Source organism: Littorina saxatilis, linkage group LG16 (genome assembly GCF_037325665.1).
Source record: "Littorina saxatilis isolate snail1 linkage group LG16, US_GU_Lsax_2.0, whole genome shotgun sequence".
Taxonomy (NCBI): Eukaryota; Metazoa; Mollusca; class Gastropoda; order Littorinimorpha; family Littorinidae; genus Littorina; species Littorina saxatilis.
In genome coordinates, this window is record NC_090260.1 from 9,177,931 (window position 1) to 9,322,109 (window position 144,179).

The 144,179-nt window shown below is 43.8% G+C and overlaps 3 protein-coding genes and 1 long non-coding RNA gene across 4 annotated transcripts; 1 reads left to right on the forward strand and 3 right to left on the reverse strand.

Moving 5' to 3' along the window:
• Positions 1-2,898: 2,898 nt before the first annotated feature.
• On the reverse strand, positions 2,899-14,120 carry LOC138950347 (uncharacterized). The gene is made up of 2 exons (XR_011450616.1): positions 7,002-14,120; positions 2,899-6,848 (listed from the first exon to the last, which is right to left on the reverse strand). It is a non-coding gene; the product is annotated as an uncharacterized lncRNA (long non-coding RNA).
• Positions 14,121-14,158: 38 nt separating this feature from the next.
• LOC138950332 (zinc finger protein 665-like) lies at positions 14,159-39,177 on the reverse strand. The gene is made up of 3 exons (XM_070322081.1): positions 38,751-39,177; positions 34,354-34,535; positions 14,159-19,149 (listed from the first exon to the last, which is right to left on the reverse strand). Exons 1-3 carry the CDS (start codon positions 38,867-38,869, stop codon positions 16,970-16,972), a joined length of 2,481 nt encoding a protein of 826 aa, XP_070178182.1. The 5' UTR covers positions 38,870-39,177; the 3' UTR covers positions 14,159-16,969.
• A 15,601-nt stretch (positions 39,178-54,778) lies between these two features.
• Positions 54,779-89,402, forward strand: LOC138949842 (zinc finger protein 420-like). Its single transcript, XM_070321620.1, has 16 exons — positions 54,779-54,824; positions 56,387-56,487; positions 57,488-57,556; positions 61,199-61,282; positions 62,870-62,967; positions 66,050-66,265; positions 67,336-67,527; positions 71,281-71,523; positions 73,296-73,488; positions 75,539-75,804; positions 78,918-79,056; positions 80,541-80,749; positions 82,872-83,305; positions 84,006-84,312; positions 85,675-85,845; positions 87,860-89,402. The coding sequence occupies exons 1-16, from the start codon at positions 54,793-54,795 to the stop codon at positions 88,301-88,303; spliced, it is 3,198 nt and encodes a 1,065-aa protein (XP_070177721.1). The 5' UTR covers positions 54,779-54,792; the 3' UTR covers positions 88,304-89,402.
• Positions 89,403-91,483: 2,081 nt separating this feature from the next.
• LOC138950328 (zinc finger protein 585A-like) lies at positions 91,484-115,893 on the reverse strand. Its single transcript, XM_070322075.1, has 13 exons — positions 115,636-115,893; positions 113,770-113,903; positions 112,907-112,963; positions 112,132-112,238; positions 110,657-111,073; positions 105,281-105,538; positions 103,999-104,334; positions 103,081-103,307; positions 102,134-102,515; positions 101,644-101,952; positions 100,007-100,153; positions 98,380-99,102; positions 91,484-96,732 (listed from the first exon to the last, which is right to left on the reverse strand). The coding sequence occupies exons 1-13, from the start codon at positions 115,668-115,670 to the stop codon at positions 96,121-96,123; spliced, it is 3,744 nt and encodes a 1,247-aa protein (XP_070178176.1). The 5' UTR covers positions 115,671-115,893; the 3' UTR covers positions 91,484-96,120.
• Between the last annotated feature and the right edge of the window lie 28,286 nt (positions 115,894-144,179).

A 144,179-nucleotide genomic window follows, 5' to 3' on the forward strand; every position in this document is an offset into this window, starting at 1 on the left:
CATTTGTTTGAAACAATCCAGCATAACTCCCTGTATGGAATTTTTATCTTGGAAAGGGAGATGTAATATGATTGCCTACACTACGATCGAGTATACGAAACCATAACATAAGTAAACCTAAAAATGTCGCATAGCTCTGTATCGTATAATGCACGCGCATGCGCTATGCCTTCCTACGCTTGCGGCTTCCTGAATAAACCACTGAAAACATGAACAACATGTTTTGCCTTTGTGTCAACAAATAACATTATTATACGACACTTTGCAACCGGTTATCAGCTGCGATTTAATTTCAGACTCAATGTTTGCAAAGTTACAGAGAGAGGCATGTCGTTTCAGCTGTTGATAAAAAATGTCAACACTGTCAGATGTTTGCGTGAGCTGTCTGAAGGTAAATACCTGATACTCTCTGTTGATCTGTGGGTTACAATGTTCATTGATACGATCAACAAGTTTCTGGAAGTGAGTCTCACCATCCCGAGGGGTCAGATCAGCAGCTGGAAAAGAGTCCACAATGTCATTCAGATCGTTCCCAGCGTACGTAAGCAGCAACGCTTTCTTCCTCTTGTCGTTGGCAATGTTGAATGCAACGAACAGGTTCTCTAGTCTTACGATCCACTTGCTCCATCTGATAGACACGCCATCAGACGAACAGTCAAACGAAGGATAAGTAGGTAGTGCAGATAACTGTTCAGCCATGTTGGAAGTTGAGAAGCACGTGCCAAGTCAGAAAAGTGAAATTACAAAGTTCTTGCACAAGGTAGAGCCGATATATGTATGTAAAATAATTTACCTCGTCGCCAATATGATGTCTGTGATGAAGGTGGGTACACGTTCACCATGCATGTACACGATAAAGCCGACAAACGATGGTTTGAGGGGGCAAGCTGTGTTTATTGTCAGCCATGAAGATGATCAGTGTATGTAACAAGGGACCTAACTCTCGTTAGTTACTTAACACATCTATAGCAGTTGCTTCCCTTCGATGGTAACAGATTCTCAAACACTACAGCTCTCTCTCTCTCTCTCTCTCTCTCTCTCTCTCTCTCTCTCTCTCTCTCTCTCTCTCTCTCTCTCTCTCTCTCTCTCATAGACACGCGTACGCGCGCTCTTACACACGATTTGAAAGTGCAAAATTGGGTGTATATGGTTGTGTATGTGTGTGTTGGTGTATGTGTATGTGTGTGTGTTGGTGGATGTGGGTGTGTGTGTGTGTGTGTGTGTGTGTGTGCGTGTGTGTGTTTGTTTGTGTGTGTGTGTGTGTTGGTGTGTGTGTGTGTGTGTGTGTTTGTTTGTGTGTGTGTGTGTGTTGGTGTATGTGTGTGTTTATATGTGTGTGTTTGTGTATGTGGGTATGTGTGTGTGATTGTGTGTGTGTTTGTGTATGTGGGTGTGTGTGTGTTTGCGTGTGTGTGGGTGTGTGATTGTTTGTGTGTGTGTTTGTTTGTGTGTGTGTGTGTGTTGGTGTATGTGTGTGTTTGTGCGTGTGAGTTTGTGTGTGTGTTTGTGTATGTGGGTGTGTGTGTGTGTTTGCGTGTGTGTTGGTGGATGTGGGTGTGTGTGTGTTTGCGTGTGTGTGGGTGTGTGATTGTTTGTGTGTGTGTTTGTGTATGTGGGTGTGTGATTGTGTGTGTGTGTCAGTCGGTTTGACTGCTATGATCAGGGTATACCCGTGTGTGTGTGTGTGTGTGTGTGTGTGTGTGTGTGTGTGTTTGTTTGTGTGTGTGTGTGTGTTGGTGTATGTGTGTGTTTGTATGTGTGTGTTTGTGTGTGTGTTTGTGTATGTGGGTGTGTGTTTGTGTATGTGGGTGTGTGTGTGTTTGCGTGTGTGTGTGTGTATGTGGGTGTGTGTGTGTGTGTATGTGTGTTTGTTTGTGTGTGTGTGTGTGTTGGTGTATGTGTGTGTGTGTTTGTGTGTGCGTTTGTGTATGTGGGTGTGTGTGTGTGTTTGCGTGTGTGTTTGTGTATGTGGGTGTGTGTGTGTTTGCGTGTGTGTTGGTGTATGTGGGTGTGTGTGTGTGTTTGTGGGTGTGTGATTGTGTGTGTGTGTCAGTCGGTTTGACTGCTATGATCAGGGTATACCCGTGTGTGTGGGTGTGTGATTGTGTGTGTATGTGGGTGTGTGTGTGTTTGTGTATGTGTGTGTGTGTGTGTGTGTGTGTGTGTGTGAACACTTAAGATTAGTTGCTTTCGGCGGCACACCTTCTCTTCCTCCACACCGGCCTCATCATTTGAACTTGAAAAAACAAAAACACACAAAAACAAAAGCAACATGGTTGTGTCATTCGGTTTATCACCGTCAGCATTTTTGTTTTTGTCCTGTTTGAACAAAGTGCAATACTTTTACAACCAAAGAGTTAATGTTAAGATGTTTACATAATGTGTCAAGAGATGATGCATATGAAACTAATATTGTTAAATGTAAATTAACCTGTGACTAGTCAGCAAAGTGCAATATTCAAGCATGAACCCCGCACACACTTCCCAAACATCATGCTTTCCATTCAGACACCAAAACAAGTTCCAGGGGAAAACAATTATTGTAACGCCATAACATGGTGTGTTTTGTACAATAAGAATCAAGCCTAACACCAACATAACATAGTGTAAATAGGCATTTGAGCAAGCTGTAACACCAACATAACATGGGGTGCTGCCTATCGAGTCTAATACAGTACCGTACTCCTTGGGTGCTGCATAATTGTCAAAGGTGGCGAGATAGGATTAATGTTTTGATGTGGATGTAATATTTAGGAACAATGATATTTTCTCTAACACTTGACTTATTTAAACTAGACACGCATGCGCCCACTCAATTGGACATCTTTTAGCTTCTTCCGTACAACATAGAAATGTGCATACGCATTCTCATCAACATAAACACAATTTTAAACCATGTAAAGTTAATTCAATTCACAATTGACCAAATAATCTTGAACTATAAACAAAAACTAAAATTTTACAAACACTAAGGTTTCCCGGGAAAACAGAAATATAAAATATAATATTTCACCTTACCTGGCCAGGTTTTTAACTGCTGCACTGATTTCGCACAATCACACACACCCACACCAATGTCACAATATCTCTCTTCGAGTCTCAGATACGGAATGTTGGTGGTGGTCCTCTGCTTTCAGTGGATGTCAATATATATATATATATATATCTTGTGTGGTCGGTGCAATTTTGGGTTCACTGAATAGATATCATAGAGTTCTTGGTTACACACTTATTAGGGTTTCTGAGAAGACGACACGAACAGTTCAGTATGATCAGTTCAGTTCAGATCTTTCTTTCTTTATTTGGTGTTTAACGTCGTTTTCAACCGTTCAAGTTATATCGCAAAGGGGGGGGGGGGGGATGGGATAGAGCCACTTGTCAATTGTTTCTTGTTCACAAAAGCACTAATCAAAATAATTGCTCCGGGGGCTTGCAACGTTGTACAATATATGACCTTACTGGGAGAATGCAAATTTCCAGTACAAAGGACTTACCATTTCTTACATACTGCTTGACTAAAATCTTTACAAACATTGACTATAATCTATACAAGAAACACTTAACAAGGGTAAAAGGAGAAACAAAATCCGTTAGTCACCCCTTACATTGCTGGAGAGCATCGCGTAAATTCTTCCCCCTAACCCGCGGGGGGTTCCTTGTGAGATGAATACCACAGTTCTTCACTGACGTGTTCTCTTTCTCCAGTTCCAGTCTTGGCCGATTTAGTATCTTGCGTCTCTGGAACCCTGGCACCGACTCCGTTCTCTTTCCAATGTCCCCCTCTTTCATTTTTCAAAATAGTTCCCATGCTTTGTGGCTGCAGTATTCATACACTTGACTTTTAACTCACACAACTAAAACACTGCATTTCTTACATGTATAAGTGAACAGCTCAGATCATGGGTAATTTTAACACCTTCACATTTAAATGCTTATTTTATAGCCATCCATTGAATTGAGAAAAAAACAAAGCATACTAAACTGCTAAGCATGAATCAAACAATAAGAAAATAAAAAGAACCAACAGCATCGTTTTGTATGTGTGGGTAGTAAACACGTTTTATTTACAAAACACGGCGGAAAATGGCGACAAATTTGTTGCACAGCGACAGGTCACTTTCTTCAACCAAGGCCAGTACTTTCATACATGACAAAGGAAAGCAAATATGGCCTGAATAATAAAGTTATAGTGTTCCTTTGCGTGTCTGAGTGATAAACTGTTTTAACCAACTATCTTCTGAAACGTAATTGCACTCAGCAGATTTGTCTTCCGCTCATAACTTTCGTGTCACACGGTCTTTGCGACAAACAGATAGATCGCATTCTCGCAGAAAATCATTGACAACACAGACCAGTCATTTTTAGCATTGCATTTGGGAAGGGCTACTATTATAGTGTGTTTTAAGAAAGAAAAACATTACAGTATCGGCAGAACACGACCAAATGAGTTTTCGTGTCACAGCGTTATGGGCGTGAGATTGTGTTCTCACACTGTAGCAAAATCATTGACAACTCAGACAAGTCAGTTTTAGCATAGACATTGGGAAAGGCTACTATTATAGTGTGTTTTAGGAAAGAAAAACATTATAGTATCAGCAGAACACGACCAAATCATGACAAATGAGTTTGCGTTTTGGGCGTTATGGGCGTTTTTTCACACTGCAGATCATATCTCAAAAACTACGGAGTGGATCTTTATGAAATTTGATATGGATATTTTTGACTGGATTTTCTCATAGAAGGTTTTTCCGTTTATTGATAGGACAGTTTGATGACGTCATATTTTACCGTTTGCCAAAAGGTCTAGGCAGCACTTTCACAGTTACAGTTTTTCATCAATTTGATCGAATTTCTTATCACACAATCTCAGATCTAGGCCGGATTATGGGATTGCATTTCAGTTTGGTCACTTAAAGTTTTGTTATTGAAATGTTTGTTCGAAATATGTCATTTTTTCAAATTTTTAAAAACTAATATTTGAAACAAAAAATTTATATTGGTGTATTCCCTATTGCGTCCTGTATCTAAAACTATATAGTTTTGTTGTTTTGTATTGATAATTATGCTTAAAAATGAAGAAAACCGATAAATAACCACTATCTTTATTTATGAAAAAAGACACTTAAAAACAACTTCTATCTATTCCTTACCATTTTCTGATTCCAAATATATATAGTTTCATGGTGTTTGACGTTGAAAATAGGCTAAAACTTAACAAACTCGGATCGTTGAATGGAAATTATACTTCCAAGCTCCGTGCAGCTGACAACGTGATAAAAACACGTCATTTCAAGTGTGGAACACGCTCATGACGTCATACTGAAAGGTGATGAATTATGGCTTCACCTTGCGATGTTTCATTTCAAACATGGTAACATTTTTAAAGGGGTTTCTTTCTCAGATTTCTGTTTGCCCTCTGTCTGTCTCTCTATGTCTCCGTCTGTCTGACTGATTCAATTAAATGTGTAATTACTTAGTTTTGCAAAAGTCAAACTAAGTAGGATATACCTAATTGATTCAGGTCTCTAAATTCTTATTGTAAAATTGTGAGTTTTATTCAAAACAAATTTAATTGGTGTTTTAAACTCAATAATGGGGCATGCTGTGATGAGTAGAAGAATATGTGCTTACAAGCAGAAAAACCCCATCAAAGTCAAGAATCGTGTTTTTCTTTTTCTATTTTCACCTTGTAGCTTCATACAGACACTAAGCAACAGTGTAGTTCCACTTTCAGTGCAATATCTTGTACTTTAGTTTTGACCATCTGTGTAACACTTTATTGACCCATGATCTGAGCTGTTCACATAACAAGAAGGGCAAAGCCCATACGACTCACATGCTTGACCTTGACATGACCTTGACCTTCAGGGTCAAGGTCAAATAACTAAACCTAGCAATGACATCATACACTAAGAACTGCTTTACACATTTTTCCTACCAAAATACATGTGACCTTGACCCAAGGTCAAGGTCATCCAAGGTCATGCAACAAAAAGCTGTTAATTCAAGACATAGGAAGTACAATGGTGCTTATTGGCTCTTTCTACCATGATATGGTCACTTTTAGTGGTTCACTACCTTATTTTGGTCACATTTCATAAGGGTCAAAGTGACCTTGACCTTGATCATATGTGACCAAATGTGTCTCATGATGAAAGCATAACATGTGCCCCACATAATTTTTAAGTTTGAAACAGTTATCTTCCATAGTTCAGGGTCAAGGTCACTTGAAAATATGTATACAATCCAACTTTGAAGAGCTCCTGTGACCTTGACCTTGAAGCAAGGTAAACCAAACTGGTATCAAAAGATGGGGCTTACTTTGCCCTATATATCATATATAGGTGAGGTATTCAATCTCAAAAACTTCAGAGAAAATGGGAAAAATAGCTGTTTTTTAGACAACATTCATGGCCACTGCGACCTTGACCTTGAAGCAAGGTCAAGATGCTATGTATGTTTTTTGGGGCCTTGTCATCATACACCATCTTGCCAAATTTGGTACTGATAGACTGAATAGTGTCCAAGAAATATCAAACGTTGGACGGACGGACGGACGACTCGGGCGAGTACATAGACTCACTTTTGCTTCGCATGTGAGTCAATAATACAACACATGCTTAATTACATAGTCAAACCATACAACAAAAACCACATCAAACCCTGTGCTTTTATTAATATTCATCAATTAATTCATTAGGAACTATTTTCTAAACCTTAAAACGCACTGAAACCTAAAGCCTCTTATGACCCTCTGCCAGAGACTAACGTACGTGCTCCCACCCCTGTTTCCTCTGTGTGCTATCATCAACCCTGACACCACCAAGGATGGCGAACATCAAACAGACCTAGCTATCATCAACCCTGACACCACCAAGGATGGCGAACATCAAACAGACCTAGCTATCATCAACCCTGACACCACCAAGGATGGCGAACATCAAACAGACCTAGCTATCATCAACCCTGACACCACCAAGGATGGCGAACATAAAACAGACCTAGCGGTACCAACGCGATCTCGACTTTGCGATATAAATCACCTGCCAGCGTCACCCCGCTAATTACTTTGCTACCTCCACTTTCTCTTCTAGTGTCTTTGGTTTATTCTTTGACAATATTAAACCAGCATTATTCCCCCCCCCCCCCCCCCCCCCCTGCTAAGTTCTTTCTCTCTGCCGTAAACGTGTTTTTTGTTTGTTTAACGCCCGGCCGACCACGAAGGGCCATATCAGGGTGGTGCTGCTTTGACATTTAACGTGCGCCACACACAAAACAGAAGTCGCAGCACAGGCTTCATGTCTCACCCAGTCACATTATTCTGACACCGGACCAACCAGTCCTAGCACTAACCCCATAATGCCAGACGCCAGGCGGAGCAGCCACTAGATTGCCAATTTTAAAATCTTAGGTATGACCCGGCCGGGGTTCGAACCCACGACCTCCCGATCACGGGGCGGACGCCTCACCACTAGGCCAACCGTGCCGGTCTGTAAACGTGTAGGGCTAGTTATTTTTCGGTAACTTACCCAACAACCAAAATCACTTACCCAACAACGGGCCTGAATCCTTGATAGCTCACAGGTTGATGAGCTAGACTTTGAGGGAACTACTTTAGCGAAGTTCCGAACGCTCAAATGTACGAAATATCCATCTCTAGACCAAACAATTAATACATTCTTTATTTGGTGTTTAACGTCGTTTTCAACCACGAAGGTTATATCGCGACGGAACAATTAATACAAACATAAACTGCATTTAAACTGGCAACTACAGGCTTGAACACATTAATCTCCATATAAAATCCATAAGTTTGGTTGTTTTCTAAATCCAAATCTAACGATCAGTGCAGAGAAACTCGCTTTAGATCTCTTATGAGTGCAAGCAAACTTCCAAGGCAAGTAACTCTCGTACTCTGTCTAGCGATAAGAGTAGTTGCATGGACAAAAGACTGCAATCCGACGGTTAGTTTTCGACAATATTTCATTTTATAAACAGATCACACGCAACCAAGTGCACGCATCTCATCAATTTAAAGAACAGATAGCGGTTTCATACCTTATTTTGCCCCAGAAACCTGAACTTCATACAGTTTTTAACGTTGGAACACAGGTGCAAAAGTTCGTCTGCTAGTCCCTTTCGAAGAAAGAACATTTCCTAAGTGATACCAAAACATGAACAGAACACACACTATCTGCCTTTACCGCCACAGCAGAATAATAACACAACTGTGTACTTGATTTTAGTCCAAAACAGTGAAACTGACAAGAAGAATCCAAGCTGCGTGCCACTGAAAATCGGAGAGTCGATGTAATGTAATAAACCCATTGAAACTTGAATTTGTGTTGGTATTTTGAGTAGTTTTGTAAATTGCAACGCCCCTTATTTTCGCCCAGTGACAAATACCGGCAAAATCACACACAAAGTGACAAAAACACACACAGATCGACACACCTATATTGGTTACAAAAGGTCGAGGTTTACAATGTCGAGGCACAACAGATCGAGGACATTTGGTCAAGAATCAAAAGGTCGAGGGCGACAAAAGGTCGAAGGTGACAAAAGGTCAACAGCAAATCGTCTAAGGGACAACAGGTCGAGGATTGACTTGAAAAGGTCAAACATTAAACAAGTCGCGTAAGGCGAAAATACAATATTTAGTCAAGTAGCTGCCATTTTTCAGCAAGACCGTATGCTCGTAGCATCGTCAGTCCACCGCTCATGGCAAAGGCAGTGAAATTGACAAGAAGAGCGGGGTAGTAGTTGCGCTAAGAAGGATAGCACGCTTTTCTGTACCTCTCTTTGTTTTAACTTTCTGAGCGTGTTTTTAATCCAAACATATCATATCTATATGTTTTTGGAATCAGGAACCGACAAGGAATAAGATGAAAGTGTTTTTAAATTGATTTGGACAATTTAATTTTGATAATAATTTTTATATATTTAATTTTCAGAGCTTGGTTTTAATCCGAATATAACATATTTATATGTTTTTGGAATCAGCAAATGATGGAGAATAAGATAAACGTAAATTTGGATCGTTTTATAAATTTTTAATTTTTTTTACAATTTTCCGATTTTTAATGACCAAAGTCATTAATTAATTTTTAAGCCACCAAGCTGAAATGCAATACCGAACTCCGGGCTTCGTCGAAGATTACTTGACCAAAATTTCAACCAATTTGGTTGAAAAATGAGGGCGTGACAGTGCCGCCTCAACTTTCACGAAAAGCCGGATATGACGTCATCAAAGACATTTATCAAAAAAATGAAAAAAACGTATGGGGATTTCATACCCAGGAACTCTCATGTCAAATTTCATAAAGATCGGTCCAGTAGTTTAGTCTGAATCGCTCTACACACACACACCAGGCATGGGAATTGAAAATTGTAAAAAAGGCGGAAAATTTATAACTGAAGACGCGAAGCGTCAAGTCGACGGCGCGAAGCGCCTAGCCTTACTAGGGGGGTCCGGGGGCATGCCCCCCCCCGGAAATTTTTTTTCTCCAAAGAACCCAGATGGTGCAATCTGGTGTCATCTGAGCTCCAAGTTTGCCATTAAATTCTGTTTTTAGAATCAGAGTTTTTAGTACAAAAATGTACCAAATTTTGCTTACATGTATTATATATGGTTTAAATTTGTAAAAAAATGTATCTGTTGAGACAAACAGGAAAATGTAACTTGTAACACAATCTGTGCAATCTGGTTTACTTTCAAACATAATAGTTCAATAACTGAGGCGGGCGGTAGCAGTGCGTGAACAAAGTACGGAAAGTTTTCGCGGGCTTTTGCGCAAAGGCCAAAGTAACCGGTGCTTTTTTTGTGTGCCTCGCCCCTTTATTTTTTCGGCGGACACTTTTGCATTTTCGGCGGAACAAAAAAAAAATTCGGCGGAAATCCGCCATTCGGCGGACAATTCCCATGCCTGACACACACACACGCACACACGCACACACACACACACGCACATACACCACGACCCTCGTTTCGATTCCCCCTCGATGTTAAAATATTTAGTCAAAACTTGACTAAATATAAAACAAGAGGCGAAGCCTTCAAGGCTCACGTAAGAAATCGACAAACAGTAACACAAACTCAATCACTCCGTCACACATACACACACACACACACACAGTAAGCATAGGTGAAACTGTGCAAGAAAGCGAGACCCTGGATCTGCCAACTAGTCTCGGCCCGCCCACAATAACAATGACCGAGACTGTCAGTAATTCCTTTGCGTGACGTCTAACCCTCTTACGTCATAATGTGACGTCTTCAAATAGTTTCTATCACACACGTCAAACACTTTTGACCGAGACGTAATCTTCTTATGCGAGCTTTATCCATAGACTCGGAAATGTTAAAGTTTCTATCACACACACACACACACACGCACGCACGCACGCACGCACGCACGCACGCACGCACAGACAGACAAAGTTTATCATCGCATAGGCTACACTTACGTGAGCCAAAAAGGTCGAGGATTAAAAAACTGTCGAAGTTTGAAAATGTCGATATAATTTTCTGCGTGTTAAATTCAATTGTTTGACTACTTGAAGAAAACTTTCTTTCTTTATTTGGTGTTTAACGTCGTTTTCAACCACGAAGGTTATATCGCGAAGGAGGGAGGGGGGAGATGGGATAGAGCCACTTGTCAATTGTTTCTTGTTCACAAAAGCACTAATCAAAAATTTGCTCCAGGGGCTTGCAACGTAGTACTTAATATATTACCTTACTGGGAGAATGCAAGTTTCCAGTACAATTAAAGGACTTAACATTTCTTACATACTGCTTGACTAAAAATCTTCACAAAAATGGACTATATTCTATTCAAGAAACACTTAACAAGGGTAAAAGGAGAAACAGAATCCGTTAGTCGCCTCTTACGACATTGCATGCTAGGGAGCATCAGGTAAATTCTTTTTCATCCCAATATGGGACACCCCCTAACCCGCGGGGGGATTGAAGAAAGCGCTGCTTTGTGTGCCTATTGTGCATTTTATAAATTGTGTGTTCTTTTTACCTTTAGTCAAGTTTTGACTCAATGTTTTAACGTAGAGGGGGGAATCGAGACCAGGGTCGTGGTGGTGTGTGTGTGTGTGTGTGTGTGTGTGTGTGTGTGTGTGTGTGTGTGTGTGTGGAGCGATTCAGAGTAAACTACTGGACCAATCTTTATGAAATTTTAGAGAGTTCCTGGGTATGATATCCCCAGACGTTTTTTTCATTTTTTTGATAAATGTCTTTGATGACGTCATATCCGGCTTTTCGTGAAAGTTGAGGCGGCACTGTCACGCTCTCATTTTTCAACCAAATTGGTTGAAATTTGGATCAAGTAATCTTCGACGAAGCCCGGACTTTGGTATTGCATTTCAGCTTGGAGGCTTAAAATTTAATTAATGAGTTTGCTAATTAAAGTTGTCATTAAAATTGATTTTTTGCAAACAGATTTAAAATTGATTGCATCGTATTCTTCATCACATTCTGAATCTAAAAATATATACATATGTCATGTTTACTCTTAAAATGTGATCACAATTAACGAAATTAGAATAAACTAGTGGTACCCGTGCTACGCACTTTGTGTGCTGCGCATGCGATGTCATTTTGTTGGTTATGTGCTTGTGAAAATGTTGTTTGCACCCCTCCCCCCCCCCCCCCGCACATTATCCCGCATATAATGAATTATATTCTCTTGGTGAAAAATAAAATGTTAACCCTTACACCGGTGCAATTCTGTAACACATGTTACATAGCCACTGGTGAATTAACAGAGAGAAAAATAACAAAAAACAGTCATATAGGTTTTCGCATCAATGGGAGGTAATCGGAACTGACCAAAAAGACTGCGCGACCGCACGCGACTATACAAACAAACAAAATAAAATACAGCAGGTATGGCGTTTGCATGAATCCATGATTACGTCTACATGAACAACAGTGATAAAAGTGCGCATCTCTTCCCAGCCGTGCAGCGCTTTGAAAGTTGGAAGCATTAAAATTTAAACGGGTAAAAAGCCATCGTGAAGATACGAAAAAAAGTATGACGTGTAAAATACTTAATGATTCAAACGCATAGTATAACATATGTAACTGACAACAGAAAATATATACATGGTTCACACACACAATCGAGTGCACACATCCATGCTTATTTAAAGTCATGTACACACACACACACATACATACATGGCATCAAGCAACACACAATTAAATGACACATATGGAATATGGAAAACGTATAATGGACATGAACATGGCAAGTAATTTACACCGTTACCTACTATAAAATTGATGATATATATATACCACTCACTTGCTATTCGCCTAAAAGCTTGCAGTGTGCTGTGACACATATAAGAAACCAGAAGAAAAAAGGACTTTACTTTGGCGAAAAGAGCATATGCTGCTTATTTTTGTACATAACTGCTATAACTGTATTTTTTCCGAACACTTACATGTAAAAAACATAGAGATATATCTTACCATTTCACTAAGACAGCCAAAATAACGGTCAAATTAAGGGGAGATCATGATGACGTACATGTCTATGGTTGCACCGGGGGAAAATATTTAGTCGCTGGAACCTATAAGGTTATACGGCGACTTATCAGGTGATAATGTTTCGAACTTATCTTTTAAAAATTAAGTAAACAAATCTATGGAATATTTTGGAGTTCCATTAACAGATAAACAGATCTATCTATCTTCTTATATAGGTTTTCGCATCAATGGGAGGTAATCGGAACTGACCAAAAAGACTGCGCGACCGCACGCGACTATACAAACAAACAAAATAAAATACAGCAGGTATGACGTTTGCATGAATCCATGATTACGTCTACATGAACAACAGTGATAAAAGTGCGCATCTCTTCCCAGCCGTGCAGCGCTTTGAAAGTTGGAAGCATTAAAATTTAAACGGGTAAAAAGCCATCGTGAAGATACGAAAAAAAGTATGACGTCTAAAATACTTAATGATTCAAACGCATAGTATAACATATCTAATTGACAACATTGACAACAGAAAATATATACATGGTTCACACACACAATCGAGTGCACACATCCATCCATGCTTATTTAAAGTCATGTACACACACACACACATACATACATACATGGCATCAAGCAACACACAATTAAATGACACATATGGAATATGGAAAACGTATAATGGACATGAACATGGCAAGTAATTTACACCGTTACCTACTATAAAATTGATGATATATATATACCACTCACTTGCTATTCGCCTAAAAGCTTGCGGTGTGCTGTGACACATATAAGAAACCAGAAGAAAAAAGGACTTTACTTTGGCGAAAAGAGCATATGCTGCTTATTTTTGTACATAACTGCTATAACTGTATTTTTTCCGAACACTTACATGTAAAAAACATAGAGATATATCTTACCATTTCACTAAGACAGCCAAAATAACGGTCAAATTAAGGGGAGATCATGATGACGTACATGTCTATGGTTGCACCGGGGAAAAATATTTAGTCGCTGGAACCTATAAGGTATAACACATGTTACATAGCCACTGGTGAATTAACAGAGAGAAAAATAACAAAAAACAGTCATATAGGTTTTCGCATCAATGGGAGGTAATCGGAACTGACCAAAAAGACTGCGCGACCGCACGCGACTATACAAACAAACAAAATAAAATACAGCAGGTATGACGTTTGCATGAATCCATGATTACGTCTACATGAACAACAGTGATAAAAGTGCGCATCTCTTCCCAGCCGTGCAGCGCTTTGAAAGTTGGAAGCATTAAAATTTAAACGGGTAAAAAGCCATCGTGAAGATACGAAAAAAAGTATGACGTCTAAAATACTTAATGATTCAAACGCATAGTATAACATATCTAATTGACAACATTGACAACAGAAAATATATACATGGTTCACACACACAATCGAGTGCACACATCCATCCATGCTTATTTAAAGTCATGTACACACACACACACACACACATACACATACATACATGGCATCAAGCAACACACAATTAAATGACACATATGGAATATTGAAAACGTATAACGGACATGAACATGGTAAGTATTTTACACCGTTATCTACTATAAAATTGATGATATATATATACCACTCACTTGCTATTCGCCTAAAAGCTTGCGGTGTGCTGTGACACATATAAGAAACCAGAAGAAAAAAGGACTTTACTTTGGCGAAAAGAGCATATGCTGCTTATTTTTGTACATAGCTGCTATAACTGTATTTTTTCCGAACACTTACATGTAAAAAACATAGAGATATATCTTACCATTTCACTAAGACAGCCAAAATAACGGTCAAATTAAGGGGAGATCATGATGACGTACATGTCTATGGTTGAACCGGGGGAAAATATTTAGTCGCTGGAACCTATAAGGTTATACGGCGACTTATCAGGTGATAATGTTTCGAACTGTTTAGTAAACAAATCTATGGAATATTTTGGAGTTCCATTAACAGATAAACAGATCTATCTATCTTCTTATTATTTTAGGTTCGTCTGGGGTAGAGAAATAAAACACACAGCTAGGTTCGTCTGAGGTGCGGTCGCGTGTTTAGTCGAACCGAAAGTTGAAGAAGAACCAATCACAGATCTCTTTCGCCGCGATGTCAAAGTTCAGGTCAAAGTTCACTGTGTCTGCTCAAATTTGCGAGACAAACCTCTTCAAACTTTGTTCGTGGACAAAATTGGAAGTCGGGACCTAGCGGAATCGATTTCCTGGGTCACGTTGGCATAGCAACCGAAGGAGAAGGCACAAATCCGCGCGGTTTGGTGACAGGAATCGAAAAACCACCGAAAATCCTACCAGTATTATATAGTAGATAGTCTTACGATTAAAATGTAAGAAATCGATCCAAAAATGATGTCATCTTATTCTTTGTTTATTTTTGTTTATTTGGTGTTTAACGTCGTTTTCAACCACGAAGGTTATATCACGACGGGGAAAGGGGGGGGGGGAGATGGGATAGAGCCACTTGTTAATTGTTTCTTGTTCACAAAAGCACAAATCAAAAAATTGCTCCAGGGGCTTGCAACGTAGTACAATATATTACCTTACTGGGAGAATGCAAGTTTCCAGTACAAAGGACTTAACATTTCTTACATACTGCTTGACTAAAATCTTTACAAACATTGACTATATTCTATACAAGAAACACTTAACAAGGGTAACAGGAGAAACAGAATCCGTTAGTCGCCTCTTACGATATGCTGGGGAGCATCGGGTAAATTCTTCCCCCTAACCCGCGGGGGGAGTCATCTTATTCATGATCATTTCCTGATTCCAAAAACATATAGATATGATAGGTTGTATTCAAAACAAGCTCAGAAAGTTAACAAGAATACAGAAAAGCGCGCTTTCCTGCTTAGCACAATACGCTACCGCACTAATCTGGCGTGTCAATATCACTACGTTTTGGACGTGGAAGGTGAGTGATTTCCTTCACGCGGGGATTGACGAAGCTGTACTGTCTTAGTGAATAAATACAGTGCGTTCAGTTTCATCACGTCAGTTCGACAGCTTGACTAAATGTAGTAATTTTGCCTTACGCGACTTGTTATTAGTTATTCAGAACAGTGTTCGTACTAACAGTGCATTGAGTGACGTTTGTTTGTTTGTGTTCACGGACCAACGGCTTTGTTGGTAAATGAAGCGTAGTGTGGTCAACGGTGAACACAGCTCGATACTCAGATTGTTTGGTGAAACATGTCACTGATACGCTATAAAGCTCGACTTGTTTTCTCTTCTTTTTCTTCCATATTCCATCTTTAAAAGCATTTCCAAGCGGAGAGAAAGTGACATTCGGACAGGGACACAGACACAGAATGGAGCTCTGCAAATCATAGAAAATAAAATCGAATAGGCACTCGAAGCAGAATTTTCTTCACGAATGGACACTGACAATAAAATCAAATGTTAATCCTCGACCTTTTTTCAATCCTCCACCTTTTGTCCTTTAGACGTTTCGCCGTTGACCTTTTGTCACCCTCGACCTTTTGACTCTTGACCAAATGTCCTCGACCTTTTGGTTCTCATCCCAATTCTCTTCAGAAACTTTCCCAAATGCAAATTGGTATAAAATTTGACAAAAATCTGATATTAAAGAACGCCAACTGAGCTTGACCCCGCTCAGAAAACGGCAACAACATCGATGCTTCTCTAAAACCTGGCATTACACTCCGTACCGAAATGCTTTTTCTCTCCTGTATGTGTTAACATATGTCGCTTCAAATTACCAGATCGTAAAAACATGGCACCACACTCATTGCATGCAGGGATGTCGTTAGGTGTCGGACATCGGACATTTATTGATGAAAATCCCCAAATGTCCGATTCACATTGCCGCATGTCGGTCAGATGTCCTATCGTTTTAGCCTGAGCGTGGTCATTGTCCGATATGTACTCCATTCCTTCGGACAGCGCGATATTCGTTAATATTCATTTCAAGATACAAATCTTCTAAAAGACCGAACGCTCTCGTGTTCAGCTGACACTGAAGTTGCCAGTGCCGCGTGCGGATCTTTTCTTTTGTCGGGAATTCCCGAACCGTTTGCGGTATGCGCCGTTTGGGTATTTATAACCGTCTCGGTGCAGCGCACTGATCTAAAAATAGTGGATTATTTTTAGAATAGATCAGTGCATGCTACAGGAGTACGGGAGACAACTCCAGCGGCTCTGAAGTTGTTCATGTTGGTTTCTTTTTTGTGGTTTCTTTGAAACAAAACAAATACATTATACGCACACTGTGTTGATGTATTTACTATATTATGTGTGTGTTCTACAGCGCGCGCGCATGGGTGTGTGTGTGTGCGTGTGTGTGTGGGCGCATGACTTTGGAACAATTCCATGGAATGTTATAAGCTGTTTGGCGCAAATTCATAATGTCCTATGAAACTTTCTGAAAGCGGTCAAATGTCCTATTGATGCTGAAGAACTCAGGACATTTGTCCTATAGGTATGAATATGTAGCAACATCCCTGATTGCATGCATGGTTTTTCTCTCCTGTATGTGTTAACATGTGTTTCTTCAAATAAACAGACCGTAAAAATCTGGCACCACACTCATTGCATGCATGCTTTTTCTCCCCTGTATGTGTTGACATGTGTTGCTTCAAAGAACCAGATTGTGAAAACATGGCACCACACTCATTGCATGCATGGTTTTTCTCTCCTGTATGTGTTAACATGTGTTGCTTCAACTGACCAGGCCGTAAAAACCTGGCACCACACTCATTGCATGCATGCTTTTTCTCCCCTGTATGTGATAACATGTGTCGCTTCAAATAAGAAGACAGTTTGAAACTAGCATCACACTCAGTACACTCATACTTTTTCTCCCCTGTATGTGTTAACATGTGTTGCTTCAAAGAACCAGATCGTAAAAACATGGCACTACACTCATTGCATGCATGCTTTTTCTCCCTTGTATGTGTTAACATGTGTTGCTTCAAATCACCAGGCCGTACAAACATGACACCACACTCATTGCATGCATGGTTTTTCTCTCCTGTATGTGTTAACATGTGTTTCTTCAAATCACCAGACCGTAAAAACATGGCACTACACTCATTGCATGCATGCTTTTTCTCCCCTGTATGTTTTAACATGTGTTGCTTCAAAGAACCAGATTGTGAAAACATGGCACCACACTCATTGCATGCATGGTTTTTCTCTCCTGTATGTGTTAACATGTGTTGCTTCACCTGACCAGACCGTAAAAACCTGGCACCACACTCATTGCATGCATGGTTTTTCTCTCCTGTATGTGTTAACATGTGTTGCTTCAAATGACCAGATCGTAAAAACCTGGCACCACACTCATTGCATGCATGCTTTTTCTCCCCTGTATGTGTTAACATGTGTTTCTTCAAATCACCAGACCGTAAAAACATGGCACTACACTCATTGCATGCATGCTTTTTCTCCCCTGTATGTTTTAACATGTGTTGCTTCACCTGACCAGACCGTAAAAACCTGGCACCACACTCATTGCATGCATGGTTTTTCTCTCCTATATGTGTTAACATGTGTTGCTTCAAATCACCAGACCGTAAAAACCAGGCACCACACTCATTGCATGCATGCTTTTTCTCCCCTGTATGTGTTAACATGTGTCGCTTCAAATAAGAAGACAGTTTGAAACTAGCATCACACTCAGTACACTCATACTTTTTCTCCCCTGTATGTGTTAACATGTGTTGCTTCAAATGACCAGACCGTAAAAACCTGGCACCACACTCATTGCATGCATGCTTTTTCTCCCCTGTATGTGTTAACATGTGTCGCTTCAAATAAGAAGACAGTTTGAAACTAGCATCACACTCAGTACACTCATACTTTTTCTCCCCTGTATGTGTTAACATGTGTTGCTTCAACTGACCAGACCGTAAAAACATGGCACCACACTCATTGCATGCATGCCTTTTCTGCCCTGTATGTGTTGTAATCACAACCTGCTGATTCTTGTGACCTGAACACCGGAATGTGGTGTCATACATTGGAACTGGATCTGGCTCACGTCTCTCATTTAGTTCTAATCTACCCATGCTTTGAGTTTCTGTTATCCATCTCTCTTGTTTCAGCCAGATATCGCTATGAGTGTCGACTGCAGTCCGTGTTTCTGGTGTCTGTATCTCTTGTTTCAGCCAGGTATCACTGTGAGTGTTGACTGCAGTCTGTGTTTCTAGTGTTTGTATCTCTTGTTTCAGCCAAGTATGACTGCAATTGTCGACTGCAGTCTGTATTTCTGGTGTCTGAATCTCTGGTTTGAGCCAGGCATCGCTGTGCCCATTAACTGCAGCTTTTCCGTCCAATGACTGCACTGTAGGCATGGTAGCTGTGTTGACTGCAGCTTTTCCGTCCAATGACTGCACTGTAGGCATGGTAGCTGTGTTGACTGCAGCTTTTCCGTCCAATGACTGCACTGTAGGCATGGTAGCTGTGTTGACTGCAGCTTTTTCGTCCAATGACTGCACTGTAGGTATGGTAGATGTGTTGACTGCAGCTGTTCTGCCCAATGACTGCACTGTAGGCATGGTAGCTGTGTTGACTGCAGCTTTTCCGCCCAATGACTGCACTGCAGTAATGGTAGCTGTTTTGACCTCCCTGTTCGGCACTGAAAGGAATGCAAGTGATATAGGTGATGCAAATTAGTATCTACAAAGACTGTAGAGTACACAGAGACGCTTCATACGGCGCTGAAAATTGAAACAGGAAGCCCTGTGGCGCCACCACGCGGACACATGTAAAAAGCTACTTTCTCTTTCCACAGCAGTAGCGATATCGTGCAGCACAACCATGGCCGCACCATAAAGAAAACACAACGGGGCATGGTCTCTGTGTGTGTGTGTGTGTGTGTGTGTGTGTGTGTGTGTGTGTGTGTGTGTGTGTGTGTGTGTGTGTGTGTGTGTGTGTGTGTGTGTGTGTGTGTGTGTGTGTGTGTAACTGACTTAAAGAGAGAGAGAGAGAGAGAGAGAGAAAGAGAGAGAGAGAGAAAGAGAGAGAGAAAGAGAGAGAGAGAGAAAGAGAGAGAGAAAGAGAGAGAGAAAGAGAGAGAGAGAAAGAGAGAGAGAAAGAGAAAGAGAGAGAGAGCTTTCTGAACAAGAAATAAGAAATAAGACAATCATTGATCAATCAAGATTCTTTAATTAAAGTCAGCTTGGTCAGAAGAATGTTGTTTAAGTTGCTGTAGTGTCTTCTTCTGCGTTCGTGGGCTGAAACTCCCATGTAAACTACGTGCTTTTTTGCACGAGTGGAATTTTACGTGTATGACCGTTTTTACCCCGCCATTTAGGCAGCCATACGCCGCTTTCGGGGAAAGCATGCTGGGTATTTTCGTGTTTCTATAACCCACCGAACTCTGACATGGATTACAGGATCTTTTTCGTGCGCACTTGGTCTTGTGTTTGCGTGTACACACGGGGGTGTTCGGACACCGATGAGAGTCTGCACACAAAGTTGACTCTGAGAAATAAATCTCTCGCCGAATGTGGGGATGAACTCACGCTGACAGCGGCCAACTGGATACAAATCCAGCGCGCTACCGACTGAGCTATATCCCCGCCGTTTAAGTTGCTGTAGTGTACAGTTTTCCTTACATGATAATTTCTTAGCTCCGTGCAATCGACTACCCATATCAGTTTGAGGTGCTGGGACGACGCAAAGTTGACTAAATGCCTTAAGTTACCGATTTAACCGGGAAATATTTTGTTAACGATTTAATCCTGACAATTTTTTCTCAGGCTTAACTGACCATGTATACAGTATGTATTTTTATCCCATGGCCTGTCTCTTTGTCTCTGTTAGCTGAGGAGGTGATTATTCTGAATTATCCATCGTAACCATATGAATTACCCATCACAACCGAGTTTCGATCTCAACTGTCATTGTCTTTGATTTCAGAGTACAATTGAATAATTTATAGAGGTCATCTGCATATTCAGAGTTTACAGATGGACTACTTTTTTCAACATACGACTGAAATACTTTATGGTGTCAAAGTCAAAATTAAAAATTTTAAGAGTAAATTTTCATTTAATTAATATACTTACCCAACTCACAAATAGCAATTAACTCTAGTTCAGTGCTGGTAACGCTGTACGCGTCCCCTTGGTAACCAAGGGAGACCACTCTAAAAAAGAAAGTGATCCATCCCATAATGCCCGACTATCAACAGTCCGACATCCGTATGCGCGCGCATACGCCGCCATCTTATCATTCCAAAACGAAGCCCAACTCACTCTTTTTTAGACCCCAGTACCAACCACAGCGGGGAGGTGGGAGGGAATAAACGTTGTGAGTTGGGTAAGTATATTAATTAAATGAAAATTTACTCTTAAAATTTTTAATTAAATTACATATCCATACCCAACTCACAAATAGCAGATTGCTACTATAGGTGGCGGGTACTCACCAAACATCAACGTAGAAGAGCTTGTCCTGCTGCCACCATAGAAGGTAGTGCAAAACTGCCATCTTGACGCAGGGAGGAGATGTCTCTCAGATAAAAATTCATGAAGACATCCTCCGATTTCCAGTAGGCCACCTCCAAAACATCAGCCAGACGGCCTGAACGAAGCACAGCCACAGAGGAGGCCCATGCTCTCGCCTCATGCGTTCTTGCCGAGGTCAGGGGAAGTACTGCCCTAACCTCTCCAGCCTGAGTATGCCACCAGGCGTAAGCTCGCCTGATTAACGTGGAAACCCACTTAGCCAAAGTCACCTTAGCGATATCTTTGCCCCTTGCTGTATTGGGAGAGATAAAAAGCAACTTTTGATTTTCTGAACGAATGGAGCTAGTTCGAGACAGGTAAACACTGAGCGTTCTGACCGGACAGTTAACTATGTCAAGATCTCCAGGAGCAAGGATGTTGCTCAAGGCAGGAATGTTAACGACAGGAGAAATATGACCTGGTCTTTGATTTTTAGCCAGGAATTCAGGCCTGAATTTCAGAGATATGGAACCATCCTTTTCAGTTGCAATATCCTTAGCTAACCCAGATAAAGCATGAACCTCGCTTCCTCTACGCGACGTCGCGAGCAAAGTTAGAAAAACCGCCTTGTGCGTCAAGTTAGCCAAACTAGATGACTGTAGTGGTTCAAACTCGTTAGAAGCCAAAAATCTCAACACGAGCATCAAATCCCAAGCAGGGAGCGGAGACTTCACGCGCGCAGCTTTAAGGGCCGCACCCTTAATAACGCTAGCGACGACCCCATCAAGAGTAATCTTATGGCCCAGCTGCCTAAGTGTTGACGAAATCGCGGACCTTCTAACACGAAGGGAAGACGCTGACCCCCCCTGTCCAGCTAGCCAGGCTAAATGATTTGCCACCTGCATGGACCTCGGTGCCAAAGGTTTAACCCCGTTAAGACCACACCATTTCACCCAGGAGTCCCAGTGAGACGAGTATACCGAACTGGTTGACTTCCTATGAGCATGCTTCACAAAATCTACAGTGGCAGAAGAGGCGCCTGCCTTAAGCATAGCGCTTCTGACAGAATCCACCCTTGAAGGTTGAGAGCCTGAGGATCCTCGTGAGGGATTCCCGACCTGGGTTGAAGAAGTTCTCCCCTTCTTACTGCGATGGGGATAGGCGGTCGAACCGCCAGTCGCAGCAAGTCGGGGAACCAGTGCTGGCTTGGCCAAAGAGGGGCAACCAGAACTAGCACTGGCTTTTCCAGGTCGACCTTTCTGAGGACTTTGCCCAACAAGCAAAAAGGCGGGAAGGCGTAGGCTGTCAGCCCTGTCCAATCCAGTTCTAGCGCATTCACGCCCCACGCCAGAGGATCCGGGAAGAGGGACACAAACAGAGGCAGCCTCGCTGAATACCGAGTTGCGAACAAATCGATCTGCGGCTTCTCTATCTGCTCCCAAAGACGGTGTAGGGATTGGTGCGACAGAGTCCACTCCGAATGGACCACCTTGTCCCCCCTGCTCAGCGCATCTGCGAGGACGTTCAAGCTGCCCTTCAGAAAGATGGCTGACAGCAGAATATGATGCGAAGCGCACCACTTCAGAATGAGACACGCACTGTCTGATAGGCTGAGGGATCTCGTTCCGCCCTGCCTGTTCACATAAGCCGCGACCGTCCTGTTGTCGGTATGCAACCTGACATGGCTGTTCCGAACGAACGGCAGAAACGCTTGGAGGGCCAAGGAAACAGCCTCCAACTCCAGAGCATTGATATGGCGCGTGGGCAGAGACCGGTTCCACTCCCCCGACGCCACATGCTCCCCCAGGTGCGCTCCCCACCCCGTCAGTGACGCATCGGTAAACAGCTCGTTCTCTGGCGCCAGGCGCACTATCGGGACTCCCTGTGAGACCCAGGGAAGAAGCCAGACCTGCGTGGTCTCGAAAAACCAGTCTCCCAGAGAAATCTGGGTGTCCCACCCCTGGGTTGACTGATCCCACCGGGCCTGAAGAGCTGCCTGAAACGGCCTCTTGTGTACCCTGCCCAGTGGGATGAGGGTAGCCATAGACTCCATCTGGCCAAGTACTGATGTCAGAACCCGTACACTGGCCAGATTCTCTCCGTGAAGCGCACGGAGCGAGTCTTGAAGTTTGGCCACCCTCTTCTGAGAAGGGCGGACCGACCAACTGAGCGTATCGAACTCCATCCCCAAGTAAGTGATCGTCTGGGATGGAACCAGTTCTGATTTGCCCGGGTTCACAGAGAACCCGAGCTGGGCAGCCTGACTGAGCACCATGCGAGTATGGACGTGGCACAACTCTCTGTCCTGATGTAGGATCAGCCAATCGTCCAGATAAGCTCGCAGACGCACGCCCTCCTTGCGCACAAGAGCGCAAAGCTGACGCACCACGATGGTAAATATCCAAGGCGCGAGAGATAGGCCGAACGGCAGTGCCCTGAACTGGTAGGCCTTGGCTCCCCAGCGGAAGCGCAACCACTTCCTGTCCGACACGTGCATCAAGACGTGGAAGTATGCGTCCGTAAGGTCCACTGAGGTAGCCCAATCGCCCGGACGAAGCGCCTCTCGCACAGAGGCCGGCGTCTCCATAGTGAACTTCACCGACCGGAGATACAAGTTCAGAGTTGACAGGTCGAGAACTGGTCTCCAAGCCCCCGAGGCTTTCGGTACAACGAACAGTCTGCCGTAAAACCCCGGGGACCGTAAGTCCAAGACCTCTTCTATCGCCCCTTTCGAGAGAAGGGCTGACACCTCCCCTTGCACCGCGGCTCTTGCCTCCGGATCCCTGGGCGGTTTGCAAAGCGGAATTATCCTGGTCAGAGGTGCTTTTTCCCCTGACCAGAGAAGCCTGAACCCCGAACGAACAATCCCGGTAACCCACTTGCTGTCCACTAGCTGCAGCCAGGAAGAGAGGGCCCTGGACGGGCCGCCCGCCACAACTAGTGCGGGAGCTACCGGGAAGGCCTGTTCGGGGGAGTTTCATTGGGGGTGGGGCTTGCGCCCCGACCCCCTAGAACCACCAAAGGACTGACCCCTCTTGGGATAGGGCGCACCGCGACCTCTACCCCCTGAAGAGAACGACTGTTTCTGTGCCTTGCCGCCACCACCGGACGAGGATGTCTGAGGTTTGGCCGTAGACTGCGTCTGAGTCCGTGACTGAGACTGAAACTGAGGTTTGCCCTGGGCCTTAGGCAAACCCTGAAAGGCAATGCGGGCTATAGCGAGGTCCCTCGCGTCCGCTGTCTCCTTCTGGAGAGCATCCAAAGAGGCCTGACCCAACAGCGATCCCTCTAAGAACGGGGACACTTTCAAGGCCTCGATCGTGGACTTATCACAAATCCTCGATCCCGCTAAAAACGCCGACCTTCGTGTGTGCACTGCATGTGCATAAAGGTTGGCTGAAAACGTCATCTGTTCCCTTGTCACCTTGGCCAAAGTGGCCAGAAGGGTAGACACATCAAGCGCCGAAGCGTCGAACCTGAATTCAAAGGGGTCCAGAGAGGTCGCAATCGACCTCGAAAGAGACCGTTGCAGAGACTCTGACACTGACGTCAGCTCAAGCAACGACCTCGCTGAATCTTCAAGAGCCGTCATCGAAGACTCGGTACACGGAATCACAGTGCTAGAACCATAACCGACTTCACGCAGCGAAGCAAGCTCAGGCGTCACCGGCAACACAGCCGTAGGCAACGCGAAATGCTCAACCAGCCTAACAGACCGGGGAACGAGCCTCCACTTCTGAATACCAGAAACAGCCCGATCCCCCGCCTTGGCCAACCACGGGAGAACGTCCTCAGGTGCATCACCACGTTGCGACAACAACGGCACCTCCGGTCCGTTCTTTCCCTTGAAAACCTTTGCCATAACATAGGCAACTGAGGAAGACTCTTTAAACCGGAACTGACCAGACTCGTTCTTGGCAGACCGGAAATCGTCAAAAGCCGACCTGGGTGGCGGAAGTCTATCCTTGCTTCTCACCACCCCTTCCGGAAAGTATTTGGAAGCCGTCTCCGCTGCCTGAGCCACCGCGCTCGACAGCTTCAACGGCAGGTTGAGAGGGGTGCCATCCCCAGCCGTGGCATCGCCCTCCTCCAACCCTCCTTCCTGGTCGCTATCACAGCCAGGCGGGCCAACGCCAGAGAGACTTGCAAAGTCCTCGGAGTCACGCCCACCATCCGTCCCCCCGGACGGAAATAGAACCGGCATACCCGACACTGAATCAGAGGTATATGCAGCGTTCTTACGATTCACAGGGCTCCCTGCAACTGCTGGATCGGCGCGAAGCCATTGGCCAGAAATTGCAGAAGAACTTTCACCAACCATGTGGCTTACTCGCTCCTGTGATCGCAAACCCTCGTCACCAGAGAACCTGGCAACTTGAGGGCTAGACATACCTTTAGAGCGCACCGGCCCGTGCAGAAGGGACACCATCCGTCCATCAGCATGCTGAGACGCATGTACTTCCGCCCGAACTACGATAGGAGCAGCCACAGCGGAAGTCGCAGCAGGAGCTGAAGCAAAACCGGAAGTGGAAGGAGCCGGTGAAGACCTGACTCTACCCAAAGAAGATACATCAAAGACGCCGGCCGGAAGTGCGCGAATCTCTGCTTTCGTGGACGACAAATCAGCCGCCAAAGTAGAAACCTGTGTACTTAAAGTCAAAAGCAATGACGCAATATCGGCGGGAGACACACCTGAATCGCCAGGGGCCCCCGACGAAACAACCGGTTTAACCACATCCTTATCCTTATCACTACGTGTGACCTTGTCTTTCTTAGCAGACAAAATGGCGGACGAAGGCTTGTCAACAACAACATCAACATCACATCCTACATTTCCCGGTTCTATCTGAGAAGTGGCGGAAATTCCATCACTCTTTCTTCTAGACGAAGAACTTCTCTTAGAGGAAGAAGAACTAGCAGCCGGAGAAGCTGAAGCAGCAGCCTGTCTCGAGCTAGTCCTGTTTTTGGCGCACTCCGCCATGTCAAAGCGAACTCACAAAAAAATTTCGGACTGAAAAATTTTACAAGTTCACAACGTGCGACAGAAACGTCGCCAAAGTTACATAAAAACAAGAAATCTCTCACCCAAAAACAGCCAGGGTATAGACAAAGCTCGGCGGCAGACCAAGGGGCGAAGTCAAAGTCAGGAACAAAGACCAAGGCTGAACACAGCCGGAGCGTACAACAAAACGCGACCAGACACGTCGCTCGCTGAGAGTGGAATGATAAGATGGCGGCGTATGCGCGCGCATACGGATGTCGGACTGTTGATAGTCGGGCATTATGGGATGGATCACTTTCTTTTTTTAGAGTGGTCTCCCTTGGTTACCAAGGGGACGCGTACAGCGTTACCAGCACTGAACTAGAGTTAATTGCTATTTGTGAGTTGGGTATGGATATGTAATTTAATCACGTATAGGTACAGGCCTACATGTGTCAATATTGAGAAAATAAAGAATACTTCATACGATACGCACATTCTGCATGGATTTAAAGAGCGGAGTCGAGATATTTCGCTGGCTGAAGCGACTGCATGGTCAAAGGCATGTTCAACGAGTATCGCGAATTAGTTAGTTAGCTGTTGCTTTTCGGGTCCAGCGGACCATAATAGGCCAAATCAGGACCCCAGTATCGCGAGTGGGATCAAGGGACGATACTCCCTAATTTTTACACAGACAGCTATCTACACAGAACCGAGAGAGAGAGAGAGAGAGAGAGAGAGAGAGAGAGAGAGAGAGAGAGAGAGAGAGAGAGAGAGAGAGAGAGAGAGAGAGAGAGAGAGAGAGAGAGAGAGAGAGAGAGAGAGAGAGAGAGCAATCAAAACACCCCAGTCACCTGGTAGTTCGAAAACTCAATCTGAAACTGACATTGATTGTCGAAGGCATGCCTGCGGTGCATAACTCTGGAAAAGTTGTCGTAGCTGGGAACCCGTTCAGATCCATTCCAACGCCAAAAACATTATCAGAAGAGTCACCATGAAGTCAAATCAAACGTTAGGTTTTCTCATTTGGTTATTTGCTTTGCCTTTAAGTGTATTGCTTCGATTGATAGCTGAATCTGCTTGCAACCGTGCTGTTCAAGACTGTTCAAACTGTCGTCTGCTAGACGGGCTTGTGTGAATCCGAGTCGAGTAAACTGCAGGGTTCAGCGACAAATGAGGGAGCGGCATCAAAATGAAAAGAAGAAGACAAAAAGAAGTTGGAGATACAGTTAAGATATATGGGGAAGAGAAGAGGATGTGAGGTGTTAGATGTTGCCAACCTTAGGTGTTCAAACTCAAGACCGGGACAAAGTAGAAAGCGAGTGTACCGCGACCGACTCTCAGTGCCGACACACAACTTCCAAGCTTTATTGCTTAACGTCTACAACAAGCGAAGTATTGAAGCTTTAGCTCACCTAAACCCGGCGACTGAAGTTTAAGTGATCCACGTGTGAAAACCGAAACAGAACAGCGCGATGACAGCCAACATTTCTATCCCCGACTGACCAACAGTAACACTGCATGCGAACTGACTTGGGTCAACGATCAAACCAGCACGGCCCGAACTGAATTTGTTGCGCTGCCATTATCGTGCGCAATTCTGGTAAAAAATATAAACCCGGTATGCCGAATTGAGTATAACGAAAACCGATGTCAAATATTCACAGGGATATTTTAAAATGACTTTCAAAATGTAAAAGCAGATAGCAGACCTTTTTATAAGCAATATGAATGACTGAATGTCCACATACAAGTCGAATGACGCCGTCCATTATGCTGACAAATGGGAACTAGCTTTGCGCATGAATTCATTGACATGAATTTCGACTGCGGAGGCTTTTGGCAAGCTGAAAACAGGCACGGGCAGGTTTTAGTGGAAAAAGTAAGTGTTTTCAATGAAAACGTCGGAGTAATGGGATACATAGCTTACACACCTCGTCCTGAATATCTTGCACATTTTCCCTCTGGTCGATTTTCAGGTATTACCTCGTCAAAGGCTCGGTAATACCTGAAAATCGACCCTCGGGAAAATATGCAAGATAATCAGAACTCGGAGTGTGTAACGTATATGTATTCGACTAGAACACACAAAAATAACAACGGTTAGTTCACGAAAAGACACTGATCAGGGGTCGACACTAACTTATTTGGCCTGGGGCCAGTGTGGGGCCACACTGGCCCCAGAGATGGAAATTGCTGGGGCGGAAAACAAAAATCTGGGGCCCACTGTTATTCATGCTAAGTATATATATACCTTCAGAATCACCACTTTTTCCAAGTGGTTCTCCGCTATAAGATCTGCACGGGCGGCAATGCATTGTCTGTTTTTCTTCATCGTACTGAAGCCAGGGAAATTCTTTCAACCACTTGACATTGAAATTACGACAGCGCTTCGCGCTTTTGGCTGCATCGGTTTCCTTTTTTCATTTCTCTCCACGCTGTTCTTCATCTTCATTTCCATGTCTTTTTACATCAGGGATGTGTCGCCACATTTTGCGTTTGGCATTTGAAGGCGATACTTATCTCTCACGCTAAAGAGCGCAATCTGGGAGTTATTTCCCTTGCGGCATTGTCCTTCGACGATTTCAATGTTGTTTTTCTTGACTGCGGCATTGATCGTTACGCAAATTTCAGTGACGACTTTGACTGGCGATTTTTAGTGATTGGCTCTGGCATTAGAATTTTCGGTTTGTCATTGTTGGAATTTATCCTGGGGCGGAGTGGGCCCCAAGCTTCGGCAATGTCTGGGGCGGAACACAAAACTCTGGGGCGTTCCGCCCCCCCCCCCCCCCCCCCCCGCCCCCGCTAGTGTCGAACCCTGCTGATTTAAATCATGTTTGCATAACTACAGCGATGCAGCGGGTATTGCCTAAGTAAATTTGATTTAATTTCAATCTACACCATTTTCTGCGGTGTTTATATGGTCATTTAAAAAGGATGTTCACAAACCAAACATATTTTTTCATTCAGTTACTTTTTGCAGCACTGTCAACCGGACAGAACAGATAGATCAATACAAACGTGATATATAAACACAGCCGACAGCAGCCGCTATACGCGAACTTCCTTGTGCGGCAGGAAGTTGCTCTTTTCCCGCGCGCTGGCGGCCGGTCTCACTTGCGCACCACAGTGCAAAGAAGGATGAAGCGTCTCTATGTCCTCTGTAGTCTCTTCTATCTATTACAGTAATAAATGCATCTCCTTTGTGACTGTTTTGTACTTCTGTGTGTGTGTTCGGAGGGGGGGGGGGAGACTTAGCTTTGCATCTACCGGTATTTGAGAGTAACTTCTTCTTCTTCTTCATTCGTGGGCTGAAACTCCCATGTCCACTCGTGTTTTTGCACGAGTGGAATTTTACGTGTATGGCCGTTTTTACCCCGCCATTTAGGCAGCCATACGCCGCTTTCAGAGGAAGCATGCTGGGTATTTTTGTGTTTCTATAACCCACCAAACTCTGACATGGATTACAGGATCTTTTCCGTGCGCACTTGGTCTTTGGCTTGCGTGTACACACGAAGGGGGATAAGCCACTAGCAGGTCTGCACATAAGTTGACCTGGGAGATCGAAAATATCTCCAGCCACCTGGCGGCCGCGGCCAGAATTTGAACCCTCGACCTTCCGATTATGAGGCTGATGTCTTACCACCCGGCCACAGCGCGTTGAAAGTAACAATTAGGCATCAATGTTGAGTCTTTATGAAAGCAGTGCCTTCTTACAAAATTAATAACAGGTATTACAGTTGAACCCCCCTTTTAAGACTGACCCTCCCTTTTAAGACCCTGTTTTGTCAGACTTATTGCTCATAACCTCTGTAATTTTACCCCCATTTCAGGAATCCCTCCTTTTTACATTTAGTCAAGTTTTGACTAAATGTTTTAACAAAGAGGGGGAATCGAGACGAGGGTCGTGGTGTATGTGTGTGTATGTGTGTGTATGTGTGTGTATGTGTGTGTGTGTGTGTGTGTGTGTGTGTAGAGCGATTCAGAGTAAACTACTGGACCGATCTTTATGAAATTTTACATGAGAGTTCCTGGGTATATCCCCGGACTTTTTTTTATTTCTTCATTTTTGTTGATAAATGCCTTTGATGATGTCATATCCAGCTTTTTGTAAAAGTTGAGGCGGCACTGTCACACCCTCATTGTTCAATCAAATTGATTGAAATTTTGGAAAAGCAATCTTCGACGAAGGCCGGACTTTGGTATTGCATTTGCTTGGAGGCTTAAAAATTAATTAATGAGTTGGCTCATTAAAGTTGTCATTAAAATCGATATTTCGCAAACAGATTTAAAATTGAGTGCATCATATTTTTCATCAAATTTTGAATCTAAAAATATGTACACATGTCATGTTTACTCTTAAAATGTGATCACAATTAACAAAAATAGGTTAATTAGTACTTTGATAATTATTCAAGAAATTGATCCAAAAATTCCTAATCATTTCCTGATTCCAAAAACATATAAATATAACATTTTGTATTCGAAACAAGCTGACAGTTAAAAAGAATACAGAAAAGCGCGCTTCCCTGCTTACCGCAGTTCGCTATTTTGCTATTCTTGCATGTCTGTTTCCTTCGTGCTGCACGCAAAAATTGAGCGACTTCCTTGCCGCGTGGTTTGACGAAGCTGTCTTGTCCTGGTGAAAACACTGCAGTGCGTGCAGTTTTATTCTGTGGGTTCGACAGATTGACTAAATGTTGTAATTTTGCCAGGGCGGGGATGTAGCTCAGTCACTTGCGTGCTGGATTTGTATCCAGTTGGCCGCTGTCAGCGTGAGTTCGTCCCCACATTCGGCGAGAGATTTATTTCTGAGTCAACTTTGTGTGCAGATCGCCTCTCCTCGGTGTCCGAACACCCCCGTGTGTACACGCAAGCACAAGACCAAGTGCGCACGAAAAAGATCCTGTAATCCATGTCAGAGTTCGGTGGGTTAGGCCAAAAAAAAAAGGTCTGTTTACGGTAACATAGGCCCAAAAAATAGGGTCGGTAGGTCGGGATATTTTTTTTTTTTTTTTTTTTCCAAAAAACCATATTTTTACGTTATTTTGCCAAAAAAACAAGATTTTTTTTTTTTTTTCTTTCCCCAAATGCCAAAAAAAAGTCTAGGGTCGCGCGAAAAAACTAGGGTCGGTCGGGTTACCGTAAACAGACCTATTTTTTGGGGGGGCCTTATAGAAACACGAAAATACCCAGCATACTTCCTTCGAAAACGGCGTATGGCTGCCTAAATGGCGGGGTAAAAAATGGTCATACACGTAAAATTCCACTCGTGCAAAAAACACGAGTGTACGTGGGAGTTTCAGCCCACAAACACAGGAGAAGAAGAAGAAGAAGTAATTTCGCCTTACGCGACTTGTTAAGACCTGATTTTCCAGATTCTTGAAGGTCTTAAAAGTGGGTTTCACTGTAGCAGAAAGAAGCAGCAAATACTGAACAAGTTTTATATGTCTTCTTCTTCTTCTTCGTTAATGGGCTGAAACTCCCATGTTCACTCATGTTTTTGCATGAGTGGGTTTTTACGTGTATGACCATTTTTACCCCGCCATTCAGGCAGCATACGCCGATTTCGGGGGAAGCTTGTTGGGTATTTTTGTGTTTCTATAACCCACCGAACTCTGACATGGATTACAGGATCTTTTCCGTGCGCACTTGGTCTTGTGGTTGCGTGTACACACGAAGGGGGATAAGGCACTAGCAGGTCTGCACATAAGTTGACCTGGGAGATCAAAAAAATCTCCACCCTTAACCCACCAGGCGGACGCGGCCGGGATTCGAACTCACGATCTTTCGATTAACAGACTGACGTCTTACCACCCCGCCTCTGCGCCCGTCGTTTTATATGTCAAGAAAACAATCAATCAATTTTCTTCCAAAACAGTCAGTTTTCTCTGCCTGTCTTGTTTAAAGCCCCACTCCGCCTAACAGGTTTACAGAATGAGTAAATTTAGCTTTTCACAAAAAAAATTAGAAATCCGAAGAAACAAAGCTTTTCACAAAAAAAAGTCATAGAAACCGACTCTGGGTGGCCGAGTGGTAAACGCACTTGCCTCGGAAGCGAGAGGTTGCGAGTTCGACCCTGGGTTAGGGTGTTAGCAATTTTCTTCCCCCTTTCCTAACCTAGGTGTTGGGTTCAAGTGCTAGTCTTTCGGATGAGACGAAAAACCGAGGTCCCTTCGTGTACACTACATTTTTCGAAGCCAAAGGTAATATTTGACTAGAGCTGACTTGACGTCACTGATTGCAGTTGCACACAATACGCTAACGACTGCGGTAGCCTAAAATAAACTATTGAAGCGCCTGTATGGTTTACATATGTGCGTTAAAGATCCCACGATTGACAAAAGGGTCTTTCCTGGCAAAATTGTATAGGCATAGATAACAAATACAATGTCCACCAAATACCCGTGTGACTTGGAATAAAGGCCGTGAAAGGTGAATGCTCGCCCTAATAGGCTTGAGGTTTGCTGGCCGATGTGAATGCGTGATATATTGTGTAAAACATTCCATCTCACACGGCAGAAATTAATATGTAAAGCGCTTAGAGATCGTCAAGCGCTATATAAATCTCCCCATACAATACAATCTTTCTTTCTTTATTTGGTGTTTAACGTCGTTTTCAACCACGAAGGTTATATATCGCGATGGGGGAAGGGGAGAGATGGGATAGAGCCACTTGTCAATTGTTTTTTGTTCACAAAAGCACTAATCAAAAATTTGCTCCAGGGGCTTGCAACGTAGTACAATATACATGTATTACCTTACTGGGAGAATGCAAGTTTCCAGTAAAAAGGACTTAACATTTCTTACATACTGCTTGACTAAAAATCTTTACAAACATGATTGACTATATTCTATACAAGAAACACTTAACAAGGGTAAAAGGAGAAACAGAATCCGTTAGTCGCCTCTTACGACATGCTGAGGAGCATCGGGTAAATTCTTTCTCATCCCAACCAATATGGGACTCCCCTTACTAACCCGCGGGGGGGTATACAATACAATACAAAAACCTGACAAAACACATTTTGTAAGGCCTTCAACACCATTTTATGATGCATACAGGTCTCTTGCGTGGCTAATTAGCACATATGTAAACCATACAGGCGCTTCAATAGTTTATTCTAGGCTACCGCAGTCGTTAGGCCAAAAAAAAATTGTCTGTTTCTGGTAACATGGCTAAAAAAAATAGGGTCGGTAGGTCGGGATGTTTTTTTTTATTTTTATTTTTTTTATTTTTTTTACCCCAAATGTAGACCAATGAAACTAACTTTAAAAATCGCGCAAAGAGACTGGATTCACTATACATAGAGACAAGACACTCAACACATTTACAAATCGTCAGCGGACTTTCGTTTTCACACGTTTTTGTTGTTCATTTTCTCACCCTGTCCTTTACCACAACAAACAAAAAAAAAAATTTGAGTTTGGGAAAAAAAAAGTTTAGGGTCGGCGCCGAAATTTAGGGTCGGTCGGGTGACCAGAAACAGACAATTTTTTTTGTGTGGCCTTAGCGTATTGTGTGCAACTGCAATCAGTGACGTCAAGTCAGCTCTAGTCAAATATTACCTTTGGTTTCGAAAAAACGGCAGCAATTTTCTAAATCTCAGTACAGCAGAAGGAATCTGGCATTATTGTAGGAGTTCGGCATGTGAGGCATAGTCTCCCTCACGTATGTAGGATAAAATCTGTTCTACTGTATATCCAAACAAAATGATCAAATGTGATTTTCGCAGAGACCGTTTGGCGTATCTGGCCCAAATTACAGCAGTCATTAGAACTACTCTCCTCCAATATCGATGCAGAGTCACAAGTGTCTAAGCCAATCAGAAGAGGATTTAAGGTGGCCTTATTTGGGGTTGCTTTTCAGCTCTGATTTGACGGCTTTTTTGTAGGTCCTGGGTGCAGTGAAACTTGTTGGCAAAACGTCTGATGTTCAAAGAGGCTATGTTCAGCAATCTCAAGGGGTGTACTCAGGTCTGAAGACAGTGTGAGGCAAAAATAAGATCATTTGGTCTTTTAGGAATGGAGTTACGGCCCTTCTTTCGTGGAGACTGACATTTTCATGAAGAAGACTTAGGGCAGTCTGGGTTTCGCAGTTTGGTCGCTGACTGCCAAACTTGTGAATAAGTTTGGGTAAAGTGGTTTCTGCATAGTATGTGACAATGACTGTGCTGTTAGTAGCAATAAAAAAAATCCACAGCAACGGGACCTTCGTGGTAAAAAAATACAGCGAATAGCCCTGTTTCTGCTTTAAAAACGTTGCTTACAAATTTGATGCATCTCGTCGTTTTGGTCTAGACACGCTTTGTTTCTGTGTTTTCTGGCACTAAAGTAGAAGGAAACCAAAGTCTCATAGTCATTGATTACAGTGTTAGTGTTAGAGAGGTTTGGTTTATAACCTTACCGTATGGCTCTGCTTCCGTCATGTGCCAGTAGTGCGGTGTCTCTTCTGCGACATCAATCTCTATCTTGATGTCAGACAGAATTGGTGTGTCTCCTTCCTCCATGCTGCAGTGAGAAGCTTCTGCATGTACCTGTCTGGTCACTAGTGAAGGCCTTGATGGTTCCCCACTGTTCACGGCGTTACTGTAGAAAAAGAACAAAAAATGTGGTACATGTATTTGAAGAAAACGAGGGTGAAATTGTGCAATGGTTATTCTGCTTGCACTTGCAGTAAAAAAAAAACCTTCCATTGTAGCTGGTCGTTATGGTAATGCTTCCCACACGACATCACAACCACCAAAATAGCACAGCCGCCACAGGAACATCTGAACAGCCATTTTCAACTTTTCAAGGTAAAAAAAAGTCTGGTCTTGTCTTTCAAAAGTGTTTTGTTTTCACAAATTACAAACCTGGCACGCGCCCCTCTTTCTTTACTTTCTTTATTTGGTGTTTAACGTCGTTTTCAACCACGAAGGTTATATCGCGACGGGGAAAGGGGGGGAGATGGGATAGAACCACTTGTTAATTGTTTCTTGTTCACAAAAGCACTAATCAAAAAATTGCCCCAGGGGCTTGCAACGTAGTACAACATATTACCTTACTGGGAGAATGCAAGTTTCCAGTACAAAGGACTTAACATTTCTTACATACTGCTTGACTAAAATCTTTACAAACATTGACTATATTCTATACAAGAAACACTTAACAAGGGTACAAGGAGAAACAGAATCCGTTAGTCGCCTCTTACGACATGCTGGGGAGCATCGGGTAAATTCTTCCCCCTAACCCGCGGGGGGTACTTTATTAGCTGCTTCATAATATGCCTCTATTGTACAAACACTGATAAAAAAATTTTACTTCTACTGCTCATAATAGTAGAAATATATAATGTCTTAATGATAATGAAAATAATAATAATAATAACAATAATTGTCAGTAAGTACTGGTGTCACATGACTGATGTGAACCAGTTGATTGGCTAATGGCGATGCGCTTAAATCTGTTAGCCCACTCTTGGAGTGCGCTAACTTTTCCACAGAGCGTATTCTTACGCCCTTTGCCAAAGCGAGACTGTACTCTCATCCTCAGAATTAATTAATGACATGCAGCTTATATTCTCCACTTTACCAAAAAATAACCATAAATTTCCTGCGGCTCAAAGCAGAAGTGGTTTATTTTCCTGACAGATTGCAGGCGCCTGTGGCACAGTGATTCCCACTGATCTAAAAATAGAAGAGGCTGTGTCTCTTCCACAATGGTCTCTTCTCGTTTTGACTTGCAAAGATTCTTCTCATATGCCGTGTTAGTGGCATGTAGCTTATTAACCACATTACCAAATGATGAGTTAGTATAAAATTCCCAGCGGCAAACACAAAACACAAGTGTTATTCCAATAACCTACCAGCTAAACCTTGGAAGTAGACTCTGTTATAGTAGACTACACTAAAATACGACTGCATCAGTTCAGTTTGTTTGTTTGCTTAACGCCCAGTCGACCACGAAGGGCCATATCAGGGCGGTGCTGCTATGACATTATAACGTGCGCCACACACAAGACAGAAGTCGCAGCACAGGCTTCATGTCTCACCCAGTCACTTTATTCTGACCAGGCATGGGAATTGAAAATTGTAAAAAAGGCGGAAAATTTATAACTGAAGACGCAAAGCGTCAAGTCGACGGCGCGAAGCGCCTAGCCTTACTAGGGGGGTCCGGGGGCATGCCCCCCCGGAAATTTTTTTTCTCCAAAGAACCCAGATGGTGCAATCTGGTGTCATCTGAGCTCCAAGTTTGCCATTAAATTCTGTTTTTAGAATCAGAGTTTTTAGTACAAAAATGTACCAAATTTTGCTTACATGTATTATATATGGTTTAAATTTGAAAAAAATGTTATCTGTTGAGGAAAATGTAACTTGTAACACAATCTGTGCAATCTGGTTTACTTTCAAACATAATAGTTCAATAACTGAGGCGGGCGGTAGCAGTGCGTAAACAAAGTACAGAAAGTTTTCACGGGCTTTTGCGCAAAGGCCAAAGTAACCGGTCCTTTTTTTGTGTGCCTCCCCCCTTTATTTTTTCGGCGGACACTTTTGCATTTTCGGCGGAACAAAAAAAAAATTCGGCGGAAATCCGCCATTCGGCGGACAATTCCCATGCCTGTCTGACACCGGACCAACCAGTCCTAGCACTAACCCCATAATGCCAGACGCCAGGCGGAGCAGCCACTAGATTGCCAATTTTAAAGTCTTAGGTATGACCCGGCCGGGGTTCGAACCCACGACCTCCCGATCACGGGGCGGACGCCTTACCACTAGGCCAACCGTGCCGGTCATCAGTTCAGTACATTAATGGTTTCTGAATTATTATTTCAAGGCAACAACAATCGGAATCGAAAACGTGTAGGGTTAAGAACGTTCTTACCATGTATAAAACTTATTACCAGCCTGCCTCATGCGCGCAGACGAGCAATTTTTGTTTTTGAAATGAGACTGCAGTTCAGTGGTTCGATTGCCCTAGCCGCCTAGCAGACGACATAAACCCCGCAGCAAATTAACATGTTGGGCAAATGTAAACAAACAAACGATGGGGATATAATAAGTGTAGAGTTCAGAGCATTCTTACCGTTTATATATATATAGTACCAGACTCCCCGATGAGTGAAGATACAACACGAGAAACATACCACATTTAGTTTGAAAATGTGCTAACTGTGGCCTTAGAGTCAATATTCAAGGGGCAACACTCTGCACAGTCAATCTGTCGAAGCTCGATGAAGGTTTCGAATCGCAAATAACTAAGAGCACAGTCCTTTCTCCGAGTTTAAATGAGGTCCATATGAAAGATCAACACTTTTTAGCTTAACGCTACTCTGGAATTTACCAACAGAAATTAAAACAAAAGTTTGCGTGTGACGAAAGCACGACACACTTGAGACAGCCCACACAAAAGTAGATCTGACACAAACCTGACCACACAGTTACGCCTATCCAAATGCGCGTAGAAAAATGTGCGTTTTGAATCTTCTTTTTTCTCTGGCGGTACTGACAATATCGTTATTGAAACAATCCCAGTGCACTAAGGGATTTATAGAGCAAATCTCGAAAATAATTATTGAACTCAGCACTATGCGCTTCGTTCAATAATGAATTTTCTCGATTTGCTCTATAAGTCCCTTAGTGCACTGGGATGTCTCAATAACTTAAATAATAATAATAGAACATTAGTATACGGGGTTTCTCTGCAACTAAAAGCACTTAAATACAATAGCTTGGGAAAGCAATAATATAAATGCATACCCGAGGCTGAAATGTTTCCTGGTCAACATATTAAATTGTACTGTACACTTATTAGAGGGAGAAAAGCATGTCAGTTTCTCGCAAATGAAGGACATTGGTGGTAAAATGTCAAAGACTTCACCCCAAACGATGATTCCTTTGTGAGTGCACCGAGTGTTTACGTCCTTGAATGAGAAGGGAAGGATTTAGCATTTAATGCAGCAATTTTAAATACCATTACTGTTTTTGAACAAACTTGACCCCACGAATGCCAAGTCAATGTTCAGATCTTAGGAAGGGAGGGGGGATATTCAGTGTGCAGTTTACATGAGATCAACTAGGCCGAATGCAAAAGCTGGTCTTAGACGAAAACTGAGCTCGTTACTTCACTGTATCATACAGTGTATGTATCTGAAGTTTTTCCTGGACCAGCTTTCTCATTCGGTCACATCATATGTGAACAACTTTCCATTGACTCAAATGACTGTTTAAGATGCCTCCATAACCTTCATCTCACTTTATTCCCTGACAGTGACACACAAAAATACAAGATAATTTGCTTTTCCTGTTCTCTTTTAATCAAACATGTATGACTAAACGGAGTGCAACTTTTATCGACTGTAAGGTGTAATGTAGCAGGACGGCAGTCCTCGCCCACAGATGCAGGCACTTGGTTACCCCCACCTGCCCCTCGTTACCCCCACCCACTTACCTGCTGCCTGCCAGCCAGCAGCACTCACTCACGACACGACACTGAGCGTAGATTTTGGAAGACTTGTATAAAAGAGGCCAGCTCAGCATGTCCCGCTAGCACTAGCACTACAGACTACAGTACTGAAATATATGTGCTCCCTCACTTTCTTCTCTTTATCTTTCACTCATTCATGCCGAAATTAGTGTGTACTCGCTACCACTACATCAGTGTACTTAAGGCTGGCTCTGTAACTATACTATTACTACTTCATTACTATAGGTCGTTCTTACAATTGAAGTAATTTAACTGTTGGGAACAGAAGAAATAGAGTTCACACTTTGTGCAGCTTGTTGTCGCTGAATGCATGTTAAAAAAAACCTGTCAAATGCTTACTTGTTTCTAAGCAAGATTGCAGAAAGTGTCGGGAAGAACTGTGAGAGGTGTCCGGGATGAACCTGACCCCCTGTCTGGTCGTGTGGCTGGTCGATTGATCGTGTGCCTTCTCCGCTCATCGTTCACACCTTTTTTGGCTACTTGAAGAAAGACAGGCCACGATTAATTGTTTGTTTAGCTGGACAATTCGCCAACGTACAATGTGAACCGTTAGTGGTTGACTGTTTTAACACAAAATCGTATCGGAATTTCCGCCATCGGGAGTTCGGCAGACGCCATGTTTTCTCCGAGCGGATGTACGTAACTTGAATGAAGTCGGAATGACTTCCCTTGCATTGTCTTACAACACAAAGCTACTGAAAGAGCAATGCGGACCGAGAGAGAGAAACATGACTTTACCGATTCTAGTAACCTGTGTGTGTGTGACTGTGTGTGTGTGCGCGTGACCTAATGTGTACGTCTCTGAAAAATTAAGAAATAAAGAGAGAGAGGGGAAAGTGAGAGAGCGTGTGTGTTGTTTATGCAACCGAGTGAATAAATATACGCATACAATTTTTTTACCAGCAAAAAAGATGGTTTCAGCAGCAAATAGGAAGGAGTGAGCAGCGAATGTGAAGCAGAATAGATTAATTGAACAGCCAAGCAGATTTCTTTAACAGTAAAAAAGATGCCCCACAGTAGTTCAGATGTAGTCACAAGAAGTTATCTAGAAGATGAAAATACTGCCGAAAGCGACAACTTGTTTTGAAGCAAGCGCCGTTACCGACTGAGCTCTCTCCGTGCTCCAATGTTATGCAATATCTGCCCGATTTGATGCCTTTTTTCAGTGTTGAAGGTATGCTCAACGTAGATCTCTACATGTAGGCCTACTCGCTGTCGCCATGCTTGCTTTCTTCCTTTATCCACTGACCACTGACTACAAGCCAGAAAGCATTCAAGCCGTGACACGACATGACAGTCCAAAGTCTTTATTCAACACCAAACACCACACTACAGAACAGGAAGCATTCAAGTGAAACAACATGACAGTCCAAAGTCTTTATTCAACACCAAACACCACACTATAGAACAGGAAGCATTCAAGTGAAACGACATGACAGTCCAAAGTCTTTATTCGACACCAAACACCACACTATAGAACAGGAAGCATTCAAGTGAAACGACATGACAGTCCAAAGTCTTTATTCAACACCAAACACCACACTACACAACAGGAAGCATTCAAGTGAAACAACATGACAGTCCAAAGTCTTTATTCAACACCAAACACCACACTACACAACAGGAAGCATTCAAGTGAAACAACATGACAGTCCAAAGTCTTTATTCAACACGAAACACCACACTACACAACAGGAAGCATTCAAGTGAAACAACATGACAGTCCAAAGTCTTTATTCAACACGAAACACCACACTACACAACAGGAAGCATTCAAGTGAAACAACATGACAGTCCAAAGTCTTTATTCAACACGAAACACCACACTACACAACAGGAAGCATTCAAGTGAAACAACATGACAGTCCAAAGTCTTTATTCAACACGAAACCGACCACACTACACAACAGGAAGCATTCAAGTGAAACAACATGACAGTCCAAAGTCTTTATTCAACACCAAACACCACACTACACAACAGGAAGCATTCAAGTGAAACAACATGACAGTCCAAAGTCTTTATTCAACACCAAAAACCACACTACACAACAGGAAGCATTCAAGTGAAACAACATGACAGTCCAAAGTCTTTATTCAACACCAAACACCACACTACACAACAGGAAGCATTCAAGTGAAACAACATGACAGTCCAAAGTCTTTATTCAACACCAAACACCACACTACACAACAGGAAGCATTCAAGTGAAACAACATGACAGTCCAAAGTCCTTATTCAACACCAAACACCACACTACACAACAGGAAGCATTCAAGTGAAACGACATGACAGTCCAAAGTCTTTATTCAACACCAAACACCACACTACACAACAGGAAGCATTCAAGTGAAACAACATGACAGTCCAAAGTCTTTATTCAACACCAAACACCACACTACACAACAGGAAGCATTCAAGTGAAACAACATGACAGTCCAAAGTCTTTATTCAACACCAAACACCACACTACACAACAGGAAGCATTCAAGCCGTGAAACGACATGACAGTCCAAAGTCTTTATTCAACACCAAACACCACACTACACAACAGGAAGCATTCAAGTGAAACAACATGACAGTCCAAAGTCTTTATTCAACACCAAACACCACACTACACAACAGGAAGCATTCAAGTGAAACAACATGACAGTCCAAAGTCTTTATTCAACACCAAACACCACACTACACAACAGGAAGCATTCAAGTGAAACAACATGACAGTCCAAAGTCTTTATTCAACACGAAACACCACACTACACAACAGGAAGCATTCAAGTGAAACAACATGACAGTCCAAAGTCTTTATTCAACACGAAACACCACACTACACAACAGGAAGCATTCAAGTGAAACAACATGACAGTCCAAAGTCTTTATTCAACACGAAACCGACCACACTACACAACAGGAAGCATTCAAGTGAAACAACATGACAGTCCAAAGTCTTTATTCAACACCAAACACCACACTACACAACAGGAAGCATTCAAGTGAAACAACATGACAGTCCAAAGTCTTTATTCAACACCAAAAACCACACTACACAACAGGAAGCATTCAAGTGAAACAACATGACAGTCCAAAGTCTTTATTCAACACCAAACACCACACTACACAACAGGAAGCATTCAAGTGAAACAACATGACAGTCCAAAGTCTTTATTCAACACCAAACACCACACTACACAACAGGAATCATTCAAGTGAAACAACATGACAGTCCAAAGTCTTTATTCAACACGAAACACCACACTACACAACAGGAAGCATTCAAGTGAAACGACATGACAGTCCAAAGTCCTTATTCAACACCAAACACCACACTACACAACAGGAAGCATTCAAGTGAAACGACATGACAGTCCAAAGTCCTTATTCAACACCAAACACCACACTACACAACAGGAAGCATTCAAGTGAAACAACATGACAGTCCAAAGTCTTTATTCAACACGAAACACCACACTATAGAACAGGAAGCATTCAAGTGAAACAACACGACAGTCCAAAGTCTTTATTCAACACCAAACACCACACTACACAACAGGAAGCATTCAAGCCGTGAAACGACATGACAGTCCAAAGTCTTTATTCAACACCAAACACCACACTACACAACAGGAAGCATTCAAGTGAAACAACATGACAGTCCAAAGTCTTTATTCAACACCAAACACCACACTACACAACAGGAAGCATTCAAGTGAAACAACATGACAGTCCAAAGTCTTTATTCAACACCAAACACCACACTACACAACAGGAAGCATTCAAGTGAAACAACATGACAGTCCAAAGTCTTTATTCAACACCAAACACCACATTACACAACAGGAAGCATTCAAGTGAAACAACATGACAGTCCAAAGTCTTTATTCAACACCAAACACCACATCACACAACAGGAAGCATTCAAGTGAAACAGAAAGACAAAGAGACAGACAGAGACAGAGAGAGACAGAGACAGAGAGAGAGACAGAGAGAGAGACAGAGACAGAGAGAGAGAGACAGAGAGAGACAGAGCCACAGAAAGAGAGAGACAGAGACAGAGAGAGAGACAGAGACAGAGAGAGAGACAGAGAGAGAGACAGAGACAGAGACAGAGACAGAGAGGGGGAGGAGAGAAAGAGAGAGAGAGACAGAGACAGAGAGAGATAGACAGAGAGAGAGACAGAAAGAGAGAGAGAGAGAGATTGAGAGAGAATGACAATTCTTTTTTTTCGAGGGTAACTAAAGAGGGACTAAGATACAATTATATGTACAACTTCTACTTAAAACATGAATGCGTAAGAAATAAAAGAAGAAAGGTGTGTGTACAATCAGCGCATTATATGGAAACATTGTAGTTCCTAGTGAAGTGTTTAAGACTGGATGCAAAGTTAAAAATTAGCAAACCTAATCAATAGATAGCTAAGGTCAGCAGTCAATGTCGGCAATCACTGAAACCTCCCAACAACTGAGGGTCGATAAATTCAGGGGACAGAATTTTCCAACCAGGTGCTAAAGGACGACTACTCTAGCTCCCACGTCACGCAACACAGAACACACCTTGTGACGCGCTACACGCAACACAGAACACACCTTGTGACGCGCAACACAAAACACATCTTGTGACGCGCAACACGCAACACAGAACACACCTTGTGACGCGCTACCCGCAACACAGAACACACCTTGTGACGCGCTACCCGCAACACAGAACACACCTTGTGACGCGCTACACGCAACATAGAACACACCTTGTGACGCGCTACCCGCAACACAGAACACACCTTGTGACGCGCAACACAGAACACATCTTGTGACGCGCTACACGCAACACAGTAGTACACACCTTGCGACGCACTACACGCAACACAGAACACACCTTGTGACGCGCTACACGCAACACAGAACACACCTTGTGACGCGCTACACGCAACAGATGGTTTACGGGAGGATGACTGTGCCTTTAACCACCAAATGTATTTGTTGTGCTTTGACATCATATTTTGGATATAAATGAACAAATGCAGAAGGTTATCAGCAGTATGTGAACTAACGAGATTGTCTTTGATTGACATGAAATGAGTTGAACGCGTGTTTGTAAACTTACGACATTAACTTTGAAAAGCAGAGTACATTTATCGTTTCAATGATATTTCGTCACTTTTGTTTAAAAAACAAGAAAGGTATCTCTAATCAATACAATACTAGAAAGGCGACGAATTGCGTTTGCAGCTAAAGTCGTATTATTTTTGCAAAAGGCGGAAACAGGACTGGGTAAAGATGAAATACACTCAGTAACCAGAACTACAGAGACAAAAACAACAGGTCATGAGATCATTCCAGTTTCTACACCATAGCATCGACTATCATACGCTCAAATGACGTCAAAGACTGGATCAAATCTACACCATAGCATCGACTATCACACGCTCAGATGACGTCAAAGACTGGATCAAATCTACACCATAGCATCGACTATCATACGCTCAGATGACGTCAAAGACTGGATCAAATCTACACCATAGCATCGACTATCACACGCTCAGATGACGTCAAAGACTGGATCAAATCTACACCATAGCATCGACTATCACACGCTCAGATGACGTCAAAGACTGGATCAAATCTACACCATAGCATCGACTATCACACGCTCAGATGACGTCAAAGACTGGATCAAATCTACACCATAGCATCGACTATCACACGCTCAGATGACGTCAAAGACTGGATCAAATCTACACCATAGCCTCGACTATCACACGCTCAGATGACGTCAAAGACTGGATCAAATCTACACCATAGCATCGACTATCACACGCTCAGATGACGTCAAAGACTGGATCAAATCTACACCATAGCATCGACTATCACACGCTCAGATGACGTCAAAGACTGGATCAAATCTACACCATAGCATCGACTATCACACGCTCAGATGACGTCAAAGACTGGATCAAATCTACACCATAGCATCGACTATCACACGCTCAGATGACGTCAAAGACTGGATCAAATCTACACCATAGCATCGACTATCATACGCTCAGATCACGTCAAAGACTGGATCAAGTCTACACCATAGCATCGACTATCACACGCTCAGATGACGTCAAAGACTGGATCAAATCTACACAATAGCATCGACTATCATACGCTCAGATGACGTCAAAGACTGGATCAAATCTACACCATAGCATCGACTATCATACGCTCAGATGACGTCAAAGACTGGATCAAATCTACACCATAGCATCGACTATCACACGCTCAGATGACGTCAAAGACTGGATCAAATCTACACCATAGCATCGACTATCACACGCTCAGATGACGTCAAAGACTGGATCAAATCTACACCATAGCATCGACTATCACACGCTCAGATGACGTCAAAGACTGGATCAAGTCTACACCATAGCATCGACTATCACACGCTCAGATGACGTCAAAGACTGGATCAAATCTACACAATAGCATCGACTATCATACGCTCAGATGACGTCAAAGACTGGATCAAATCTACACCATAGCATCGACTATCATACGCTCAGATGACGTCAAAGACTGGATCAAGTCTACACCATAGCATCGACTATCATACGCTCAGATGACGTCAAAGACTGGATCAAATCTACACCATAGCATCGACTATCATACGCTCAGATGACGTCAAAGACTGGATCAAATCTACACCATAGCATCGACTATCATACGCTCAGATGACGTCAAAGACTGGATCAAATCTACAACATAGCATCGACTATCACACGCTCAAATGACGTCAAAGACTGAATCAAATCTACACCATAGCATCGACTATCACACGCTCAGATGACGTCAAAGACTGGATCAAATCTACAACATACAATAATAAAGCCAGCGGAAACAACATCTACTGACAGTTCCATCTCTCCTCCGAGCAAGGAAGAAACAGAAAAACGCGTCTCATAGTGAAGTTATGCGACGTCAGCACAGGAACAGAGTCACCCAATCGGGAGGTCGTGAGTTCGAATCCCGGTCGCTGCCGTCTGGTGGGTTAAGGGTGGAGATTTGTCCGATCTCCCAGGTCAACGTATGTGCAGACCTGCTGGTGACTTAACCCCCTTCGTGTGTACACGCAAGCACAAGACCAAGTACGCACGGAAAAGATCCTGTAATCCATGTCAGAGTTCGGTGGGTTATAGAAACACGAAAATACCCAGCATGCTTCCCCCGAAATCGGCGTATGCTGCCTCAATGGCGGGATAAAATCGGTCATACACGTAAAAATCCACTCGTGCTAAAACCATGAGTGAACGTGGGAGTCTAAGCCCATGAACGAAGAAGAAGACATAAACACTAGCGAGTCAAGGGAGATAAGTTGGTGCAGGGGATGACAGAGAAGAACGAGACAACAGCCGTGAAATCTCCACATGGCTACACTGCAAAGCACAAAGTTATCTGTGATCCGCAAGCATGTCGATGTTTTCTGAGTAGGCCTAATTCTTTGTAATGAAAGCATACCGTGTGTTAGATGAATGTAACAGCTCCAGAACAAGACCTCACTAATGAGAAGTGGTGCACGTGGTTAAACTGTTCGGGATGACGTCATTGCCGGACTGTACCAGTTCTGGTCCAGCTCCATTATGATTCACCGGACTGTGGCGGCCTCCTGATGATCTCTTCAGCAAGGACTGAACAAGGCGATCCAGCTCTTCCAGCTTGTCGTCAGGCCACGTGACCAGCTCCGCGCGCTGCCTGACAATCATTCTGGCCATTCTCTTCTCCTCCCTCTGCTTCCTGCCCCTCTCTCGCAACGTGTTGAGCGTGTAGAGAAAGGGGTTGAGCGCCGAGTTAAGCGGCAGCACGAAGACCGCGGTCCACACGTTGAGCTCGCCAGGGATAGGGACGCCTCGCCCCGCCAGCAGACCCATGACGCCCACAGGCAGCCAGCAGCACAGGTCGGTGAGGACGATGAGGAAGAGACGGCGCGCGATGGCCATGTCCTGCTGACGTCGCCCTGTCCGGCCCGCGGCTGGTGTGCTGTGGACGGCCAGGAAGATGGACAGCTGGCCCACCCCAATCAGCAGGAAGAGGACAAAGTTGAGGCCGATGAAGACAGCGAAGGAGTAAGCCTGGCCCGGGAACTGGCGCCGCGTGATGGGCAGGGGCAGACAGATGCCGGTCTGACCGTAGAACTGCCAGTGCTGTGTGAAGGGCAGCAGGGGGACAGTCGCCAGCACCACCCCCACCCCCCACACCGCTCCACAGGCCACCATGGCGGATCGTGACGTCAGATGCAGGCCGCGCTTAAAGGGGAAGCGCAGCACGAGGAACCTGTCCAGCGTGATGAGACAGATGATGAAGGCCGACACCTCGCTGGACAAGAGGGCCAGGAAGCCCGCCGCTCTGCACTGGTCACTCTCCGTCCAGTCGTCTCGCGCCCACAGGTACTGACCACTGTAGCGAGCGTCCGCCAGCCCGATGATGACCATGTAGACGCCCATCAGGAAGTCCGCCACACACAGGTGGGTCACCAGCACGCAGAAGGCTGATGACGTCAGCTGGGACTCCCTGAAGACCCTGAAGACGAAGACCCCGACGTTTCCCGTGACGGCCATGGCGGCCTGCAGCCACAGCGTGACGCGCAGGTAGAAGGACCGAAGCAGGTCGCTGCAGGAGGACATTTCGTCCACCGAGGCTTCGCACGTGAGGTCCGTGTCGGGGTACAGCACGGCGTGAGCACAGCACAGCCTCTGGTCGTCAGCACGCAGCGTCTGGAGCTTCCCCAAGCCTAGCATCGACTCCATACCAAACCTCACAGGACCGTTACCGCTCACGTCCAGAAACGTCAAGCCTGTCAAGTTGTGGAGAGCTGCGTCACTGATGTGCCGTAGCCCTGATTGAGCCAGCGATAAGGACCGCAAGTTACGCAGGCCTTTCCAAGGAAACATCACATCCATGTAGTGTGACGTGAGCTGATGAACGAGAGGGTTGCCCGTTAAGTTCAGGTGTGTCAGCTCAATTATATCGAAGCGGGCAGAGGTCAGGAGGTTAAAACTCAGGTCTAGCACTCTGACCAGAGTCCAGTCGAGAAAGGTGAATTCTTTCAGTTGACAGCAGGACAGGTTCAAAAAGCGGAGAAAGTGAAAGTTGCCTAGACTGTCAACCTCCGGTCTCAGCGAGTGGCTAAGGTCCAGGTAACGGACCAACGGATGGCGCTCGGGGTCAACAATATGGGTACACGTGAACTCAAAGCCTTTGCAAACGCAAACATCCGGGCAGGCGTGATCGCAGTACCTTTCATCGTCCTTGTAGGGGCAGTGGTACACCCCGTCACACACGTGGTCGGGGTGCACGCAGATGTCAGAGATGTCACGTCTGCAGCGGTAGTGACCTGGACAGAGAATATCATTGAACTCTCCTTTTTCGTCCACATCAAAAGGAAACGGGCAGTCTAACTCACCATTGTTGAGCAGGAAGGTCGGGATACAAAGACCAAGGGGACACAGGTAATGAGTCTCAGGACAGTCGCCATCTTGGCTGTAGTTCAGCGAGGCAGTCCCGTAACCGTCCATGGTCAGCACTCTCATCTCTGACGTTCTGTTATGAAAAGTCAATGTCAGTTCCGCCGGGATCCTCCTCACAGAGTCATGTTCTTTAAGCTTAAAGTTTGGTGATGACAGCGACATGAAGTTATGCAGACCACGAAGGGCATAGAGCTCCGGCAAACATCCCAGCTCTGTGAAATACACCGTGCCTTCACTGCACGACGTCAGGCAGAGATCCTCGTCACTCGCATCCCAGCAGTCCTGTTTGCCGTCACAGCGCTGTCCAGCTGGCAGCACTTCGTGTGACTCTTTGCACATAAAGAAGACATCTTTTGGGAACCTGCGGCGACCGATGTCGCAATCCCGCTCGTCGCTGTCATCGATACAGTCCCTGTGACCGTCACAGGTATAGCTGTACTTGATGCGGTCGTTGTTGTCACACTGGAAGTCACGAGTCACGATCTCTGTTCGTTCTACTGTCGCCTGATCCACGTCCTGGGCACGGAACCCGTTCGAACACCCCTGGAACGAGTGCACGAAAGAACCGTCTGAACACGTCTTGACAGGCAGGTGGGCCAGGTGTCTGGTGACTGTTGGATAGACGGGGGCCTGGTGATGCCGCGGCCATATTACCTCCCCCTGCCTACGCTTGATGCAGGCAAAGCCCGCGCGAAGCTCTTTGGAACAATGCACGGGTTGAAAGTGCACGACCGGCTTCGTTCTCAAGGTCACGCAGTTCAAGGACAGCCCTTGCAGGCTGAGGTCAGGTCCTTCAGGTTCCAGGGTATTCATGACTGTCCAGCTCCACAGGAATCGGTACAAGTGACCCAGCTTTTTGCCAAAACGATCTTTCTTTTTCAGACCCACGATGAGGTCGTCCAACCCAGACAGGGAGGTCACAATGGCCGCCAGTCGTTTGCCTTCCGGGTCATGCAGCTGAGCTAGCGGGTGCCATTCGCCAGAAGCTTCGCCAGAAGCTTCGCAGCGAGACTCTGCAGACCGCGGGGAGATTGCGGTGCTGGGAAAGACAAATTGAAGACACGGGTTCCCGTATGGCAGCCAGTCTCCACACTCAGCGCTGTGATACGAGCAGTTAAAGTTCCTCTCGTCCTCCCCACCCAGGCACTGCTCGGCCATGTCGCAGCGTAAGGCCTCAGGCACGACGTAGGGCGGCGAGCAGTTGTACTGACCGCTGGGCAGCTGAGGGGGCAGCGAGACTGCTGGGTAGGCCTTGTAGCGTAGAGTGAACCGTGAGACATCGGATGCAGCACTTACCCGTGTTGTCTCTGTGCCAGTTTTGTTCTGTCGAGAATTGGTGACAGTGACAGTGACAGTGGCGTTGGGAGAATGAACCAGCACGGGCGATACGGGGAGACAGCCTGTCACGTTTCGCAGCACCTCTCCTGTCGTTGCCGTCACCATCACAGAATCATCGTCGTCTGCTGTCGTTCCTCGCTGCAGGCACACGTCATCAAACTGCAGCACAAGACCCACGGGCTGTGACGTCTTTATGTTAATGAACCACGTGCAATGCGTGCTGTTTGTCTCGCGCCAGCCGATCACGCTCTCGGGGTCACTAAGGGTCACAGTGACATGGTCCTTACACTGGTTCCCCGTGCCTGAACTTGCACTGGACAAGTCCCCGGCTTGGCGTTCTTCTGCTGGATGAAACACGCTTTTACTTGTGTCTGTCGTGTTTCTTGGGTCCTCAACGTAATCCGTATGGACAGTGTTAAAGTCAGTCTCACTCCTTTCTCTGTTTGTACGACTCACGGTGTCGGGAGTGTTAAAGTCAGTCTCACTTCTTTCTCTGTTTGTACGACTCACGGTGTCGGGAGTGTTAAAGTCAGTCTCACTTCTTTCTCTGTTTGTACGACTCACGGTGTCGGGATTGTTAAAGTCAGTCTCACTTCTTTCTCTGTTTGTACGACTCACGGTGTCGGCAGTGTTTACTATCTCTTCATGGTCATCCCGACGTGTTGAAACGGCCTCGACATTGTCAGTAATGGTCTCCCTCTGTGTGAGGGGTGAGGCTGCGGTGTTGTTGCTGACCTTGTTGACCTCGCTGACCCCGCGTTCTGTGCACGTGACGAGGTCAGCAAACAATAACAGCAAGGCGAAGGTTGCAGTCTGCATTGTGTGTGTGTGCCAAACCTTGCCCTTTTCACTGCTTGTCAATCACTTCTTCTGGTCCTGCTGAATCAGAATATTGTCCACGTGAGACTGATTACTGTTCAAAATGCCTGTCTGTTGTCGTCCAGCGCTCAGTGGCTGCCTCGCTGTCAAGACAGACTAACCAACCCAGAAACACTGGGAGCGCCCCAAAAAGGAACAATCAGAAGTCGAGATCGATGGGCTATTTGTGAATTTCCCAGTAAAAAAAAACACAGGACGGTATTTGTGTGTAACCGTGACGCGTTATACGTTCATAAGCTTCTCACAAACAAAGTTCTGTCATCGTCTGCACCTAAAGTTGTGTTTCCGATTCCGTTTGAACAATGGCTGATGCCCGAACTTGTGCCTCTTGTTCTGGCTCCCTCAACTGTCATCTCATTTGTCATTTTTAAAGGGCAGGACACGGATTGTTGGTGCTAGCTAATTATGTATGCATTGACCTTTCCGGAAGCGGTGGTTAGTGAGGCAGAGGCACTGCACGTGACGTGCTTCTGGTCAATTTCACAGACAGTGTTTTCAAATAACTCTATCAGTCAACAGTCCGCCACTGAGTTATGTCCCTTGTATGCTAATGAAGTTTACGGAACGAATCGGATTTCCAAGTAAAGATTGTCGTCTTTCCCCACGGGATCAGCTCGTTACTCCCCCAGCTCGGTACTCCCCCGGCTCGTTACTCCCCCTTAGGGTTAGGGTTAGTAACAAGCCGGGGGAGTAACGAACCGGGGGAGTAACGATACGGGGAGTAACGAGATGCTCCCTTTCCCCACAATCCCGCCGCAGTTTCAACCCACTAACACGGCTCTTTGTGTCCATGTAGTTTGTTAATGTGTGTGTGTTCGTGCGTTCGTGCGCGCGCGTGTGTGTGTGTGTGTGTGTGTGTGTGTGTGTGTGTGTTTGTGAGTTTTGCTGTTTATAGTTTGATCTCCATTCATAAAACCTCAGACACTCCCTTGACTTGTCCCTCTAATTCAAAATGAACGCTCATGAAACAAAATCAGTGATAAGCCTGCGGCCAAATACAGGACATTTACACTTCAATTCGCGCGCCTGTGGCATAGGGGTCTGTGGCCTAATAAGCGCCTCCTACTCATCAGGCGATTGAAACGATCGATAGGTCACTGTATACCACGCTATATCACGCTATATATCACTATATCACTCTATATCACCCTATATATCACCCTATATCATGCTATATAGCCTATCGCTCTATATCACTATATCACTCTATATTACCTTATATCAGTCGGTCTTCGCTGTTGGCGACGACGGTGGGTGGCTCTCTTTCCAATAAATAGTTAATGAGATCGGACACCAATTGAAAAAAAAGAAAGCAATAGATTTCGCTGATATTTTGCCTGTAATAATTTCAGAGTATTTTGAAACACTTGTGAACAAAAGGAGGACAATCAATGGGAGAGACTTTATGATACAGAATTTAGAATATTATGACATACCAAAAAGAGTTGGGTAGGCTAATTCAATCTGTCCAATCAATAACAAGCACATGACCTATTTTGGAATGTTTGTTGTGATAATGTGTTACTGAAATGTTATCAGTGGCTGCTCCACAGTGAATATCTTAATTGGAGAAATGGTATTTGTATATTGGGTATTGGCATTGATCTTGTAGGGTGTATTTTGGTTTGCCATGATAGTTTTTCATCCAAGTACAAGCGAGGATGAACAATGTCTCATTTTATTTGTCCATCTCAAAACCAACGTGGAAACTTCCAATGAAATGTTGCCATATGTATAGGTCATTCAGGCTTTCACGGTTCTTGCGTTCATACTGAATATTTTTGTGCAAGTGTTATTTTATACATTTTCTTTACTTTGTGTGTGTGTGTGTTTGTATGATAAAAAAAATCATTCCCCTGGGAATGAATTGTTAACGGTAAACTGTTCCCAGCCATGCTTAATCATTGTCATTTGATGTCAGCCATAGAGAAGTAACCCTTGGTGACGCTTCTGAAGGTCCAGTCCATGGTCAGTGTGACGTCACCCCGCGAGACAATGACGGCAGTGCGGGAGCTTATTGCACTGACGCAGGCAGAGTGAGAGGGGTGGTACCAGAGTAAGAGGGATGGTGCCAGAGTAAGAGGGGTGGTGTCAGAGTAAAAAGGGTGGTGCCAGAGTTGCAGGGGTGGTGCCAGAGTGAGAGGGGTGGTGCCAGAGTAAGAGGGGTGGTACCAGAGTAAGAGGGATGGTGCCAGAGTAAGAGGGGTGGTGCCAGAGTAAAAAGGGTGGTGCCAGAGTGAGACGGGTGGTGCCCGAGGGAGAGGGGTGGTGCCAGAGTAAGAGGGGTGGTTCCAGAGTAAGAGGGGTGGTTCCAGAGTGAGAGGGGTGGTTCCAGAGTAAGAGGGGTGGTGCCAGAGTGAGGGGGTGGTGCCAGAGTAGGTGGGGTGGTGCCAGAGTGAGAGGGGTGGTGCCAGAATAAGAGGGGTGGTGCCAGAGTAAGAGGAGTGGTGCCAGAGTGAGCGGGTGGTGCCAGAGTGAGAGGGGTGGTGCCAGAGTAAGAGGGGTGGTGCCAGAGTGAGAGGGGTGGTGCCAGAGTGAGAGGGGTGGTGCCAGAGTGAGAGGGGTGGTGCCAGAGTAAGTGTGGTGGTGCCAGAGTGAGACGGGTGGTGCCATAGTAAGAGGGGTGGTGCCAGAGTAAGAGGGGTGATGCCAGAGTGAGAGGGGTGGTGCCAGAGTAAGAGGGGTGGTGTCAGAGTGAGAGGGGTTGTGCCAGAGTGAGAGAGGTTGTGCCAGAGTGAGAGGGGTGGTGCCAGAGTGAGAGGGGTGGTGCCAGAGTGAGAGGGGTGGTGCCAGAATGAGAGGGGTGGTGCCAGAGTCAGAGGGGTGGTGCCAGAGGGAGACGGGTGGTGCCAGAGTGAGAGGGTGGTGCCAGAGTGAGACGGGTGGTGCCCGAGTAAGAGGGGTTGTGCCAGAGTGAGAGAGGTTGTGCCAGAGTGAGAGAGGTTGTGCCATAGTAAAAGGGGTGGTGCCCGGCAGAGTGAGAGGGTGGTGCCAGAGTGAGAGGGGTGGTGCCAGAGTGAGAGGGGTGGTGTCAGGGTAAGTGGGGTGGTGCCCGGCAGAGTGAGAGGGTGGTGCCAGAGTGAGAGGGTGGTGCCAGAGTGAGAGGGTGGTGCCAGAGTAGGAGAGAGAGAGAGAGAGAGAGAGAGAGAGAGAGAGAGAGAGAGAGAGAGAGAGAGAGAGAGAGAGAGAGAGAGAGAGAGATTTGTTTTGATATTGTCGTCCTAATCTTGACTTTTATGAGTGGACTATTTGCTCCTCGATATATTATTTATGTTCTTACGTTCCACGTTGTATATTGTAATGCTGTACTGATATACCACACCTGAGTTTCCCCTCGTTGAGATAATAAAGTGTTCTATGCCTATGGTCTACCCCCCCCCCCCCCCCTCCCTTCCCTCTCGGCCCCCAACTCCCGCCCCTCTTCCCCGCCCCCCCCCCCCCCCAATAGTTTCCAGTTAGCCAATGCATGATATTCCTGATTCAGATTGGGTAAAACTAGTGTAGGTACAGTAAGAGGCAAAAGAAACGCACAACGGTCGCGCGGCCACGGCTGTCGTAACTTTGTTGTCTGTAAAAGATGAACCAGTTAAGGTACGTAAAAAAAAATATTAAAAAAAAAAAAATTAAAAAAACCCAGCCATTTTAGCATTTAATTAAATGTCCTCCACGAATCTATTGTTTTGAAGTACCTCATCTGGTTAATATTTTCCAGCAATTTCCAAACGCTGGAAAAGTCACACATGACAAGCATGAACTATATATGAAGCAAAGCTACATTGTGCGAATTATGTAGTAATTAAAGCTTCATTGTGTGTATACGAGTCGTTGCAATGCTTCTGTGTCATTGTGTTCAAGTCATTGCGCTCGTCATGGTCACGTTTCGCATTTTATTCTCTATTTAACTAACCGCTGTCTTACACCCACTGTGATTTTAACACTACCCAATGAATTAAACTTCTCCTGTCGCGTCTTCTATAACACAACCAGGCATGAAAACTGAAAAAAAAAAAATACTGAAAACAAAATTCGAAGGCGCGTAGCGCCAAGTTTCGCAGGTGCGTAGCGCCAAGTTTCGCAGGCGCGAAGCGCCAAGACTTCAAGGGTGCAATTTGGTGCAATCTGGGGCTATCTGAGCTTTAAAATTGGATTCAAACATGGCCCCAAAACTATTTTACTATAACTATGACTGGGAAAAAAAAAAAAAAGGAAAAATACGGAAAATAAAAAAAAATACGGTTTATTTTTTTCAAAAATACGGAAAATACGGAAAATACGGAGAATTTTCATGCCTGACAACTATATTGATGCATAATACGTTCTTACTCTCACTGATTCTGTTAGAAGACACGCGGAACGAGAAGAAGAGAAGACGGCCATGCTGATTCTGTAAAATTTAATGCGGCATGAGTCTGGGTTTGTATCAGTCATAGTTGCGGTTTAGCCATACTGAGTAAATACGTCCCTCTTCAAGTTAGGGCGAGTGCCATGTGTAAAATAACAACAAGAAATTTGAAAAAAAGAAAAAGAAAAAGAATATAAATATCTGTTTGGTACTCCTCCACACTGCCGGAAAAACGACTCCATATATATTGTTGTTTCGATACATTCCTGTTCCAATGCGTCCCAAATCGGTATGGGGTCAGAAACGCCATTGAGCAACAAGATGTCGAGCGAAGCATACACCTCAGCGCCAGTGTAAGTTTGACGCCATCTCATTTATTGCTGCTAACAGTTGCAGAGAGCATTTTTAGTTTTGATCTTTTGATAAAATGTTGGTTTGACTGCATGACGTGACTCAATCACTGTGGGTTTTGGTGGATGTGTTGGTGGCGGGGAACGTAATGTGGCCCAGTGGAACAAACAATGGCGACCGACTCGATCGTAATGTTTATTTGTGCAGCCTCTTGAGTGTGAAGAGGTTTGTTGTGTTCGATCGGGCGTCCTGTTAATGTTTTTGAAATTTCCAATTTGATTACAGGGGCAGGTGATTTTGTTCAATCGACTTCACGTCACTTTTGTGCAAAGTGTAAAACCACTGATCCACTGAATGTCAGTTTCCTCGTCTATGTGTCTTTTGAACAAAATATACCCTAACAGTTATCTGATACCTAACCAACATATGTATTGATCTTTTCGCATTAAAGGCTAAAGGAATGCGAGAAATATCTGTAAAATACGAGGATTGCATATGTGTTTTTTTGGTATCTGTGTTTTTTGGTTTGTTTGTTTGTTTGTTTTTTACTGAGGGAAGTTACAGAACACTTTGTACTTGTACTTGTACAATTAGGCCTGTTCATCCTTCTGTGGTCGTTTTCGTAGTAACTTTAGCAACTTTGGCATGCATGGTGGGATCAGCCTAGTTACTAGTAGCACTCAGGATCAAACACAGAGGGGAGATCTTTCCAGTGGGCGTCCAACCTGGCCAGGCGTTCACAGATGGTGCAGTCACGACCTGGTCTGGCAGGCTATTCCACGTGTTCACAACTCTCTCGCTGAAGAAGTTGCCTCGGACATTGAGTCTGTAGCGGGGCTTGCTTAGCTTCAGGGTACTGCCTCGGGTGTCTCTTCCAGCGAAGAAAGAGAACTGTGGCCGCTCTGTCTTGTAGAAACCATGAAGGTACTTGTAGACTTCAATCATGTCCCCCCTCTTGCGACGATGCTCTAGACAAGGTAGCTTCAAAGTGGCCAGCCGTTCACTGTAGGGTTTGTCTTTCAGCGAGCTTATAAGCTTTATTACTAGCAGTAGCACCAGTATTAGCAAGGCAGAACGTTTTTTACTGAGGGAAGTTACAGAACACTTTATTACTAGCAGTAGCACCAGTATTAGCAAGGCAGAACGTTTTGTACTGAGGGAAGTTACAGAACACTTTATAACTAGCAGTAGCACCAGTATTACTATTAGCAAGGCAGAACGATTTGTTTGAACACTGTGATCCACAGTGTTCTGATTGTAAGTATAAAGTTCAGATCATTTGTGGCACTATAAGGCACAACAAAAAAAGTCTCTTTACGGTAACATAGGCACAAAAAAAAAATAAAAAAAAAAATAGGATCGGTAGGTCGAGATTTTTGTTTTTAATTTTTTTTCCTTCAAAAAAACCATATTTTGCCCCAAAACAAAGATTTTTTTTCTTTTTTTCCCCAAATGCCAAAAAACCCTCTAGGGTCGCGCAAAAAAATAGGGTCGGTCGGGATACCGTAAACAGACTATTTTTTTGTTTGGCCTAAGAACTTTAATGTTATGATTTTGTTGACAGGTTGGCCTATTCAGAGAATCTGATGCCGATTGATATCACAGTGGATGGAGAAAGAGTGACGGTACCTCTCAATCAGCCCGACTTGGAAAGAGCCTGCAGAGGTAATATAATATTATATAATATTATATGTAGTTCATAAAAAAATGGGTACAGTAATTAACAAACTGTAACTAACTAAGCAGAAAGATAATTATGTTTGTTTCTTTTGTAAAGGGCACCAGATTTGTTTAATGAAGTGTCCCATAAGTTCTCACTTTTTCTCCTCAAGGTCTCTGTTCTCATTAACTCTTTTCCAAAGGCAACATTTTCCAGATTTAAAGTTTAAAGGCAAGTGAGACAATGACAAAAGGTGACGTTTTCATGTCAGTATGTCCCAAATGACATCACCAGTACATTTTTCATTCTATCTAATCTGTTTTCGTTCTATTTTTTCTAATAACATGCGTTAACAATTGATTGCCAACTGGAATGGAAGAGCACAAAAATTGTAACTTGATATGTAGTTTCTCTAGAGGGAAAACATCTTCCACTTTCATGTCAGTGTGTCCCATGCAACATACATTTGCCAAACAGCTATGCGTAAGTAGATTATTTGTTAGTGGTATAGAACATACTGATCAACAATCAAAGTCAGTTTTCACATTCATGTTCTACCTATTTCTTATTTGTTTATTCTTTTGGCAATGGTGAAATGTCAGCAATCGTGTGTCATTCGGGACAGTAGACATGACACCTGACCTTTTGTCACTGTCTCACGTACGTTTTCTCACCTTGAACAGAAAACAAAACGTCGACTGTGAGTAACGAAGTACTAGCAAGCTCATGACAAATTAAAAAGTGTTGTGATTTGTTGTTTAATGTTTTTGACTCCTATCATTTTATTTTTGTTGTTGCTGCAAAAAAACACCCACCAGAACTTTGATCAATGCAATTTGCATAAGAAAATGTCAGAATTAAAGTTAGTCTTTGGGCAGGAAACTTCTATTGAATAAAACTTGAATAAATGTGAACCATTTTAATTTAGTTTCAGTATTCTAGTTGGGGTTTCCTTGAAACACTGAATTAATACATAATCCAATCCCTGATGTGTGTGTGTTCCAGATGAGCGCTTTGCTCTCCACCTGTTCCAGACGTACCGGGGGGCCCAGGCCGTTCACACGGTTGACACAGGTCTGTGCCTTCAACACGTACTGCTACATTTTTATTCACAAATTATTGTCTTGGGTTCGAATCCGGGCCAGGGCGGACACGGGTCAACTTTATGTGCAGACCCAGAGACGGCATCCATGTCCAACCCCCGTGTCACCACAGGGGCACGTAAAAGACCTTGGTCATTCTGCCATGTGTGCAAATTGCTGATACTGTGATAGTGATACACCTAAACACGCCTGTGATAGTGATACACCTAAACACGCATACACTTGTGTATCTCATCTAAAGTCGGGGTAAAACCAGGCCACATGCCAGGATAATGGCGTTGCCGTGAAGGCGTAAAACTTGAATTTCTCAAACTATTATCTGTAATACAATACACAGTACATCACATGCCGTCATCCTGAAGAAGTCAGCGACTGTGAGTGGGACAAAAATTTCGATGACGAATTAACCAAAACTGGTTGCTGTTGTGGGTTTTTTTTTTGCTTAGAAATTATTGACTTCAGTTTTTATGATAAATTTTATATCTGAAACTTAAGACGAGTGTATCCAGAGCGAGAAAGATAGGGACTGGTGTATCGGTGAACGGCTAGTGTGCAACGGTAGTTGGCGCATGTATTTGTCTTCATATTTCTGTTGCCAAGTGATGTGTTTTTTCCCTGAATAAGTTCATATTCCTTAGGTAAGTAGCTATTACCTTCATGTTAATTTTTGATCAAATACATATATTAATGTGTCATTGGCTAAAAAACTGATGCCTGTTTGTGTTTTGATTCTATAATGTTGACAGTGACAGTGGCTGTGTTTTGATTCTATAATGTTCAGGCATGGGAATTGTCCGCCGAATGGCGGATTTCCGCCGAATTTTTTTTTTGTTCCGCCGAAAATGCAAAAGTGTCCGCCGAAAAAATAAAGGGGGGAGGCACACAAAAAAAGCACCGGTTACTTTGGCCTTTGCGCAAAAGTCCGCGAAAACTTTCCGTACTTTGTTCACGCACTGCTACCGCCCGCCTCAGTTATTGAACTTTTATGTTTGAAAGTAAACCAGATTGCACAGATTGTGTTACAAGTTACATTTTCCTGTTTGTCTCAACAGATAAATTTTTTTACAAATTTAAACCATATAATAATACATGTTTTTTTGTTTTGTTTTTCAAAAAAGCAAAAATTGGTACATTTTTTTACTAAAAACTCTGATTCTAAAAACAGAATTTAATGGCAAACTTGGAGCTCAGATGACACCAGATTGCACCATCTGGGTTCTTTGGATAAAAAAAATTTCCGGGGGGGCATGCCCCCGGACCCCCCTAGTAAGGCTAGGCGCTTCGCGCCGTCGACTTGACGCTTCGCGTCTTCAGTTATAAATTTTCCGCCTTTTTTACAATTTTTAATTCCCAGGCCTGAATGTTGACAGTGACAGTGGCTGTGTTTTGATTCTATAATGTTGACAGTGACAGTAGCTGTGTTTTGATTCTATAATGTTGACAGTGACAGTGGCTGTGTTTTGATTCTATAATGTTGACACTGACAGTGTTTTGATTCTATAATGTTGACAGTGACAGTGGCTGTGTTTTGATTCTATAATGTTGACAGTGACAGTGGCTGTGTTTTGATTCTATAATGTTGACACTGACAGTGTTTTGATTCTATAATGTTGACAGTGACAGTGGCTGTGTTTTGATTCTATAAGGTTGACAATGACAGTGGCTGTGTTTTGATTCTATAATGTTGACACTGACAGTGGCTGTGTTTTGATTCTATAATGTTGACAGTGACAGTGGCTGTGTTTTTATTCTATAATGTTGACACTGACAGTGGCTGTGTTTTGATTCTATAATGTTGACAGTGACAGTGGCTGTGTTTTGATTCTATAATGTTGACTCTGACAGTAGCTGTGTTTTGATTCTATAATGTTGACATTAGCTGTGTTTTGATTCTATAATGTTGACAGTGACAGTGGTTGTGTTTTGATTCTATAATGTTGACAGTAGCTGTGTTTTGATTCTATAATGTTGACACTGACAGTGGCTGTGTTTTGATTCTATAATGTTGACAGTGACAGTGGCTGTGTTTTGATTCTATAATGTTGACAGTGACAGTGTTTTGATTCTATAATGTTGACAGTGACAGTGGCTGTGTTTTGATTCTATAATGTTGACAGTGACAGTGGCTGTGTTTTGATTCTATAATGTTGACAGTGACAGTGTTTTGATTCTATAATGTTGACAGTGACAGTGGCTGTGTTTTGATTCTATAAGGTTGACAGTGACAGTGGCTGTGTTTTGATTCTATAATGTTGACAGTGACAGTGGCTGTGTTTTGATTCTATAATGTTGACAGTAGCTGTGTTTTGATTCTATAATGTTGACACTGACAGTGGTTGTGTTTTGATTCTATAATGTTGACAGTGACAGTGGCTGTGTTTTGATTCTATAAGGTTGACAATGACAGTGGCTGTGTTTTGATTCTATAATGTTGACACTGACAGTGGCTGTGTTTTGCAGGCATGGGAATTGTCCGCCGAACGGCGGATTTCCGCCGATTTTTTTTTTTGTTCCGCCGAAAATGCAAAAGTGTCCGCCGAAAAAATAAAGGGGTGAGGCACACACAAAAACACCGGTTAATTTGGCCTTTGCGCAAAAGCCCGCGAAAACTTTCCGTACTTTGTTCACGCATTGCTACCGCCCGCCTCAGTTATTGAACTTTTATGTTTGAAAGTAAACCAGATTGCACAGATTGTGTTACAAGTTACATTGTCCTGTTTTTCTCAACAGATCAATTTTTTTTTAAATTTAAACCATATTAAACCAGTTCTTGTACATCATTGTAAAGAGTGTGAATGACGTTTTAGTTTAGATGTCAAGCGCTTAGAGCAAGCCTTTTTAACGAAAGTTTTTGATTTAGCGCTATATAAATGTTCTTATTATTATTATTATTATTATATAATACATGTATATATTTTTTTTCTTCAAAAAAGCAAAAATTGGTACATTTTTGTACTAAAAACTCTGATTCTAAAAACAGAATTTAATGGCAAACTTGGAGCTCAGATGACACCAGATTGCACCATCTGGGTTCTTTGGAGAAAAAATTTTCCGGGGGGGCATGCCCCCGGACCCCCCTAGTAAGGCTAGGAGCTTTGCGCCGTCGACTTGACGCTTTGCGTCTTCAGTTATACATTTTCAGCCTTTTTTACAATGTTCAATTCCCATGCCTGGTTTTGATTCTATAATGTTGACAGTGACAGTGGCTGTGTTTTGATTCTATAATGTTGACAGTGACAGTGGTTGTGTTTTGATTCTATAATGTTGACAGTGACAGTGGTTGTGTTTTGATTCTATAATGTTGACAGTGGCTGTGTTTTGATTCTATAATGTTGACAGTGACAGTGGCTGTGTTTTGATTCTATAATGTTGACAGTGACAGTGGCTGTGTTTTGATTCTATAATGTTGACACTGACAGTGGCTGTGTTTTGATTCTATAATGTTGACACTGACAGTGGCTGTGTTTTTATTCTATAATGGTGACAGTGGCTGTGTTTTGATTCTATAATGTTGACACTGACAGTGGCTGTGTTTTGATTCTATAATGTTGACAGTGACAGTGGCTGTGTTTTTATTCTATAATGTTGACACTGACAGTGGCTGTGTTTTCAGGTGTGACTACCCCTGTACAGATACTTCAGAACACCATGCCGCCGACCAACTTCATGCAAGCGCAACCATCACAACACTTGACAGGTGGGTAACCAGTGATGGTGATTGGCAGTTTCCCGACCGGATGCAGTGGCCTAGTGGTAAGACACCGGCCTCCTAATCGGGAGGTCATGGGTTCAAATCCCGGCCGCTGCTGCCTGGTGGGTTAAGAGTGGAGATTTTACCGATCTCCCAGGTCAATTTATGTTCCGACCTGCCAGTGCCTTATCCCCCTTCGTGTGTACACGCAAGCATAAGACCAAGTGCGCACGGAAAAGATCCTGTAATCCATGTCAGAGTTCTGTGGGTTATAGAAACACGAACATACCCAGCATGCTTCCTCCGAAAGCAGCATATGGCTGCCTAAATGGCGGGGTAAAAACGGTCATACACGTACAAATCCTCTCGTGCAAAAAAATGAGTGAACATGGGAGTTTCAGCCCATGAACGCAGAAGAAGAAGTTTCCCAACCGCTATTTGAGTTTAATAAGCCCCTCCCCCCCCCCCCCCCCCCCAAAAAAAAATGTTTCCGATGACAAGCTCCATCACATTAAAGTCAGAAGGTCGGTTCCTTTTTTTTCTGTTGATTGAAGTTTGATTTTGATTTTAAACAGGCATATGTGGCTTTTTGTTGGCCAAAATCTGCGCGTACTGTGTCCCCTGGATGGCGCGTACTGTGTCCCCTGGATGGCGCGTACTGTGTCCCCTGGATGGTGCGTACTGTGACCCCTGGATGGCGCGTACTGTGTCCCCTGGATGGTGCGTACTGTGTCCCCTGGATGGTGCGTACTGTGTCCCCTGGATGGCGCGTACTGTGTCCCCTGGATGGTGCGTACTGTGTCCCCTGGATGGTGCGTACTGTGTCCCCTGGATGGTGCGTACTGTGTCCCCTGGATGGTGCGTACTGTGTCCCCTGGATGGTGCGTACTGTGTCCCCTGGATGGCGCGTACTGTGTCCCCTGGATGGTGCGTACTGTGTCCCCTGGATGGTGCGTACTGTGTCCCCTGGATGGTGCGTACTGTGTCCCCTGGATGGTGCGTACTGTGTCCCCTGGATGGCGCGTACTGTGTCCCCTGGATGGCGCGTACTGTGTCCCCTGGATGGCGGAGAAGAGTAACTTTCCTTGCAAGTTTTCAATATTGAATTTTGTCCTTTTATCAATTAAAAAGTATGTTGAAGGGTCAAAAACGAAAAGTTATAGGGTCAGGAGGAAATGATCCGGTCAGTTGGGGAATCGAAAACAAGGAACTTGTTCTCTTTTTTTGTGTTTTTATTTTGGCTGGCACAGAAGTGGGTCGTTTTGTCACGACAACCAGTGAAATAAAGTGTGGTACTGAGCGCTCGCATAATGTTAGCAAGGTAACAATCTGTCAGGCAAAATGTCACTGTCAGTCAGTATGTTAAACCGCTTCCTGATTCCATATCTAGTAGTAGTATTGTCTGAATTTTACAAGTAAAATGCTGAACAAAAAAATACTGTTTAATACCCTACTAGTATCTGCGGCTTGAAAATTAAACTCTTCGTTTGCTCTACTCTCCTCTTCCCCTCCTTCATTCCCCGTCCATTCACCATCTCCATCCAACCTCCTTAATTTTCTTCCTCGTTTGAATTCATCCATTTTTCATTTCAGGTCCTACCCCTACCATGGTTGTACCAGTATCGGAACGCCAAGGTGAAATCATTCACCTGAACCAGTATCAGTATGTGCAGCCTGCAGGTTCCACACTGGTGAGTGTGCTACAGTGTTGCTGGGAGGGAAATTGCGCAAACCTGATGAAAAGATAAGGCAAAAAAAAAAAATTGTCTGTTTCTGGTCACCCGACCGACCCTAAATTTCGGCGCCGACCCTAAACTTTTTTTTTCCAAACTCAAATTTTTTTATTGTTTTTTGTGGTGGTAAAGGACAGGGTGAGAAAATGAACAACAAAAACGTGTGAAAACGAAAGTCCGCTGACGATTTGTAAATGTGTTGAGTGTCTTGTCTCTATGTATAGTGAATCCAGTCTCTTTGCGCGATTTTTAAAGTTAGTTTTATTGGTCTACATTTGGGGTAAAAAAAAATTTTTTTTAAAAAATCCCTACCTACCGACCCTATTTTTTTTAGCCATGTTACCAGAAACAGACAATTTTTGTTGTTGGCCTAACAATGGGGCATCCGCTGTTCGTTTTCTTCTCCATTCTTCTAAATATCATTCCTACAAGTCCAAATTCTTGGTGTCAAGTTATTTCTTGTGAGTGTTAAGTGAAATTTAGGCTGAAGACTTGAAAACAAGGTTTATTTCATTACTGATTTGACCTATCTGCATTTCTGTTATCTGTGATGGCCTATAGTGTCGATGTATTATGCAGGGTTACATTTACTAGTGCGCCCTGTGCCATTGGCGCATTAAATCTGAAAATGTCACATCACAATTCCCTTCAGTGCGTCAAAGGGCACATTGAGATTACGTACCACTACGCCACAAAATGTACACTTTACATCGGATTACACACACACAAACACACACACACACACACATACATGTATGGATAATACGATATAGGGGCTTATTTGGCACAATATATATTGCACCATTTTGCATCATTGGAGAAAAACGCGTACAGGCCTCTTTGGCGTTTCTTGCCTTCGACTATGTCCCATTGGAATTTGGTTGAGGGGGACAAATGTCCCATCGCCTTTTTCTCCCAGGTTAAACCCTGATTATGTTATGGCAGGACATTTATAAATGGTTTTTTGTGCTGCATGGTATATCACGTGTAAATCATAAGGGTTGACATGCATGGTACCGTACTTTCCGGGTCATAAGGCGCGACTTTTTTCCTCGAGTTCGACCCCTGCGTCTTGTATAACGAAGCGCCTAATCGGTGTATGAAATACGAAAAAAAATCAAAGAGACCGCTTGAGTACCAGTCAAACCACTTGTGATAATGCATGTTTCAGCTACTAGGTACTGCCCTGCCTTTGATCTGGCCGCACACACAAATTTCCACTCTGTTAAACTCGGTCACTGACCCCGGTGCAGGAAGTGTTTCCTCTCTCAGATATGACAGGGGAACCACCTCTCATGGCAAAAACTGGGTCATTGACCCCTGGGAAGAAGGTCGTGTCTATAAACAAGGCCACCCAGCTATCACAATGCCTTTGATCTGGCCGCACACACAGAGCACACATATTTTCACTCAGTTAAAGTCGGTCACTGACCCCGGTGCAGGAAGTGTTTCCTCTCTCAGATATGACAGGGGAACCAACTCTCATGGCAAAAACTGGGTCATTTTGGTGCGCCCTATCGGCCCCCTGCGTCCAATGGGTGACTGGATTACAATTTTTTTTTAAAAGAAGGGGGTGCGTCTTGTATAACGAAGCGCCTTGTCACCCGGAAAGTACGGTATATCATACATGTCAACCCTTACAATTTGCACGTAAGTCTTACGTTTTTTCCATGTTTTTTCAGTTGTACGTCGTAAGACCACAATCTTACGTTTTTTCTCAAAATCGCCAAAATCTTACGTTTTTTCCCCTCAAAATGGCATTATTTAATACATGTCAACCTCTATCACACACTTACCATAGTAAAAGCCTCTTCACACCATAAGACAGGACCAAACACCACCAACATCGCGTTAAAATTACGTTTCTGCGAGTCTGTTTGCTTTTGTTATCGGATCTGCGTTCCGCATGATTCTCAAATGGATCACTTCTAGTTTCAACTGTCTAATATAACAAGGGAGATAACTGAAATGCTTACAAGTAACAGGCGCTCAAAAATGGCATCTACAGCAAGTTGAGGTCAGCCAAAGAAGAAACCCAAGGTATACCATGGGAGATATTCAGTGGAGTGGGAGGGGGAGACAATTCAAAGGATTCATCAAGGCTTCACCAGAAGGGCACGGGTATGCCTATTGTATTTCGTGCGTGAATTCTATGAAAGTTACTGCGTCCAGAAAATTCGATTTGGAGCGCCATTTCCAATGGTTTTTGGTCCTGTCTTTTGGTGTGATGAGGCTTTTACTAAAGTAAGTGTCATATAGGTTGAAATGTATGGTATATAAATTTCTTGTTCACGACATCCCATGTGACAATAATGCGCAGATACATGTATAACACTCCAGCAACACTGTCAGTAGATTTCTGTCAAGCTTTATCCTCCCTTTTCTCCATCCTATTCTGGGCGGCCCATGTTTGTTTGTTTGTTTGCTTAACGCCCAGCCGACCACGAAGGGCCATATCAGGGCGGTGCTGCTTTGACATATAACGTGCGCCCCACACAAGACAGAAGTCGCAGCACAGGCTTCATGTCTCACCCAGTCACATTATTCACAGTCACACACAACAAAAAAAAGTTAAAAATCCCTGCGCTTAGAACTGTACCCACGGAATACGCACGATATAAGCCTCATATTGATTGATTGATTCTGACACCGGACCAACCAGTCCTAGCACTAACCCCATGATGCCAGACGCCAGGCGGAGCAGCCACTAGATTGCCAATTTTTAAAGTCTTAGGTAGGCGGCCCATGTAAAAATAGTGCGCTGATATCATGTGTAAAAGCAACACTGTCAGTTTATTTATTTCAGCTTCAAGTATTATGCTCCTTTTTCTTGACCTTGTTCTGTACATCCCATGTGTGATGTAAGTTGTAGCGATAGTGTGCAGATATCTGTTTAAGATATAGCCTTGAATGGTTGAAAACGACGTTAAACACCAAATAAAGAAAGAAATCTGTTTAAGAGCAACACTATCAGTTGATTTCTGTCAAGCTTTAATATCCTCCCTTTCTCTCCCCCCCCCCCCCCCCCCCCCCCTCACAGCTGGCTCAGGATCCTCACTCCGCCTCCACCACCCCCACCATGCACATCCTGTCCCAGGATCAGCCACAGCAACTACAACATCACCAGCAACAGCAAGCAGCGCCACAGTCAGAGCACTCCACCATGGCGGGCGCCATCTTGCTGGAGGGCCTGGAAACCATGATGATGGAGGAGGAGGAGGACGTCAAGCACGTCACACGCAAGACGCCCCGCAAGGTAAGGATAAGATTCATATATCAGACGGGCGCAGTGGCGTGGTGGTAAGACATCGGCCTCCTAATCGGGAGGTCGGGAGTTCGAATCCCGGCCGCGGCCGCCTGGTGGGTTAAGAGTGGAGATTTTTCCGATCTCCCAGGTCAACTAATGTGCAGACCTGCTAGTGCCTTATCCCCCTTCGTGTGTACACGCAAACACAAGACCAAGTGCGCACGGAAAAGATCCTGTAATCCATGTCAGAGTTCGGTGGGTTATAGAAACACGAAAATACCCAGCATGCCTCCCCTGAAATAGGTGTATGCTGCCTGAATGGCGGGGTAAACAAGCAACTGCAAGTGAGAAGAACTAGAACAAATACAAAATTAAAATGTACTCACCAGATACATCGACATCTAAACATCAACACCAACATGGACCGGTTTCGATCCAAGTATCGAAACTTGTTCGTGTTCATGTTGAAATGTCCAAGTTTCTGGCGAGTAAATTGTATTGTTGTTTTAAGACATATGATTTTACTACAACCACATGCAGGACACAGCAATATTTTCATTTTCATTTAATTTTTTTTCATTACTTTATTGTCCCATCGCTGGGAAATTCGGGTCGCTTCCTCCCAGTGGAAAGCTAGCAGCAACGGAGTCGCGCTACCCAGGTGTCTGCGTGTTTAGGTGTATTCAGCCACCTGCACTTATGGCAGAATGACCAAGGTCTTTTACGTGCCATTGTGATGACACGGGGGTGGGACATGGCTTCTGTCTCTGGGTCTGCACATAAAGTTGACCCGTGTCCGTCCCGGCCCGAATTCGAACCTGCGACCTTCCGATCACAAGTCCAGTGCTCTACCAACTGAGCTACCGGGAATATTGCTTGTCTTGAGTGAAATATTGCTTGTCTTGAGTGAAATATTGCTTGTCTTGAGTACATTCAATACATAATATATTGCAACACAAAAACAAAACAGAGATATCTCCGAACTGCGTACACACACTCACTCACACCCACACACATGTTGTAGTAGCTAAAGAGAAGGAAAAATGTAATCACAACAAATGTGATCTGATCTTGCTCAGGAGCGGCCGCCCAGAGAGAAGAAAGAGAAGCAGGAACACAAGTGCACGGAATGCAGCGCCACCTTTCTGCGCGCCAACAACCTCAAACTCCACCTGCAACGCCACAGTGGAGAAAAGCCACATGTCTGCAAACAGTGTGGCGCCGCCTTCGTGGAGGCCAGGAACTTGAAACGCCACCAGGTTACACACAAGGTAGTGTATTATTATACACATTTGTGACCCACTCTCACAAAAGGATAACAAAGTGTCATTTTTGACATTTGGACTTGTTGGTACCCATTGAAAGAGAAGATAACCAGCTTTCAGATGGTCTTTACTACAAGGGTCTATTGTTTAGCACTGATGAGATATAGCGATTTTAAGTTTGCTCAAACCCAAGCGGCCATTTTGAGAAAAGCAGGTGTGAAGGTACCAGGAGTAAATTTGCAAAAACTTCCTAGAAACAGGGTTCTTAGTTTAACTTCTAAATCTGAAAGTGGTTGATAATGAATAGATGTAAATTTGTTTTCAATCTGCATCACAACAAATGAAAATGAAATTTGTTTTAAGTACAAAAAGCGAAGAAAGAAACAATAATTTGGGGGGGTAAAAGGGTGCTTATTTCGCGTCTGCAATGCAATAAAACCTCATTTTTATTATATTTGCAAAGCGAATCTGAAATTGATATTCACAGAATAGATATAACACATTTGGTAGAGTGCAGAAATGCAAACATCTCAATTTCCAAAATTTTGGCCATGGCTCAGGTTTTTTGCTGTTACAGCAGTCCCTGCAATGTACGGCCCCCGGCGTGAGCGACCTCCTGACATGTACGGACACATTTGCTCAGCACGGAGTGTTTTCCTTCTATATTTGCCCCCCCCTTAAACGGACACCTGCAAAACGTGGACACGGACACTCATTTTCGGTCCCAACAGCAGGTCATACCTCCAATGTACGGACAGACCATCGTCAAATTTTCACCACAACAAAATCAATAACAGAGCAGTCCGGCTCTTGGTGCAAAGGTCACAGCTGCAAAGGGTGATGACAGTCTCTGTTAACTTGGGTGCATGTGTACCCATCAGGAGTGGGGTAGTTTTGGTCATGAGTGGAGTACACGCACTTTCTTGCTTTCAAATGCGAAGATGCCAACATGAAACTGCACTAAGCTTATGCTCTTTATTCTTGTCTGTTGGACGTAAACAACAGAAGCCACAGTCGATAAAGGCCCTCCGAGAAAGAGAGTGAAAAATTGGCCACAGTTCTCAGCATCGCGTGTCTGTGTGTAACCTCTTTAATTGACACGATACTCTTGTTTCCCCTCAGCCTTGACCAGTGAGTCTGTTACCTAATCTGTGAACCCTTCAGTTGTCTTGCTTTGCCAAAAGTTAGACACAGTCAACTGGTTTTGCTCTGAGTGAACAGTGCAGTTGCCATCAATTAGCTGACACCTCTCTAGCCACAGCACCAAACAGTACATGGCTGGGGGGAGGAAGAGAGAAAGAGGGGGGGGGGGGGAGGGGTAGCTGGCTAAACTCGGTGGGGTGTCTGGTGTCACCGATATGTCAGCAGGAAGAGCAATGGAGAGAAATAGAGAGGTGTACACTTCCACACAATTTCCAAGCATCAGTTGTCATGCAGGGCATAGGGTAGGCAGTGAGGGAGAGTGAGAGCGGTGTTGTGTACAGTGTATTTCCGACTGAAGAGTGAAAAGTCACTGCCGCAAGATCGGCATGCAGTCAATAAAGCCAGACAAGAAGAATGATTATGACATGCGGCCCTATCTGCTGGTTTTTATTCAAACTGGTTTTCAACGCTTATTCTCACAAAGCATCTGCACACGTGCCTCTGTGCTGTGTTTGTGTGGCTGCTTTCCGGTATGTCAGTGCATGGTGAGTGCGTTCACTGCCTTGAAGATTTATTTTATCTCTTCTTTTCAACACCATTCATACAAATCATTTTTTACAAAACATTAAACAAAATATTAGGAGTTGGATGTTATCGTTTAGTAGCCACAAGAAGTGGTTAGCATAGACTCAATCATGTTGTTTGTGTGTCTCTGTGTGAGTGTATGGGGGAGGGGGTGGTGTGGTCACCCCTCCCGTGACTGGCCACCTGCAATGTAGGGACAGGTTTGTGATGACCCAAGGTTGTTCGTTCATGAGATGGAATGCTGTATCTCTTTTCGGCCTCAGCGACTTTGTTTTCCTTTCGTTGGAGCGGGTCACATTTTATATCCTACATACATGAGAGAATGCGATTACAAAAGTTTTATTGGTTCAGGCCGTCAGAATAGAGAATATCACGTGCGACAAAAGTATGGTGAAAAAAAACAACACCCCGCAATTGTTTTCGAAAATGTTTTGTTCGAGACCAATCACGCAATGTCAAGGTGATTGATTGTACTGCCGGATAATGACGCTGCTTTTAAGTCCACACAAAATCAGAGACATCTGCCGTCGTTCTTTAGTCTTGAGGAATGTTCATATAATGCGCACAGTCATGTAAGTCTGTGTTTAGTTGCTCAATTTCTTCTTTGAAGCGGACCATGTTCACTTGTTGCCCTCTCCGAAGGGAGAGCATGTTTCGTCGCATGTCCTCTGTGGCTGTAAATAAGTCGTAAAGAACATACGTCGGAGAAATCATCCATGTGATAAGTAAACCATGTCTTCGCACGTGTGTATGATTATCATGTAAATGAGGTGCTCTCAAAGCACAGTCTGGCAGGGACCTGATTGTTTCACTGCTCATGATGACAAACATACTGAGACAAACTTCATTCTCGTAACACTTTCGCATTTGCTGTTTGATTTGGAAGAATGTTGATAACTTATATGTCTTCTTCTTCTGATTTCGTGGGCTGAAACTCCCACGTACACTCGTGTTTTAGCACGAGTGGAATTTTACGTGTATGACCGTTTTTACCCCGCCATTTAGGCAACCATACGCCGCTTTCGGAGGAAGCATGCTGGGTATGTTCGTGCTTCTATAACCCACCTAACTCTGACATGGATTACAGGATCTTTTCCGTGCGCACTTGGTCTTGTGCTTGCGTGTACACACGAAGGGGGATAAGCCACTAGCAGGTCTGCACATAAGTTGACCTGGGAGATCGGAAAAATCTCCACACTTAACCCACCAGGCGGACGCGGCCGGGATTTGAACCCTCGACCTTCTGATTAAGAGGCCGACGTCTTACCACCCCGCCACAGCGCCTGTCCATAATTTATATGTGACGCTATAGTATTCTCTAATTCAACAAGCGCAGTCATTAAAGAATGTTATCCAAACATCTTAAAGTGCATTGTTAAGTTTATGTCCTTACCCCCCCCACCCCACCCTATTATAGAATACTTCATAGATGGTACTTGGTGTTGATGACTCGTTTACTATGTTATAGAAAAAAAATCCTGATTTTAGAAAATGCATTTTGAACATTTCAAAATGTCAATGCCCTTTGCTGGTTTGTACCTGTACAACTCATGGATAGCGCTTAGTGTTCATGCCTTATTCTACAACTTTACCCCCACAGACCGACCGACCATTCACGTGTGCGAAATGCAACCAGCTCTAAAATCTCAATCCTGTTTGACTGACTTTACTTGGGGCACTTGGTCACATCATCCTCCAACTTTTCCTCCACAGACTGACAATGGTATTCATGGCTTATTGACTGACTTTTCCCCCAAACAAATCTGGCTTTACTTGGGGCAATGAGTCACATCATCCTCTATCTTTTTTCCCTCACAGACTGACCGGCCGTTCACGTGTGCGGAGTGCAACGAGTAGTTAGCTGTAAAATCTCAATCATGTTATAACTTTCACTTGCTTTAAAAAAATTTTTTTTTAAAAATCGCAATCCTGTTTCACTTGCTTTGGACAAAAAAAGATTCAAACCTGTTTCACTTGCTTTGCCTCCAAAGGTGATAGTTGTCACATCCTCCTCTTTCTTTTCCCCCCCAGACGGACAGACCGTTCACATGTGCGGAGTGCAACCAGTCGTTCGTTGAGGCGTGCAACCTGAAGCGCCACATGCGGTCGCACCAGGGCCACAAGGCCTTCGTGTGTGAGGAGTGTGGCGCCGCCTTCACCAAGTCGCACCACCTGCGCGACCACGTCGCCTCGCACAAGGGGGGCGGTGTTCACACCTGTGACCAGTGCGACGCCGTCTTCAACAACGCTAACCAGCTGCGTCTGCACATAAAGGTACCTTCACCTATACCCATAGAGCCCAAAAACCTGCATGTAAAGGTGAGATTCCCCCCGCGGGTTAGGGGGAGTCCCATATTGGTTGGGACGAGAAAGAATTTACCCGATGCTCCCCAGCATGTCGTAAGAGGCGACTAACGGATTCTGTTTCTCCTTTTACCTTTGTTAAGTGTTTCTTGTATAGATTATAGTCAATGTTTGTAAAGATTTTAGTCAAGCAGTATGTAAGAAATGACTTGCATTCTCCCAGTAAGGTCATATATTGTACTACGTTGCAAGCCCCTGGAGCAATTTTTTGATTAGTGCTTTTGTGAACAAGAAACAATTAACAAGTGGCTCTATCCCATCTCCCCCCTTTCCCCGTCACGATATAACCTTGAATGGTTGAAAACGACGTTAAACACCAAATAAAGAAAGAAAGGTGCGTTCTGCTTATTGTGTTTCTATGGAGGTCTAGTAGCTCAAGTTTCTGTGTGAAAGATGTTCTGTAAGCCTGATATTAATTCGGGGAAGTCGACTTCCTGAAGTCTTCTCTGTGCAGCTCACTGCACGAAGCTTTGGCACTGTATGTTAGTAATAACAAAAATGCTTCGTAAAGTCTTCGCAAAATCAACATGGGGGTCAGTTAGGTAGAGCCGTAGAACTGCTTTTTCAGAGTTAGGTAGTAAAATGCTATCTCTCATGATTGGTGTTTTATGTCAATAAATCCAAAACACGTAGAGTATTTACAGTCCTGTTGTCCAAAATGTTGTTAATGTATCAAAATGCTATCCATTTTTTTGGCCACTAAATTAGAAATAAAAATGATCATCATATTGTGCAGGGTCACACCGGTGGCAGACCGTACCGGTGCCCTGACTGTGAGGCGGTGTTTGGCTGGTACATTAAAATGTTCATCATATTGTGCAGGGTCACACCGGTGGCAGACCGTACCGGTGCCCTGACTGTGAGGCGGTGTTTGGCTGGTACATTAAAATGTTCATCATATTGTGCAGGGTCACACCGGTGGCAGACCGTACCGGTGCCCTGACTGTGAGGCGGTGTTTGGCTGGTACATTAAAATGTTCATCATATTGTGCAGGGTCACACCGGTGGCAGACCGTACCGGTGCCCTGACTGTGAGGCGGTGTTTGGCTGGTACATTAAAATGTTCATCATATTGTGCAGGGTCACACCGGTGGCAGGCCGTACCGGTGCCCTGACTGTGCGGCGGTGTTTGGCTGGTACATTAAAATGTTCATCATATTGTGCAGGGTCACACCGGTGGCAGACCGTACCGGTGCCCTGACTGTGAGGCGGTGTTTGGCTGGTACATTAAAATGTTCATCATATTGTGCAGGGTCACACCGGTGGTAGGCCGTACCGGTGCCCTGACTATGAGGCGGTGTTTGGCTGGTACATTAAAATGTTCATCATATTGTGCAGGGTCACACCGGTGGCAGGCCGTACCGGTGCCCTGACTGTGAGGTGGTGTTTGGCTGGTACATTAAAATGTTCATCATATTGTGCAGGGTCACACCGGTGGCAGGCCGTACCGGTGCCCTGACTGTGCGGCGGTGTTTGGCTGGTACATTAAAATGTTCATCACATTGTGCAGGGTCACACCGGTGGCAGACCGTACCGGTGCCCTGACTGTGAGGCGGTGTTTGGCTGGTACATTAAAATGTTCATCACATTGTGCAGGGTCACACCGGTGGCAGGCCGTACCGGTGCCCTGACTGTGAGGCGGTGTTTGGCTGGTACATTAAAATGTTCATCACATTGTGCAGGGTCACACGGGTGGCAGGCCGTACCGGTGCCCTGACTGTGAGGCGGTGTTTGGCTGGTACAGCGCGTTCAAACGACACAGACTGGTGCACACGGAGGGGGGAGCAGAGGCGATGGTGCGTAACAAGTGCACAGAGTGTGGCGCGTCCTTCAACCGTCCCAGTCACCTCAAACGCCACATGCAGACACACACAGGTAATTCTGAACTCCTTAGTGACTGCTCTAGCTGTACTGGATTTCCGATCTCCCAGGTCAAGTTATGTGCAGACCTGCTAGTGGCTTAACCCCCTTCGTGTGTACACGCAAGCCCAAGACCAAGTGCGTACGGAAAAGATCCTGTAATCCATGTCAGAGTTCGGTGGGTTATAGAAACACGAAAATACCCAGCATGCCTACTCAACAAAAGCGGAGTGAAGCTGACTATGCTCTCAGAGTATAGTGTGGGGAACCCAAATGGGCAAACGAGCTCACTTGTAACCAGACAATTCTGGAACGCTGAAGAAGAAGGTACCAGGAGAGGCTGTTCTTTGCCGCTGCTGTCGTGGACTCTGGCCTTTCACTCTGGCCTTTCACTCTGGCCTTTCACTCTGGCCTTTCACTCTGGCCTTTCACTCTGGCCTTTCACTCTGGCCTTTCACTCTGGCCTTTCACTCTGGCCTTTCACTCTGGCCTTTCACTCTGGCCTTTCACTCTGGCCTTTCACTCTGGCCTTTCACTCTGGCCTTTCACTCTGGCCTTTCACTCTGGCCTTTCACTCTGGCCTTTCACTCTGGCCTTTCACTCTGGCCTTTCACTCTGGCCTTTCACTCTGGCCTTTCAGGTTTTTTACTTTTTGTTTGGTGTTAGCCCTGTATTTTACACATTCAAAAGAAATGAGAAACTTTGACAATAACAGTGCACAGGAGGCAATAAACGTCAAACAAACGGCAAAAGACTGACCGTGCTAACTGTCATGTTGTTGACCAGGGACAGATTTTCACCTGGACTTTTTTCAGGTAGCTAGGGTGTTTAGAGTTACATGTTTCTGAAACCTTTTGTTGCCCAGTGTAACAACAAGGGTGGGGCAAAAAACAAGAATGGTAAGGTATTGGAACTTTAACATTACAATCACAGGTGTGTTGTTGACCCAATGGTCTTTAACATTACAATCACAGGTGTGTTGTTGACCCAATGGCCTTTAACATTACAATCACAGGTGTGTTGTTGACCCAATGATCTTTAACATTACAATCACAGGTGTGTTGTTGACCCAATGGTCTTTAACATTACAATCACAGGTGTGTTGTTGACCCAATGGTCTTTAACATTACAATCACAGGTGTGTTGTTGACCCAATGATCTTTAACATTACAATCACAGGTGTGTTGTTGATCCAATGGTCTTTAACATTACAATCACAGGTGTGTTGTTGACCCAATGGTCTTTAACATTACAATCACAGGTGTGTTGTTGACCCAATGGTCTTTAACATTACAATCACAGGTGTGTTGTTGACCCAATGGTCTTTAACATTACAATCACAGGTGTGTTGTTGACCCAATGGTCTTTAACATTACAATCACAGGTGTGTTGTTGACCCAATGGTCTTTAACATTACAATCACAGGTGTGTTGTTGACCCAATGATCTTTAACATTACAATCACAGGTGTGTTGTTGATCCAATGGTCTTTAACATTACAATCACAGGTGTGTTGTTGATCCAATGGTCTTTAACATTACAATCACAGGTGTGTTGTTGATCCAATGGTCTTTAACATTACAATCACAGGTGTGTTGTTGACCTAATGGTCTTTAACATTACAATCACAGGTGTGTTGTTGATCCAATGGTCTTTAACATTACAATCACAGGTGTGTTGTTGACCTAATGGTCTTTAAAGTCGTCAGACAAACTCTTATGTTACAAATAATGAACTTAGCTCAGAAAGCGTTGATGTTCTCAGTCTTAAAACAAAGCAACCATGAAAGTTTAAAACAAAAATGGTGTACAGCCTTTGGCTAGTGACTCTGCACATTTACTAGCCAGAGAGCAAACTTTACAGCCGTACCAACAATTTGTTTCAGCAACTTTACTTGCACTTGGCGAGTAGATGAACATTTTTACTCACCAGTTCCACTTTTCTACTCTCTATGGCAAGTAAAATACTCGCCACTTTCAGGACTGTTAGCTTGGAAAGCGTTGATATTCTCAGTGTAAAAACACCTGTGAGTCGTTTGAGCATGTTCAACTGTTCTGCTTGTGCAGGAGAGAAGCCACATGAGTGCAACCTGTGCGGCGCCACCTTCAACCAGCTGAGTCACCTCAAACGCCACATGCAGAGTCACGCCGGAGACCGACCCAACAAGTGCGGTGAATGCGGTGCAGCCTTCATCGAGCTGGACAAGCTCAAACGCCACATGCGTGTACACACCAACCAACAGGCCGACGACAGCGCCTACGTGTGTGAGGAGTGCGGTGCCAAGTTTACCATGTCGCGTCACCTGAAGAACCACATGAGGGTGCATAGACAGGTGAGATATGCAGTGTGTGTGTGTGTGTGTGTGTGTGTGTGTGTGTGTGTGTGTGTGTTCACCATGTCGCGTCACCTGAAGAACCACATGAGGGTGCATAGACAGGTGAGATATGCAGTGTGTGTGTGTGTGTGTGTGTGAGTTCGTCTGTTTCTGTGTCTGTGTGTGAACGAGAGTACAAAAAAAACAAAGCATGTTCAAAGCGTTCAATCATTAGAAAACAAAAGGAGTTCTAACTAAAAATACTAAAAATAGATCGATACATAATATATGTTATTTAAATTTTTTTTACCAAAATATGACATTTGACACAGATCTCGACAGTCCTTGTTCACCTCGGGGGAACACAGACTGTCTTGATCTGTGAAAAGTGTCATGTTTTGGTCAATGATACACATAATATTATGTTTCAAAACTTTCACCGATGTATGTTGTGCTTTTCGGTGTCACGAACTGAAAACTCTGCCTGAACAATCCTTCTCATTGCGGTCAATGCGCATGCGCTAACATGGGGAGATTAATCAGGTCGTGAACAACCTTACCCTTACCCTAATCCTAACCCTAACCCTAACCCTAACCCTAACCCATGGTTTGTACGGTCAAAGGGTCGCGTTTTTTAAGTCCAAGATTGGCGCATGCGCATTGACCGCAATAAGAAGGATTGTTCAGCAGAGGTTTCAGTTCGTGACACGGGCTCCTCAGATTTTCATTGTCATTTTGGACACGACGTAACCCTAGCACCCTGTACATAGGCTGAGTGTGGCCTTCACCTTGTGCTGTCCTCAGGGCCGGCAGTGCACAGTGTAACACCTTTTTCAGACCTCCACAAATCTGAGAAAATCGGGTCTTAAATAGGGGTACATTTGACACAGGTTACGAACAGAAAGTCTGAAAAAACAAGGTTTTCAAAATGAGAGAGTCTTGAATTTGGGGAGTCTTAAAAGGGGGGTACAGACCTGGGAACCCATACGATTTCGCCGTATTTTGTACGCATGATTGTCGAGAATACGCTCAGTACGGTCAGTGGGAAAAAAATACGACGAGAAAAATTCCTAGACTACTTTTCTTTACAAGCCCATCCTGAAGCCGATCCAGTATTTTGGCACATGATTACGTCACTATATTAGCCGCCGTTGAAAAAAATATAATCGGTTCGTGTCAATCAATCAAAACAACCAGGCAAACGAAAGTACGGTATTTGGCGAAATCGGCTCCGAGAATAAACAAGTGAAACAAAGAAGAAAAGTGAAAAAGTTTGAAGAAAAATATCACACACACACAATTTGTAACCAACACACACATGTAGTCCCGCCCGGAATAAGCTTTTTTGGGATGATTTACAACTTTTGCGCACATTTCGAGCAGACGAAAACACATGGCGGCTCTCGCTCCTCCAACTATCGCGAGACACAAAAAAACGAAATCTCGCGCGCGCGAGTTCCTGATACATCCGGTGTTTCTCTGCACGCTTGTGACGACGACTTGTTGACAAACGAAGATTCGCGAAAGAAAGAGAAAAGCGCTGAGTCTTGAGTAGAGAGCTAATAAAGTACCGGTAATCGCTAATCGAGCGAAATGAAAATCCGCGGCGACTTCCATTAGGTGAATGCTATTCAAGTTTAGGTAACGTTTTAGCCGCATCTTTTTATAAGCCGCAATGAGATTTTTTTTTAAAAAGTCGCTGCTTGTAGTCCGTCAAATACGGTACAGTTTGTGTCAGTAACAATTGAAAAAAGCATTTGTTTTAAATGTATAGGTAAACTTAATTAACGGTGTGACGGACGCGCATGAGGCATGAGTTTTAATCATGGATGTGCAAACGCTGTGTGGAGTACGCTCATTTTTTTGAAAATACACCAAGTTTGTTTGAGAATACTCAAAGTGCTAAACAGGGGTTCCCAGGTCTGGGGGTGCATTTGACACAGGTTACGAACAGAAAGTCTGAAAAAACAAAGTCTTCAAAATGAGGGAGTCTTGAATTTGGGGGGTCTTAACACTTTCGCGACGGGACACTGATAAATCAGTACCAGCGCTGACACGCCCATGGACGGGACGCGCATTTTTCAGTACCAGCCATAGAGGGTACACGACTCGTGATTGCTTCCCGGTTTTTGAAGCTTGCAAATAAATTGAGTTGTTTCCCTTGATACACTTGGCGTCCCCTTCTGCCATTTGCAAATCCGCCTGATTTGTGTGCGTTTTTGAGGAAAAAAAATGAATCAAAGGCGAGCCTTGTCTCGGGAGGAGATTCTCCGGATGTTGGACCTAGAGGATCCCGTAGAGCATGATTCGGACGTATCGTTTTCGCCTAACGAAAGCGATACAAGCAGTGAAAGTAAGGAAGAAACAGTCCCGTTGTTGCTAGTACGAGTCGGCAAACTACACGTGGTTGGCGGTGATACTGCTAGACGAACATGTATCTCGGAATCGTGCAGGAGCTATGGGGGCGTGGCAGCACTGATAACAATGGATGGCTGGAGCCTTCAAATCCTTTTGGAATTGTTCATAGGTGTACAGTTGGTACTTTGTTGTGAAAATGTGACTTATATTCAATATGGATTACCTAGACATCATTTGGTGAGTGTTAGATCTACAGTTTTGTTTCATTTGAGTCAGGATGCTGTGAGTGAATGCGTGATTTGCTTGTTTTTTTCTTTGTACTGTCTCCTTATTTCTGTGTACAATGTTAACAATATTTCAGCTAATTCATAGGTTTTACACCTTGTTTGGTTATAACATTATTTATGATACTTTCTGTTAAAAAATAACTTTTAAAAAAAGCAGTAGAAAATAAAACACACACAAAAAAAGTTAAAAAACACAAATTATCCCCCTTTCATCCCCCTTTCACCCCCCTTTGCTAAAACAAATCGCGTGACAAACTTATAAATAGCACAACTGAACTGGGCATCCATTTTGGAATTAGTACACAAAATTTGGTGGTGATTGGACTTAATTCAAGCTTGCTAGACAGATTTCTTTACAGTTACTGATTTTTGGGAAGTTTCTTGGTGGCAAGCTTGGGCAGGCAGGACGTAAACGCCGTGGCAGTGCTAGTCACAATAGTGTTAACATGGGGGTTCCACTGTATTAACGCTTTGCGATGTTTTCAGACCAAGGTCAAGGTCGAGGCAGACGATGAATGCAAGGAGGAGAAAGAGGACGATGACGATGATGTAAAACCTGAGAAAGTCGATGTGTCGTCATCTGATGAAACTATCATCAACGAAGACACTGCCCCCCATTCTCCAGGTGAGTTGGATGATGATGATGATGATGATGATGATGATGATGATGGTGTAGGAGGTGGTGGTGGTGTGGGAGGGTCATGAAAACACTGACACCGTTCAAAGCACTGCGTCCAAGGCACAGTATGTTTCAAATTGAAAGTAAAATGTGTCTCCCCTGAAAGTAAAATGTGTCTCACCTAAAAGTAAAATGTGTCTCCCCTGAAAGTGAAATGTCTCCCCTGAAAGTGAAATGTGTCCCCTGAAAGTGAAATGTGTCCCCTGAAAGTGAAATGTCTCCCCTGAAATGTGTCTCCCCTGAAAGTGAAATGTCTCCCCTGAAAGTGAAATGTGTCTCCCCTGAAAGTGAAATGTGTCTCCCCTGAAAGTGAAATGTGTCTCCCCTGAAAGTGAAATGTGTCTCCCCTGAAAGTGAAATGTGTCTCCCCTGAAAGTGAAATGTCTCCCCTGAAAGTGAAATGTGTCTCCCCTGAAAGTGAAATGTGTCTCCCCTGAAAGTGAAATGTGTTCCCTGAAAGTGAAATGTGTCCCCTGAAAGTGAAATGTGTCTCCCCTGAAAGTGAAATGTGTCTCCCCTGAAAGTGAAATGTGTCCCCTGAAAGTGAAATGTGTCTTCCCTGAAAGTGAAATGTCTCCCCTGAAAGTGAAATGTGTCCCCTGAAAGTGAAATGTGTCTCCCCTGAAAGTGAAGTGTCTCCCCTGAAAGTGAAATGTCTCCCCTGAAAGTGAAATGTGTCTCCCCTGAAAGTGAAATGTGTCTCCCCTGAAAGTGAAATGTGTCTCCCCTGAAAGTGAAATGTGTCTCCCCTGAAAGTGAAATGTGTCTCCCCTGAAAGTGAAATGTGTCTCCCCTGAAAGTGAAATGTCTCCCCTGAAAGTGAAATGTGTCTCCCCTGAAAGTGAAATGTGTCCCCTGAAAGTGAAATGTGTCCCCTGAGAAAGTGAAATGTGTCTTCCCTGAAAGTGAAATGTGTCTCCCCTGAAAGTGAAATGTGTCTCCCCTGAAAGTGAAATGTGTCCCCTGAAAGGGAAATGTGTCTCCCCTGAAAGTGAAATGTGTCCCCTGAAAGTGAAATGTGTCTCCCCTGAAAGGGAAATGTGTCTCCCCTGAAAGGGAAATGTGTCTCCCCTGAAAGTGAAATGTGTCCCCTGAAAGTGAAATGTGTCTCCCCTGAAAGTGAAATGTGTCTCCCCTGAAAGTGAAATGTGTCTCCCCTGAAAGGGAAATGTGTCTCCCCTCCCTCCCCCTCCTCATGTTAGACCTCCAAATATGTTGGACAAGGCTGGTCATAAAATAAAGTTAAATTACAGATGATACAGAAAAAGCAGGTTCTTCAGAGGGGGAAAGTAACTTGAGGTGCGGTTCCCCTGTACCAAACGTTTCAAGCATTGAATGCCTGCTATGCAAACGCCTATGGCTAGCTCTTTTGCATCCCTGACATTTTTGCTGGGACAGACTGGTTGAACTGCATTTCACCTTCTTCACAGGTGCGGCATCTTCCGTGGGCGACAATGACGACATCGCCGACACCTCCGCTGTGAAGGCTGACACGTCAGAAGACAGAGCAGAGGAATCGGCAGCACAGGAAACAACGCCGGAAGAGAATGTTGCTCAGAATCCGAGTCCCGCCCCTGAACTGGATTTATGTATCTCCAGCCTGCCTGTGAAATTTGAACCGGCTGCTATACCTAACAACGTGAGTCTCTTTCTTGTCTTCTCTGTCCTTGGCTTTGGACACGCATACAGTGCTCTCAGTGGATGGACATGTTAATGGAAGGTAATTAGAGACAAGCTTCGACACTGATGGACATGTTAATGGAAGGTAATTAGAGACAAGCTTCGACACTGATGGACATGTTAATGGAAGGTAATTAGAGACAAGCTTCGACACTGATGGACATGTTAATGGAAGGTAATTACAGACAAGCTTCGACACTGATGGACATGTTAATGGAAGGTAATTAGAGACAAGCTTCGACACTGATGGACATGTTAATGGAAGGTAATTACAGACAAGCTTCGACACTGATGGACATGTTAATGGAAGGTAATTAGAGACAAGCCTCGACACTGATGGACATGTTAATGGAAGGTAATTAGAGACAAGCTTCGACACTGATGGACATGTTAATGGAAGGTAATTACAGACAAGCTTCGACACCGATGGACATGTTAATGGAAGGTAATTGGAGACAAGCTTCGACACTGATGGACATGTTAATGGAAGGTAATTAGAGACAAGCCTCGACACTGATGGACATGTTAATGGAAGGTAATTAGAGACAAGCTTCGACACTGATGGACATGTTAATGGAAGGTAATTAGAGACAAGCTTCGACACTGATGGACATGTTAATGGAAGGTAATTAGAGACAAGCTTCGACACTGATGGACATGTTAATGGAAGGTAATTACAGACAAGCTTCGACACTGATGGACATGTTAATGGAAGGTAATTAGAGACAAGCTTCGACACTGATGGACATGTTAATGGAAGGTAATTAGAGACAAGCTTTGACACTGATGGACATGTTAATGGAAGGTAATTAGAGACAAGCTTCGACACTGATGGACATGTTAATGGAAGGTAATTACAGACAAGCTTCGACACTGATGGACATGTTAATGGAAGGTAATTAGAGACAAGCCTCGACACTGATGGACATGTTAATGGAAGGTAATTAGAGACAAGCTTCGACACTGATGCAAAGCAGTGTGTGTATATGTGTTTGTGTTTGTTAATGCATCGCACTGTGTGGTGTGTTTTAATTCACCTTTTCTCCAAGGATCATTTTCATTTTGTTTTGTTTGTAAGAGGTGGTTGCTTGTTGGAGACAATGAAGGACTTAGGAATTGGATGCATGAAAAAAGGAAAAGTTGAACACAGAAATTGGGTGGGGTGGGGGGTTGGGGGGGAGCAAGTGGAAAGATCTGAGGCAGAGAGAACGAGGGTGGGAAGCTAGAGACAAAAGGTTGGTTTAAACACAATTTTATTCAAAATACATGACATGATTGATGAAACAATTGACACAAAATACATGACATGATTGATGAAACAATTGACACAAAATACATGACATGATTGATGAAACAATTGACACAAAATACATGACATGATTGATGAAACAATTGACACAAAATACATGACATGATTGATGAAACAATTGACACAAAATACATGACATGATGGATGAAACAATTGACACAAAATACATGACATGATTGATGAAACAATTGACAAAAATGCAGCTAGGACACGAACTCAAGCAGATGCTTATTTGACGTGACCATAACAATGCTAAGTTACACAAGTTTTCATGATGGTGGACAACACAATTATTAACCAGAAGAACAAAATGTAGGAGGGGGGTATGGGGGACTTAATCAAAACAGGAGGATTTACAGAGAAAAAATAAAAAAATAAAAATAAAAAAATAAAATAAAAAAAGACAAAAGGTTATGGGGGAGGGAGAAGGACAGACGGTAGAACGGTGAAAGGCAGAAGAAACATGATAAGTATTTATAATTTGATTTTGGACCGTGCGGTACAGTGAAACATGCGGTACAGTGAAGCCCCCTCTACATTTACCCCATTGTAAGACTCCCTCCTTTTTAAGACCTGATTTGTTCAGATCTTTGGAGGTCTTAAAAAGGGGTTCCACTGTTTCATCATTGTGTCATTTACTGCTCTTTAGCAAGCATGTTTACTGATCTTCACCGTTTTCTGGTTTACTTGTCTTCTGCAAGGTGTGATTTAAATTAATGATCTTTTCTGCAGCGTTGTTCACTCATGCTTTCGTTTCCTCTCCTGCCTTCAGATGGTGTACCTCAGTCCCTTCCCCACCCCCTCCACCTCCACCCCCATCATCATCGACGAGCGGCCTCTCTCCGCGTCCAACAGCCATTACGACGGCTCTCAGAACATGGGCACGTGCGGCATGCTCTTCAAGTGCAAGCTGTGCGACGCCGTCTTCAACTCTCACTTCTGCCTCAAGATTCACCGCAAGACGCACACGGACGGAAATGTCTGTTTAAAGTGCGGCGGAACTTACCCCACGCCGGAAAACTTGCGAGACCATGTGACAGTCTGCCAGGGGGGTGTGCCGGTGGGGGAGGGTGGGGGTGGTGGTGATGCAGGGGAGGGTGGGGGTGGTGTTGGTGGAGGGGAGGAGGGGGGTGAGGAGGCGAGGAAGAAGGCGAAGGAGAAGTCCAACGTGTGTCCGCAGTGCGGTGCCGCCTTCAGACAGTTCAGGTGTGTGTACCTGTGGTCTTCTTTTGTGTGTCTGCATATCTCTCTTGTTTGTCTGTCTCTCTCTCTGTCTCTCTCTTTCTCTCTCTCTCTCTGTCTCTCGTTCTGTGTTATGAAATGAATGAAAATGACTTTTTTGTCAGCACACTCATCTTCAGCGTTCTAATGGTGTGTTTGAATCTGTATTTTATCCTAAACTAAGAACTTTTTATTTTACCTTTAAAAAAAAGAGACAATTTTGCAGACTTTGCTAAGACAGCTACTCTTTTCCAATGTCCAGGGGGCGCAACTTGCGCAAGTTCCACCCAATGAAAACTGACATGGCTACCCAAAAATTCCCACAACTGTCATCCTCCCATGGAAAAAAATATTTAGCTGACCTACCCATAGACATTTGTTGGCCTTGTCACCGAAAGCAAACATTTTATGGCTTGGAGATGAAGTAAAAAGCTCAATATCCCGTCTGGCAGCCATTTGAACCTAAAAGCCTGCCTTCTTCTGCCTTCCCTTGTTTGAAACTTACACCTGAATGTTGTAACACAGCATGCACAAATGTGTACATCAACGTTAACACACTCCCCTCTGTCTCTCACAGCAAACTGAAGCTTCGGCCAAGAAAACCATTAAATGTTTTTAATTTCCAGACCGACCCTAACACTTTTTTTTATTTCAAGGTTGAAACACTTCTCTCTGTCTCTCGCAGCAAACTGAAGCTTCACCAGCTGATGCACGCGGGCAATCGACCCCACGAATGTCCCGACTGCGGCGCTCGCTTCAAAAAGGCGCGCGACCTCAAAGAACACCAGCGGGCCCACAACGGGGACCGGCCGTTCGTCTGCAACACCTGTGGCGCCTCCTACACCCAGCACAGCACGCTGCTGATCCACATGCGGACCCACAGCGGCTACAAGCCCCACGTGTGTAAGGACTGCGGCGCGGCTTTCTCCCGGGCCAACAGACTCAAGATTCATATGAGGACTCACACAGGGGAGAAAGCATACATCTGCAAGGTGGGTGTTAACACATATTTGTTTTATTCCTTTTGGACATGGTAAGGTGGAGGTATCCGGAATCTCAGTTTGCAGAGTATTGGACATGGTAACGTGGAGGTATCCGGAATCTCAGTTTGCAGAGTATTGGACATGGTAACGTGGAGGTATCCGGAATCTCAGTTTGCAGAGTATTGGACATGGTAAGGTGGAGGTATCCGGAATCTCAGTTTGCAGAGTATTGGACATGGTAACGTGGATGTATCCGGAATCTCAGTATGCAGAGTATTGGACATGGTAAGGTGGAGGTATCCGGAATCTCAGTTTGCAGAGTATTGGACTTGTGATCATCAGGTTTGAATCCAGGCTAGGAAATCACAACTTTCTGTGTGGACTTAGAGACGAAATACTGTCATAATACATGTCTTGGCACAGTCCCCATGGCATGTAGAAGACCTCCGTCATTGTGCAACAAGTGCAGATTGCTGATTACACCTAGCTAGGTATGCACACACCTGGGTAGCAGTCACTCTGTTGCTGCTAGCTTTCCATTGGGAGAAAGCGAAATAACAACGGGATAACGTTAACAAAGTATGAAATGAAATGAAAATAATAAATCAACAAGTCTTTTGAAGCCATCCCAAATCGTGTGGTAGCTCTGTTAGCATGACAGAAGATTGACACTGAAAACGCTTGATCAACCTGAACCAAGACTAGTAAGGCTTGACTAGCGGAAACCTGGAGAACGAGATGAGTCATGCTAGTCTTCGCCAAGCACGCAAACTTTGGACTGATTTTGTTTGAAATGTCAGCACATTTTCAGAGTGAACATGACGTATCTATTATCTAATATCTGTCTTGAGAATGCAGAAGTAGTTTTGTGAGTGCAGAAATAGTTTTGTGAGTATAGACAGTGTGTGTGTGTGTGTGTGTGTGTGTGTGTGTGTGTGTGTGTGTGTGTGTGTGTGTGTGTGTGTTACCATTGAAAGACCATCCTGTGTGTGTATCTGTCTGTCTGTGGTTTTCATGCCTCAGAGATGGCAATTATAGGCAAGAACAAGTTACTGTGCGTGCACTCTGCCTAGGAGCCACAGGTGTTCACTTAGGTTTTAGTTTCTCAATTCAATGTTACTTTCTCAGATAATGAACCTGGGAGCCAAGGGAAGTAACGCTTTGGGGTGAGGTCATCAAAAGTGTTGGACTTTTGCACACATTTTCATCTATTTTTATCCTTATTGGAATAAGATTTTAGAAGTTTCCGAGAGAGTGGAGATGGGAAACACCCAGGTGAAGCCGGGTCCTCACTGCTAGTATCTAAATAGTTTTGGATTCAGGAAATAGTCAAGAATATTTTGCAAACAATGTGTGGTGTTGTATGTTCAGGAGTGCGGTACAGGGTTCAAGTGGCAGACAACTCTCAAGTCTCACATGCAGACGCACCAGGAAGACTTCACGCCCCTGCAGTGCCCTGAGTGTGACGTCTCCTTCACCAAGGCTGCCGACCTTGAGAAACATCGCCAGTTCCACTCCGGGGAGAGGCGCTTCGTCTGCAAGGTAGATTACCTTTATGTTTGATACAGTGGAACCTCCCCTGTAAGACCTCCACAAATCTGAGAAAATAGTCTTAAAGAGGAGGGAGTCTTCAATTTTGGCTAAATTTACAGAGGAACCAGAACAGAAAATCTTTAATCTTGGACTGGGTGGCCGAGTGGTAACACACTTGCGCTCGGAAGCGAGAGGTTGCGAGTTCGACCCTGGGTCAGGGCGTTAGCAATTTTCTCTACCCTTTCCTAACCTCTAGTTGGTGTGTTCAAGTGCTAGTCTTTCGGATAAGACGAAAAACCGAGGTCCCTTCGTGTACACTACATTGGGGTGTGCACGTTAAAGATCCCACGATTGACAAAAGGGTCTTTCCTGGCAAAATTGTAGGCATAGATAAAAAATGTCCACCAAAATACCCGTGTGACTTTGAATAATAGGCCGTGAAAAGTAGGATATGCGCCGAAATGGCTGCGATTTGCTGGCCGATGTGAATGCGTGATGTATTGTGTAAAAAAATTCTATCTCACACGGCATAAATAAATCCCTGTGCCTTGAATATGTGCGCGATATAAATTGCATAAAATTAAAATAAAAAAATAAATCCCTGCGCTTAGAACTGTACCCACGGAATACGCGCGATATAAGCCTCATATCAATTGATTGATTGATAGATTGATTGATTAATTGATTAAAAAGAGTTATGTCTTAAACAGTGGAAAGTCTTAAATTGGGGGTCTTCTTCTTCTTCTTCTTCTTCTTCTTCTTCTTCTTCTGCGTTCATGGGCTGAAACTCCCACGTACACTTGTGTTTTTTGCACGAGTGGAATTTTACGTGTATGACCGTTTTTTACCCCGCCATTTAGGCAGCCATACGCCGCTTTCGGAGGAAGCATGCTGGGTATTTTCGTGTTTCTATAACCCACCGAACTCTGACATGGATTACAGGATCTTTTTCGTGCGCACTTGGTCTTGTGCTTGCGTGTACACACGGGGGTGTTCGGACACCGAGGAGAGTCTGCACACAAAGTTGACTCTGAGAAATAAATCTCTTGCCGAACGTGGGGACGAACTCACGCTGACAGCGGCCAACTGGATACAAATCCAGCGCGCTACCGACTGAGCTACAACCCAATTGGGGGTCTTAACATGGAGGTTCCACCGTATTCCATTGATGAGTGCTTGTGTTGAGCTGAGGGGCATAGTGCTGTTCTCTTTAACACCCCTCAATGTAAGACTTCTTCCTTTTTTAGACACGCTTTTCTGAGACTTTCTGTTGATAGCCTTTGTAAATGTACACCCATTTTAACATTACTTGTTTTTTAAGACCTGCCTTTCTCTGATTTGTCAGAAAATGTTAACAGGGAGGTTCCAGTGTACTGCCAGTTCATTCAGCAAAATGTTAACTTTTCATAAAGGCCACACACAAAAATAGTCTGTTTACGGTATCCCGACTGACCCTGTTTTTTCGCGCGACCCTAGACTTTTTTTGGCATTTGGCAACTTAAAAATATGGTTTTTTGGAAGGAAAAAAAAATCCCGACCTACTGACCCTATTTGTTTTGCCTATGTTACCGTAAACAGACTATTTTTTGTGTGTGGCCTAACCTCCCTCTGATGTAGCTCTCAGGTTTGGTAGTTCAGCTCCACCTCAATCACATTCTTACTGCTCGGCATTACCTGTTTGTACAGTAGTGTGTGTGTCATGTGTGTCTATGACTGTCCTGCATGCTTGTGTGGTGTGTGTGTATGTATGTGTGTGTGTGTGTGTGTGTGACGTGTGTGTTTGTGTGTGTGCGTGCGTCATGTGTGTGGTGTGTGTGTATGATGTGTGTGTGCATGTGCTATAGACGACTGTGCTTACTCTTATTGCTACGTTAGTTTAGGTTACATTTCTGTTTGTGGTTTTTATGCTTGTGTGGGAATTGCAAAGCGCATAGAGCTGTAATATCAGGACTTGCTCTAAAAAAGAAAAAGGATTCATTTATATTACTAACTATTTATTTTCTCTCTCTCTCTCTCTGTTCAGGAGTGTCAGAAGGCGTTCAAGAAGAAAGTACAACTTCGTCGCCACGCTCGCATCCACACGGGGTCGTGGCCCTACCTGTGTGATGAGTGTGGCGCTGGCTTTGGCTGGCACTCGAGCCTCCAGACCCATCGCCGCTCGCACACAGGCGAGCGCCCCTTCATCTGCGAGGAGTGCGGGCGAGCATTCAGAATGCTGGGTCACCTGACACGTCACATGGCAAAGCTGCACACCGACGAGTTTCTGCTGGTCAACCGCTACCAGCCCGCACCCTCCCTGGAGGAAGGGAGGAGTGGGGTGGGGTTGGGGGCGGGGGAGTTGGTTGGGGAAGGTGTTGTTAGCGATGCTGATGGTATTATTGCTACCGGCGACGGGGATTTACAATTACAAGCTCAGGTACAGATGTTGGCTGAAAACGTTCTTCAAACGACTGCACTGCAAAGCTGAACGTGAATAGGGATTAATGTCTTGGTGTTGTTGCTGATATTAATACTCATTTAATGCTACCGCCGGACCAGCAACAGCACTTTACCAGCTCACGCAAGGATGCTGGCAGAACACATGCTTCTTCTTCTTCTTCTTCTTCAGCGTTCCACAATTTTCTGGTGACGTGTGAGCTCGTTTGCCCATTTGGGTTCCCCACACTATGCTCTGAGAGCATAGTCAGCTTCACTCCGCTTTCGTTGAGTAGGCATGCAGAGTATTTTTGTGTTTCCATAGCCCACCGAACTCTGACATGGATTACATGATCTTTTCAATGCGCACTTGGTCTTGTGCTTGCGTGTACACACGAAGGGGGTTAAGCCACTAGCAGGTCTGCACATAAGTTGACCTGGGAGATCGGAAAAATCTCCACTCTTAACCCACCAGGCGGCCGCGACCGGGATTCGAACTCACGACCTCCCGATTAGGAAGTCGACGTCTTACCACCACGCCACCACGCCACTGCGCCCGTCGAACACATGCTTCAAACGACTGCAATGCAAAGCTGAACATGAACACTGAATTATGCCCGTGCTGGCTGTTACAGAGGAGTGGAGTGGGGGATATTTATGGGGGAGGCGGTGTTGTGAGCAGTAAGGGGGCCCGGGTAGCTCAGTTGGTAGAGCACTGGACTTGTGATCGAAAGGTCACTGGTTCGAATCCGGGCCGGGACGGACACAGGTCAACCTTATGTGCAGACCCAGAGACGGTATCCATCTCCCACCCCCGTGTCACCACAGTGGCATGTAAAAGACCTCGGTCATTCTGCCATAAGTGCAGATGGCTGATACCACCTAAACACGCATACACTTGTGTATCTCATCTAAAGTCGGGTTAAAACCCGGGAACATGCCCCTAATGGCTTTGCCGTGAGGGCGTAATTCTTCCGTTGTGAGCAGTACTGATGTTATTGTTGCTACCAGTGATGGGGATTTACAAACTCAGGCAATGACGCTGGTGGCAACATTCTTCAGACGTCTGCACTGCAAAGCTGAATATGAATAGTGGATTATGCCGGTGCCATCCGTTGAGGAAGGGAGAAGTGGGGCGGGAATGGGGGTGGGGGGGGAATACCTGGTATTGTTGCTACCAGTGACGGGACTTTTATTAGCTCAGGCGATCAAACAACCAAATTGATTAATAGTGCTTAAGTTTGGAGCTCAATCCGTCAATTAATTTCACGACTAATGTTCTTTGGCTTGTTTACAGGGACTTTTATAAAAAAATAAAAAAAGTAAAGAATGCCACTGAATTTAGAGCTATGATTTTAACACACTTAAGTTCAAGATTACCAAATATCATATCCATGTGTTGAGCTTTGTTGTCTGGCCTTGATATCCTGACCCTGGCAGAAGATGAAGATGGAATAGGAAGAGAAGAACAAGACTGGAGAAAGGAAACTGGAGCTAGACTGGAAATAATCAAGGGAGACAATTGGAACGAGAGCTAGACTGGAAATAATCAAGGGAGACAATTGCACGCATCTGGTGAACTGAATACATACACTTTCAGGGAGAACAGTCTCAAATCAGTAAACCTTTTGAAAGGCCAAATGTTCCTGACTTTTCCCAGTGTTTCCAGTGTTTCTCGATTTGATTTTTAACCAAAGAATGTTTTGAAAATGACAAAATTAATTTTTCAGGAATTAATTGTTTTACAAGTCTGAATCCTGGTTTTCACAAAAATCAGTCACGATGTAACGCCAACCAAGTAAAAAAAACAAAACCAGCAATTACACTATGTATTTCTACAGGAAAGAAATATCAACTAGTACATATGATATGTTGCCCCTTTCCTTTGTCGTATTTTGAGATTTTTGCCGGTAAAATATCAGACATTTCCAGTAAACCCGATCCTTGCTTCATGCTGGTTACGTTTTTTACTGCTTTTTTTCAAAATGCTGTAGCACAATCTGTATCCTGTTCATTGTACATTCTTGCTATAACAGTCATTTTGTTTTTAGCAGCGTTTTCCACATTCAGAATCGGCTCAAACGTTCATCGATTCTAGACTTTCCGTAGCAGAAAAAGTCAGTTGTATCTTTGCTGCAGCTTCAATGTATTTTTTTTTAAGTGGGTGCATTCTGTGTGTACCAAAATCACCCACGTTAGTAACAGAAATGGCAAACGTTTTGTACACTTTTTGTGCAAAGTGGTAATGTTGTGATCATATTATACTGGCTCAAGTTGATTGTAAATATATATACCATGATTGTAAATATATATACCATGATTGTAAATATACCATCCATTTATTGAATGTTGTGTTGTGATTTTAACTTTACACCATACCTGTTAAATGTTTATGATGAATGAGTTTAAGCGAAGGAAGGGAGGCTAGAAACAACACTAGTACACTTGTTTGGGAGGTGTGTGTGTGTGTGTGTGAGAGAGAGAGAGAGAGAGAGAGAGAGAGAGAGAGAGAGAGAGAGAGAGAGAGAGAGAGAGAGAGAGAGAGAGAGAAGAGAGAGAGAGAGAGAGAGATAGAGTGCAAGTGTGTGTGTGAGAGAGAGAGAGAGTGGAAGTGTGTGTGAGAGTGTGTCACTGTGAGCTGCAAGTGTGTGAGTGGTTGTTTGAGATTTTGTTTAGTGTTAGTTGTGTACACAAAGTAAGGCCAGATCCTTCAATGAATTTCACAAATGTTTATTTCAGATGGGCGACAGCATAAAAAAAGAAAATTGCCATTTTGTACCACGCTTGTTTGAAGTTGTCTTGGAGGCCATAGATTGTCTGGGGTATTTAATGTGTACATGTACTTGAATTGTTACATTCTGTTCTTCAATTGTTGAATACAGATGTAAAATAAAATTTACTGGCTGAACTTTTGAATTTGGGGATTAAAATATGCAATTCGGTTTACGACTTTTTTTTCTGTGGTGTCATTGCATTCATGTGAAATAGATTTGTGTGAAAGTGACGTTTCTGTTTGTACCGTCTTTAGAATAATGGTACAGACGTACACACCATCATCACTCCCTCGCCAAAGTACACACACATGCACACACACACAGTCGCTCTTTCACACAGTCGCTCTTTCACACATGTATAGTCGCTCCTTTCACACAGTCGCTCTTTCACACATAGTCGCTCTTTCTTCCTCACTCCTTTGCCATTCGAAGAACAACTCGAGTCCTTTCATCCAAAGTTAAATTATTGAATCTTCTGTTTTATTAAATACGTGGTTTACATACTTGACTCTAGCTCAGAAGAAAGACAACACGAACACACAGCAACTACTCTACCACTATCATACGTGTTGTATATATCTTGATAACGACACAGTCACAGGTTTTCCCGTCTCTACTATTGGTCCCAGTTACCCTGTGCTGTTCTTCTTCTTCTTCTTCTTGCGTTCGCCGTCACACCATCAGTTTAGTCTGCGAGACGAATGACGTCGTGGCTTCCAGGTCTTGTCTGCTCCCATAGAGTTTGGTGCGGAGAGGGACTGATGCTGGCCACACTTTGTCTCTGATTGGTTTGAGTTGGGGGCATGTCATTAAGATCCCATCTCCCCCCTTTCCCTCGTCGCGATATAACCTTCGTGGTTGAAAACGACGTTAAACACCAAATAAAGAAAGAAAGAAAGATGTCATTAAGACATGTTCTGGAGTCTGGTCTTCCAGACCACAGGGACAGGTTGGTGATGGGGTCAGCTTCAGCTTCCTGAACATGTGGGCGTTGAGGCGACAGTGACCAGTTAGTAGTCGCATGATCACTACTTGCTGCCATCGTTCTAGGAGATGATATGCGTCTCTCGTGGATTGTGGTCGCATTGCTGCCTTCACGAGGGTTTTCTTTTCAGCGAAGCTGACCGGGTTGTCTGGTTGTTCCTCCCTGGCTTCGAGTTTGGCGAGCTCATCAGCTGTTTCATTGCCTGGAATTCCGCACTGTGCTGGAACCCATTGCAGGACTACTCGTCGAGTCTTGGCAAGCTCCTGGAGTTTCTCCATCAGACGAGGAAGTTTGTTTCCTGCAAGGGCTTCCAAGGCAGACAGTGCATCAGAGAGGAAAACAACTTGGGGGCATTCGCTTTCCGAGTCAAGAATCATGGAGGCTGCTTGCATGATGGCCTGAACTTCTGCTGCATAGCTTGAGCAGTACTTTCCTGTTGGTATCCCTGCTGTAGAAGTGTGCCCCTCAGGAGATCTGACAAGTACACCTGCTCCTCCATTGGCCACGGCGTTTGTTGCTGAACCGTCTGTATATGCATGACCCTGTGACCCTGTGCTGTTACACAGTCTTTTCTGTGCACGACTTTTGGATATCATCCCCTCTTCTCACACAAAAAAACAATTCTATCAAATTACAACAGATGTTGCAGCAGATTTTAGACTTAAAAGATAGCAGAAAACAAAATGTAGCAATGTTAAAGGCCATTTGACAGACTCTCACTGTAAGCAGAACACGCTCGTGGAAATGGACTGCAAAACGTCACGCTCATAAGAACAATACCTAACTCAGTGTTAGGCATTTCTGCAGTGAGACCACAAGGGAAGCTACTGGAAGGGTACCTGTCATGTGTTAAAGAGTATAAACTCTCAGACCAACGGAAACCGTTGCCACGGTTACGTGAGCAAAACTGCCGTTCTCGTTTCTGAGTTAGGCACTTTTCTGTTTTGACACATACAGACTTGTTTGGAGAGTGTTAAGGTATGCAAATGCATTTTCGGGGTTGTTGTGCATTTGTGCTGATTAAAAATGTTGCTGTCAGCACTTTATCTCAGGCGTATACCGATGTCAACTGAGAAGTTTTTCTCAAAACTTTAAAAAAACCGACTAAAGCAATTATCTTACGAGCGTGACTTTCTTTCTTTCTTTATTAAAATTTTGGTGTTTAACGTCGTTTTCAACCGTTCAAGGTTATATCGCGACGGGGAAAGGGGGAAGATGGGATAGAGCCACTTGTTAATTGTTTCTTGTTCACAAAAGCACTAATCAAAAAATTGCTCCAGGGGCTTGCAACGTAGTACAATATATTACCTTACTGGGAGAATGCAAGTTTCCAGTACAAAGGACTTAGCATTTCTTACATACTGCTTGACTAAAATCTTTACAAACATTGACTATATTCTATACAAGAAACACTTAACAAGGGTAAAAGGAGAAACAGAATCCGTTAGTCGCCTCTTACGACATGCTGGGGAGCATCGGGTAAATTCTTCCCCCTAACCCGCGGGGAATTACGAGCGTGATGAAAAGCTTGCTCCTCCATTATTTTCTTGAGTCTCAACTTGTTCTGGGGGGAAGACGGTCAGTTGCTACCATTCTAAAATGCAAATCTAAGGAGAATTCTTCAGCCTATTTTATTCACTCACCCACCTAAACTCATCCCCTCTGCAAAATAATAAAGCACCATGCAAGGAAAAAACCAAGTGTCATTCAAGTATAACTCAAAACATAGTTTGCTTTGGTTGAACAAAGGTATTTGCATGGATATTATATAAAATTGATTGCGTTTGAATACATTTACATGATTATACTTGCAAGAGAATGTATTCTTGAGGTTAAAATTGATGCATAAGTATTATCAGTCTTCGTACACGGATCTGTACAGAAATAAAGTGAAAATAAAATTACACAGTCTACGGCTACACATCGGTACACATATTTCTAACAAGTACAATTGAAGCGAACAACATCACACACATTCAACATTTAAAATATAATTAAAAATACTCTTAAGTGTTAATGTCAAATATAATATTCTATTATAAAAGTCAGCCATCTGGTATAAAATGTTGCAATTCTACAGGAGCATGAGATCTGCACAGCCATGTATTTCAAATAAATGCACACAAAATAAACTTTGTGAAACACATTTTTCTTTGTAGGTGAAAAGTGTACAGCTATTTGTGAATAGAATGCTACAGACAGACAGAAAGGCAGACAGAAAGACAGACAGGCTGACAGACAGGCAGACAGACAGACAGACAGACAGACAGACAGACAGGCAGACAGAAAGACAGACAGACACAAGGGAATTCTTTGGTAAAACTTCATTTCATTTGTAATTATTCTCTATACAAAAATTGTGATCAAAATGTGTGACCTTTGTCGCAATTTGACTAAAACCCTTTCCCATTGGTTCTCCTTTATGAAGCCAGAGCTACTTCCTGACAATGACAAAATAATGTGTTATACACGGTTCAATCATGTCATTGCCAAACCCATTCTCCCACACACACACACACACGCAAACACACTGTATGCTGTTCTATGCCGCTGCACATTTGCATGACAAAAACGCAACGCTGTTGAAGATTTCTTACAGCGTAAATCAAATATGGACAATTTTGATTAGAAGTCATAACTTTTACATTATGCATGCATAACACATGTATACATAGCAAACAATTGTACATCAAAATACCAAAAGAGCTAACAGTACACTGCTCGTGACAGAAATGACCAAGTATCCATAAAAAGACGATATTGCATCTTATTCTGCTTCATGGCATTGTGATCACAACTGTCAGTCAGTGAAGCAACAGTGCTTTCAACAGAGATTCCAAACATTACTCTGTTGGGTATTTTATGGGCTGTGAAACTGAAAGAATTGTATTTCTTAGGGGGCACATGGCATGAAAATGTGTGACAATTGGTCATACCTGTATCTCTGGTGTTTATCAATTCATCTTCATAAAATTGTGCTCACTGATGTAAATAACGAAGATAAGCATGCATGTAAAGTTTTAGCAAAATTTGTTGTTGTAATTAATCATGACAAAAAGCAAAAAAAAAGTTCAAAAGTGATGAGTCATTTTCCCCCTCCACTGAACACCCAACTGTCATAATTGTCAAAAAAAAAGTTCAAAAGTGATGAGTCATTTTCCCCCTCCACTGAACACCCAACTGTCATAATTGTCAAAAAAAAAGTTCAAAAGTGATAAGAGTAATTTCCCCCTCCACTGAACACCCAACTGTCATAATTAGCATTCTGAGGTTTCCTTCTTGTGGCTGTAGAAAGTGTTGAATCTTTAAGGAAGCATCCACGGCTGTTCCTAGCTTGCGTTTTAGTGTGAGTTAAAAATAGTCGAGCAGAGGGAATAGTTTGGCTACCAACAGCTGCAGCCAGCACCCTGTTAAGGCCAAAAAAAAAATAGGTCTGTTTACGGTAACCCGACCGACCCTAGTTTTTTCGCGCGACCCTAGACTTTTTTTTTTGGCATTTGGGGAAAAAAAAAAAAAAAATCTTGTTTTTTTGGCAAAATAACGTAAAAATATGGTTTTTTGGAAAAAAAAAAAAAAAAAAAAATCCCGACCTACCGACCCTATTTTTTTGGCCTATGTTACCGTAAACAGACCTTTTTTTTTTTGGCCTAAGCTTGGTTGCCTGTTATACCCAACTGCTTCCGTGCTCTACTGGGAGATAGGCCTGATCAGTGCATAGCAATGAGAGAGCTACCAGCTGCTGTGTTATCTCTGCTGTGGGGAAAGGATGGGTGCTAAAAATAGCATACAGCTAAAGCAGAAATGAAGCACTGGGAACAGCCGTGCATCGCCTAACGGAGTTCTCTTTTCCCGTTCATTTATTCATTACTATTTGTCTGCTCTTCCACTTTAAGAGACAACAAGGTCAAAGTTTAGTATAATGAATCTTTCCTGTTGTCAAAGATAAAGGTTCCACAAAGTAGCCATTTAAGTTTTTTGATTTTTGTGCCATAACTGTTGTCAGTATTGCATTTTTACCCTGAATTCCATGACTTTCATGCACATTTGCACAACAAGTCCTGGAGGTTCTGCAGCACCCGATCCCCCTCCCCACCCGTCTTCAAACAGAAATTATTCCTGTTGCTGCTGTAAGTGTTGCTGCTGTTGCTGCTGTTGCAACTGTTGTTGCAGTTGATGTTGCAGTTCTTGCTGCTGTTGTTGCTGCTGTTGTTGTTGTAGGTGGAAGTCGTGGTGTTGCTGGTCGACGGCTATGATCCTTTCAGCCGACTCCTTGCTGTACTGAAACAGCTCCAGCTCCGTGAAAGACGGAATGTTCTGTGCTGCTGCCTGCGTCACAACATCCACCGGCGGCGTGTCACTGCTGGCAGCGGTCACAGTATTCCCCGCCGCAGTAGTCACAGATGACGAGGTAGACGCAGAAGTTCCAACAGGATTGTTTTTCACCAAGAACAGTTCATCGGTGGTGTGACACGCCATGTGTCGCATGAGGCGGTTGTGTACGCGGAAACCTTTGCCGCACTCTTCGCACATGAAGCGCTTCTCACCGGTGTGGGTGGTGCGGTGCAGCTTGAGGCTGGACGCCGTCAGGAAGCCGGTGCCGCACTCGTCGCACAGGAAGGACTTGACCCCCGTGTGGATTCGCTCGTGACGTTTCAGCTGACTGCTCTTCTTGAACGGTCGCTGGCACTCCTTGCACACGAAGGGGCGCTCCCCGGAGTGAATCTGTACAGATGGAAAAATCAGGTTATCATAGCTGCCAACCTTCTGAAGTCAAAATCCAGGAGCCAAGGGGTCCAGGGGCAGCACCCCTTTTTCCCCCTGAAGATGTTTTTTTAAATTTTTTAAAAATCAATTTGACGCATAAAAATGCCTTTCCTGACCACGTAGATTCAAACATAAAAAAATAATGTTAAGAAAGTGAAGAAAAAAACAATTTGAAAATAAAGTATCAAAACAGCAAGTTTATTCTTTACAGAACAAGTTTCTTTTCTGAACCTAAAATAATGTTTGAAAAATACATGAACGACAATGTCGTTTTCCCCTCCCGACCCCGATATTGATGTCAGTTGGACACTTCGTGCAAAAGGCATGATGAATGGCCTGCCGTGACTCGTCGATGAAGTCACCTTGTAGTCACTTTGGAACTTAACCTTGAACTTCGGCTTACGGGATTCAGGGAGAAGTTGTAAAAGTCGGGAGATTCCCGGAAAATCCGGGAAGGTTGGCAGCTATGGGTTATTCTGGTGTGCTCTTTGTTCCGCAAACTGACCAGCTTAGCGGTCAGAATGCACACAGTTTGCAATGAGACAAAAAACACATCCACTGATCAAAAAAAAAAAAGTCTAAGCATCAAACTTATTTATTAGCAAAGGTTATTTTAGTAGATAGAAAAATGAGGTTATTTTGGCCGATGGAAAAATCAGTTTATTTTGGCCGACGCAAAAATCAGGTTATTTTGGCCGATAGACCACGGCTTTTACGTGTATGACCGTTTTTACCCCGCCATTTAGGCAGCCATACGCCGCTTTCGGAGGAAGCATGCTGGGTATTTTCGTGTTTCTATAACCCACCGAACTGTGACATGGATTACAGGATCTTTTTCGTGCGCACTTGGTCTTGTGCTTGCGTGTACACACGGGGGTGTTCGGACACCGAGGAGAGTCTGCACACAAAATTGACTCTGAGAAATAAATCTCTCGCCGAACTCACGCTGACAGCGGCCAACTGGATACAAATCCAGCGCGCTACCGACTGAGCTACATCCCCGCCCCCCCCCCCCCAAAAAAAAACCTAATTAAAGACTTCTTTCTTATAAGGCATTGCTTTTCCACACGTCCATTTGATAACCTGTGTAGATTACCCCTTAGTTTGATAACCTGTGTAGATTACCCCTTAGTTTGATAACCTGTGTAGATTACCCCTTAGTTTGATAACCTGTGTAGATTACCCCTTAGTTTGATAACCTGTGTAGATTACCCCTTAGTCTGATAACCTGTGTAGATTACCCCTTAGTTTGATAACCTGTGTAGATTACCCCTTAGTTTGACACTCCCTCTTCATCAAGACCCAAGTTTCTCAGGGTTATTGTTTAGGTCTTAACACTTTCTACCCCCCAGCTATGTTGACCAAGATTTGTTTTAGCCAAGACCAGCTGTGCTGCAGCAGGTCATTCAGAATTGTAGTAACTGTGTAGAAACTGTGTATCAACACGCTAAAATGTAGGCATTAGATCGGCGTTACAGGAAGCGACTGAAGCTAACAGTCTGAGCGGATATATCTGTACCAGGTCAGATAGAGCCATATTATATCCGTACCTGGGAGACAATGAGTTAAGAGAGGAGTTCCACGGTACTACAAGAAGCAGCCTACCTGCAAGTGAAGATTATACTTCTTCAACACCGTGAATGTCTGAGCGCAGTCCGGGCACTTGAACTTGTCCGTGTCGTTGTGAATCACCATGTGTTTCTTCAGGTCCGCGTTCCACTTGAAGTCCGCCCCGCACTCCTTACACACGTACGGCCTTTCTCCCGTGTGTATCCTCATGTGCACTCTCAGTCGGTTGGCCCGGGGGAAGGTGGCGTTGCAGTCCTTGCACACGTGCGGCTTGTAACCGGTATGGGTACGCTTGTGGATGAGCAGCGTGGAATGCTGGGTGTAGGACGCTCCGCACACGTCACACACGTACGGCCGCTCGTCGTTGTGGGTCCGGGCGTGGTCTCGAAGGTCACGAGGTTTCCTGAAGGCCGCCCCGCAGTCTGTGCAAGTGTGGGTCCGATTGGCGTCGTGAATCAACGCGTGGAGTTTCAGTTTGGAGAACTGGGCGAAAGCGGCACCGCAGTCTTTACATTCGTGTCGTTTCAGATCTCCCGCGCCGTTTTTCCGATACTGGTTCTCGCCTGTTTTTTTGGTGTCGCCTGCGTCGGTGGTTGGCGGGGGTTGGTGATAGCCGGTGCAGTTAGCCAGGTGGTCTTTGAGTTGCTCTGCGGCGGCAAAGTCCTCGCCACAGCGGATACAGATACAGCTTCTGAAGGCAACGTGCTTGGCCTTGTGCATCTTGAGGGCGAAGAACGAGTTGAACACTGCGTTACAGATCTGGAGAATAAAGAAACAGTCTTGCTTGACTCAAACTTATGTGACAAATCATGTGATTACTGCAGTTGGATCTGCAAAAATCGAAACAAACTGATCCAAATCACATAAAGTGACTCATCAGCCAACACTCTGAAGTTGCTTTATCCCTCATCCAATCAAACCACTCTATCACTTCCTCTTTCCCAGTTGCCAATTATATTATTTTACTCGAAAGTTTCTTTGATGGTAGGAAATGACCAAAGGAGCCTGTATGCAGCTCACCTGTGAATGATTAACACACACACACAAACAGCCTCTTTATCCAGATGCCACCTGCAACCACCCCCGTCTCAACATACACACACTCCCACATACACAGACAACGATACACACACAGACAGAGAACGCACCTTGCAAGCAAAGAGCACACAGCACTGTATCAACACACAGACAACGATACACACACAGACAGAGAACGCACCTTGCAAGAAAAGAGCACACAGCACTGTATCGACACACAGACAACGATACACACACAGACAACGATACACACACAGACAGAGAACGCACCTTGCAAGAAAAGAGCACACAGCACTGTATCAACACACAGACAACGATACACACACAGACAGAGAACGCACCTTGCAAGCAAAGAGCACACATCACTGTATCAACACACAGACAAACATGCACACACAGACAGAGAACACACCTTGCAAGCAAAGAGCACACAGCACTGTATCAACACACAGACAACGATACACACACAGACAGAGAACGCACCTTGCAAGAAAAGAGCACACAGCACTGTATCAACACACAGACAACGATACACACACAGACAGAGAACTAACCTTGCAAGAAAAGAGCACACAGCACTGTATCAACACACAGACAACGATACACACACAGACAGAGAACTAACCTTGCAAGCAAAGAGCACGCGACACTGGTCCCCGTCAGTGTTGGTTGGGGGTGGGTGCGGCAGGTTGAGGTCGGTGTTGAAGTCCATGGTGGAGCGCGACAACTCGTCCACACCCACTGTGACTGCCACGCTCGGCTTGTACGCAGTCTGCAAAAGACATTCTTTTTTAATTGTCGTATTTACATTTAGTCAAGTTTTGACTAAATGCATTAAAATCGAGGGGGAATCGAGACGAGGGTCGTGGTGTATGTGTGTGTGTGTGTGTGTGTGTGTGTCTGTGCGTGTGTAGAGCGATTCAGAGTAAACTACTGGACCGATCTTTATGAAATTTTACATGAGAGTTCCTGGGTATGATATCCCCAGACGTTTTTTTCATTTGTTCGATAAATATCTTTGATGACGTCATATCCGGCTTTTTGTAAAAGTTGAGGCGGCACTGTCACACCTTCATTTTTCAATCAAATTGATTGAAATTTTGGCCAAGCAATCTTCGACAAAGGGCGTATTGCATTTCAGCATGTAGGCTTGAAAATTAATGATTTTGGTCATTAAAAAAATTAAAATTACCTTTATTTTATTCTTCATCATGTTCTGATTCCAAAAACATATAAATATGTTATATTCGGATTAAAAACAAGCTCTGAAAATTAAAAATATAAAAATTATGATCAAAATTAAATTTCCAAAATCGTTTTAAAAACAATTTCATTTTATTCCTTGTCGGTTCCTGATTTGAAAAACATATAGATATGATATGTTTTTGGATTAAAAACACGCTCAGAAAGTTAAAACGAAGAGAGGTACAGTAAAACGTGCTATGTAGCACAGCGCAACCGCTACCGCGCTAAACAGGCTCGTCACTTTCACTGCCTTTTGCACTAGCGGCGGACTACGGTCATTGTGAAAAAATGCAGTGCGTTCAGTTTCAATCTGTGAGTTCCACAGCTTGACTAAATGTAGTAATTTCGCCTTACGCGACTTGTTTACTTTTGTTCTCCCATTTCTTGACAGTTCCTACTCGTGTTCAAAGTTTGGAAAATTATTTATTGTCAAAACTAACTCTCATGCATTTTAGTCTGGGGAAAAAATCAGGAGGAAGCAAAAACAAATATCAAACCTGGTATTGTAATTACTTCAACTTTCAACTGAGACAACAAAAATAAGACAACTACCACCTCCTCGACCCAGTGAAGAGTCTTCTACAGAAATGCTCATTTAGCAGCACAGAGAGAGAGAGAGACAGATGGACTGGCTGAATTCCTTTTGTAAATAGGATAAAAGGTCTACAAATACCCTTTTCTTTTCTTACTTGTCCAAAAATTTGACCCTAATAAGCAAAGGATTTTTTTAATACAAATAGTGAAATACATAGTAAAGAAGAAGAAGAGATAGAGACTTGGAGAGCGAAAGAGAGAGAGAGAGAGACAGAGAGGGAGAGAGAGAGACAGAGCGACAGAGAGAGAGAGAGAGAGACAGAGAGAGACAGAGCGACAGAGAGAGACAGAGCGACAGAGAGAGAGACAGACAGAGAGAGAGAGAGACAGAGAGACAGAGAGAGACAGACACACAGAAAGACAGAGAGAGAGAGAGAGAGAGAGAGAGAGAGAGAGAGACAGAGGGAGAGAGAGAGTACTCACAAAGGTGGAGGCCGGTGCTTGAAAGGTGACAGGCAGACTCATCACCTCTTCTCCAGTCCCTCCCCCATCACCCCCACCGCTAGACGTCACAGGCACCACTGGCGATATAAACAGCGTTTCAGACTCCACATCTTCTTTTTTCACCTCTGCAGCTTGTTCCGATTCCGGTTCAGGTTCTGGTATGTCAAAGGGAGAAGCCGGTTCAGGGAAGTCTGCAGGCTCTGCGGTCGCTGCTGGTAAAGTGTTGGTGGTTTTGTTGTCGTCTTCGTTGGCGTCTTCCACCTCTGTGTCTCCTCCATAATCCTCCCCCTGCACAACGCAAAGTTTGAAGCACTGCTGTCAGGTCGTAAATTAAAATAGACTAAGCCTCTGTGTGTGTGTGTGTGTGTGTGTGTGTGTGTGTGTGTGTGTGTGTGTGTCTGTGTGTGTGCGCGCGCAGTGTGCACATTGGGTGCGTGTGTGTATTTAACCTTTCTTATATCTTACTTACCTCCTCCTCTACTGCTACTTCCGTCTCCTGCTGTACTTCCTCCTCCTCCTCCTCCTCTTCTGTGTCTTCCTCTTCCTCCTCCGCCTTCCTCCTGCGTTTCTTCTTCTTCCTCTCTTTCTTCTTTTTCTTCACCTTCTCCTCCTTCGTGCTGTCTGCTCCACCCTTGACCTTCTTCCTGCGCACTCTGACCTTGAGGACGCCCTCTGTCTTGGCGGCCTCCTCGTCGCGGTGAACCTTGCGGTGGTTGGTCAGGTGGCGCGGGATGCTGAAGCGAGCGCCACATTCCTCGCACACCACGGCGCGGTCCGACTGCTCGCTGTGCACTCGCATGTGGCGTCTCAGCTTGTCAGCCTCCAGGAACGAGGCGCCACATTCCATACACCTGAAAGATCACAATGTTTGTTTTAATTTGGGCATTTTCCAAAATGTGTTCCTCCATCCGCATTTATGTCCTCTTGCACAAGAAAAGACAATTTTTTTAAAGTTTCATTAGAATGAAGAAACATTACATGCCCATGAGATCATTATATGCAGTGCCACTTGTCAGTATTGACAATGCTTTATGACTCATGTTGTGACTGCTACACGGAGTGTCAAGCAGAAATGACCTGTACTCACAAAAAAAGAGGGAACTGTTGCATGCTTGCAATTATTTGTTAAAGCGTAGCAATTTTAAGATTGGCGTTGCATTTGCTCTTAAAATGTAGCATGCTACGCTGAAACCTTAGCAGTTGGCAGCTCTGATGGTCTTAAAAAGATTGTGAGTCTGAAATTGTTTTTTTTTTAAAGGTAAGTTTCACTGTATCACCAGCAGTTTTTGCACATGCAAAATAGAGAGATGAGCGCAATCAGATCTTTAATTTTCCGTTTGTACCTTGGCTTCTACCTCTGAAAGTCATAATCACACAATAAGTTGACTGCTACTTCACAACACAGTGTGAACCAACCTGTGCGGCTTTTCACCAGCGTGGCGCTGCATGTGGGCGCGCAGATGGTAGACCTGTGTGAAGGACGCGGAGCAGATGTGGCATGGGAACGGCCGCTCCCCAGAGTGTAACAGGATGTGGCGTTTCAGCTTGCAAGGTCGGTTGAAGGTGGCGCCGCATTGGTCGCACTTGTTGCGTTTCTCGTCGTCCACCGCCTCTTCTCCGTTGGCTTCGGCGATATGCTTGGCCTGACACAGAGAGAAAGAGAGACACTGTGATTTGAGGGGAACTATCATCTCAAACGATTTATGAATCAGACACACCTTTCACTGTAATGAACATTAAATCTTGATCTGTCATCACTGTCCTCTCTCCTCTGAAGGTAAGGCCAAGAAAAACATTTATGTTTCTTATTCCCCAAACTACCCTTTGTTTTTGATCCCAACTTTTTTTGACCCTTCAAAAACGAAAATATATAAATTGAGAAATGAAAAAAATCGATTTGACTGACTTTACAAGAAAAGTAACTCTTCTCCGACAACCAGGGAATACTGCCTGCAACATTTCCTGCCAATAAAAAGCCATATGCACCTTTGTAAATTGAAAACAAACTTTCATAAAACAAATTATCAAAACATAACCAACCTACCAATCTGAGTCTTTTTTGTCTGCATTTTCCTCTCTCGTTGACTAGAGTTATTACCCCCTACATGATAATGGCTGATTCTTTCCCTCAGCTTTTCATTGTTCAATTCTCTGCTTCCTTATTCTCCTTTTTCGTTCACCTTTCAATGTGTTCCTGAAAGAGTCTTCATAGAGGAAAGCTTGATGAATTTGTGCTGCCATGTCTTCATGGGTACAGAATCCTTTTGTTTGTTAGCATTGTTTGTCTTACTTATAGTAATGTTCTTCATCTTTTTAAGTTAACACCCAACTCACCCTGTGTCGTTTGTACGCGCTCCACCATCCGAACACCTTGTCACAGTCCTTACAGCGGTACGGCCGCCCCCCCGTGTGACCCTTCATGTGCTTCCGCAGGTGGTGCGCGTTGTTGAAGGTCGCCGGGCACTCGTCGCACTTGAAGACATTGTCCCCGCGGTGTGTCATGGCGTGGTCTCGCAGGTATGTCTGTCGGCTGAACGCGGCGCCGCACTCGTCACAGATGAACAGCCGCTTGCCGTTGTGCGTGCGCATGTGGCGTTTGAGGTTGCAGGCTTCCAGGAAGGACGCACCACACTCCGTGCACAGGTGAGGGCGGTCCAGCTTGTGGGTTACCTGCAGGACAAGAGGGAGATTGGTTATGACTACGACTTGAAGTTAAAGGTATGATCACACAGGTGAGAGCGGTGTGGGTTACCTGGAGGACAAGAGGGAGATTGGTTATAATGACTACGACTTGAAGTTGAAGGTATGATCACACAGGTGAGAGCGGTCCAGTTTGTGGGTTACCTGCAGGACAAGAGGGGTTATGCGTACGATTTGAAGTTAAAGGTATGATCCATCTATCAAAAGTGAAACAAAGTTGAAGGCATGATGTATTTGTATCTGCATTATTTTGCATCAGCATTGTTGACAATTCTGGAATGTTCCTTTTGTTGAATATTACTAAAAACATTATGAATAAAATAATAATTAAAAAAAAAACACTCACAGAAAAACAATTGGCAGACACACTAGTTTCAGTATAAATATTGGAGCCTTTCGGACAAGTTCAGAACAAAAATATCTCTTTTTCTTTAGTGAGATAGGTAAGTTAGAAGATTCTTCAGTACCCATTTTGCTGTTTTTTGGGGGGGATTATTTTTTCCAGAGAAAAAAAAGCCAAGCACAGAATGTATGCTGTCTATCCAATCTGCCCCCCCCAGTGACCAAAAGCTGGTTAAGCAGAAACTTGAGACGGCCACAACAGGGCTGTATGGGCTGCACATGACAGCGTACCGACCATGTGACGTCGCAGGTTGCAGGCCTATCCAGACAAAAAAAAGCCAAGCACAGAATGTCTGCTGTCTATCCCCTCCCCCCTGGTTCAGCAGAAACTTAAGATGGCCACGACTGACTGCAATAAGCGTACTGACCATGTCACGTCGCAGGTTCCTAGCCTATCCTGAGAAAAAAAGCCAAGCACAGAATGTCTGCTCTCAATTCCACCCCCCCCCCCCCCCCCCCCCCAATTCAGCAGAAACTTGAGATGGCCACGACTGCCTGCAATAAGCGTACTGACCATGTGACGTCGCAGGTTCCTGGCCTCCACAAAGGCGGCGTTACACTGCAGACAGACATGCGGCTTGTCTCCCTTGTGGCGCTGCAGGTGCAGCTTGAGGTTGTGCTCGCGCAGGAAGGAATGGCCGCACTCCCCACACACGTGTGGCTCTCTGTCCTCCTTCTTCTTCTTCTCCGGCTTCTCCTTGCGCGTGCGTTCCTTCTTGGGGGCTCCCTCCTTCCTCGCCTTCTTGGGCTTGGCTTTCTCCACCTCAGCCACCTGGAGAGACACAAAAAATGTGATTGAAGTTGAACATTGCAGCACTCATCTTAATTAACCTGGTGCAATTTCAAAAACAAGAACTGCACTATCGGTTCAGAAGGGGGGGGGGGGGGGAGGGGGGTCAGAAATGAGTACCAAGACTCACAAGAAAGAGTACACTGTTACTTGCTTTTTACATTTAGTCAAGTTTTGACTAAATGTTTTAACATAGAGGGGGAAATCGAGACGAGGGTCGTGGTGTGTGTGTGTAGAGCGATTCAGAGTAAACTACTGGACCGATCTTCATGAAATTTTTCATGAGAGTTCCTGGGTATGATATCCCCAGACGTTTTTTTCTTTTTTTCGATAAATGTCTTTGATGATGTCATATCCGGCATTTTGTAAAAGTTGAGGCGGCACTGTCACACCCTCATTTTTCAATCAAATTGATTGAAATTTTGGCCAAGCAATCTTCGACGAAGGCCGGACTTTGGTATTGCATTTCAGCTTGGAGGCTTAAAAATGAATTAATGACTTTGGTCATTAAAAATGAAAAATCTGAAAATTGTAATAAATTTTTTTTTTTTAAACCGATCCAAAATTACGTTTATCGTATTCTTCATCATTTTCTGATTCCAAATACATATAAATATGTTATATTCGTATTAAAAACAAACTCTGAAAATTAAAAATATAAAAATCATGATTAAAATTAAATTTCCGAAATCGATTTAAAAACAATTTCATCTTATTCCTTGTCTGTTCCTGATTCCAAAAACATATAGATATGATATGTTTGGATTAAAAACACGTTCAGAGAGTTAAAAAGAATAGAGATATAGAAAAGCGTGCTATCCTCCTCAGCGCAACCGCTCCCGCGCTTTTCTGGAATGTTAATTTCCCTGCCTTTGCCACGAGCGGTGGACACACGATGCTACTACTTGCTACGAGTGTACGGTCTTGCGGAATAAATGCAATGCGTTCAGTTTCATTCTGTGAGTTTCACTGAGCTTGACTAAATGTTGTATTTTCGCCTTACGCGACTTGTTATTATTTGTTTAAGCGTAGCAATTCTATTTCTTTGCTTGGCGTAACAGCATGGCAATTTATCTTAAAACGTAGCAAGCGTAGCAGCTCGGTGCCTGGTTTTTGAAATCCCTTCAATCTACTTGGCAATGCGAGACTGTTTCTAGTTTTGTTCTCTTCTCCTCAGTTTACATGGTGGTTTGTGTGAAACTATATTTACACTGAGGTAAATCCCAGTGAAATGAAGAGGGTTCCAACAAGCTCATGTCTTTTCATGCTTGTTACTTCTTCTTCTTCTGCGTTCGTGGGCTGAAACTCCCACGTACACTCATGTTTTTGCACGAGTGGCTTTTTACTTGCATGACAGTTTTTACCCCGCCATTTAGGCAGGCATACGCCTATTTCGGAGGAAGCATGCTGGGTATTTTTTGTTTTTCTATAACCCACCGGACTCTGACATGGATTACAGGATTTTTCCGTGCGCGTATGGTCTTGTGCTTGCGTGTACACACGAAGGGAGATAAGCCACTAGCAGGTCTGCACATAAGTTGACCTGGGAGATCGGAAAAATCTCCACATTGAACCCACCAGGCGGCCGCGGCCGGGATTCGAACTCACGACCTTCCCATTAAAAGGCTGACGTCTTACCACCCCGCCACAGCGCCCGTCGCCGCAGCTTGTTACTTCAAATCCTGTTGAATTAAAATGTTGATCTCCTTTAAAAAGTTGTAAAACAAAAGAAATCGGTACTCACAAACACAAAGACAAAGTCAAACGTTCACCTGTGCAGGCTTCTTCAGGACAACAAAAAGCAAAAGTAACAAGTCGCGTAAGGCGAAAATACAACATTTAGTCAAGTAGCTGTCGAACGCAATGCCATTTTTCAGCAAGACCGTATACTCGTAGCATCGTCAGTCCACCGCTCATGGCAAAGGCAGTGAAATTGACAAGAAGAGCGGGGTAGTAGTTGCGCTAATAAGGATAGCACGCTTTTCTGTACCTCTCTTTGTTTTAACTTTCTGAGCGTGTTTTTAATCCAAACATATCATATCTATATGTTTTTGGAATCAGGAACCAACAAGGAATAAGATGAAAGTGTTTTTAAATTGATTTCGACAATTTAATTTTGATAATAATTTTTATATATTTAATTTTCAGAGCTTGTTTTTAATCCAAATATAACATATTTATATGTTTTTGGAATCAGAAAATGATGGAGAATAAGATGAATGTAAATTTGGATCGTTTTATAAATTAATTTTTTTTTTACAATTTTCAGATTTTTAATGACCAAAGTCATTAATTAATTTTTAAGCCACCAAGCTGAAATGCAATACCGAAGTCCGGGCTTCGTCGAAGATTGCTTGACCAAAATTTCAATCAATTTGGTTGAAAAATGAGAGCGTGACAGTGCCGCCTCAACTTTCACGAAAAGCCGGATATGACGTCATCATCAAAGACATTTATCAAAAACTCATGAAAAAAACGTTCGGGGATTTCATACCCAGGAACTCTCATGTCAAATTTCATAAAGATCGGTCCAGTAGTTTAGTCTGAATCGCTCTACACACACACACACACACACACAGACACACACACGCACATACACCACGACCCTCGTCTCGATTCCCCCCTCGATGTTAAAACATTTAGTCATAACTTGACTAAATGTAAAAACCAAAGCGGGGTGACAATATGGCGGGAAACATAAAGCAAAAGAACTTTAGTCACGAAAAAAGAAATTTCAGGGGAGAGAAGTAGAGGTTACATGCCGAGTCTCAGTGATTATCAAAAATAATGGTCGAAGTTAGCGGATCATGAAAAATGCGAGCTTCAGCAAGCTTTTTCATGACCGCGAACTGAGACCATTATTTTTGATAATCACTGAGACGAGGTATGTAACCTCTTTATTCCTCCTTTCTTCAGTTATTCAAAGAAAAGAGGAGTTTTTGTGCGAAAGTTTGATCGAATCATATTCACCCAACCAGTCTACCTGCGCAGGCGATCGATTAATGCGCGGTTGTATAGTTCCGTGCAAATCATTCAATTCTGTTAACACTTCTTGTCAGTTTCCATGTTTTGAACTAAAATCAAGTACACAGTTATGTTGTCATTCTGCTGTGGCGGTAAAGGCTGATAGTGTGTGTTCTGTTCATCTTTTGGTATCGCTCAGGAAATGTTCTTACCTCGAATGTGACTAGCAGACGAAGTTTTACACCCGTGTTCCAACGTTAAAAACTGTATGAAGTTCAGTTTTCTGGGGCAAAATAGTGTATGAAACCGCTGCATATTCTTTAAGTTGATTAAATGCTTGCAATTGATTGCGTGTGATCTGTTCATAAAATGAAATATTGTTGAAAACTGACCGTCGGATTGCAGTCTTGTCGATGCAGGCGAAATCTGGAAGGGGAACTACTCGTGTCGCTAGACAGGGCGGAGATGTAGCTCAGTTGGTAGCGCGCTGGATTTGTATCCAGTTGGCCGCTGTCAGCGTGAGTTCGTCCCCACGTTCGGCGAGAGATTTATTTCTCAGAGTCAACTTTGTGTGCAGACTCTCCTCGGTGTCCGAACACCCCCCGTGTGTACACGCAAGCACAAGACCAAGTGCGCACGAAAAAGATCCTGTAATCCATGTCAGAGTTCGGTGGGTTATAGAAACACGAAAATACCCAGCATGCTTCCTCCGAAAACGGCGTATGGCTGCCTAAATGGCGGGGTAAAAAACGGTCATACACGTAAAATTCCACTCGTGCAAAAAACACGAGTGTACGTGGGAGTTTCAGCCCACGAACGCAGAAGAAGAAGAAGAAGTGTCGTTAGACAAAATATGAGAGTTATTTTTCCTTGGAATCTTGCTAGCGATAAACGATTGTGCACGGCAGATCTGAATTCAGAAAACAACCAAACTCATGGATTTTATATTGAGATTCATGTGTTTAAGCCTGTAGTTGCTGGTTTAAATGCGGTATGGTTGTATTGTTTGCTCCAGAAATGTATATTTTGTACATTAGAGTGTTCTGAACTTTTGAGTCGCAAAAAGTAAATCCACAATGTGTACAGTCTCTACCCATGAGCTATTGAGGATTCAGGCCAGTTGTTGGGTAAGTGATTTTGGTTGTTGGGTAAGTTACCGAAAAATAACTAGCCCTACAAGTTTACAGAGAGAAAGAAGCAGAGAGGGGAGAGAAGTAGTTAGTATCAGGGGAGAGAAGTAGTTAGTATCAGGGGAGAGAAGTAGTTAGTATCAGGGGAGAGAAGTAGTTAGTATCAGGGGAGAGAAGTAGTTAGTATCAGGGGAGAGAAGTAGTTAGTATCAGGGGAGAGAAGTAGTTAGCACCGATTTCTTTTGTTTTTCAACTCCTTTAAAAAGTTTAAAAAAACCAAAGGGAACTTATTCGGAACCAATCTCCTGGCACCTGAGAGAACAACAAGCATTGAAATGAACAAGCGACTTTCATCCTCAAGATTGCCAGGAGATTGGTTACGTTATTTGTTATATGAAGTCTTATATCGCGCGCGTATCTCCAGACTCGGACTCCAGGCGCAGGGATCTATTTATGCCGTGTGAGATGGAATTTTTTACACAATACATCACGCATTCACATCGACCAGCAGATCGCAGCCATTTCGGCGCATATCCTACTTTTCACGGCCTATTATTCCAAGTCACACTGGTATTTTGGTGGACATTTTTTATCTATGCCTATACAATTTTGCCAGGAAAGACCCTTTTGTCAATCGTAGGATCTTTAACGTGCACACCCCAACGTAGTGTACACGAAGGGACCTCGGTTTTTCGTCTCATCCGAAAGACTAGCACTTGAACCCACCACCTAGGTTAGGAAAGGGGGGAGAAAATTGCTAACGCCCTGACCCAGGGTCGAATTCGCAACCTCTCGCTTCCGAGCGCAAGTGCGTTACCACTCGGCCACCCAGTCCACGTACAACTCTCGCTTGCTCCATTACTAAGGTCGTATGCATTTAGAGCGCTTACTTTCCTTTGGTTATTTGAGTGATTGACAAGAAGAAGTTATTTGATCTCTGAATAGCGCTCTGCCTCATGTGTTTAAGATTCTCCTTTACAAAGTGAAGATTAAAGTTGCGACGGACCTTATCCTTGTGACCCTCCCCCTGGTACTGTGTCAGCTGGTCCTCCCCCTGGAACGTCTTCATCGCCTCGCCCTCAAACTGCTTCAGCGCCTCCGACGCAGGGAACTGTTTCAGCGTCTCTGCCTGGTACTGCTTCAACGGATCCCCGTGGATCTGCTTCAGAGAATCCGACGGGATCTTGTTGAGCGTCTGAGTCACGTTCACGTAGTCTACCGTCAACCACCGCGGCTGTTGGACTTTGGAGGTCGTGGGTTGCGGAGGATAGAGGTCGAAGCGTTGTTGCTGGTTTTCCATGTGCTGTGCCATCATCTGAGGGTGGGTGTTGGGGTGGGTGTGGGGGAGGGGGTGGGGGTCGTCTTGCATGTGAACGCTGGATGCGGCCGACGAGGAGCGCTGAAGCTGGTCTGGCATGTGCCCCTGTCACAAGCACAGCAGTAGAATCAAAAAACAAGAACAGCCCTGAAAGTGGCAAGTATTTTACTCGCCATGGCGAGAACATGTAGAAAAGTGTAACTGGTGAGTAGAAATGTTCATCTACCGTATTTGACGGACTACAAGCCGCGAATTTTTTTCAAAAAGAATTACATTGCGGCTTATAAAAAGATGCGGCTAAAACGTTACCTAAACTTGAATAGCATTCACCTAATGGAAGTCGCCGCGGATTTTCATTTCACTCGATTAGCGATTACTGGTACTTTATTAGCTCTCTACTCAAGACTCGGCGCTTTTCTTTTTCTTTCACGAATCTTCGCTTGTCAACAAGTCGTCGTGACAAGATAGCATACAGAGAAACACCGGATGTATCAGGATCTCGCGCGTGCGAGATTTCGTTTTTTTGTGTCTCGCGATAGTTGGAGGAGCGAGAGCCGCCATGTTGTGTTTTCGTCTGCTCGAAATGTGCGCAAAAGTCGTAAATCATCCCAAAAAAGCTTATTCCGGGCGGGACAACATGTGTGTGTTGGTTACAAATTGTGTGTGTGACATTTTTCTTCAAACTTTTTCACTTTTCTTCTTTGTTTCACTTGTTTATTCTCGGAGCCGATTTCGCCAAATACCGTACTTTCGTTTGCCTGGTTGTTTTAATTGATTGACACGATCTGAAAATATTTTTTTTCGACGGCGGCTAATATAGCGACGCGGCCTATACGTGGCTCGTCCCAATTTTTTTGTTAAAAGTCGGGGGTGCGGCTTTTAAAACGGTGCGTCTTGTAATCCGTCAAATACGGTACTTGCCAAATGCAAGTAAAGTTTCTGAAACAAATGTTTGGTTTGGTGAGTAAAGTTTGCTCTCTGGCTAGTACATTTTCAGAATCACTAGCCAAAGGCTAGAGCACCATTTTCTGAACTTTCAGGGCTGAAAAAAGGTATGTTGTTGGAATGTTGAAATATTGACAAAAACAAAATGTTCCGTTCACAGATATATGGACCCAGCGGTGTTTTAAGCACTCCCTCCTAACACACACACACAAACATACCACTGTCACAGATGTGGGGGGCTGAGCATACTGATACTGTTCGAGATGCATCAACTCTGGGGGGCGTTCTGATACCGGTACCGACATGGGTGGCCCTTGATGGTGACCTAGAAGACAATAATACTGTACTATTATTAATAATGTTAATAATGCAGACCTGGGAACCCCTGTTTTGCACTTGGAGTATTCTCAAACAAATTTGGGGTATTTTCAGAAATATGAGCGTACTCTGCACAGCATTTGAACATCTATGATTCAAACATGCTTCACACGCGTCCGTCGCACCGTTAATTAAATTTCTTAATACATTTAAAACAATTGCTTCTATCAATGTTTACTCACAAAAACTGTAATCATGTGTCAAAATGCAGGACCAGCTTTGGGATGCGCTTCTGAAGAAAAGTAGTCCGGGAACTGTTCTCCTCACACTTTGTTCACTGACCGTACTGATCGTATTCTAGACAATCATGCGTACAAAATACGGCAAAATCGTTTGGGTTCCCAGGTCTGATAATAATAATAATTGTTGTGAATAAAAGGACAATCGTGCAATCCACAAGTGTAGTGACACCAATAATTAAGAAACCCACAAACACAGGGAAGGAGACTAAGTCAAACTATACATTTGAATAAAATAGTTGAAACCAAATAACAAAAAATAGAGTACCCATAACACTCCAGTCATGTACAAAATATGAAAACAATTATTTTCAGAATTAAACTGTTAGCCCTGGACTGACCCTGAACTTTAACACAAAGTAGGAAAGCAACGTACCCGCCGTGTTGTACCCTCTGTTGCCCAGGACTTGCACTACGTAGTTGCTGTGGTTGTCTGAAATTCAAACACAACTTTCAACAAAATGATGCAAAATAAGCAGACATTCTTACTAACAGCACTCATTCTTAAAGAAACACTTCAACGAGGTCTAGCATGCTTCATGTCAATTTCAGCATTCTTTAACTTTGCACTACATTTTGTTGTTGATTTTTTAATTTTTTTTTAATATTTTGTTGTCTAAGGCCAAACAAAAATATATGTTGGTTTAAGGTAACCCGACCGACTCTATTTTTTGCCCGCCGACCCTAAAACTTTTTCATTTCTAATAAAAAATCAACAAAAAACCCACCTCTGGCACATTTTGCAAACCATACCGAGATTAAAATTTTTTTTTTTAAATCCGACCTACCGACCCTACTTTTTCTAGTCATGTTACTCTTCTTCTTCTTTTTCTGCGTTCGTGGGCTGGAACTCCCACGTACACTCGTGTTTTTTGCACGAGTGGAATTTTACGTGTATAACCGTTTTTTACCCTGCCATTTAGGCAGCCATACGCCGTTTTTGGAGGAAGCATGCTGGGTATTTTCGTGTTTCTATAACCCACCGAACTCTGACATGGATCACAGGATCTTTTTCGTGCGCACTTGGTCTTGTGCTTGCGTGTACACACGGGGGTGTTCGGACACCGAGGAGAGTCGGCACACAAAGTTGACTCTCAGAAATAAATCTCTCGCCGAACATGGGGACGAACTCACGCTGACAGCGGCCAACTGGATACAAATCCAGGGCGCTACCGACTGAGCTACATCCCCGCCTCATGTTACCCTCAACCAACCTATCTTTGTGTTTGGTCAACCAACCTTGGTTGAGGTGGTAGAGTCCCATGCGGTCCCCGTTGTGCTGGGCGTGCGGCATGGGGATGGTCATCTGGCGGCCCTCCACTAGCACGTTGATAGGCATGAAGGGCATGTGGCCCTCACTGTAGCCCGCCATCCTGTCACAGACATTACATTACGTACAATACACAGCACGCTACATCTGGCGGCCCTCCACCAACACGTTGACGGGCATGTGGCTCTCACTGTACCCTGCCATCCTGTCACAGACATTACATTACGTACAATATACAGCACGCTACATCTGTCATCCCTCGCTGTAGCCCGCCATCCTGTCACAGAGAGAGAGGAGCACTGAAGCGATGCAGGCTTTTTGGATGAGTGACTTGCTAAGCTGGTCGACTACTGGACACCGAGTCCCACCGACATCAACTCATATAAGTTATAATATAAACCCTAAATAGCGTGCAAAACAGAAAAGCATGCTTCACGGAGCGAGGGGCTGTGACTGGTGGTTCCCACCAGCAACAGGCACAGTAAAATAAGTTTAAATTTTATTTATATATACTAAAAAATAACACTTATTTACAAAAGTCATGAAAAGAAAGACTGATGTTTAAAAAATAAATTAATAGATTATTTAATATTATAAAAAAAATACTTCTAAACAATATTAATTAGTATTTCAAACAACTGCTCTGAATGTGAACAGTCAGACAAGGAATATAAATAAAGTGAACATAAGACTTTTGAAATGTTTAATCTTTCACTGACAAATAAGACTCTAATCACTGTGAATGTTTTGCACTTCATTATTTATCAAAAGTTCCATGAACTGACCCCTCTTGGCTCTTGTTTCTTCATTCCATGAACTGATGAAGTCATATTTAAAAAAAAAAGAAGTTTTTAATGTTTGCCAATGCCATGAACATTATTGTGGGGCTTTTCATCATGAAGAGATTAAAATTAAATTACAGTTTTAAGTATACAAACAATAGAATTGCAATGGCAGTGGTTATTCATCCACCTTTGCTTAATTTTATAAATCATAATACTTAATAATTTCTCTTCCTCATTAATTACCTCCTAGCCAATAGAACTAGTAATGTGACTGATACAAGTGATACTGATAGATTAAGAAGAACAAAATCTGAATATGAAAAGTAAATGTGTGTTGTTGCTAATTCAACTGTTTTGTTATTTTGAAAGCCTTTCCCCTGTGTGTATGGATAACACTATCATAATATTATCACCACAGTAATTTATTCATTGTTCTTCTTCTTCTTCTGCTGCGTTCCCAGAATTCATTGTTCATTATCTACTTATCTATTATTGTTTATTTGTTCAATTCAAATTATGCCGTACTCAATGGCGATTGGGCTGATACACCACACATAACTGAGACCGATAATCGCCTTAGGCTTTCTTGTGGATACATTCCTACTTGGGAATATAATATACCGACAACAGTACGTTTCCGGTACGGGCCGTAAGCACTCGTGTTCTAGTTTACGATTGTCTTTGTGTCCGAGGACCGAGTTCGAAATTCTAAATAAAACACAACACATCAACTTCCGAACGTTAACTAACTTTCTCGGCCACTGCGAATCGGGCGAAAAACGTGCACTTGCAACATTCTCAGTGCAAAAAACGGTTGAAATTCGAGTCAGGCGATGAAATATGCACCCTTCACATAAATTTTGCAAATGCACCCTCTCCTGCAAGAGTGTGTGTGGGGTGGAGGAGTGGTCGCGAACTGCCCCAGGCGTCAACGAAAAAAAAGAAAATCCAAAAACTCTCCCAGGATTAAAATCGTCACAAGTGACTAAATGCACATCTGTGATTATTTTTCTAATGCGAAAAGCGACAGAAAGCGTGAGAAATGCTTACATCTGTGTCGCCATCAGCGACTCGTTAGACGCCATCTTGGAACGGGAAAGGTCGATCAATCAAGCGGCGGTGGACGGTACCGGTTTGGGACGTCAGTGCCCGCTTGGGACATGTTGGAGATTTTTTGTTTACACGATGACGTCACCATGGAGGCTGAAACCGGTTTCAGTTCTACTCCCAAGCCGGCGTGCTGATAGTGCGTTTTACAGGCACTGCTTGGCCCCAAGCGAAGGAGAAATTATCGCCTCTCTCTCTCTCGCTCTCGCTCTCACTCTCACCGCACACACAACTTACGAGACGCGCAACTTCAGTTTAGCGGCACGCACTGACTCGACAAAAACACACCACCACCCGCCCCCCGCACCCGTTTTGAAAATCAGGAGAGGCTCAGTGAGACTCAGTCGGAGAGAGAGCGAGAGATGACTTAGAGCCGGAGAGACTGAGAGATGACTTAGAGAGAGAGAGAGAGAGATAGAGAGACTGAGAGAGAGACTGAGAGAGAGAGAGAGAGAGACTGAGAGAGTGAGAGAGAGACTGAGAGAGAGAGACGAGAGAGAGACAATGACAATGACAATTCTTTATTTAACGAGGGTAGTAGATTAAGGAGTGGTCTGCTTTTTTACATCCAGCCCTCGCCCTAAAGAGGGACTAACTACAAAAATGAAATAAAAATACAAGATAAAAAAAATAGAAAATAGAAAACTAAAATTCTACATTTTAACAGATAACTAAAATGAAAACACATTATACATTAATGTACACAAAATGCATTGCATTGAGGTAAATTGCGAGTTGATTGATGTGAACTAAGTGGTATAGTGCAGCTTGCACTTTCTCAACATCATGCTCTAATCCATACATTACATTTTAAAGAAAATCAATCAACAAGCAAGACATTGCTAAGATCATCACACATCCAAATACATGTAGTGGTTTGTTTCAGTGTTAGTCCCTTCATTCGAAAAGGGTGTGTGTACATTATACCAATAAAGAGGAGAGGGGCATGTTTAATACAAAAATTGAATACCATTTAAGACAAATAGAGAGAGAGAGAGAGAGAGAGAGAGAGAGAGAGAGAGAGAGAGAGAGAGAGAGAGAGAGAGAGAGAGAGAGAGAGAGAGAGAGAGAGATGTCTCTCTTCAATTGGTGTTTAACGTCGTTTTCAACCGTTCAAGGTTATATTGCGACGGAGGGAAGGGGGGAGATGGGATAGAGCCACTTGTCAATTGTTTCTTGTTCACAAAAGCAATAATCAAAAATTTGCTCTGAGGGGCTGGGCTTGCAACGTAGTACACTATATTACCACTGGGAGAATGCAAGTTTACAGTACAAAGGACTTAACATTTCTTACATACTGCTTGACTAAAATCTTTACAAACATTGACTATATTCTATACAAGAAACACTTAACAAGGGTAAAAGGAGAAACAGAATCCGTTAGTCGCCTCTTACGACATGCTGGGGAGCATCGGGTAAATTCTTTCTTGTCCCAACCAATATGGGACTCCCCCTAAAGAGAGAGAGAGAGAGAGAGAGAGAGAGAGAGAGAGAGAGAGAGAGAGAGAGAGAGAGAGAGAGAGAGAGAGAGAGAGAGAGAGAGAGAGAGAGAGAGAGAGAGACTTAGACTTAGACTTAGAACATTTTATTCACATAAAGGGTAGACATTTTAGGCCATAGGCTTAATCTTACAATGTGCCCTTTACATTCACACAAACACATATTCACGCGTGCGCCCGACTAGAATCATAGAAACATCAAGCATACAGTAATAATAAATGAGAAAAGTAGTAGAAAATACATGAATGGAACATCAATAAAGCAATTACAGAATGGAACATTAATTACGCAATCACATTTGCGCACTCACACGCAGACGCACAAGGAGGAACACATATAATACTAATAATAATATACACACAACTAAGTGCCATTCAACAAGCACACAGTGAGCCTACCAAGACAGGTAGATTTAGCATTATGTAGGCATGCAGCAGTCAATATTTCAGAGTAATAAAATAATTATAATTAACAAAGCTAGCTACAATACCGGCAGCGTAACTTATGAAGACCTCAGTATGTGTTTCCTGAGGGAGGTTTTGAATGCGTTCAATGAACGGCACGTTTGTACATTCGAAGGAAGAGAGTTCCACAGTGAAGGTCCCACAAAAACAAAGCTAGTTTTGTATAGATCTATGCGAGTCCTTGGTAATATATATATAGATTTGTTTGACACATAGCGCTCGGAAGCTTTAGTCAAGAATGCATTTAGGTATGGTGGGGCCAGCTCTCTCTCTCTCTCTCTCTCTCTCTCTCTCTCTCTCACTCAGAGAGAGAGAGAGAGAGAGAGAGAGAGAGAGAGAGAGAGAGAGAGAGAGAGAGAGAGAGAGAGAGAGAGAGAGAGGGAGACGTAAGTCGTAAGACATTTTATTGCATAAACAAAGGTCATTGCAAGGGTCTACAAGTTAGAATACATAAGAAATTGCAAACATATTAAATGATTAGAAAACAACCTTATATACAAGCCTGAACACAATCATTATCTTGCCTTTTCGTGTGCATGTAGCACGTGATCATCTTAACAAGACCACCGAGGTGAAAATAAAACTGTAACATAAAACGTTGACCCAAAAAATGAAAATAGCTATAATAATTATACACACTTAAGTAAAATCAAATAATGTACATGCATTAAACAGCCAATATTCTTTGTCATTTATGCTATAAATTCAAGCACATTTATTGAAATTCAGATCAAAATCTAAAATCATGCACATTCGTAATTCACACCAACTATGCATTACGCTACTGTTTTCACGTCAATCGCAATCAAAAAGGTATACAGATAATACCAATACGTACGGATATAAACAAAATTAAGAACATTATACCGATGAATAAATTGTATTCGCACAGTCGCTTTTCGTACACACACACACAAAAATAGGCACATTATACCAATAAGAATATATATTTACTTTATATTATGATTATGTCATCACATAGAAAGAGAGGAAACAATTTAGACACTTTTCAAACGGTATTTTTAATACAATCAAGTATACTTTACTTTCTTTCTTTACTTTATTTGTTGTTTAACGTCGTTTTCAACCACGAAGGTTATATCGCGACGAGGGAAAGGGGGGAGATGGGATAGGGGAAAGGGGGGAGATGGGATAGAGCCACTTGTTAAGTGTTTCTTGTTCACAAAAGCACTAATCAAAAAATTGCTCCAGGGGCTTGCAACGTAGTACAATATATGACCTTACTGGGAGAATGCAAGTTTCCAGTACAAAGGACTAAACATTTCTTACATACTGCTTGACTAAAATCTTCACAAACATTGACTATATTCTATACAAGAACCACTTAACAAGGGTAAAAGGAGAAACAGAATCCGTTAGTCGCCTCTTACGACATGCGGGGTGCAGAGAAATAAGGATGTGGAAAAGAAGACTTTTGGTAAGTGAAATAAAGGTGATGGATCCAGTCAGGTAGAAATAAGACAACAAGAAAAGAATTGGAAAACTGCAGGGAATAGTAGGGAGAGTTTTCTTGGAAGGAAATATAGGTGAAAGGACTGGTAAGGCAGAAATAAGACAAAAGAAGAGAAGTAAAGGGGTGGGGTAGCTCTGTTTAAACGCTCCCGCCGCGTGAAGGCGACCCCATGGGAGCATCAAGTATACTACACTCATGAATTTTTAACATAGTAAAGACGAAAGTCCCCTCTTGCTTGTGATACCAAATATGTTAGCAAATGAAGAGTTCTTACATATCTAATTAGGACCGTTAAAATGTGAGGTAATTTCCCGATTCGTTCAAAGCGATTTTAGTCATTTCCGTTCTTCCCATTTGGTGCGATACTTTTGCTGGCCACTGTACACAATTACATGGCATGATGTTTGTTGTACAATGTTCAGAAGCGATTTTGCAGCCTTAAGGTAAACCTTTTAAACTTTCAATTACTTCCACTGCGCACAACCGGTCTGTACAAGGATTTTCCGTGGTGTGCAACCGTCAAACTGTTTAGTGTCCTTGCATATCCGTAAAATATGAAGTAACTATGAAACATTAGTTAATAAAATTTAACCCAATGGTCAATAAATAATCATTGATTACATTTTAATTGTCTGTAGCTTTGTCCGAAAGCTTGATTTTTAGTGGCGAAGGTTGAAAGTCAAAATTTACAAAAATGCGCTTGAAAAAGTGTAAATAATCACAGTTCAACATTCCCACGTAAATGCAATCAATGAAAAAAATCGATGATGTGATGCTACAACACCTAAGTTCAAAGTGTAAACAAAAGTAACCAAAAAAACCACTCATACCACATTATAGACAGACGGACACACATACCTTTACAAACAACCACACACACACAAACAAACACATACACATACACTCTCTCTCTCTCTTACACACACACGCGCACTCACATTACCGGCACGGTTGGCCTAGTGGTAAGGCGTCCGCCCCGTGATCGGGAGATCGTGGGTTCGAACCCCGGCCGGGTCATACCTAAGACTTAAAAATTGGCAATCTAGTGGCTGCTCCGCCTGGCGTCTGGCATTATGGGGTTAGTGCTAGGACTGGTTGGTCCGGTGTCAGAATAATGTGACTGTGTGAGACATGAAGCCTGTGCTGCGACTTCTGTCTTGTGTGTGGCGCACGTTATATGTCAAAGCAGCACCGCCCTGATATGGCCCTTCGTGGTCGGCTGGGCGTTAAGCAAACAAACAAACAAACATACACACACACATAAATAACCACATTTATTCTCTCTCTCTCTTTCTGTCTCTCTCTCTCATGTGAATGTGGAGTCAACTCAGAAAATCAAGATGTCACCAGTGAAAATGACAATAGTCAAGAAGAACATCGACCCACCCCAGGGGAAAGACTTAGAAAAATTACCATCCAACCAGCTGCCACTTTCATTCCCATTGGCGACTCTATACTAAAGACAATAAACCAAGACAAGTCCTTGCCATCAAAACATAGTGCAGTGCCTCAGAAAGTGAGTGTGGATGGCATGATGGTTGAGGACGCAGTTATGTGGGGAAAGGATCTGTCGCCATCCCCTTCAGTGTAACAGGTCACTGCATGTACATGTAGGCATCAATACCTGTACAAACACCTCTAGCACCATTAGTGAGGTGATGTGGACCAATTTACTGCTAACTCGTAGCTAGGTGTGCATTTCCCCGTGCAGTCCTGAGAGCATCATCAATCATACCTGCTCGTGGGCGCAGTGATCTCAATGGTATCATCCGACCATCCAATGAAAACCTGTCTAGAGTGTGTGCAAAACATGGTGTTGTCCTCGTGGACAACATGCCTGTCTTTGTGACTGAGAGTGGAGCCCCGCGTCTCGCCCTTTGTGACTGAGAGTGGAGCCCCGCGTCTCGCCCTTTGTGACTGAGAGTGGAGCCCCGCGTCTCGCCCTTTGTGACTGAGAGTGGAGCCCCGCGTCTCGCCCTTTGTGACTGAGAGTGGAGCCCCGCGTCTCGCCCTTTGTGACTGAGAGTGGAGCCCCGCGTCTCGCCCTTTGTGACTGAGAGTGGAGCCCCGCGTCTCGCCCTTTGTGACTGAGAGTGGAGCCCCGCGTCTCGCCCTTTGTGACTGAGAGTGGAGCCCCGCGTCTCGCCCTTTGTGACTGAGAGTGGAGCCCCGCGTCTCGCCCTTTGTGACTGAGAGTGGAGCCCCGCGTCTCGCCCTTTGTGACTGAGAGTGGAGCCCCGCGTCTCGCCCTTTGTGACTGAGAGTGGAGCCCCGCGTCTCGCCCTTTGTGACTGAGAGTGGAGCCCCGCGTCTCGCCCTTTGTGACTGAGAGTGGAGCCCCGCGTCTCGCCCTTTGTGACTGAGAGTGGAGCCCCGCGTCTCGCCCTTTGTGACTGAGAGTGGAGCCCCGCGTCTCGCCCTTTGTGACTGAGAGTGGAGCCCCGCGTCTCGCCCTTTGTGACTGAGAGTGGAGCCCCGCGTCTCGCCCTTTGTGACTGAGAGTGGAGCCCCGCGTCTCGCCCTTTGTGACTGAGAGTGGAGCCCCGCGTCTCGCCCTTTGTGACTGAGAGTGGAGCCCCGCGTCTCGCCCTTTGTGACTGAGAGTGGAGCCCCGCGTCTCGCCCTTTGTGACTGAGAGTGGAGCCCCGCGTCTCGCCCTTTACAGGGACAGGATTCATCCTAGTCCAAGAGGTGTAGCTCGGCTGGCAGAAAATCTGCCCCCCCCCCCTCTCCCTCACCAAGTACTACACCAAATCAACTAACAATTAAGTAGATGTGCAACGCCAAGGCACTGCATACCCCAGCGAAAGACAAACCTCTCTCTTTCTCTCTCTCAAACACACACACACACGAACACACACACACACACGCACACACACACACACACCCAAGTCACACACGTACACACTCACTCACACGCACTCACTCACAGTCTCTCACACACATTTCATACACACAAAACACACCCCCATACGCACATATAGACAGACGGACATTAACACCTTTACAAACAAACACACATACACACACACATACACTTACGCACACACACACATCCACCCACTCTCTCTCTCTCTCTCTCTCAGTCTCTCGTTCTCTCTTATACAAACAGGCACACACACACACACACACACACACACTGTACATACGCACAAACAAATACGCACATAGACAGTCGGACACACACACCTTTACAAACAAACACATATACGCACTCATACACACACAAACATACACACAAACTCATGCACACACACATTCACACACACTCTCTCTTTCTCTCTCTCAAACACACACACACACACACACACACACACACACACACACACACACACACACACCCCAAGTCACACACATACACACTCACTAACACGCACCCACTCACTCTCACAAAAAACTTCATACACACAAAACACACACCCATACGCACATATGGACAGACGGACATGCACACCTTTACAAACAAACACACATACACGCACACACATACACTTATACCCACACACACATTTGCACACACACGAGTACAGACTCATGCACGCGTGCGCACACACACCCACACACACACACACAAATACACACACACCACACACATACGAGTACAGACGCATGCACGCGTGCGCACACACACACACACACACACACACACACACACACACACACACACACACACAAACAGTAGCACTAACACATGTGCATAAAATGAACACAAACACACACACTGCGCGAGAGAGAAAGACTTCAGGGAGGCATGACGTCATGATGCATTAATTGACGTCAAAGACTTTCGACCGTGACATATTCTTCTGATCTTACGCGAGCTTTATCCATAGACTTGGAAACTACGGAATTTCTACCCGTCCAAAACGGCCTTGGGTGGCGTTTGCTGAAAAAATGGGGGCGACTATTGCACCCACCGTATTTTTGTTAGTATGGTCCCAATTTTTGGTGAACTTCCATCTCCACCTGTAGCACGTAGCCGGGCACAAAGAATCCTTCTTTATCATGTATTATTCGGTATGCACATTTCTCAAGTCGATTACAGTATAGCGTTCACGGGATACCTCCAGCTTCGCTGGGATGACAATCGTGTGTCAAAGCATCAACACGTTGATCAACGAGGTCATGATTTTACCTATGGCACAACACAAATCTCTAGCCTCCCTCTCTGAGATGCGTTTGAAGACAGACTGTTAAAAGAGAATAAATGTATGTACATAATTATGATAGAATATTGATGTATGAATTGAAGAAATGTATAAGAACACAAGAATGTATGAATGACAAAGAACAAATGTTTATTTTTGAATGTTTTATGTATGTTTTATTACGGACACAAAAGCTCAGCAATGCAATTTCTCTTTTAGAGATTAATAAAGTTATTGTATTGTATTGTAAAAGATACCCATCGTTGCAGAGATATGAAGAAGACTTTCCCGCCCTCCCACAGCACTTGGAGACCCGCCTCCCAACAAATCATCAGGGCTTCTTCCGTGACAGACCATTGCCGGCGAACGTCGCTCCACAGCATCGCTTAGGTGGTGACAGCCTGGCTTCTCCTCTTCCCTTCGCTGTAACACACAATCAGCAGCATTCGAGAGCTAATGACTACTATACGTGACACCTGCCTCGAATTCTCGCAACTAACACGCCGCTGATGAACACAACGTTGAACCGGCCAACGCTTATCACCGTCGCGATATAACCTTCGTGGTTGAAAACGACGTTAAACACCAAATAAAGAAAGAACAACGCTTATCACCAGTATCATCCATCTTTTCGGCACTTCAACCGTATCGGACAACCTATCAGCTACCCTCCACCACCACATGACGCCGCCCACCTTTGTCCACCCTCCATGCACCCAGCCATGGTGCTACCGCCACATGACACAGCTCATCTGGCTCCACCTCCTATGCACCCAGCCATGGTGCATGCTTTCTTATCTTATCTACACAATTTTAGGGAGATGCGCCCATCAATGGCCTACTAAAATTACCATCTTTTTAAACGTGTATGTGTGTGTGTGTGTGTGTGTGTGTGTGTGTGTGTGTGTGTGTGTGTCTGTTGTGTGTATACATATTGTAACAGATGAGACTTTAACCTGAACATTTGCAGATCTAACTTTCGTAATGAGAAACATGTGATACAGATCTAAAAATGTTCTTCGTCGACGTACGTGAAGGAACTCTGATTTCAAGGTTGACAATGACTTGAAGACTTGTGGACAAATGTCATGATATTAACTGTGTTAAAATGTACTTACCAGAAAACCACTGCACAGTTCGTAGCAGGATACTTTCGTTGACCGGTTCATTTGGTTTTTATTCGGAATCGCGTTTGTATCATGAGAACGCGATCGGTACGAACACAATGGAACATAATCTTCTCTTGGACGACGCCATTTTAGATAACGTGTTGCACGAGATCTCATCGAGAAAGAACGATGAATGATTGTTGTTTTATACAATGTGCATGTAATTATTACAGTATGCATTTTAGAATTGATTCATTATTGATAAGATAATGAATGAGTGAAAGGAAATAGAGATTTAGTTAGGTAAGATAAATTGTTTATACGTTGTTAGAGGTTACCTAGAGAAACGTAAACAAACACTTTTGATCGCCTTGACTCTAAGACGATCGAGAGTGTCGGTTCGTTGCTATGGGTACGAGAAAAACGCAAGCAGCAAAGAGAAGAAAGGTATGTTGTGTATGTTGTTAGGACAGGTATTAGGGTAACGTAGACAAACAGGAGAGATCGTTATAGATGATCGAAATGTTAGTGGTAGCTAGGAGTAACAGGTAAACAAACAAGGAAGGGGATGAATAGAGAAGGGAAAGGAGAAATCGGGTTCTGGATAATCAGTTATATGCTACACTATGTTGGGCTTGGAGAGGAGGCTTCTGGGTTTGGAGCAGTTTAAGGTGTTACGAGTGTGTTCGGGTTGCGGTTCTTGCTCATGTTTATACTCACTGAGTTACTTGCCTTGATTGCGACGGCGTATACGCACGGTCCAGTGTGCGTTCGACAGGGGGAGTGCCCACTATGCACTGTTAGAACTAAGATACTTCTTCATTTCAGTAAATACTTTCATCAGAGACTATAGAATATACTCTATAGTCTCTGGTTTCATTACATGTCAACTAGTTTGTTTTTAAATGCTTTTTTAGAGATCGCCAAATGGCATTGTGTGAATAACATCATTCGGTCGATTGTACGCACGGCGCCGTGCTTCTAGTAGCTCTCAGTCCATTCCTTCTTTCCGGTGTGGAAACAGACGTGTTTCTGGCGAAAGAATCGGCGTTTTCAACTCGCCATATCTTCATATTCATTTGGACTAGAACAACGAAAGTATGACTTTCTTGTAAAAAATATCCCGAGCCTTGCGACTCTGGTAGTCATTTTGTTACGCGAAGCGGCCTTTGGCAGGTACGACAGTTTTAGTCATCCAAGTAAACGCACGTTTTTCAATGGCGTTTTGAAGTCTGTGAATGTTGTGATTACAAATCATTTCGGGGCACCCCTCAGTCTATACGTACAGACAAACAAATTGCATGGAACGAAAGTTGAGAGGCTGGACTGTAAGTTGTTGTTTTGACTTCTACAAATTTCGCAGGTCTTTTATGCAAAACAGACTCAAAATTGCATTTTTCACGCAAGTGTAGATGACGAGACTATCGAAGGAATAGAATACACTTACCCAAAGATATAATAGACAGATACTGTCTATGACTTACCCTAGCCCATATGTTAGAATAAAGAACATGCTTTGCTCTTTTGAATGATGTATGATTTGGCACTGTACACAGGATTTTAGACCTGCCCCCGAAGTGATTTTTTCCATAAACCCGTCAAAAAGGTCACTCTGTTTTGGCCGTAAAAAGCGCCCAAATGCAGTCAATTTATAACCTGTGTCGTGTGTTCGAAGGAGTACATCTCAGCGATGCCATTGCCTTGCAACCTCAAAGAAATATATTTTAATAATCCGCTAAATGAACGATGTTTTAGTGTGAAATAAAAGCCGGAGATTTGCTTCGTTTCTTTGCTGCGACACAAAACCAAAACCAACTATAGATCTGCGGTGACATTATGACGGTTCGTTTTCGACATTGCAGTGAAGTTGCGCGGATCTTCGACGATTCCCGTTCGGTTTAATGTGGATGGAGCTTTGATTGAATGTAACTGCTTTGAAAAGTTACAACATGAGTTCTTGGGATAGATGTTTTTCGGTAACATGGGTGGGAGCCCAAAATTGTTCCAAGACTGAACTTTTTTTAAGGCCGGGGTCCAGGGGCCGCCAAGGCCCCGGCGGGGTCCAGGGGCAGCGCCCTGGTGGGGGGTCCAGGGGGGCGAAGGCCCCCGGCCGAAAACGAATTTTATGAATTTAAAAGGGTTTCTCTGGCCTCTCCTGAGTTTAATTCTGATAAATAAGAACCTTGTTGGAGATACAAAAAGTAACAAAAACTAAAAATTTTAGGGACCTGGCAAGCATTAGAAACAACAAAAAGTGCACTATCAGTCCATTTGGCATAACACAGTATGAGATGACTATCAATGAGGGCGCAGTCTATCAGTTCCATATAACAAAAGCCTTCAGAGCCTCAGAAACACCATGTGTTAACGTGTATGTAGCAGTTTTTCTACACATGGTGACTGTGCTTAGGGCAGCTGGGTCTGCAGCCAGTGTTTTCGCAAACTGCAACAAATCCGGTGCCAATGAAAGTGGCAGACAGTGCTCCGCTAAAAAAGCACATGTTTTAATTTTAATATCAGTGGCACGATCCGCCGAAGAAATAGGCGCAACGACCTGTGAAGCTGTCGGTAACGTTGACGTATGTTTCTGTGATCGGAAAGCTTTGTCGTGATTAGGGTCAGTCGTGTGTTTTTCGAGTGCACGCCCTCCGTTTGCTCCGTATACAACTTTTTTATCGCACAGGATGCAATACGCAACACCAGCCTCGTCTATTTTTCGAAGCCAAACTTCGTACCTTCGGTTCAGCTTGTCCTCCTTCTCGAACCACTTGTTCAACCACTTATTAGTTTTCCCTTTATCGATGCTTCTGGCTTCGATTTCAGAAGTGATGAAGCGCATTTTGCCGACGAAAACAGCCCGAAAACCACATCCTCTGAACGATTCAAAATGGCAGACACAAAGCGGACGGAACCGGAAATGGCAATTGTAAAGTACGGATCGGATGCCGATTGAGTTACAAATTCGAACCGAAACGAAACAAACCCGCAAAAAAAAAAAAAAAAAAAAAAAAAAAAAAATGTCAAAATTTCTCTGAGACGGAAATCCGTCTGAGACGGAGGAACTCCCACCCATGGCATGGGTGGGAGCCCAAAATTGTTCCAAGACTGAACTTTTTTTAAGGCCGGGGTCCAGGGGCCGCCAAGGCCCCGGCGGGGTCCAGGGGCAGCGCCCTGGTGGGGGGTCCAGGGGGGCGAAGGCCCCCGGCCGAAAACGAATTTTATGAATTTAAAAGGGTTTCTCTGGCCTCTCCTGAGTTTAATTCTGATAAATAAGAACCTTGTTGGAGATACAAAAAGTAACAAAAACTAAAAATTTTAGGGACCTGGCAAGCATTAGAAACAACAAAAAGTGCACTATCAGTCCATTTGGCATAACACAGTATGAGATGACTATCAATGAGGGCGCAGTCTATCAGTTCCATATAACAAAAGCCTTCAGAGCCTCAGAAACACCATGTGTTAACGTGTATGTAGCAGTTTTTCTACACATGGTGACTGTGCTTAGGGCAGCTGGGTCTGCAGCCAGTGTTTTCGCAAACTGCAACAAATCCGGTGCCAATGAAAGTGGCAGACAGTGCTCCGCTAAAAAAGCACATGTTTTAATTTTAATATCAGTGGCACGATCCGCCGAAGAAATAGGCGCAACGACCTGTGAAGCTGTCGGTAACGTTGACGTATGTTTCTGTGATCGGAAAGCTTTGTCGTGATTAGGGTCAGTCGTGTGTTTTTCGAGTGCACGCCCTCCGTTTGCTCCGTATACAACTTTTTTATCGCACAGGATGCAATACGCAACACCAGCCTCGTCTATTTTTCGAAGCCAAACTTCGTACCTTCGGTTCAGCTTGTCCTCCTTCTCGAACCACTTGTTCAACCACTTATTAGTTTTCCCTTTATCGATGCTTCTGGCTTCGATTTCAGAAGTGATGAAGCGCATTTTGCCGACGAAAACAGCCCGAAAACCACATCCTCTGAACGATTCAAAATGGCAGACACAAAGCGGACGGAACCGGAAATGGCAATTGTAAAGTACGGATCGGATGCCGATTGAGTTACAAATTCGAACCGAAACGAAACAAACCCGCAAAAAAAACAAACAAAAAAAAACAAAAAAAATGTCAAAATTTCTCTGAGACGGAAATCCGTCTGAGACGGAGGAACTCCCACCCATGTCTGGGGCACTTGCTCGCCAAGTGTCGTCCCATACATCGGAAACAGAGTCGCAAAAGAATCACCTTCCTAATCCTTTCCTCTGGAGAGAGTTTTTCGAACACACTGCAATGATTCATCCAGTGATCTTGTGACTTGCAGCACAGGCAGTGCTTTGACGGAGTTCCCTCTGCTCTAGGGTCGTTAACAGTGGGGGCTGCCTGGGTAGCCAACGTCTTCATAGACCGGTCCAGCTCTTCTATCTTCTCCATGACCGCTTCCAGCCCCTCAGCATCCTGACAGGCACTGGTCGTTAGGGATGTCTTTGAAACGTTGCCTTTGGGCGTTGGGTTTGTAGCTTTGCTTCCTGGCGCAGTCCTGGCGGCACTATAAACTGGGTCATTCTCTACCTCGCTCCTGGCTTTCACAAAATCAGCGAATTCCTGAAAGGGGGGGTAGTTGTCATGTTCTGCTTTGTACTTGCTGACTCTCACTTTCCAAGCCTTACTATGACTCAGGCAATCTGTCGCTCAGGGTCTTGACTTGCCGAGGCTCATTTAGCGAGCCTAGATACTTGGAGTGAAGAGCCACTACAGCCGTCTGAGTCAGCATGTCGGAGAAGTTCCTGAGCGCCACGGGGTCTCTCTCTTTGATATTCGGCCATTCATTTAGCTCGTCGAGGTAGTGCTGAGAAAGGGCGTACTTATCACCATAACGCTTGTCCATTTCCTCCAAGATCTTTGCGCTCGACGCCGCCGTGTCATCTTGGAAGTAGGCTTTCACAGACTGTCTGACTGCTTCCGAGGTAAACTGTTGTAGGTAGGTAAGTTTTTCAGCCTCTGTTACATCTTGGTCTATCAGATGCGTAATCGATCTTCTCCAGGACACGTACTCCATAGGCTTGCCTGTGAAGGTCAGTGGTACCGGCGGTGGCGTCCTGGACATCCTAAAGGTCCGGTTTAGCATTGACAGGAATGTTTCTGTTGGCAGAGGAGGAATATCTGTTGATGCGGAAAAATCCAAAGACCTCATGGAATGAGACGTAGGCATGGAGGGTTTGAAGTAGGCTGGTCTGAGCTCTTCCTGATGCGTTCTCTCTTGGTTTGGAGCATGGGTCTTTGGCTGCCCATGTGGGATCTCACTCTCGATCGCAGTTTCAGGGCGATCATCAATCGCCGAGGGTAAGAACCTGCGGCGTTCACGGCTAACAGGGTTGGGTTGTGTCTCTCCCTCCGTTCCATTTCTTGGATCTTCTGCAGTGGCGTTGGTCTTCGACATCACAGGTGAGGACCAGTTCAGGGAAGCACCGGCCGTTCGCTTAAGGGTGGTCTCTTCAGTGTTTGGTTCACTTCTAGGTTTTTGTACTTCATTCCATCGCCACGAATCTTTCACCTTGGAGGGCTCTTGGATGCAAACATGTCTGTCTGGCTTGAAGAAAGGATAATCTTGGGTGTTCCAGCTGCTGACAGCATTGTCCAACTGGCCCTTGGACAGGTTTCTTTCTTCTGTATCTGTCTTCTTCACAAGGGCTGGGATGGGGACTACCCTCTGGCTGTCCCTCCTCTCAGCCTTCACTGTCATGTCTTGGGGTCGCCGATTAGGGTCGTCGATCTCCGCTGGGTCTGTGATGATCATTCTTGAGCTTGGATTCTCTTGATCTAAGTACGATGCCCGTCCAAGCAGATCGGTTGGCGTGACTTGTCGTAGGGACCTCAACAAACTGTCGGCCTCTGACTCTTCAGGAGCGATAGCGTTCACAATGAGCTGCTTCCTTTCACAGTTCGCGATTTCCTCCATCACTTCCAGGTTTGTTCTCAAGGTTGCTTCCCTTCGCCTTTCCTCTCTCTCTTTCTGCAGCCTTTCTATCTCTCTTTGTTTTCGAACTTCTTGCAGGTTTCTTCTCGCTTCTTCTTCCTGTCTCAGTATTTCCTGCTGTCGAATCCTCAGTTCTTCCTCTCTCCGTTTCTTCAGGAATTGTTTCGTTTCTTCCTGCTGTTTCAGGAACTCTTCCTCCCTCCTACGCATCTGAACCTGCAGTCTGTGTTCCTCCTCTTCACGCTCTCTTTTTCTTTGCATCTCTGCCTCTTCTAGTTCTTCTAGGAATTTCTTTCTCTTTGATTCTAACTCCTTTTGCTCTTTCTCTTCTCTTTCCTGGATTTCCTGAACCGTTCTGTTGAGCTCTTTGGCCTTCGAATCCTGGATGCTCTCCAGACTCGTCTGCAGCTGCTCTTTCTCCATCTCTCTTTCGATGTGGCGAATCTCATCGCTCGTCTCTACATCCCACGTCATCTCCTGTAGTCTCAGGTTCTCTTTCCCAAGAAACATCGCAGTCTGGACCTGGTGCTTGGCTAACGCCAGTCTAACAGCGGCAGCCTTGTCTGCAATGTTGCCGGCCTGGCTGGCAGAAATTAATACCTCGCCGTCATCCGCCGCCAGCTTACTTGATACAGAAACCTGCCTGGACGATGACGAAAAGGATCCCACGCTCGACCTGGCAGGGCGTGGACCAACACGAGCTGGCAAGGAGGAGAGTCTGCTTCTTACGTCCAAACAGGAACTTGCTTTGCCCCTTAGTGTAGGAGGAAGGGCTGGTGGAGCTATCGGAGGCAAAGAACTCGGCCTGGAATGGATCAGCTTCACTTCCTTCAGGCTGCTCTCTGGCTTTGAGGTGGGGACTAAACCTACATGCAGGGGGGCTGGAACCGGAACAAGCGTGGGAGTTTTATCCAGATCTGCTTCAAAGGCTGCCGCCAAAAGAGAAGAGTCTTCCATCTTGACCTGCAGACCCAAGCCCCTGGAGTCGAGCGCAAGAGATGAAAATTCGGAAACATCTGGTCGGTGAACGGGTCTCTGACTGGTAAAAACGCGAGGAAACTGTTCGCAGATGTCCGCTGAGCGGGCTAAAGCCCTTTCGCATCGGGCTCGCTCATCCGAGTCGATACCCTCCCTTGACTTACTCATTTCCTCGCGAAGTGTATGCTCATGTTGTCTAAGAGATGGGAGTGTCAGGGATACGGCCCCGGAAAAAAGGCCACTCCGTATCTCCGCCTCTGCGCTCTCGCAACTCTGTATAAGTTTTGACAATGCAAGCTTGCAGCCCATGGAATAGCGCGAGGCGTCCTCAAACGTCAGGGCAGGTTCACCTCTTCCTACCTCCGCATCAAAACTTTGGTGGGTCTGCAAGTGCTCAGAGACATGGGGTGGCAGCAAGGACTCAATTTCAGATACAAGTACTGACGCCCTTTTTAGCGAGTCATCGCAATGTCTTGGCATTACGTACTGAGGGTCGACTGACCGAATGTCGACAAATTTTGCGTACAATGAGTCCATGTCCTTTTTAAGAGAGGACATACAAGACGTCAGTTGCTCAATGGACAAGTTGTCGTTTTGGAGAAGGCGGCCCACGTCCCTGTTGTTGCGACTAAGTTGCGAGAACGCAGTATGTTCCAACTGCCACTCTAGACCTTTGGGTGTAGGCTTTTGAACGCGTTTCGGTCGCGCGGCTCTGTCCGACATGATGCGCGAATAGAAAATCGAAACTCCCAATAATCGAAACCAAGATGTAAGGGGACGTTGTTAGTCACAAAGTGGACAACTCACAAACAGAAACAGCAAGTGCACAAGAGGAGATTACTTGAATACTCAAACGTCACAAGACAAGACAAACAGGGAAGACGCTGAAAGTGAATGTCTAAATTGGCAGTCTAATTCACAACTAGATTGGTAACATGTTGAGCCTTTTTAGAAAAACAAAACTGAAAGCTGAAGATTTACGCTCAAATAAATTTCAAGCACGCTAATTTATCAAAGGCGGTCCTGAGTACGACCACTAGTGAGCTATGCCAGGTTTACAACTGTTCATAGGAGGCTTATTCGAATCACTAATCAAACAAATTTTTTCTTCCCTTTTTAAAGTAATCAAAAAAGAAATTTATGAAAATTAAACAAGTTTTCAGAAGGTTCGTATTTCGAAGTCCTTGATTGACTAAGCAATTCGAGTTACTATTCTACATAAGTTGTTTCGAATGAAAAAGTTTCTGAATTGAAGCAGGCGCTGAGTGATAAGGCGACGTTATGCGCCCAAGAGCAAAGCGAAAAGTTTAAGTTAAGCCAGGTGTATTACGATCAAAAAAGTTATGAATTGAAGCAAAGTCTAAGTTTAACCAGATGTGCTACAATCAAAAAAGGTTAAGAATTGGGACAAAGTCTGAACTTTAAAGCACAGTAGTGCGATCCAAAAACAAAAACAAAAGTCTAAGTTCAACTAAGTGTGTTACGACCAAAAAGTTATGAATTGAAGCGGAGGCTGAACAATATCGCACAGTTGTGTGACCCAAGACAAAAAACAAACGGCCTAAGTTCAACTAAGTGAGCTATGGTAAGAATTTTGAGAAAAAAGGCGAACAAAAAAAGGAAAAGTTATCAAGTCAAAGCCAAAATTTATGATCAAGCACGATTATGTGCGCTCGACACAATAAAGTGGCAAAAGGGTTCCAAGAGCTATCTGTGTTCTAATGGAAAAACAAACTTTTAGTACTAAAAGTCTATTTTCGATCGAAGAACAATATCTTAACAAATTCAATCTGTCAGTAAAGTCTCAGCACATGTTAATCTAGCGAAGGCCGATTCAAAGCAAATGAAAAAGTGAAAAATACTCCACTTCAGTCTTCACTGATCAATGATGACAATCGTGAAATTATGTCAATATGATTTCAGTCCAATTATCACATTTCATGCATTTAGCGTAAAGACGACACGATGGAATACAGAACTTGATACACAACATGCACTTAGTACTGATCTGACTAGAGTTATGAACGTCTTTTATGCTCGTCAGCAGCTTTGAACGTCTTTTATGCTCGTCAGCGGTATCTAAATCGAACGATAATACTCTACTCACTTATGGCAATGGAGTGAGGAAGACTTCTAATCTAAGCGTTACCGCGGGGTGTGGTGGAGTGGCTCTGGTCCATGCGCAGGGAGCGGTTGCGTAGAGTGGCTCTGGTCAGCAGATGCTAAGCACGCGTGGGGAGGCTCTGGCACCGATGCAGGGAGCGCTGGTCTGCGGGCAGAAGGTGGCGTGTAGGTGACATCGATAAGCACACATAAGGCAGGGGTGTGCGAAGGTGGAGGCGTACACGCTGGAGTCAGGGGTGTGTCGGGTGACACACACGTAGGTAGTGGGGTGTGGAAGGTGGAGGCCACACTCAGGGGGTGTGTCGGGTGACACACACGCAGGTAGTGGGGTGTGGAAGGTGTAGGCCACACTCAGGGGTGTGTCGGGTGACACACACGTAGGTAGTGGGGTGTGGAAGGTGTAGGCCACACTCAGGAGCCCGGGTGGAGATGGCTCCTTCCCCACGTTGAGATGGCGTGTCGAGCGGCAGGCGAGCTCCCTTGATGCTACCCGTCGCGTCGTTGTTGGTTGGACTGCTGGGTAGTTTTCGACTGTAGATGCTTGGGGTGCTGAAGCATTTATTAGGGTGTGGGGAATGCAGTGTTGCAGTGGATTCACACCCATTCAGCCCGATGTCACACAAATGAAGGCTTGTCCAACAGGTTTGGTTCCGCAAACGAGGTTTATTAGGTTGTTGAACCTGTCGAAAACTGTTTCGACCAAATTTATTATCATGGCGAAAATCATTCATACAAAATCATTTACACAAAAAACAATCAACACTGGCAGCAGCAGCAATCAAAGGGTAAATTTCAGAAAACAAAATTGCGTTTCAAAGTTCAGATAAATCAACCAATTTGGGTGAAAAAATATTCAATGTCCAGTTTCAAGTGAAAATCATGTAATTGTTCTACAATAAAGGGTGAAGTAATCCACCAAACCGTCGACATGTTCAGTTGATCACTCCACAAAGCAAACACAACAAAGTGCTACCAAACTGTATAATTTTCACTGTGTGTTCAATTTAACTCAAAAATAAATCATGGTCTGAAATTACAATGACATAGCAGTCATCCGTTCCAATATCAATATCAAGAACAATAAATAAATCAAATTATATTTTACCCCAATGATCGCATTTGCCGACAGGATGATATTTCAACAATTCATTTCAAAAAGCGCAATAAAAGCGCAATAAATTCAGGCTGTTCATTCACATTTCATATCAAATCACAAAAGAATACCAAAAAAAAGGGTTCTCATTGCGGTCAGCAAGATTGTTTTTATCCTTTTTATAAAACTTTAAAACTGGCAATTAAAATTAGTTCATAAAAAGGCAGAAAAACAAGCACAAAAAAGGAATAACAATTTATCACAAAGAAAACAAAAAAATGTTTCTATAAAGAAACTTGATTCAAAAGGGTTTTTAAGTTCAAAAGGTCAATTGAGAATTCAGAACTTTTCTTATGCCAATTCCAAGGTTTTATACTTTGAGAGAAGCCAAGCATTCTTGTGCCAAACTTAGTTGAAAAACAAGTCAAATCATAACTTATGCGCTACAAGGCACAAAAACAATAGAAAATTCAACACCTTTGTTTTCATCATTCCTAAAGATGCTGACCACAATTTGACACTGTTCTACCACTAAATTCTAGCCTATTTTCTGTCAATTCGAGACTAGCCTAATAAAACTGGATTTTATTTCTAGGCTGCAAGGCTAAACTAAACATAAAAAATAAAAGTTTACCTATTCCTGGCCTGTGAGACTTCGGGTTTACAGAGATAACTTCTGAGTCTTCATAACTTCCGGAGATTCTTCTTCTTCATCTTCGGTGTGTTCTTCTAAGTTCTTGCTACTCTCGGCGAATTCTTCAGTGGGTTCTTCAGACAATTCAACTTCAAGGGACGACCGTTCGCCTACCAGCTCGACACACCAACTGAATTCTAAGTTCGTTAGATGCAGAGGCTCAGAATTCTTCACGTGACAGAGTTCACTCACCAAAAAATAGACCGATTTGGAAAGAGCGTGACACCGAGAGCGGCCTTGAAGGGGAGCGGCTATTTTTAGTAAAACGTAAGTTTGCGTAATGTCAAAAAACAAAGTCTAGGTCACAACTTCTCTACCAGAGGTTATAAAAAGGGTGCCGTTTCTACTAAAAATAAACAATTAATTAATGGTCATAATATGCGCTGATCTAAATTTTAGGTTTTTACTATTTCCATACCTCCCTTCGAGTCTCTCCATTATAAATCTCGGTGCAGCGAACCAACATAAGAATCTCAAGATCCACGCAAAGCACGTGTGGCCACCACATGCAGTGTCGTCGAGCAGCAAGTTCTAGGTTTCGATTCTATAGGCCTACTTTTGCAAAGGCCTACGATCCAAGGAGAGAGAGAGTGGAGGTTGGGGATGAGAGAGAGAGGGGGGTAAAGCGGGTTGCTATGCCGGCAGGCACACAAGATATGGGGTGGGGCGGGAAACATTTTTGAGTAAGAAAAAAGGAAACGCTTTTAAATTTTTTTTTTAAAGGTATTGTGAAAAGTGAACTTATCTGTATTCAAATGTGGTTATAATTTGTGATGACATTTTGTGTTATAACGTTTTTACCACTTTAAATTAAAACCAATTAAAACAGTCTGGTTTTATTCGCGTTTTCGATGTACACTCTTGATTTATAAATACTGACACTCATCTTACAAACTGTTTGATCCACCCTGGTGTGTGTGTGTGTGTGTGTGTGTGTGTGTATTTGTGATTAGTGGGTGGGCGGGTGGTGGAGCGGGTGGTATTGGATCGGGGGGGGGGGGGGGGGGTGGAGGGGTTGGCAGGGGGTATCGGTGCACTAAAGGCACCAAGTGTTTGGGTGTTTGTGTTTGTATTGTGATTCAGAGAAAACTACTATACAGATTTTTATGAAACTCTGCACACTTCTCCCTACCACCTGACCTACTGGGCTCCCAAATGAATGTTTTCATCAATTTTTGCCAGTCAAGATATGGGGGTGGGGGTGTTGCGGGGATAATTGTGGAGTAAGCAATAAGGAAACACTGTGTTCAAATTTGTTTATGATCTGTCAAGCCAATTTTGTGTTACAGCGTTTTTGAGTGATAATTGTTGTGTACGCTCTCGCCAATCCTGGATAATTTTCGGCATGCACATTGATAAGTACCGTATTATAATAAAGTGATACTCTCCATTCTTTTAACTACACAAAGTAATGTTTTATTGATCTTTTCTAAAGATAAAAATGTCAGTTATACGATGACGTTACGAATTACAGTGTTTTCCGTAAGGTCATATGTGTCCACCCAGTACCCCCCAAAACTGACAAAACTCTTTAAAAAAAAAATGAATAAGAAAACAACGTACGGGAGATGATACTACAATTCATTCTAGTCACAAAGATCTAAGTGAGCTAGCAAGAGTCCTCCAAGAAAACATTGATCGATTGCTGGAATGGTCAGAACTAAACCATATGTCTCTGAACCCAAATAAAACTAAACGCATGCTTCTAACCACTAGACAAAATCTATCATCAAAATTTCCTTAAATACAAAATCAAGATGTAACTGAAGTTGATAACCATAAAGTCTTGGGCATAACCATTGATAATAATCTGTCTTGGTCAAAACATTCAGATACACTTTGTAAAAATACTTCTAAAAGAAATATCAGTTATCAAAAACTAAACACTTTCTAGACCTACGTTTTTTCAGGCATATATTCAATCAACTATTGATTATGCGTCCACAGTGTGGGACTCTGCAAGTGCAAACACTTTGAAACACTTATGCTCTTTACATAGAAGAGCTGTTAAATTAATTATTTAAAAAAAATACATATCTCTCTACGTCTGATTATAAAAAAATTAAAGATTCTTCCTATCAAATTAAGATTTATCTATAACAAAGGTGCAATGATGCATAGAATTATGTCAGGGAATGCACCTGCATTCATTGCCTCAAATGTCAAACTGAATAATTCAAGAAAACTAAACAAATTAATTAACCCTACCCATAGAATTGACCTTTACAAATCAAGTTTTTCTTATTCTGGCGCCTTATTGTGAATCCATTCCTGATTTAATTAAAATGCAATTCAGTGAAACTTCCTTCAAGGAACTGTACATGCTTTGTTTGTTTGTTTGATTAACGCCCAGCCGACCACGAAGGGCCATATCAGGGCGGTGCTGCTTTGACATATAACGTACGCCATACACAAGACAGAAGTCGCAGCACATGCTTCATGTCTCACCCAGTCACATTATTCTGACACAGGACCAACTAGTCCTAGCACTAACCCCATAATGCCAGACGCAAGGCGGAGCAGCCACTCTTTTTCTTTTTTTTTTGCTTAACGCCCAGCCGACCACGAAGGGCCATATCAGGGCGGTGCTGCTTTGACATATAACGTGCGCCACACACAAGACAGAAGTCGCAGCTCAGGCTTCAGACACCGGACCAACCAGTCCTAGCACTAACCCCATAATGCCAGACGCCAGGCGGAGCAGCCACTAGATTGCCAATTTTAAAGTCTTAGGTATGACCCGGCCGGGGTTCGAACCCACGACCTCCCGATCACGGGGCGGACGCCTTACCACCAGTACATGCTGTTTCTCTTGGAAACAAATAAATAATTATGTGATAATATTACATCATTGCTTGATATTCATAATGCATTTTGAAATGTCTTTTTAATTTGTTGACATGTTAATTATATAAATTGAAATGTAACTAACTTCTATTTTTTTCTTGTTATTAATCGAGTTACCCTCAATGGGCGAGGGCCGGATGAAAAAAATCATGTATACTTTGCTTATTCTGTTACCCTCGATAAATTAATAAAGTTCAAAGTTCTCTCTCTCTTAAGGCCAAGATACACGATCGGTCTTGCACGGACGTTTGAGACGGACCGCCTGAAACTGACCACAAACCGACCGTGTGGCATCCGAACCGTACGTCTCACACGCTTGATAGCATCCGCCTCGGCCCGTCCGTTCAAAATACAGCTGGATCTATTCCGAACGGATGACAAGCATCCTCCAGCCAATGAGCGGACGACAGACGACAATCACTTTGCAACATGGCGGCTACTACACCTCCTAAGCTATCCGACTCACAGACAAAATATTTGATCTGTCTGTACCATGGACATGAGATCCTTTGGAATACGGCAAACGCTGTAATCGAACATCAACTGATAATCAGGCAAACGCCGGTTAGTCTGAAAGACGGTTGAATGGTACGCTAAAGAATGCGCGAAACACGTTGATTGTTCATTCATCATAAATATTTAGAAATATGTTAAGTTCGCTATTCATCGTTAAAGATGCTTATGTAGTTAACCTCGGACGAACTGTGTAAACGAACAGACAGGACTGGACAGACGTAACTTGACCACGTAATAACTCCGTTACACAGAAGGTTTTTAGAGAACTGTATGTGTTTTTTTCCAGACGTTCTTGGTTCCGTTCGTGGCAGTATTCGTAGCTGTCTTCGTGATTCTTCATAGCCGTATTCGTGGCTGTCTCCGTGATTTCTTTGGGGCTATCTTCGTAGTCCTTCGTGGCTGTCTTCGTGACTTCTTCGTGGTTTCCAGTTATTCCGTCTGTTCCGGTTCATCTTGGACCCTAACATTCTAACCCGAGATATGCCGGTCCTTTGAACGCTTCTGCTAACCACATCTAACGAGACGAGGGAGGATATTCTGGACTATGATGTCATAACAGAACAAGGCGAGTTGTGAATCTCCGATGGTGCTGACTACCTGCGTACGTGTGTTGTTCCTGAACTGAACAATAATATTATTTGTGTGTGTACATGTATGCGTAAACGTCCAGGTGAAGTGTTATTCGTAAGTAAAGTTTACTGTGAAATTAAAAGTAAAGTGGAAGTACTAAGAGAGTGTATGCACCCTGGTAAGCGACAAATGGGGGTTCGTCCAAGGATTTGTAAAGGTCACTAGGTCAAGATCACGTAACTGTCAAGGTCACATAAACTTTCATTAGTTGTGAGACCCCCAAGTTACTTCAACCTTGACCTAACTTTAAATATCGCAACACCACTTTGCGTTTGATTCTATTCCATGAGGATGACGAGTGTGTGAGTGAGGAGTTCTGAGAGACCAAAGTGGGCGGTTGGCGAGGTAACTCAGAACATCTTTATTGGGTGGATATCAGACCAATCAGTGTTTGCCTGATTTAGCCCAGTTCCTAAATTATTTTAGAGTCACGAGCAGTCGTGATTTGTAACTGATGACCCTAACTCACGACCATATCATCATCATCATCTGCGCGTATTTGTTGTAACTTGTATTGTATCACTGTACGTAATCACGTTCACAAACTTCGCAGTTCTCCCAGAGTAATCTATCTAGCGGATAGCCGCATATATTCTATAACAACGTCGTCGTTCAGTCAGACTTTTCAAGAGTCAAATTATAATTGGTAGGCACCCCGGGTTAAAAATACATTTTTCTCCCGAACACAGTAGCATAGAGGTACGTTCAGCCTAGTAATTATAAGTTCGTGTAGCAGTACACGAAGGTAAGAGCCAGTAACACGTGACATACCGTTCACATAGAGCATAACATTCTAGTGTAGAAGTACACAAGGTCACTAATCAATTCTAGTGTATGAACCAACAAGTTGTCGCTAGATATTAGTGTAAAGGTATACAAAGTAACTACGGAAGAAAGTTACTACAGGCATTGTATACATGAGTGCAAGGGTAGCACAGTGACTGAATGATTGTTACGTCATACCGTTGGGAGAGGCCGTAATCATACATAGTCAAACAAGAAGCGTATTCCTCGTCTGAGTGATCAGACAGAATATATCGGTAGTAACGTTGCGCAGACCGATCAGCGTTGATACGCGCGCGAAAGGTTATCGGACGTCTTAGCGCATAAGACGAGTTACTAACCGGAGCGCGAGTTGCGTGTGAGTTTGGTAATTACGAATTTAGTAGATTGATAAAATTCGCAATTATGCCGAAGTCGAAGAAGAAGACGTCAGGTGACGGCAGTCGAAGCAATCCTAACGTCGAGGGCGACTAAGTTTTCGACTCACCATTGCTTGTTTTTAAGCAAGACGGACTTCTGATGGGTTTATCAGGTAAGGAATTGATAAACTACATCGAGAGCAGGAGGAAAGAAGCTACGGAGGAGCAGAAGATGCGAGACGAACAAATCGAGAACAGGAAGAAAGAAGCTGCGGAGGAGCAGAAGATGAGAGACGAACAAATCGAGAACAAGAGGGCAGAAGTTGCAGAACAAGAGTTCATCCTCAGGAAGATGCAGTTGAGCGCCGACCTTGGTATGATTGACTACAACGAAAACGCTCACTATTCAGAGTCGAATAGAAGCACCAACAGTAGTCGGGACAAACCAAAAATGAAATTGTCATTTTTGGATGACAAGGACGATGTCAAAGCACATTTTCGCCAGTTCGAAAGAGCTGCGAAAATTTCTTCCGGCTGGTCGGAAAACGAGTGGGCAGCTAGGCTTGGTTTTCTACTAAAAGGGAAAGCGCGAGAAACATACACTCAACTTCCGGACGAGGAAGCAGAAGAGTATGACTACGTCAAAACTGCGATTTTGCGTAGGTTCCAGCTGACAGCAGAAACTTACCGTAGGAAGCTCCGAGGAGCGAAGAAGGAACCGAGTTTTTTCTTGTACGGTAATAAAAAGAATGTGCAAATTGCATCGTCTGTCGACCAGTGACAGAAGCAAACCTGGTCAGGTATGCGTGTACTGTACTTCATACATCGTCTGTCGACCAGTGACAGAAGCAAACCTGGTCAGGTATGCGTGTACTGTACTGCATACACCTGATGAAACCGGAAACATGCGTCTTTGTTATTGCGAATTTGAAAGGATATTCGCCAACTTCCGTGGAAATATGGCACGATGATGAGGATAGGGCTGTGTGAGCCTGTCCATCACAACCCCCGAACTTCCCCCACGTGTCAATGAGAATAGTAATAAACTATGGGGCAGTACCAGCTGGGCTGGTTGGTGTCTTTTTACCGCCCTTGGGGTTAAAATACAATTTGACCTGTTATTACATTGGTGTAAATATATTGCAAGAAAGGTTGACAATTAACCAACCGCTGCATAGCGAGACATCTTTTACATGGTTTTTGCATTGTTGTAAATACTTTTGCCATTTCCAATAGTGCATGATATACAAGTGGAAAGGCAGCCATTGTTTGTGTGTAAGGGCGGCTGTGATAAAACAGGGTACATGTGTCCATCTATCTAGTCAGCCCATGCCCTTACATTAAATTTGGTACATGATGAAAATTTCTTTGTTGAAATATGTATCAAAAATTTGATGTGTTAAATGTATATTAGTTGACTGATGATATACATCAAGATGGTGCCTTTCAATAATGCAGTCGCTGAGTAATCACTCCTGGTGGAGTAGACAGGGGAGACAGTTCCTCAACAAACCTTTAAATGTAGTAATCTTATGACACAAACCAGGGAGGAACATAAATTAATTTATGGAAGACCATAAAAAGGGTCATGTCAGCAGATCATCAAACCCTTGAAGTGTGCACAGTGCTAAAGCTCTAGCTTCAAAAACGCCTGTACGGCAAGCTTCCTTTCACCAGCCCGAGTTTCCATGAGTGTAACCGCACATGATACGATACCTTTTTCTTGTGAAGAATATACTCTTTTCTTTCTTTCTTTGTGTGTGTGTGTGTGTGTGTGTGTGTGTGCGCGCGCGCGCCTGCGCGTGTGATATGTGTGCGTTTCAAGTAAATGCCTGTTGCTTCAACTTCATGGCTGTCCCTGGACCAAGAGGAACAAGCACCTTCAATCTATTTTCCAGCAGCACATTTGGAGCCCCTCAGTATGTTGGTTTGTTTGTTATTGGAATGATTTGTTATTGTGGTGGTTTTTTAAAAATTTGTATCGTCCTTACAACCTCTGTGGCTATCCGGGACCATTGTCAGTGTGTTTTATTTCTCAGTTTACATTTTTTTTTTTTCTTTTTTTTTTTTGCTTTACGCCCAGCCGACCACGAAGGGCCATATCAGGGCGGTGCTGCTTTGACATATAACGTGCGCCACACACAAGACAGAAGTCGCAGCACAGGCTTCATGTCTCACCCAGTCCCATTATTCTGACACCGGACCAACCAGTCCTAGCACTAACCCCATAATGCCAGACGCCAGGCGGAGCAGCCACTAGATTGCCAATTTTAAAGTCTTAGGTATGACCCGGCCGGGGTTCGAACCCACGACCTCCCGATCACGGGGCGGACGCCTTACCACTAGGCCAACCGTGCCATGGCAGTCTGTACTATCTAAAATAGAATAGTATAACGTTATTTGCTGTCTGTCCTCTTCTTGACTGATTTCTTTTCCTTTCTCTTTCTGTCGCCTCTCCTTGTTTGAAGTGTAGCTAACGAAGACTATTTGTCGAAACCGGTCTGTTTTTATTGTTCTTCAAGTGTTTCTCGTACTGGTGAGTACATTTTAATTGTTATTTTGTTCTGGTTTCGTTTAGGTCTATCATAGTACACACACACACAAACTGGCCACAAACACTGAGATGGAAAGACGCAAACGATCTGCCCCCCCCCCCCAATGTAGAATGTTCAAAAGAAATTATGAAAATTAAGAAAAAAGTTTATCATATATTCATGTGTACGAAAAAAGGTTACTTGTCCAAAACTTTTTAAATGAGCATAATAATCATATGTATGTTATATGAATGGCAGTATTTCACAGTAATAATTATGAGACGGCCTCTTTTACCAAAGGCAATTTTAAGTGCCATAAACCCGTTCTCTGTAGTAAATGTTTATGGTACAAATGCAGATATGTTCACGATCTTTTAAAATTGGGGAGGAATCCGAGCAATAACGGGTTTTGGGCGATTTGTTTTCTGAAAGGTAGGGCCACGCACAGCCCAGACATGTTTTTTTGAAAAGTTTCGGACTATGACTTTTCTAATAAAAGTTTTCATAAAATGATAAGGAAAAATATACGATAAAATCATCGAATGTGGGTGGGTTTTTTTCAGAAACAGGCAAAGCATTGTTTAAAAAAAATCAAAGATGACAACAACAAAAAACATGTTTGGGGTATGAATGTCTGTGATTTTTAACTCCAATCAAGTCAAAAGAGCTGTTCTGGGAGAAGTCTTAGTCGAGATTTATGCTTTTAAAGTAGTGCTTTTGTTCAGGTGAGTCATATGTTGGCTTAATAATAAGGTGGTGCGAGAAAGAATGTTCACCATTGCTGAAAAAGCCACGAACATTACCCTAAAGTAGGGACATCCAGATTCGCCTTCGTCAAAAGTTCGTGAGTTCCGATCTTCGCGAGTTTGTTGAAGTGGTGACGTCACATCCCGTCACGCTCACCACTTTCCAATTTCGGTCCAGGGGCCAGTTTCATAAGATAGCAGTGAACCGACTGACAGTCGATCGACTGCCCAGTCGATGGATTGTGGTTGATCGCCGGGTCACCGAAAAGCGCGTTTCATGAGCGAATCACCGTCACCCGCGGACAACCGCAGTCGACCGACTGTACAGTAATCCGAATGGCCAAGTCGATGGCTCATTCGCACGTGGAAATGGCCGATTTCGAAGAAAAAACAAGTCTTGGCCCGCTCAAAATAACAATGACCGAGACTTTCAGTAATTCCTTCGCGTGACGTCTAACCCTCTTACGCCATAATGTGACGTCTTCAAGACATAACCCTGACTTGTCTCCTGGATTACTGCGTCATGA

Bases quoted from the DNA above. Each gene is read 5' to 3' on its own strand.
- LOC138950328 (XM_070322075.1), bottom strand. From the start codon at position 115,670: ATGGCGTCTAACGAGTCGCTGATGGCGACACAGAT. The intron at 112,964-113,769 runs GTTGGTTGACCA...TTTGAATTTCAG, and splicing joins ACTCTACCACCTCAACCAAG to ACAACCACAGCAACTACGTA. The intron at 102,516-103,080 runs GTTGGTTCACAC...GTGATCTTTCAG, and splicing joins GCTGGTGAAAAGCCGCACAG to GTGTATGGAATGTGGCGCCT.
- LOC138949842 (XM_070321620.1), top strand. From the start codon at position 54,793: ATGTCGAGCGAAGCATACACCTCAGCGCCAGT. The intron at 80,750-82,871 runs GTGAGTCTCTTT...TCCTGCCTTCAG, and splicing joins CGGCTGCTATACCTAACAAC to ATGGTGTACCTCAGTCCCTT. The intron at 85,846-87,859 runs GTAGATTACCTT...CTCTCTGTTCAG, and splicing joins AGAGGCGCTTCGTCTGCAAG to GAGTGTCAGAAGGCGTTCAA.
- LOC138950332 (XM_070322081.1), bottom strand. From the start codon at position 38,869: ATGAGCGGAGAAGGCACACGATCAATCGACCAGCCACACGACCAGACA. The intron at 34,536-38,750 runs GTAAGCATTTGA...CTTTTTCTACAG, and splicing joins GCAATCTTGCTTAGAAACAA to TAACGCCGTGAACAGTGGGG. The intron at 19,150-34,353 runs GTAAGGTTATAA...CATTCCTTTCAG, and splicing joins GACGGAAGCAGAGCCATACG to TGCCGAACAGGGAGGTCAAA.